Source organism: Oryctolagus cuniculus, chromosome 14, assembly GCF_964237555.1.
Source record: "Oryctolagus cuniculus chromosome 14, mOryCun1.1, whole genome shotgun sequence".
NCBI lineage: Eukaryota > Metazoa > Chordata > Mammalia > Lagomorpha > Leporidae > Oryctolagus > Oryctolagus cuniculus.
Window position 1 is genome coordinate 39,303,518 of NC_091445.1, and position 144,179 is coordinate 39,447,696.

At 46.4% G+C, this 144,179-nt stretch overlaps 2 protein-coding genes across 12 annotated transcripts in view; both read right to left on the reverse strand.

Moving 5' to 3' along the window:
* Positions 1 to 39,273: 39,273 nt before the first annotated feature.
* Positions 39,274 to 112,350, reverse strand: MCCC2 (methylcrotonyl-CoA carboxylase subunit 2). Of its 2 annotated transcripts, XM_002721104.5 has the most exons (17): positions 112,069 to 112,350; positions 95,108 to 95,174; positions 90,427 to 90,511; positions 89,691 to 89,792; positions 85,232 to 85,359; positions 83,685 to 83,797; positions 72,371 to 72,484; positions 68,991 to 69,055; positions 65,481 to 65,580; positions 65,274 to 65,369; positions 58,446 to 58,518; positions 53,900 to 53,976; positions 49,113 to 49,179; positions 45,960 to 46,116; positions 45,118 to 45,232; positions 44,235 to 44,320; positions 39,274 to 40,169 (listed from the first exon to the last, which is right to left on the reverse strand). In XM_002721104.5, exons 1-17 carry the CDS (start codon positions 112,195 to 112,197, stop codon positions 40,052 to 40,054), a joined length of 1,692 nt encoding a protein of 563 aa, XP_002721150.1. In that variant the 5' UTR covers positions 112,198 to 112,350; the 3' UTR covers positions 39,274 to 40,051. The 2 variants fall into 2 exon arrangements, with proteins under 2 accessions (XP_002721150.1, XP_051689221.1); XM_051833261.2 differs by lacking the exon at positions 72,371 to 72,484 and having other exon boundaries at positions 112,069 to 112,340.
* Positions 112,351 to 123,738: 11,388 nt separating this feature from the next.
* BDP1 (BDP1 general transcription factor IIIB subunit) overlaps positions 123,739 to 144,179 on the reverse strand; it is a 107,235-nt gene continuing 86,794 nt past the window's right edge. For 5 of the 10 annotated variants that reach the window (XM_070056568.1, XM_051833241.2, XM_051833242.2 and 2 more), the window contains 7 exons: positions 140,352 to 140,415; positions 139,538 to 139,709; positions 138,619 to 138,823; positions 131,814 to 131,853; positions 130,286 to 130,550; positions 127,592 to 127,841; positions 123,739 to 126,379 (listed from right to left, as the gene is read on the reverse strand). In XM_070056568.1, the coding sequence (XP_069912669.1) occupies positions 126,248 to 126,379; positions 127,592 to 127,841; positions 130,286 to 130,550; positions 131,814 to 131,853; positions 138,619 to 138,823; positions 139,538 to 139,709; positions 140,352 to 140,415 (1,128 nt within the window). In that variant the 3' untranslated portion in view covers positions 123,739 to 126,247. The remainder of the gene's footprint in view (positions 126,380 to 127,591; positions 127,842 to 130,285; positions 130,551 to 131,813; positions 131,854 to 138,618; positions 138,824 to 139,537; positions 139,710 to 140,351; positions 140,416 to 144,179) is intronic. The other 5 variants (XM_070056571.1, XM_070056569.1, XM_070056570.1 and 2 more) reach the window with 2 other exon arrangements.

Genomic DNA, 144,179 nt, shown 5'->3' on the forward strand with positions numbered 1-144,179 from the left:
AACATGCATTTCATATTTTACCATTTCAGTGAGCTGGGGGTCCAGGCAAGGCTTAGCAGGGTCCCCTTGCTTTAGCATCTGCCGTGAGGCTGCAATCAAGGTGTCAGCCCAGCATCCCTCACGAGACTGCAATCACAGGGTGTTGACTGGAGCTGCAGTCATCTAAGGTTCAGTGGCAGTAGCATCCACTTCCACAATAACTCAGTGGTTGCTGGCAAGCTTCAGTCCTCCGCACACCACTGGAGCGTGGCCTCCAGCCCTTGGTGCTGTTGACCAGAGCCCACCTCTGGTTCCTCTCCAGGTGACCTCTCCATCAATGCAAGGATGCAGGGAGAGAGTCTGAAAGAATACTAGGAAAACACAAGTCACAGTCTTTTCTGGGCTAATCACGTAAGTGGCATCTGGTTATTTTGATCGCGTTCTATGCCCTGGGTACAGCTCCTACTGCAGAGCAGGGAGTTGCACATGGCTGTGAATACCAGGAGGCAGGGAGCACTGAGAACCTGTTAGACTCTGTCAAACAAAGTAAATCAAATCAACACTGGAGCAGTCTGGGCTTCTAAATCCCAGAAAGGCTAAATCCTTTGCTTAGGAGCCACAGTTCACTGTTAAGCCAGAACTGAAATTCAGGTCACTCTTATTTCCACTAGACAGAGATAAGTGATAAATTAAATAGCAATATAAGACAAATTGCATTCAATTGAAACAGAAGCTAGGGCATCACTTGCTAATTGAATTGTTAAATAAATCATCCAGACAGTGAGTGAATTAAAAGTGCAGAGAAGACAAGCTCTTTGGGCTGGGGCAATCCAAGAGGTGGGTTGTGATAGGAGCTATGCTTCGGAAGATGCAACTGCTTGAACAGAGAAGGGCAAGGCATTCTTGGCGAGGGACTGGCTGGGAGAAGGCATCAGGGCTGGTTCCAGGCATCGCCCAGAAAAGCTAATGCTACTGGTCTGCTCCCTTCGGTCTCAATTCTGGCATTTCGGGCACCAAATGTGAGTCCCGACAAAGACTCTTCAACTTTCCTGCAGGGAAGCGGCTCCCACACTGAAGTGGAAGCATGAGAATCAGCCAGACACTTCTGCCCAGCAAACTGCCTCTGCCACACCTCACTCCCAGGCTCTGTGGAGGCGGACGGGCCAGCTCGTGCACTTTGGAAAGTCATCCCGGGATTCTGATGTCACCTGACTGCTCTAATGCCCTGACTGGGGACTGCTGCTAAGAGGATCTTTGCATCTCTAGTGGGTGTCAGGGAGCATATGTTTCCTTAGGAAGGCCTCCAAGGGCAAGTTCTGGTGCAGGAGTCCAACACGCCTTTCTTGGAAAACACAGGAAGACCCACCACCGAGCCCATATGGCTGCATAAAGCCAAGTCATTCTCAGATTGCCACTGTCCTCCCTTAAGTGGTCATGACCCCAGGGGTTTTCTGAGGGTATCTGGCCTGGAGGGATAGCCCCCTAAATAGTAACAGGTCATCAAACCTGTCCTGAAAGACTTACTGATACCAGTCTGGAGAGAACCTATGTTCCCACTTCTGCAGGTGATAAAACAGATTATTTATGTAACAGGACCCAGGGCCCCACGCAAGTGGGAAGGGGTCAGATTCAGATTCTCTAAAAACCTAGTTTTTCTTGTTTATAGTGTTCTTCCGTTTTATCAACTTTATCTTTAAAAAAAAAAGGAGATAAGGAAAGAAGGTGTGAAAAAGGAACAAACAGGAGCCAGTGCTGCAGCATGGTGGGTAAAGCCACCACCTGCAGTGTCAGTATCCCATGTGGGAGCTGGTTCAAGTCCCGATTGTACCACTTCCAATCTGGCTTCCTGTTAATGTGCCTGGAAAAGCAGTGGAAAAAGGTCCAGGTGCTTGGGCCCCTGCAACTCACATGGGAGACCCGGAAGAAGCTCCTGGCTTCAGATCAGCGCAGCTCCGGCCATTGCAGCCATCTGGGGAGTGAACCAGCAGATGGAAGACCTCTCTCTCTGCCTCTCCTCTGTAACTCTGACTTTCAAATAAATAAATCTTAAAAAGAAAAAAAAATACCTTTCTCTCTCTCTCTCTGCTTCCAACTCTCTGTAACTCTGACTTTTAAATAAATAAATCTTCAAAAAAAAATTGAATTCTAAAAACAAGTTTTAATGGAAAAGAGAGCCCCTAACAGTCAAGAGCCCCTTTGTTCCTTGAAAAACCCTGTTGTCTTCCACTGGAAGCTCGGGAAATGCCAGGCTGAGTCTCTAAGGGCAAGTGTTGACGTTCCAAATGTGAAACAGGTTTGGCCATTAATGATGAAGACCTTCAACTTGGGATGAGGATCCACCCGGGTGCGCCAACGGACAGCTTCTCCATGCACAGATAGCAGAGGCCCCCGAAGGCCTTTCGGGCTGGAGGAAGGGCAGAGGTCTTACCTTTGGCCAACACAAGTCCCGCCACATCTGACTGATGAGGAGAGTCCCTAAGGAGCTCACAGTTCTGTACCCTTTGGGTGCTTTTCTTCCCCGGATGCAAATGTCACTTTCTGCCATCTGCACTCGTGACCAGGGCAGCCCTGGATGAGGCGGTGCTGATGGACATGGCCTTGGCCCAGCTCCCTGCAGAGGGGGTGGGAATGGACTCTCACTGTAGCTCTGCCCACGGCTGCTGTCAGATACCCACAGAGAACACTCTCTCGGTGCTTGCTGGCGAAATTCTTCCTGGGGGCTGAAAGACTTGAAAGAAAGCTGTCGAGTTCCTTTTATTTTGTGTTATGTGTTTTACTTCCCAAACGAGAGAATACTTAAAGAGCAAGTAGCTTCTAAATGTCGTTACCTGTTTCCTAGGAATCTTATGATTTGCAATAAGATAGCCTTGCTGTTCTGAGCATTTCTCAAGAAAAACATTGAAATAATAATCTGTTCCCTTCACAACTCCTCTTTCCCCACCCAGGATTCTGTGAAAACAAATCTTAGCTCTGGAAGCAGGGGCATTAAAGCCATACAGGCCCAGCTATGGCCGAGTAAGGCAGACTGAAGCGAATGGGGCTACCCAAGAGAGTCTGGGAGGTGAATTTAACAAAGACCTCAGAAGCCCATTTTTCTGGCAAAGACAGCCAAGTCTGGAGTGGTGTTCAGGGAAGCCCTGTAGGAGGGATAACTGCCTGCAGATGAGAACAAGCCGGCCCCAGCCCCACACCCAGAGATTCACCTGTGCCAGGTGGTGCCCACATAAGGGGAGCTTAAAAGCCCCCAGGTGGAAGCTGAAATGACCTCACTCTTTCAGTGACCACTATGGCCCCCCTGGTGCCTACACACAGAACATCAGCTGCACATTTGGGCCACTCAGCTGCTCTGGTCTAAAGGGTGGGTACAAACTCGGTTACCTCTGGGGACCAACAAGTAAGATAAGGGACAATGAGGGCCAAAACGAAGCAACAGAGCATGGTAGACCTTCCGGATTGTCAAAAAGAGATGGAAAATGGAACTTTTATATGACACTTGCCCATTTTAAAATGTTAGCAGCTGGTTTAAAATTAAGCTTTTGGGGTGGGTGTTGTGGCGCAGGTTAAGACACTGCTTGGGATGCCCACATCCCATATCAGAGGGCTGCCAATCTAGCTCCCTGGCACACGCACACCCTGTGAGGCAGATGGTGGCTCAAGGACTTGGGTCCCTGCCACCCATATGGGAGACCCAGAGTTCCTAGCTCCTGGCTTTGTCCTGGCCCAGCCTCAGCTGTGTGAGCATTTGAGGATTGAACCAGAGTGAGGTAGGAAGTTAGACATTAGCCTAAGTGCATGAGAGGGGCCTGAGGAAAGCAGCAACTGCAGAAGCCCCCCTGGAGGCAGCCCAGGATTTGACATGGCTGGTGCCAGGTGGGCTCCCGTCTGACAGCACTGAGCAGTAAAACCTGCGGAGGAATTTTCCCGATTTATACTCAGCAAACCTTTGTTCTGGAGAAGGAAGAAGGGAGAGAGAGAAACAGCTGGAAGAATGAGACCCATTCCCTTTAAAACCCCAGGCTGACAGCTCTCTGCTGTGGCCCGGGAGTGCAGTGGAGGATGGCCCAAGTACTTGGGCCCTGCACCCCATGGGAGACCAGGATAAGTACCTGGCTCCTGCCATCGGATCAGCGCGGTGCGCCAGCCGCAGCACGCCGGCCGCGGCAGCCATTGGAGGATGAACCAACGGCAAAGGAAGACCTTTCTCTCTGTCTCTCTCACTGTCCACTCTGCCTGTCAAAAAAAAAAAAAAAAAAAAAAACAGGCTGACAAAGGCCACACGCTCTCAACGCTCAGCTCTCTCTACTGAGCCGCCCGCCTGACCTGCCAGGTGCATGCTTCCCATTTAACCACACAACCTGGCCACTCTCTTTTGGATTCTGTCCCATCCATTCTGCCAGATGCCCTACCTCCAGTAAACCTTGCTATCTTGCTTACCACTGCTCTCTGTCTCACGCCTGAATTCTTTCTTGCAAGAAGAACCCCACACTACAATCTCTGCTAACAAGAGGATGGAAGATCCCCCTCCCCTTCCCCGTCCCTCTCCAAGTAAGACTAAATAAACTCTAAAAACAATGAAGTGAAGTTGGGGAGACAAGGAAGCAGCCTTGCTCCCCGTTCACAGCATTTCCCGTGCTGGGTCCTCACGTGACCCAGGGATCTGTTCCTCTGCAGGGCTGAAGGAAGGAGGAGCCAGTCTGTGAGCTCCATGGTGTGACCTGATGCATGCTGGTCCATTAGGCTTGGGGAGGAGGGGCAGGTGCAGGTGCTCAGCTATACATTTGTGTAATTGACAGTCAACAAGACTCCAGCTGTGGGGAGGCAGAGAATCTCCCGTGGTCAAGATGGATGACTCTGGCCCTAAGAAGCTTCTTTGGTTTTTCTTAGGGATGTGCTTCCAGATTCAGGACTTTAGAGGAAACCCAACAAAAGTAAGCAGGGGCATAACTGAACCCCTAAACGTATTTTTGTTAAAGTCACCAACCAGCCAGTGTGGTGTATGAGAAAAAGCACAGGCATTGACGCCAGATACCTATTGTGTAGCACCAGGGAAACCAAATCGTCTTGCACCTCCAACTCCACGTCCATAAAACAGGCATAAAACACCTGTCCCACGGAGTTACAATGAGATTAGCGCCTGGCACATAAAACACACCTCTATAAATTTCCCATTCGAAAAGGGAACCATTTTCTTTCCTTGGGGATCAAATGTAAGCTTTGTGGAACCCTTGAAGTCTGGAAGTTCTTCCAACACAATTCTAAATTCCTTGTGTATCTGCAACAGCTGAGCACTCCACAGTCCTCCCGCCTCGCTGTGGAGCACAGGTGAAAATGCCCCCTTCGACAGCAGCCCTTCCCTCTCTCCGGCATCTCACCAAGGTTCTCGTGAGCCCTGTTGCCCTCTGAGTGGCGCCCACCCTGCCAGGTGCCTCGAGTATATCCCAGCATCACCATCTCACCTGCTCCGTGCAGCAGGACGAGAATCAGCACAGCTAGCAGCCTGTATGTGATCACCCTGGGGGAACAGACTGTGTGTCCTCCACTCCTCACCCTCTTCAGGGCCAGAAATGTGGGAAATGCAGGGGAGGAGACCGGTGGCTCCTGCTCAGTGTCACCCGAGGCCCTTTTTCCTGACCTCTTTATGCAACCCCCTATCTTTCCAGTTCCACAACCACTCTTCCCAGGATGGGGGGCTCCACATTCCACAAAGCAGCTACAGCCACTGCCATCCCCACCACATCCAACTACATTCAACTTCGTTCCACAAACACTGGGGACTTCTACCAGGGCTCATTGGGGTTTATTCAATTAGCTGCTGGTGGAGAGCTACGAACACCCCTTTCCCCTTACAGACCCCTTTGCCCTTGAGCAATGGGCAGCCTGCTGGTGGACAGTGGGGAGGGGTGGATTAAATCATGACAAGACAGTTTGGTCTGACCATTAAGATGCCCAAGTCCCACGCTGGAGTGTCTGGGTTCCATGCCTGGGGCTCCAACTCCAGTTCCCTGCTAATGCACGCCCTGGGAGGCAATGGTGATGACTCCGGTAATCGGCTTCCTGCCTCCCACATGGAGACCTGGATTGTGTTCCACGCCCGGCTTCAGCCCCAACTGAGGGCTGTTGAGGGCATTTGGGGAGTAGACAGATGAAGGGTGCTCTGCTTCTCTCTCTCTCTCTCTCTTCTCTGTGTTTGTGTGTCTGCCTTTCCAATAAATAAGAAAATGTGAGGGATTTTCAAAAAAGTGTACTATACTATGTATGGTTTGTAACAAAGCAAATATTTTTTTAAAAAAAAGATTCATATATTAGGGCCAGCACTGTGGTGTAGTAGGTTAATCCTCTGTCTGCAGTGCCAGCATCCCATACGGACACCGGTTCTAGTCCCAGCTGCTCCTCTTCCAATCCAGCTCTCTGCTAATGGCCTGGGAAAGCAGTGGAAGATGGCCCAAGAGCTTGGGCCCCTGCACCCACGTGGGAGACCCGGAAGAAGCTCCTGGCTCCTGGCTTCAGATCAGCACAGCTGCAGCCTTTGCAGCCACCTGGGGAGTGAACCAGAGGATGGAAGACCTCTCTCTCTCTGCCTCTCCTCTCTCTGTGTAACTCTTTCAAATAAATAAATAAAAATCTTTTAAAAAAAGATTTAAAAATTATTTTTAAAAAAGAATTATTTATGTGGAAGGCAGAGAGAGAAAGAGAAGAAAGATATCTTCCATCTGATGGTTCAGGTCCCCTCAAGAGCCAAGGCCGGGCCAGGCTGAAATGGAATCCTGTCAGTCTATCCAGGGCTCCCACATGGACAGCAGGAGCCCAAGCACGTTAGCAGGAAGCTGAGTCAGAAGCAAAGTAGCTGAGACGCAAACCAGGCATTCTGATAAGGGCTTAACCTGCTGTACCCACCCCTAAACTTACATTTTAACTCCATTTTCCCAGACTTTTCAAAGCGCCCTTGCACACTGAGCCTTCACGGTCCCCTGCATACACCCCCATAACTCTGCAATGCTTTCCTTCACACCTACAATGAATCCCTAACTGTTTTATCAGAACTACAAGAACAAGGCATCTGGTCCTTACCAAATTCCCCACCTTCACACACACACACACGGAGAACACCTAGGGCGATGGGTCTCCCCAGAGGGGGACACAGACATGCTCAAGAGGCCCAGCCTGGGGCTTATTCCATGATCTTAAACTCCCCAGGAATCCCTGACTCCCAAGCTGCCTCCCAAGACAGCCCATGTCCTGAGACCACAGTGAGCCAGCCTCAGACACAGCCTTGCCGCTGCTGCCCAGGCCAGTGGATGTGACCAGAGCTACATACAGTGCCCGTGAGTAACTGGGGACTCCTGGGTGACGTCATCCTTAATCTCAACCCTGGACTTCTGCTGTACCGCGGCACCAGCTTCATCATGAGACACAGGAAGTACCCATTTGACAGCTCCGGAATGAGACGGTTGAGATGTCTTTTTGCAGGGATCAGATTGGGCTGCCTTGGCTGTTGGTGATACCGATTGACTGCCTCTCAAGGGCCATTTCCTTGAATTAAGCCTGGCTCTTGCTGTCAGAGAGCTGGCCCCTGTTTAGCTGCATCCGCTAGGGACATTTTAGCTCTGAAATTTAAAGCAATAGAGAAATGGAGGGGGAGGAAAAAAAAAAAAAAGAAAACATGTACGACTGGGAAGAGGTGAGGGGGACGATAAACAACATTTAGGGGAGCACAGAGCTTCTTGCGTGTCGGGGACCACACAGTGCATTCTGACATCACACACCTGCCACCTTGCCGGAAATTGGAGCCGGTACACTCGGTCAGGCACTGAGCAAAGCACATCATAGGCATTTCTCACTCCAACCAAGGAGCAGGCATTCTTCTCCCACTTTCAGGTGAGGCAGTGAGGCTGGGAGAGTTCCCCCTGCGACTCGGCTCTGTCCGTTCTTCCTTCTGCTGTCTCTGGGCTCTTGAATCAGGAAATCTGCAAGGAAGCCCAGAAGAGAGCAGTTTGGAACCCATCACCCTGTCCCCAGCCCCTGCCACCCTGCAGGTGACCTCACCGCAGCTGACATGGGCAGATGGTTGTCACGGGTGTTTCTCTGCTCTGAAACAGGAGCAGCAAGGAAGGCACAAGGTGAGACAAAGTCCCATCCCTTCCCCTGCCACCTGCTCACAGCGCCCCACAGTCAGCATCCAATCCGCATCCATGAACAACTGGCGCCTGCCCACACTCAGGATGCCTGCCACTTGGCCTTGGAAACCGCAGCCCCCAGGACTAGTCAGCACATGCTTACTGAACCTGGAAACACTGAACTTTAAAAAAAAAAAAAAAAAAAAAAAAGCTGGGGCCAGCACTGTGGTATAACGGGTAAAGCCACCGCCTTCAGTGCCGGCATCCCATATGGGCGCCTGTTCGAGACCCAGCTGCTCCACTTCCCATCCAGCTCTCTGCTATGGCCTGGGAAAGCAGTAGAAAATGGCCCAAGCTCTTGGGCCCCTGCACCCTCATGGGAGACTTGAAAGAAGCTCTTGGCTCCCGGCTTCAGATCAGCGCAGCTCTGGCCATTGCAGCCAATTGGGGAGTGAACCAGCAGATCTAAGTCCTCTCTCTCCCTCTCTCTCCCTCTCTCTCTCTCTCTCTCCTCTCTCTCTCTCCCTCTCTCTCCTCTCTCTCCTCTCTCTCTCCCTCTCTCTCCTCCTCTCTCTGCCTCTCCTTCTCTCTGTGTGTAACTTTGACTTTCAAGTAAATAAATAAATATTTATAAAAAAAATGCTGTCTTTCAAAGATCCATAGATAGAGCTGGATCTGATGGGTGTCTTTTAAGTATAATCTAGCATGAGTTCTTTTTCTGATAGGATAATAATAATAATAAATTCCTCCTATTTCCTAATATCTACTATATGTCAAATACGTTAAGATATGTTTAAATAGCTATGTTGGAAACAATTCCTCTATACCAATATTTCAAGAGCTATTAATTTAATAATAATATTACCAGTGTCTTAATTGTTATGCAGACAATAACAAAGGATTTTATTTATCCATTTTTCACTGGCAAAATTAAGTTTCATTCTTTCAGACCGTTGTGTGCTACATTAGGCCCAGACTCTCATACTCTACTTTCTTGAGTCCGGGAGTGGAGAGAAAGGGGCTAGGGGAGAGAGAGAAAGAAATCCTTCCTCTTTTTTTTTATTATTTTTTTGACAGGCAGAGTGGACAGTGAGAGAGAGACAGAGAGAGACAGAGAGAGAAAGGTCTTCCTTTACCGTTGGTTCACCCTCCAATGGCCGCTGCGGCCGGCACACCGCGCTGATCCGAAGCCAGGAGCCAGGTGCTTCTCCTGGTCTCCCATGGGGTGCAGGACCCAAGCACCTGGGCCATCCTCCACTGCACTCCTGGGTCACAGCAGAGAGCTGGCCTGGAAGAGGGGAAACTGGAACAGAATCCGGCGCCCCGACCGAGACTAGAACCTGGTGTGCCAGCGCCGCAAGGCGGAGGATTAACCTAGTGAGCCGCGGCGCCGGCCAAGAGATCCCTCCTCTTCACCAAACTTCTTTTGAGCTCCGAAAAGGGGAGTGGTTACATAGTACTTCTCCAGGTCTCAGGCACATCCCCGGGGTTGGGGGTGGGGGGTCTGATTGACAGGTGGATTGATAGGATAAGGGGGTGAGAGAGGTGTGGCCTCCAGCTCATGAACTAGCTGTCTCCCTGACTTTTCCCATATTAAGACTTTTGCAGAAATTACAGTTTAGAACTGGGCCAGGTGCTATAAAAATACATTCTTTGAGTACTAGCAATGCTATGCTATTGTGCATTTTTGCAGTGGGGAAACTGAGGCCTAGAGAGGATAAGTGATTAGATCACACAGACTCACACAAGATCACACAGGATCACACAGTTTGCAGATAGCAGAGCTGAGGTTTGAACCCTGCAGTCTGATTTCAGAGTTCAAGTTTATGACTTCTGGGCTCTGCCACCCCAACGATTAATGAACCCAGTGGCTGAACTCTTAAGAGAGCAAAGGATAAGTGGGTAACAGACTTGGGCAAAAACAGGGTTTATGACAGAATCACATAGAATCATAACTTTTCTCGAAAGAGTTATTTATTTATTTATTTATTTATTTATTTTGAAAGAGTTACAGAAAGAGGCAGAAAGAGATCATTCATCTGCTGGTTCACTCCCCAGATGGCTGCAATGGCCAGTGCTGGGCCAGGCTGAAACCAGGAGCCAGGTGTTTCATCTGGATCTCCCACATGGGTGGCAGGCACCCAAGCACTTGGGCCATCTGCTGCTTTTCCGAGGCGCATTAGCAGGGAACTGGAATGGAAGCGGAGCAGCCGGGAAACAAACCAGTGCCTATTTGGGACGTCAGCGTTGCAGGCAGTGGCTTAACCTGCTATACACAACATTGGCCCCCAATCATAGGAACATTTTATACACTGTGTTGAGATCAAAACAAACAAATGTTTCATGTTGCACTTTATAGAGTCTAATTTTTTAGAATTAAGTAAATATTGGGAATGATTACAACACTTATTAGCATTCCTAATTTGTTGTATGAGCAACTACAAATCAGCAAGAATGGTTTGAGATGAAATCCCTGTATTTTATGAAATCAGTAGGTGAACAGCTAAAATCCACGCAGATGAATCCTGGAAACCACATCTAAGTAGTGTGTGTGTGTGTGTGTATGTATGTGAGTGTGCCTGAGTGTGTATGAGGGTGTGTGCAAGTGTGTGAGGGTGTGTGTGAGTGTATGTGTGTGAGAGTGTGAGTGTGTGGGGATGTGTGTGTGAGTGTGTGTATGTGTGTGTATGTGTAGGGTGTGTGTGCCAGTGTGTGAGGGTGTGTGTGTGAGTGTGAGTGTGTGTGAGTATGAGTGTATGAGTGTGTGAGTGTGTGAGTGTGTCTGTGTGTGTGTTGCAACATCTGCCATCCTGAAAGTTTTGCTGACAAGTTGTACTAGGGCAGAATCGGTCTCGGGTGCACTGTCACAGGGTGGCCGGCTCTGAAGCAGCTCTGACTCACAGCCCGTGTGCTGCTTCCTGCTCACCTGCTCGGTACTCTGCCTCCCTGAGGAGCAGGGTGAGAAGGTTCTCAGTCGTGCTATCGCAGAAAATCCTGAATTCATCTTGACAAACTGTATAATTGATCTGCTTTCCCTAAATGTCTATCCTCCATGAATTTCATATCTTACAGGTGATATTGGTTGTTGTAAAATGGATTATCAGATTGATCTTCTTGTGAGATTTACTGAAATCTGCATTTTGTAATATTTCTTTTTAGTTTATCATGCATTGATTTTTTTTCTCCCTTTTTGGAGGTAGGTGGTTTTCATCTAAAACATAGAGCAACAGAAACCAGAGTGTTGGAAGAAGCATATCTATGGATATTGTTTTTAATTTAAAGACCAGTAGGATAACTGTGGATGAGACAATGTCTACAGAGGAAAAAGGCAGGAGGAGAAAAGAGCTTAGCCCTCATTGTGACTGGGTCACCGGGACGGAACAAATGCCTCCAAGCTGTGTTCCTTCCTTGAACGCTTTATTAAACAGCACAGTTTGCTTTCCTCTGCCTTTAACCTCGGCTCCGAGGCGAGCGTCTGCCCCTTCCTCTTCGCTTCAAGCAGCGGGCTAGCCCCGGGGTCATTCCTGATCACGTCCCAAAGGTCACGGCGCACGTGGGAACGAAAAATGGCTGCAAGGTTCGAGATGCAGGCTGCTCCTGGCCGTAGCTGACGAAGGGGGGCGCTGGCTGCCTGCGGCCCCCACCGACTCAGAACTGGAAGTCCCGCTTGCTGAAGAAAGGCCTGGGCGCCACCATGTGTCACTCAGTGCTGGGGACGCCTGCCGAGAGGCGCCCCCTTAGGTGGCTTTACCTCCGCGTAGACATCCTAGCGTGGTGGAGCCTGAGACGACCCTGGCTGTGCCACTCCATTGGGCTTTCTGATAAATGTTTGTAAGTTGTTATTTAATGCTTAAATTTGTTTGCTACATTTTCACTTGCTATGAAGTTACTAAGAGTAAGCAACCTGGGAAGCCTGACTTGTTCCCTCCTTTCTCTGTTCTCCAAGATGGGAAACTGATCCTATACTGATGGACTCTCCACTGGGATGGGCAATTTGATCTTTAGACCTTGTAAAAGGGGTGGCTAACATTTTTCTGTAATAATAGACTGGCCACACAGACGACCAGATACCTGGCCAGGCCTTAAAGCCCACCTGGTTATTATCCAGCCCCTTCCGTCAGTTTCTATTTACCTCTCAACCGAAAAACTTCCTCATGGTTTAGACAGCACCTTTCTTAGGTCCTCTAATGATGACCCTGTCCTTTGTTTTAGGCCCTGTGAGTTTAAACCGCGTGTTAGATTCCTTTTCTCCAGACTTGAAACAGTGAAATTCTAGATGGCCATGCCCATGAAACCTCAGATGGAAGCCGTTTCTGCAGGCTGGCACTGCGTCCCCCTCGAGAAGCCACCTGCTGGAACCCTGTGTTGACTGCTGTCCCCTACTCAGCTTGAAGAAGCCAGAGCAGTCCTGGTCCTGCACCCCCTAACAGAAGTTAGGGTCTGTTCTTCTGGGGGAGTGGATGTGGGGAGCTAGACGGGTTAATAGGCAGTCAGGCTGACCCTGGTGAACATGAAGGGTACAAAATGCTTGCTTCCCGCAAGCGTTATCTTTAGCAAGGTCAAAAGTGCCTGCCCTGTTTCTTAGGAATTTCCAATTTTACCATGAGAGTAGCAAGGGAGTGCTGACTCCTTCTGAGCTCCCAGTTTACTGTAAACTTAGGTACCCACCCTTCTGAGGGCTCTTTCGTCTTACCATGAGCAAGCCAGACAGGGTGAAAAGATTACAAATCAGGCCTTATGATGGGTTTGTCCCTGCCTTATACTGATTGACGGCTTCTTCCCCCAAAACTGTGCTTAAAAACCCCCCTTCGAGTTTTTCCTCTCTTGGAGCCCTCCTCCAGGCCACTTTGGCTGGAGGTCTCCGACTTAAATAAATCTTATTTTTAAATTAAAAAAAAAAAAAAAGGAGCTGAGAGGAGTCTGTGTCTGTCCCTGGGGGTAGACTTTATAAGAGAACAGGCATCGCTCTCTCTTGAGTGTTGAACTTGGGACTTCATGCTACTGCCCCACCCCCACCTGGGGCCATCCGCCAGCCCTTCCTCCTGGACGCCCCATTTTCCATCTCCTTCTCTGCAAGCCTTCACTCACTCGACAGTTTTAAACTCTCTACCACGCGTGCGAAATTTAATCACACCATCCAGTAATTCCTTGGGCTCCTTGAGACACCAACAATTACACAGTTCTTGGCTCAGCAGTGAGACCCGCTGTGTCAGACCATGAAAGAAATATTGCTTCAACACTTCCTGCCCCTACAAATCACCACTCTTTTAGTCTGCAACAAATGTCTATGACTAAATGTCTTTTGAATACATAAAATGTTTTTTAAAAATTTTTTCTAATAAACCCTAATTCTTGGCGCAATAAAAACTGTTCCTGTTGACAACATCCCTGTACTTGTTCTTCCATCCTGCATACGACAGCTAGAAGCTCAACGCAGACTCATTTACAGAAGGAGGTGACTTTTGATGTCTCCTCTGCCGGAAGTCCCTCCCAATACCTACTGTCTCTTGGGGAGAGTGTGTGTCTCTGGGGAGGCCCCCCATTAGCCTTGGGTCATCACCACCCTCTTAATGTACCGGTTGCCTCTTCATGGGACTCTGTACATTGGGGAAGCACAATATAGTGCTTTGTCATTAAAGAAACCCTGGCTCAATCCCAGTCCAGCAATTCCACACTCCCACGCGTGCACCCAGAGCCGTGTGCATGGATACAGAGTACAGACAAGAGAAACACAGGACGTCTTTAATAGAGAAACATGGGAAGTCATGTAAATGTGCATCCCTAAGGACATGTGTGACCGTCATGGGACAACACGCAAGACTCAGGGGAAAATCTAGATGAGGACAAGAGCTCACAGCAGGACAGCTGGACAAAGGTCTCTCCTACAGCTAATGCCTTCAAGTCCGCCCAGTGTGGCGATGTACTGGCGATGTGCAGAGGGAGTCAGCAGAAGCCTCCAACTCCAATGGATACAAACAAATCAGCCTTCCTCGTAGAGACGGGGGCCTCTTTAACAACAACCACAACAAACACCAGTTTCCGAGGCCTCCCTGGGTCAGGCCTGCTCTGAGGGCTTGACATGCGTTAATTCAATTAAACCTCCCACAACCCAATAACGTCGACGCCACCAGAATCCACATTTCTTAGACAAATTGAGGTGCAGGGAAGACAGGAAATTGGCTCAAGGTCACGCAACTAGTAATGGTAAGGCTAGAATTCCACCAGCGCAGTCTGGCTTTTGAGTCTATGACCATAATCGAAACAGATGATGTCAGAATGAAACATGAGAGCAAACAAAGCAGGATGTAGAATTTTAGGGAAGACTTCATGTCTGGAAACTTGAAGAACACCTGTGTATTCCAGTAATACCACGTGTGGGCTACTAACGTATACATGTACTACATGAGTGGTTTTAAGTGGACTGAAAACAGCTACATCTTACTTCTAAGCATGGTTCTTTAGGGGACAAGAGGGAAAGGAGGTGATAAAACATCTTTAATTGTCTCTCTAGTGTCTTGTCTCTTTAAAGAGGAAAACTGGAAAACAAATATAAATTTCCAACAGTTAATTCTTATTGATAAAAATACAGATGTTTGTTCTGTTATTCCTTGGATTTTTCTGAAAATTTTTTAAAGACTTATTTATTTAAAAGGGAGAATTACAGAGATGCAGAGGCAAGGAGAAGGAGACAAGGTCTTCCATCTGCTGGGTCACTCCCCAAATGGCCACAAGAGCCGGAGCTGTGCCAATCCAAAGCCAGGAGCCAGGAGCTTCTTCTAGGTCTTCCATAATGGTGCAGGAGCCCAAGCACTTGGGCCACCCTTCACTGCTTTCCCAGACCATAGCAGAGAGCTGGATTGGAAATGGAGCAGCCAGGACTCGAACCAGCACCCATGTGGGATGCCGGTACTGCAGGTGGCAGCTTTACCCACTAATCCACAGTGCTGGCCCCCTGAATTTTTTAATTGATTTGAGTCTCCACTGCTCCCCTTCTGGTCCAGCTCCCTGCTAATGCACCTGGAAAGCAGCAAAGATAGATCTTCTATCCACTGATTGACTCTCCAAATGGTCACAACAGCCAGGACAGGAGCAGGCTGAAGCCAGGAGCCTGAAACTCCATCTGGGTCTCCCATGAGGGTGGCAGGGACCCAAGTACTTGGGCTGTCCTCTGCTGCTTCCCAGGTGTACTGGCAGGGAGCTGGGTGGATCAAAAGTGGACCAGTGGGGACTTGAACTGGTGCCCATATGGAATGCCAGCATACAAAGCAGCAGCTTAACTCACTGGGCCACAAATGCCAGCCTCAAATAAACAAATCTAAAAATCTCTCAAAATTTTTTTAAAGAAGTGAAAATGAAAACAGTAGGGAAAAATGCCACAAATTCCACCTGCACTGCTGACTCACTGGGGTCTTAAATAGCCACTAATCCCTTCTGAGTCTCAGGGTCCTAATCTAGAACAGAGAAGCAAAGAAGATGAACTCTGGAAACTGAGGCCTGTGAAAGCAAAAAGAGCTCGTGTGTGCGAAGGTTCGGTGCCGTGGAAATGGTGGTTATCATTTTTGAGGTTGAATCATGCCAGACGCAGCTATTGTAGCATAACAAGGACACAAGTGGCTGAAGCCCTGGGCGTGTGGAATTGCTTTCTTGCAATTTTGCACCGTGAGAGGTACTTTAAACAGAAGAGGAAAGGTGTTGGAAGTGCTAGTCTGGCTTTATCACAAAAGAAGAAAGTCTACCCAAGAAAGTGCTTTTCTTTTTAATGTAAGTCTAGAAGAGAGAAGCTAGATCAAACTGACCCGGCATCCCACAAATATGCGCATTGTGTTTGGAGAAGCTATATTGTCTTTCTGGCCACCCAGCATCTGAACCCCTTCCTGTGCTTGGAAAATGCACCCTTGCAGAAAGCTTGAAGAAACCCAGGGCTCCCGCTCCCTCTGCAGAAGCCACAAAGGCCAGGCACTAGTTCCCCATGACACGTGGTCTCTGAGCCACAGGCAGATACCTGCTGGGGGCGGCTGGGCCCTCACCCTAGACCAGGAGCTGCAAGCAGCTGAGCATCCAGTCTGGCGGCGGCAGCTTTGGCATGCAGCGTGCCAGTGACTATCCCAGCCATGCAGCACCCTGAGCCGGTGCTCACAGAGCAGGGCCCTGGCCGCCACTCCTGTCACACAGCTCCCCTGGTTCCTGCCCACGGCCCAGGCTCGGTTCCCCTGGTTTTGTCAATTCAACGCCTCTTGATGTATTTGGTTTGGATCATTTGCAGTCAAGAACCCTGAGGGCACATCAAGGTGATCGCGGTTAGAATATGTGTTATGTTCTTTTTTAAAAATATATATATTTATTTGAAAAACAGAGTTACAGAATGGCAGAGAGAGAGAGAGAGGTCTTCCATTTGCTGGTTCACTCTCCAAATAGCCTCAGCGGCCAGAGCTGGGCCGATCTGAAGGGAGGAACCAGGAGCTTCTTCCAGGTCTCCCACGTGGGTGCAGGGGCCCAGGGACTTGGGCCATCTTCTACTGCTTTCCCAGGCCATAGCAGAGAGCTGGATCAGAAGTGGAGCAGCCAGGATTCAAACCAGCACCCATATAGGATGCCAGCACCATAGGGAGAGGCTTAGCCCCCTAGGCCACAGCGCCAGCCCCTGTATTTTCTTCTTGAAAATTTTAATATAATGGTGTATTGAATACTTGAAAATTGCTAGGAGAGTAGATTTTAAGTGTTTTCACCACAAAATAAATATTATGTGGGATAATGCATATGTTACTTGGTTTACTTTAGCCATTCCACAATATGTACATATATCAAAACATGTGTACACCATAAATATATACACTTTGTATTTGACAATTTAAAATAATTAATGTTGGCCGGCACCACGGCTCACTAGGCTAATCCTCCGCCTGCGGCACCGGCACCCCGGGTTCTAGTCCCTGTTGAGGCGCTGGCTTCTGTCCTGGTTGCTCCTCTTCCAGTCCAGCTCTCTGCTGTGGCCCAGGAAGGCAGTGGAGGATGACCCAAGTGCTTGGGCCCTGCACCCCATGGGAGACCAGGAAGAAGCACCTGGCTCCTGGCTTTGGATCGGCGCAGCACGCCGGCCTCAACACGCTGGCCATAGCGGCCACTTGGGGGGCGAACCAACGGAAAAAGGAAGACCTTTCTCTCTGTCTCTCTCCCTCTAACTCTGCCTGTCAAAAAAAAAATTAATGTTTTCAAGAAAACCTCTGATGGGTAAATCTTGCTACACGTCATATCCTGTGCTCAGGAAATGAGAACTACTAACAATGGCTGCTAAGGTTTCTGGATCACGAAGTCTTAGCTTTGAACTTCATCTCTGCCACATAGTGCTAAGAGACATTGAGCAAGGTATTCAACATAATTGAGCCTCAGATTCACACCTGTAAGATGGTTCTCACCTTGTAAAATTGTTAGAAGAATTAAATGAAAACTATTTCATTCATAGAACAGTGGCTGGCTTGCAGAAAGGGCTCCATCAATGGTAGCTGCGGTGATAATGATGAAGATGGAGAAGGATAACAAAGAGGAGAGAAGGGGCCACCCTGTGGATAGCTGGTAAAGCTGCCACCTGCAGTGCTGGCATCCCATATGGACACTGGTTTGAGACGAGCTGCTCCACTTCTGATCCAGCTCTCTGCTACGGTCTGGGAAAGCAGTAGAAGATGGCCCAAGTGCTTGGGCCCCTGCACCTGCATGGGAGACCCCAGGGAAGCTCCTGGCTCCTGGCTTTTGATCAGCCAGGCTCTGACAGTTGCAGCCATTTGGGGAGTGAATCAGCGGATGGAACATCTCTCTCTCTCTCTCTCTCTCTCTCTCTGCCTCCGTAGCTCTGCCTTTCAAATAAATAAATAATAATAATAAATTAGAATAAAGAAGCACAGAAGTATGCGAGTCATACATCCCCCCCCAAAAAAAAAAAAAAAAAAAAACAAGAGGAGAGGAATGGTACCTGTTTTCAAGTCAGAGGAGAAAGACAAGACAAAAGAAAATAAGTATAGGGGCCAGCATGGTGGCACAGTGGGTTAAGCCACCACCTGCAGCGCCAACATCCCATATGGGGGCAAGTTCCAGTCCCAGCTGCTCCATTTCCAATCCAGCTCCCTACTTATGCATCTGGGAAAGCAGCAGAAGATGGCCCCTGCACCCAAGTGAGAGACCCAGATGAACCCCTGGCTTCCACCTGGCCCAGTCCTGGATGCTGTGGCTTTTTGGGGAGTGAACCAGTGGATGGAAGATATCTCTTTGCCTCTCCCTCTCTCTATCTCTGCCTTTCAAGTAAATAAATAAATTTTTGTTTAAAAAAATGAAAAATATATAAAAATTTATGCTGTAAAGACTGCTTTTGGCCACAGGAGAGGTACCCATACTGGATTGTACCTACTGGAAGCAACTAGAACACTGGATAGAAATATGTTTGCTGACACGAAACATCAGGCTGTACCGGAGTGAGATCCTAGAAAGTAGAACGAGGAAGCTGACTCCTCGGAGCAGACCTCAGCCCAGGGACGGGAATTTGGACCACAGAGGCGATCCTGAGCTGGAGATGAAGAAGCCAAAGTACAGGAGGGTGCTGGACATGAAGGTGGTGGGGCAGAGTGCCTGAGAGGGAGGAACAGGACACAGAAATCTGCCTACGGGAGCCCTGAGCCCCTGGCTGAACACTGTGAACACAGGGTGCAGCTCTGTAAAGCCAGGCCAAAGCAGTCACTTGGGAAATAATAAATACTAGTGAGAAAAAAATCCTAAACAAATACGAAGAAAAACCAATAGTGTGTGATTCCACTTACAGTATATGGAGTGGTCAAGTTCATAGACACAGAAATAGAATGGTGGCTGTCAGGGCTGGGGGGAGACGGAAATGGAGACACACTCAATGGGTCCAGAGTTTCAGTCTTGGAAGATGAAGAAGTTCTGGAAACTGATTGCACAATACTGTGAATGTGCTTTCCATTGATGAACCAGACACTGCCCAAACTGAAGCCCAAAAACATACACAGGAAAAAAACCTAACAGGTGACAGCATCGTGGCATAACAGGTAAAGCCGTCATCTGTGACACAGGCATCCCATATGGGCTCCAGTTCATGTTGCAGATGTTCCACTTCTGATCCAGCTCCTTGCTAATGTGCCTGGGAAAGCAGCAGAAGGTGGCCCAAGTGCTGGGCCCCTACACCAACGTAGGAGACCCAGGTGAAGTTCATGGCTTTTGACTTCAGCCTGGCCCAGCCCTGGCCCCGAGGCTGCTTGGGGAGTGAACCCGCAGAGGGAAGATACCTCTCTCTCTCTCTCTCTCTCTCTGTAACTGACTTTCAAATAAATAAACAAATTAAAAAGAAACAAAAACAACAATAATGAACAGTCTCAGTGAACATAGCAATCAGGGATGGGAACATTTGACAAGAGCCATTTGGAAATGTATGATGTCATTAGGCCATACAAAATTATCAACTAAAAAGCAGCCTGCTACAGATGTGCTGAATTGCGAGTCCTGCCTGCAGTTGCCTTGGCAGAGCCAGACCAAGTGATTTTCCAGGCTTTATGTGACTCCCGGCCAGAGAGTCAAGCCCTGAACCAAGTCGGCTACAGCACATACGATTAGAGTCCCTGGAAAAGGTGGGGACACCTAAAAAAGAAACAATGACCAAAATACTTCCAAATTTATTTTCTATTTTTACTTATTTGAAGGGCAGAGAGAGAGAAAGAAAAAGCTGCCCACCTCACCCCCACCCCCTGCTAGTCACTTCCTAAATGCCCACACAGCCAAGGCAAGGCCAAAGCCAAGTGCTGGAACTCAGTCCAGGTCTCCCACATGAGTAGCACAGACCCAGTGACTGGAGCCATCACCTGCTACCTCCTGATATTCACACTAGCAAGAAGCTGGACTCGGGAGTGGAGCGGGACCTCTAACCAATATGGGATGTGGGATATGGGATGTGGGATATGGGATGTAGGGTATGGGATGTGGATATTCCAAGCAGTGTCCTGACTGCTAGGTCAAACACCTGCCACAAAAGTTTCCAAATTTGATGAAAAATATGAATCTCAAGATCCAAGAAGCTCAACAAATTCCAAGCACTTTAAGCATCAGGGCCAGCATTGTGGCACAGCAGGTTAAACCGTTGCCTGCGACACTGGAATCCTATATGAGCTGCTCCCCATCTTATCCAGCTCCCTGCTAGTGCCTGGGAAAGCAGCAGAGGATGGCCCAAGTGCTTGGGCCCCTGCATTCGTGGGAGACCCAGATGGAGTTCCAGGCTCCTGGCTTCAACATGGCCCAATCCTGGCCTTTGTGGCCATCTGAGGAATGAATCAAATAGAAAATCTGTGTGTGTGTATGTGTGTGTGTGTGTGTGTGTAGCTCTGCTTTTCAAATACATAAATAAATGTTAAGGAAAAAAAGACACATCAGTGATTAAAAAAAAAGAGACATCAGTAATAAAAAGCATACCCAAAGCAGCCAGTGAAAAAAGGCACATTCTATACAAAGGACAAGATAAGATCAGCCACTAACGTAAAAATCATGAAAGTCAGAGACCAACGAATGACATCGCTGAAGCTCTGTGGGTGTGCAGAAAACTCTCCCTCCAAACTGCAGGTGAACAAAACCAGTGACTTTGTCTTTTTTTAAGATTATTTATTTATTTGAGAGGCAGAGTTACACAGAGAGAGAAGGAGAGGCACAGAGAGAGAGAGAGAGAGAGAGAGAGAGAGGTCTTCTATCTGCTGGTTCAGATGGCCACAGCTGCCGGAGCTGTGCTGATCCGAAGCCAGGAGCCAGGAGCTTCTTCCGGGCCTCCCACATGGGTGCAGGGGCCCAAGGACTTGGGCCATCTTCGACTGCTTTCCTAGGCCACAGCAGAGAGCTGGATCAGAAGTGGAGCAGCCGGGACTAGAACTGGTGTGACCTGAATGAATGGAAACTTGAAGAATATACCTAAAATAGGAAAAATTCTATTCTGATGGCAGATTTCCTCTTATACTGATTCTTACACCTAGCAAAGAGCCCGGTGAGTGTCTACAAATGACAATGGTGGTGCTTTGGAAGCACTGGCTCAGGAGAGCGGCCCTGCAGAGGCGGCCCACGTGTTACTCTCGCCCTGCTTTGGCTGAGTCTCCCACGCAGTCTCCTGGGGTGATGCTGCAGGGCAGTGTGCGAACATCACCCCCTGTCCTCTGTTCCCCCATCCTCTGTTCCCCCATTCTTAGTTCATGATTTCAAAGCTCAGAATCCAGAAACAACGCTACAATTTTAGCTCCATCCCTTAATATGTGCATAGGAAAGGGCTTAAGTGACATTTACTTTTAGGCAAATTTCCTTGCATTTTAATAATGTGAAAAGTTTAGAGGCAAAGCCACCTCATCTAAAACAAACAAATTAGACTCTTTTATGATGAAAGTGATGCAGGTTCATTTTTAGAAACGTCTAAAAATTTCCTAAGTGAAAAGAAAGGCACTTCATTATCATGCCAGTGCTTACGTGTGTAGTGTGCCAGGCTTTCTTTGTGATTAAATAAAAACATCATGATTATGGAAAAGCAAAATAACACTATATTTCCAGCTCCATAAACTACTGTTTTCCACTTGTGACAAGCGTCTTCAAATATACATTTGCCCTATTTTAAATAATGGATCATGTTTCACTATACAGCTGTATGCATTTTTCAATTTGTTCACTTATTTTCATTTTATTTGAAAGACAGAGAGATACAGGAAAGAGACAGAGACAGACAGAGGAGAGACAGCTTCTGTCCACTGGCTTACTCCCCAAATGCTCACATTGGTCAGGGCTGGGCCAATCCAGGATCAGAAGTCAGGAATTTAATTCAGGTCCCCCATATGTGTAGCAGAGATGCAACTAGATGAGCCATCCCTGCTGTCTCCCAGGGTGCACCTTAGCAGGAAGCTGGAATTGGAAGTGGAGCCAGGGCTCACACCCAGGCACTCTAAGGTAAGATGAAGACATCCTAAGTGAAGTCTTAACCAGCGTGCCAAATGCCCTTCCTTGGTTATACACATTTAACCAACTGTTGTTGTTCCCTCCCAAAAAAGCAGGTGAATAAAAAGATTTTCAGAAAACTGAAGGCTGAAAGAAGTTGTTGCTGGCACACCCACACTACAAAAAAAATGCTACAGGTCTTCTGGCTGAAGGAAAATTATTCTAGACAGAACCTCAGAGCTACACAAAAGGAATGAAATGGTAACTATGTGGGTAAATACAAGCTAGCTTTTATTTTTATTTTACATTGTTTTATAAAATAATTTGCAATTTAAATCAAACCATCATAACAGTATATTGGGCCGGCGCCGCGGCTCAATAGGCTAATCCTCCCCCTAGCGGCGCCGGCACACCGGGTTCTAGTCCCGGTCGGGGCGCCGGATTCTGTCCCGGTTGCCCCTCTTCCAGGCCAGCCCTCTGCTGTGGCCAGGGAGTGCAGTGGAGGATGGCCCAGGTGCTTGGGCCCTGCACCCCATGGGAGACCAGGAAAAGCACCTGGCTCCTGGCTCCTGCCATCGGATCAGCGCGGTGCGCCGGCCGCAGCGCGCCGGCCGCGGCAGCCATTGGAGGGTGAACCAACGGCAAAGGAAGACCTTTCTCTCTGTCTCTCTCTCTCACTGTCCACTCTGCCTGTCAAAAAAAAAAAAAAAAAAAAAACAGTATATTGTAGGGTTATGACAAATGTAAAGGTATGACAATAAGAGAACAAAGATGGCCAAGAAAACTGAAGCAACCTGTTGGGAGATTCTTGTCATTCACCAAGTGGTAAGATAGTATTTGAAGGGGGCTGGTGCTGTGGTGTAGCAGGTAAAGCAGCCACTTGCAATGCTAGCATCCCTAATGGGCACTGGTTCCAGTCCCGGCTGCTCCACTTCCGATCCAGCTCCCTGCTAATGGCCTGGGAAAAGCAATGGAAGATGGCCCAAGTACTTGGGCCCCTGAACCCATGTGGGAGACCCAGAGGAAGCTCCTGGCTCCTGGATTTGGATTGGCTCAGCTCCGGCCATTGCGGCCATTTGGGGGAGTAAACCAGAAGATGGGAGATCTCTCTCTCTGTCTCTCTGCCTCTACCTCTCTGTAACTCTTCCTTTCAAATGAATAAATCTTTAAAAAAAAAAAATACAATACAGCAACAACCGAAGGAAACATGCTGGCATTTTCGATAGCCAGGGATTGATTTCCCTAAGGCGCTCGCTACCCCTCTGTGTCCACAGAGACAAAGGCGCAGTGATTTGGGCTAGCGGGATCCCTGCAGGGGACATCCAGTTGTTGATGCCAAACAGCCCAGAGCTGCAGGGACGGAAGTCAGACTTTCTGAATCATCCCGTCTGTCACTTGGATGTGGGCACTGCTGTCTGTGACAAGTCCTCTTGCTCAGTGAGCTGCAGCCCGTTGCTGATACCTCTAGCAGCTAGAATTTTTTCCAAATGACCTTGAATCTCCAAATACATAGGCTATCACTGTAGCCCACTGTAGACTCCCTGTTGGCTCTGGCCAAGCCGCCTGACCTCCTACAATCTTGCATTAACCACCTGGTACTTATCCTACAACTATTAACAATAACTCATGCCTGCATAGGGCTTAGAACATGATGGAACAAGGACATAAGCCTCAGCCCTTCTATCTCATTGCTGAAAAGATGGAGAAAATGAGAATTTACCCCTTGTCCCTGAATCCCAATTCAGTCTCATACCATATTGTTCCCACCCCAACCCCTGCATACTTCCCCAGGTTCGGGAAGATGGAGGGCCAAACTTGAAAGACCTGTGTGGGGAAGCTCACCTCTGCCAGCTGCCCCCAACCCCCACCCCTAGCCCACCTAAGGCCCCTGGGGGCTGGGCCCTCGGCCACGTGTTGGTCTGTGTGCACGCCTGCAGTTGGTTGACCTCCGTGAGTCTATTTTCTCTGAGTAAATTCGGTCTGGCTACAAGTTCATATTCTGTCTCTGCTCCGCTCTGCCCCCTTTCCCTTACATTTGGTGCCCTGAGTGAGGAGACGCCAATCTGCCCTCTTTTTCTTACAGAATGTGCGTCTGTGTAATACATCTATATGATGCTTAATAGGTAATACCTAATAATGTGTGATTCATGCTCACTTAGTCCTCACAACAGATCAAGGAACTGGGACAAAGAGTTTGAGTAACTCACCCTGAAACTACAAAACCAGCAGGTGGCACAGTTGTGGGCTCAAAGCAAGATGCGCTCCAGCTCTCTCCCTGTGGCCCCTGAGAGACGACTGCTTGGAGACTGAGACATCACAAAACCAACTCGATACTCACAACATTTTCAAAGCAACAACAGACGGGAACTGGGACAGTAACCTGGCTTCTTGTTGCTGAACCTACACCACATCTGCTGCAGACACAGCCTCTCCCTGGCGGCCCCAGATGTTCATCTCATAAGGACTTCCCCAAAGGGTGGCAGGAGACAGGTTGCTCCCTCCAGTCCCTCTGGAGGGTCAGCCTCTGTGCCAGATCTGCTCCGGCGTGACCATTTCAGAAGGGAGGGATTGACTCAGTGAGCACTTAGTAAGCACATGTTATGCTCTAAGTCAGGCAACAAGCCGAGGGCAAACAAATAACACACATCAAGAACAGGAGAGAGGGGCCAGTATTGGGGTACGGTGGGTTAAGCCGCCACCTGCAACACCAGCATCCCATATGGGCTCGTGCACCTACATGGGAGACCAGGATGGAGTTCTGGGTTCCGGGTGGCCATTTGGGAAGTGAACCTGCAGATGGAAGATTGATCTCTCTCTCTCTCTCTCTCTCTCTCTCTCTCTCTCTCTTTTTCTCTCTCTCTCTTTCCACCCACTCTTTCTCTATCCCATCCTGTAACTCTGCCTTTCAAATAAATAAATAATTTTTAAGTGTAAGAGAGAAAGGCTGAACTCATAGTTTATATCACCTGCTTAGAAAGATTGAGGGGGCTGGCACTGTGGCATAGTGAATAAAGCTGCCACCTGCAGTGCCAGCATCCCATATAGGCACTGGTTCAAGTCCTGGCTGCTCCACTTCCTATCCAGCTCTCTGCTGTGGCCTGGGAAAGCAGTGGAAGATGGCCCAGGTCCATGGGCCCCTGCACCCGCATGGGGACCCAGAAGAAGCTCCTGGCTCCTGGCTTCGGATCGGCGCAGCTCCAGCTGTTGCAGCCAATTGGGGGGTGAACCAGTAGATGGAAGACCTCTCTCTCTCTCTGCCTCTCCTTCTCTCTCTGTGTAACTCTGACTTTCGGATAAATAAATAAATCTTTAAAAAAAAAAAAAAAGACTGGGAAATTTAGTAGAAAAACTAACCTTTGAGCAGGATTTTTGGAGTAAAACTGGAGTTGGTCAGTCATAAGGGGAACGAAATGGCGGGTGAGAGAGGGCAGGGCTTGAAGGAGGGAGACACGATGAGGGCTCAGAGACTGTGGGTTTGTGGGGAGAAGACACCAGAATGGAGACTGGGGTGCCGAGATGGGGCCGACTTCCACTGAAGTCCAAACACACAGGGAGCCGTGGCTCCTGACTGTCTTGCCAGGCAAACACAGTGACAGAAAGGAGCACAAAAGGAACAACCCAGAGAACGGAAGGCAGCGATCTGTGGATGCACGATCAAGTTCATCAAGGTAGAACAGAGAAACTGGCATGGAACAGGGTAAGGAAGCCACAGTCTGCGCCCAGAGCTCTTGGGCGGCATCTAAGCCTGGGGTTTCCCGGGAGCAGGCCCTGCCACCAAGACTTGTATCCAGGTGGTTTACTGGGGAGGTAATCCCAAGAAAGCATGATGAGGGGAAGGGCAAAGTGAGGTGGGAGAGGGGGAGAGAAAAGAGAATGGAGTTCATGCTAATATGAAGGTCACGCTGTACATCGCTGGAGGATGAGCACTGTCCCACAGCGGGCCCAGAGAGCTGGAATATCCATACCCACCCAACCTTGTCCATCCCCCTGCCTGAGGGCTGCCCCTGAAAGTGTTGGGTCCCCGGGACCACCAGGCTGCCCCGCACACTGCACAATGCTCTCGTAGCACCGGAGGAAGCAGAGAAGCAGAGGGAGGCCGACACCTGGGTAGCAAGTTGTCAATATACACAGGATCGTCCATGGTCATTCTCAAGATTCTTCTGCCTGTTGCCAAGGCCGTGCAGGCAAGTTGAATAGGCAGTGACAGGGACCAGAACCTTGCAGGACGATGCCTCCGGCTGTGGTGCAGCAGCATTGGCCATCTCCTCCCATGCAGATTTTTAAAAAATATTTATTTATTTGAAAGTCAGAGTTACAGAGAGGGAGAAAGAGAGAGAGAGAGAGAGAGAGAAGTCTTCCATCTGCTGGTTCACTCTCCAGATGGCCACAACGGCCAGAGTTGGGCCAGGCTGAAGCCAGGAACCAGAAGCTTCACCTTGGTCTCCCACATGGGTGCAGGGGCCCAACACTTGAGCCATCTTCCACTGCTTTTCCCAGGCCATTAGCAAGGAGCTGGATCAGAAGTGGAGCAGCTGGGACTCGAACTGATGCCCATATGGGATGTTGGTGTCACAGGTGGTACCCACTACAGCATAGCACTGCCCCCCCCGTCAGATTTTTAAACTTATCTCCCTAATTATGCATCTAATGACAACAATGGGAGATTGCAGTAGATCTTAAGGGGAAAATAAAGAATCTTCTTTTTAAAAGATTTACTTACTTATTTTAAAGGCAGACAGAGAAAGAGAGAGAGAGAGAGAGAGAGATCTTCCATGCGCTGGTTCACTCCCCAAATGGCCACAAAAGCCAGAGCTGGGCCAGGCCAAAGCCAGGAGCCTGGAACTCCATCCAGGTCTCCCCCATGGGTGGAGGGCCTCAAACATTTGGGCCATCTTCCACTGCTTTCCCAGGCGCATTGGCAGGGGCTGGGCCAGAAGTAGAGCAGATAGGACCCCACTTGGCGCTGATATGGGATACTGGTGCAGCAAATTGCAGCTTAACCTGCTGCACCACAGGGCCGGCCTCAATAGGCGTCCTGTTACAAAGCAACTGGCCCAGGTTAGCTCATTACTGCATCTTCAAAGCAAGAAATCTAGTCTACAGAAGGGAAGCCCGCTTCTACCCACAAGGGAAGCCCACGGTCACGAGGGGATTTAAGAGTCTCGGCTTCATCTGAACCCATCACACATCTGAAGGTTGCATTCCTTCTCAACCAACAAGCAGATACCCACGAGAGAGACAGGTGCAGCTCTGAGTTCGGTCGTGTGCCTGCTCTTCAGCGAGAGTGACTGCAGCCGTGAGGAATAAGAGACTCTCAGAGGGCTCCCAGAGAAGCCCCCGTTCTCTGAGCCGAGAGCTGAGGGCCTGAGCATCTGAGCTGCCATAGGCTCTAAGTGCCCAAGGCTCCCACGAGAGTCCGGCCCGGCCACTGTCCTCAGCGGCCATCATGTGTGACACAACGGTCAGGTGCAGCAGTCACTTGGTCCCTGCAAATTCCTGCTTCAGCAGATGCCTCCCATAACCAACCACACGTGAGATCCTCAGAGACCGCGTCTGACCCCAAACTTTTCTCACCGCCATCAAAACAACTTAGATTTCACAGCTTTTTGGACATTGACCATACAGATAAAATAGTATACAGCTGTGACAGTATAACTGTATTGAAGGGAGAAGGAAGAGGTTATGGGGCTGGTTAGAGGAGTTAAAACTTTCATTTATTACAGCAAGAATTAAGTAGATAATTCCTAAAGTTGAAAAGCCATGAGATATTAATAGAGGTGTTCACAGAGGGAAATGGTGGTCACCAAAAAAAACAACAAATAGAGACGGTAAAAGTGATTTCTGGGGTCAGCGCTGTGGTGTAGCGGGTAAAGCCGCCGCCTACAGTGCCATCATCCCATATGTCACTGGTTCGAGTCCCGGCTGCTCCACTTCCAATCCCGCTCTCTGCCATGGCTGGGGAAAGCAGTAGAAGATGGCCCAAGTCCTTGGGTCCCTGCACCCATATGGGAGACCCGGAAGAAGCTCCTGGCTCCTGGCTTCAGATTGGCGCAGCTCCAGCTGTTGCAGCCATCTGGGGAGTGACCAGCGGATGAAAGACCTCTCTCTCTCTCTCTCTCTCTCTCTCTGCCTCTCTCTGTAACTCTTTCAAATAAATACATAAATCTTAAAAAAAAATGTGATTCCCCAATGATGAGGGGTGATGATCGGGGACTGCTGTGAGCTTTTTTGCCCCATTTCCTTTTTAAACATCTGCATGTACTATTTGACTTATTTCAAATGTTAAGATGTTTAAGCCAAGCCACAAACACTCATGGATGCCAGGGAAAAACATTTAAATTCTATCCCTAAGTGGTAGAGTCAACAAAAGTATTCAAGCATGGGAGGGTGGCCTGATCCAAAACCATTCTCCAGGAAAGTCAAGCAGGCCTGCAATGAGGGCACAGTGGGGCTGGGGCACAGGACTGGGGGGGGGCGAGTCCGGAGGGAGCCCCCGCCCCCTGAGTCCCACAATGCAATGACTTCGGATCTATTTCACAATGCAGTTCCAGAGCCATCTTGGCCGAGGTCCCCGCAGTGAGAACACACAAGCAGGCCCCTCTGCCAGCGTCAAGTACCAGCGCAGACCCTCTTTAGCCTTTCCCTTTCACTCTGATTCTCTCAGCTGGGGCAGAGCCTGACATACGGCACCACATCGCCCTGAGCCCAAGCTGGATGCTTAGAGGGGGAGAAAACTCCCAGCAGGAGGCAGGGAAGACACGGGTGGAGCAAAGCTATGGACACAATGAGGGTATGAAGGTGAGTGCCCTTCAGAACATTTTGGGCACCCTCAACTTAACAACACCTATGGCCTCTCCCCTAGTCCTGTCTCTCTGAGCTAAATACCCGCTTCCTCCAAGTCCTGGATGATGCCTTTCGTGCCTTCTAGGCCCCTGGTATCAAAGCTAAATGTACACCAGCCCCACCTGAACATATACAGGCATGGATCCTGGGAGCCAAAATTCCAGGCTCTTTGCTGTTGTCCCTACGAACCACTGCAAAGCCCGGTTTCCCCCACTCTAACCATAAGCTTCTTATTTGCCTGACTCAGGTGTAAGACTGTATTTATTACTCTTGAACTTCCTCTTGTCTGGCAGCCCTGATTTAACCTACCAGGAGCTCTGAGGTTTCTTCCCTCCTGAACTGGGAGCAGTGGGGAGCAGGGAAAAGCGGCGCTCCCGACTCAGACGCAGGTGGGTGAAGTCTGATCTGTGTGAGACGGCGCCCGTGGCCGTGCAGAAGGCGTCTTAATTTAAGAGTCTGGCTCAAAGCCCGACAAGAAAGGTTCACGCTGTGTAATATCTGTTGGGTGCACCATGGAATGATGACTGGTGGCAGCTGACCGGGAGCCTGGCGGGGAGGCTCGGATGCTGCTCTGAGTGAGGATAAAGGTGGAGGTGGGTCAGTGATAGGGGAGGATGTGGAGAGGTGGGATCGGTAGGACTGGGCAATCGGACGTCAGGGAAGGAGGGAAAGAGTCACCGTGACGCCCAGATGTCTGCACCAAGCAGTGAGAAGGGGGCAGGGCTCAGGGCAGCCCTCATCCCCTGTCAGCCCTTCCCACCGGATGTCTGGGGACGAGGAGCTATCTCCATCGCCCATGTGTTTGTTTAATTGAAAGGAGACTGACACATTCATGAACCTAATTCAATTGTGACATGGATCTGTCTGATCAAAAGCAATCTCTGGATGGAATTGGAGAACATCATGCTAAGGCAAACAAACCAGACACAGAAAGACAAATACTGCGTGATTCCACTTCTGTGAAATAGAGGCCAGTCCGCAGGACCGCGAGTAGAAGACTGGCTACCAGGGGCTGCAGCCGAGGGGGAAAGGGTGGTTTTGCTGGCTGGGTGCCGTTTCAATTTTGGATGATGATAAAGTTCTGGAGACGGACAATGGTGATGATTGCGCAGTGTCACACGCTGAAAGCCACTGAATTGCACGCTTAAAATGGTTACAAAGGCATGTTTCGTGGTAGATACATTCTACCACAATTTTAAAAATTCAAAAGAAAGAAGAGTCTTCAGTTTTCAGCCATCCATGTTGGTGACAAATATTCCTTTTTTAAAAAAGTCTAATCACAGTTGGTTGGAAATGAAGAAGTGACAGGAGTCCGCGGAGACCGATTGCCTCTGTTGAACCCGCTGAAAAGCTACAACACCTGCACCAGAGCATGAAGAAATGACTCGGGACGCGATCCTGTGGAAGCGAACTGGCAGCTGCTCTCAGGGCCCGTTACGTAAAATACTTCCGTTAGGGCTGTTTGGTTTTGCTCTGCCCATCACCGTGGATAAATTTCATTAGGAACTTTCGGCTCCTGGCACCCACTTCCATCCGTGAGCCTGAACTCAGGTGGATGCAGAGAGCAAAATCAGGCAAACTTCTTCTGGTCTGTGAGCTATACCTAGAAAGTTCAGACACGACCTGAAAGTTAGGATTTCAAACCCGTGGAAGTATCTTCAAGTAACAAATTGCCTCACTGTGAATCTGCGGGTGTAGCCTTCCCCTGTGAAGGTCTCAGCTGTGGTTGCACCTTGGAATCACACAGGAGAGCTTTAAAAATGACTGCTCCCCGGCCCAACCGCAAGAATGTCTGATTCCTCCTGGAGTCTTGCCAGGGCGTTAGGATCTTTCCTGCTAGAAGTCCCCCAGGGGGACTCACAGGCAGCCCAGGCTACGTGAACCCTTAACTGCACTCCACGCTGACAATGATGGCAAGAAATGTGCAATCACCTAACGAAAAATACCCAACAGTAATAAGATCTGCAAGTGTATCTTTGAGTCCTGAAACTTCAGAGCTAGGAAGGAATTCAGAGATTATGTACAGCAGTGGTTCTCAAAGTGTGGGCCCTGGACTGGCTTGTTAGAAATGCACTGTCCAGGGGCCGTCACTGTGGCATAGTGGGTAAAGCTGCCGCCTGCATTACTGGCATCCCATAAGGGCACTGGTTCAAGACCCGGCTGCTCCACTTCCGATCCAGCTCTCTGCTATGTCCTGGGAAAGCAGTAGAAGATGGCCCAAGTTCTTGGGCCCCTGAACCCATGTGGGAGACCCGGAAGAAGCTCCTGGCTCCTGACTTTGGATTGGCGCAGCTCTAGCCATTGCAGCCATCTGGGGAGTGAACTGGCAGATGGAAGATCTCTCTCTCTCTTTCTCTCTCTCTCTCTGCCTCTCCTTCTCTCTGTGTGTAACTCTTTCAAGTAAATAAATAAATCTTAAAAAAAAAAAAATGCAGTCCAGAGCCCAGCACAGAGACCGAGTGTGAGCCAGCACCCTGTGTTCTGAGAAGCCTTCTCAGAGAGGCTGATGCAAGCCGAAGCTGGAGAACCATTGTTCAAGAGAGTCTGAACAATGTCCCACCACACCCCAAAGTTTCTGATGCAAGCAAGTTTTAATTATATGTTTGAAATTTACTTCTTAACTATGTGAAAGGTAGAGAGAGTCAGAGATCAATTTTCTATCTGCTGATTTATGCCCCAAATGCCCACAATAGCCAAGCTAAACCTGCTCAAAGCTCGCAAACCTGAACTCGATCCAGGTCTCCCATGTGGGTGGTAGAGACCCTAGCACTTCAGCCGTGACCTGCTGCCTCCCAGGGTACACACAGCAGGAAGCTGGAATCAAAAGCAGAGCCGGGGCTCCAACCCAGGCACTCCATATGGGATACGAACATCCCAAGTGGTGTCTTTGCTACACCAAATGCCCACCCTCAAGCATATATTTTTTAAAGATTTATTTATTTATTTATTTGAAAGTCAGAGTTACAGAGAGACAGAGAGAGAGAGAGAGAGAGAGAGAGAGGTCTTCCATCTGTTGGTTCACTCCCCAAATGGCCTCAGTGGCCGGAGCTGGATCCATCTGAAGCCAGAAGCCAGGAGCTTCTCCCAGGTCTCCCATGCAGGTGCAGGGGCCCCAAGCACTTGGGCCATTTTCTACTGCCTTCCTAGGCCACAGCAGAGAGCTAGATCGGAAGTGGAGCAGCCAGGATTTGAACCGGTGCCCATATGGGATGCCGGCACTGCTGGCAGCAGCTTTACCTGCTATGCCATAGTGCCGGCCCCCCAAGCATATTTTTAAGCCTCCTCAGTTGATTTTACAGGAAACCAGGCGGCAGATCACTAATCTAGCCCCACCCCTGTATTAAGAGATGAAGGGAAGCTCGCCTAAGAGTAGACAGCTAGTTAGTGCCACCAGCAGGTCAAGGAGCCAAATCCCTCGATTCCAAATTAAGCCCCATTTCTCTTACTCATGGATGCTAAATCCATTCTGAGTCCCATTAGACAACAATGTTCCTTTACTATTTCTATATCCTTAATGGTGCAAAGAGGACGCTTGAAGACTGGCCACATTAATATCAGACAAAGTTTGGAGCCAGCACTGTGGCGCAGCTGGTAAAGCCACTATCTGCAGTGCCGGCATCCCACAAGGGCACCAATTCATGTCCCGGCTGCTCCACTTCCAATCCAGCTCTCTGCTTTGGCCTGGAAAAGCAGGAAGTGGTTGGGCCCCTGCACCCACGTGGGTGACTTGGAAGAAGCTCCTGGCTCCTGGCTTCGCTTGGCCCAGCCCTGGCTGATGCGGCCATTAGGGGAGTGAACCAGAGAATGGAAGACTTCTCTCTGTCTGTTCTCTCTCTCTCTCTCTCTGTAACACTTTCAAACAAATAAATAAATCTTTAAAAAAAAAAAAAAGGACAAAGTTAAAAAAATGAAATTAAAGTATCAGTAGCTCCAAAATGCAAACAGGAGCCTCACATATATTTACAAACATCCGTGTAATAAATGCCAAGTGTTAGCACTTCACAAGGGACTGTGCACAATCTGATGACTTTCAGAAAAGATCCTCACTGTGGCCTTCAAGCGGCTCCAGAGGCCACTTCAGGCTACCTATGAAGTCACATCGCTCTGCCTTCTGTCTTTTCATGAGCGCCTCTCAATTATCCCAATGGAAGATTTTCCAGAGTTTTTGGCAGATTGCCAATTCAAAGTAGCCTAATGTCTCACTCAGTGATCTATTTCAGTGATCAAAAGGTTGCAGTAAATCAAGTTGCCTTGTGACAATTTTTTTTTTTTTTTTTGTAAATTTGAGAGGCAAAGAGAAAGGGACAGGAGCAGATGGAACCAGAGAGCAAGCTCCTGTTCACTGGTACACTCCCTAGGTGACCACAACAGCGGGCCAGGGCAAGGCCAGGGCCACAGCCGGAAACCAGGAACCCAACCCAAGTGTGCCACGTGGGTGGCAGGAACCCAGTTACTTGAGCGATTACCAAGTCTGCACCAGGAGGAAGCTGGAGCCAGAGCCAGCCCTTGAAGCCAACCACTCCTATGTGGGACTCAGGCGTCTAAACCGTGGGACAGCCGGATTAGCAGGTGCATCTTGAGTAGTGCCGAGGCTGGGGAGTCATGACGCACCTTTGAATGCCCTGTGTGTTTGAGAAACCCTTAGTTTCCTCTTCTGCCCCATCTATTCCACTCAGTGCCAATGTTCCATTGGCTTAGTTTCTGGAAAGTATTTTTTTTATTTGACAGGTAGAGTTTTAGACAGTGAGAGAGAGAGACAGAGAGAAAGGTCTTCCTTCCATTGGTTCACCACCCAAATGGCTGCTATGGCCAGCGCTGCGCCAATCCGAAGCCAGGAGCCAGGTGCTTCCTCCTGGTCTCCCATGCGGATGCAGGACCCAAGGACCTGGGTCATCCTCCACTGACCTCCCTCCCAGGCCACAGCAGAGAGCTGGACTGGAAGAGGAACAACCGGGACTAGAACCCGGCGTCCATGTGGGATGCCGGCGCCGCAAGGCAGAGGATCAACCAAGTGAGCCATGGCGCCAGCCCCCTGGAAAGTATTTTTTAAGGTTTATTTCATTTATTTGAAAGGCTGAGTTACAGAGAGAGGGAGAGGCAGAGAGAGAGAGATTTTTCATCCAAATGGCTGCAACAGCCAGGGCTGGACTAGGTGAAACCACAAGCCAGGAGCTTCTTACGGGTTTCCTACGTGGGTGCGGGGGCCCAAGAACTTGAACCATGGTCTGCTGTTTTCCCAGTCACATTAGTAGGGAGCTGACTCACAGGTGAAGCAGCCAGGACTCAAACCAGCACCTATATGGGATGCCGGCACTGCAGGCAACCTCTTAACCTGCTGTGCCACAAGCCGGAAAGTATTTTTTTTTTTTAATCAGGCAGTAAAGCCCTTTTACCAAAAGGCTTCCAAATATGGAGAAATTTACTAAAAGCCTGGACTTCCACAATAGCATACCAATAAGGGTTTGTTGATATATACATTAGAATCTGACTTTGGGGGCTGGCGCTGTGGCACAGCAGGTAAAGCTGCAGCCTGTAGTGCCAGCATCCCACTGGCACTTCCCAGAGAACCAGAGTCGGGAGGGGGACTGAGCAGCTGAAAAGAGTTCCCCCAAGTCGCTGACTCCATGCCACACAGGGCCAGCCTGCTGACCTCTGTCCATCTTCCCAAAGCTGGCCACAGGTTAGCCCCGTGAAGTTTCTTCATTTGAACAAATGGACTCTGACAGCAGGGAGAATGTATCAGCCCAGCAAACGGCTGCCACCCTGAGTCCCACTGAGCTGGCCGGGACACGCGTCCCTGTGCAATTAAAAAGATATCAGCACGCCCTGTGGCCCTCCCTCCTATCCTCACCCCTCAGCCCGAGACCAGGACCACTGACCAGCAGAGACAAGGGGATCTGGGGCAGTGGAGAGAGATGTGAGCATCTAGAAGGAAAACAGCTCCAAGGCCAGAGAGGCCGATTGTGGTCCCCTCCATCCTGCCTCACATTCACACTTCTTAGGGCTGATGGGTCCTGTCCTTCCACGACTATGACCTCCCATGCTGAGAACGTGTTGCTGTGACATGGTCACTTGACACAAATTTTAGCTCTACTAGAAGCTGTTTGAGTCTCAGAAGCACCAGGGTCACCATTACATCCAGTAAGCAATACTTGTCTCATAAAGGAACCCTTGTGGAGCACAACTTAACAACGTGTCTTCAAAGACTGTACACTTTGGGGCCGGCGCTATGGCGCAGCAATACCTGCCGTCTGCAATGTTGGCATCCCAAATGGGTGCCAGTTTGAGTCCCAGCTGCTCCACTTCCCATCCAGCTCTCTGCTATGGTCTGGGAAAGCAGTAGAAGATGGCCCAAGTCCTTGGACTCCTGCACCCATGCGGGAGATCCAGAGGAAGCTCCTGGCTCCTGGCTTCGGTCTGGCCCCACCCCATCTTTACAGCCATTTGGGGAGTGAAACAATGGTTGGAAGGTATCTCTCGGCCAGCGCTGCGGCTCAATAGGCTAATCCTCCACCTGCAGCGCCAGCACACTGGGTTCTAGTCCCACTTGGGGCACTGGATTCTATCCCAGTGGCTCCTCTTCCAGGCCAGCTCTCTGCTGTGGCCCCGGAGTGCAGTGGAGGATGGCCCAAGTGCTTGGGCCCTGCACCCCATGGGAGACCAGGAGAAGCACCAGCTCCTGGCTTCAGATCAGCGCGGTGCGCCGGCTGCAGCGCGCCGGCCGCAGCAGCCACTGGGGGGTGAACCAACGGAAAAGGAAGAGATGAATCAGAAGTGGAGCAGCCAGAATTCGAACCGGTGCCCTTATGGGATGCCGGCACTGCAGGCAATGGCTTTACCCGCTACGCCACAGCGCAAGCCCCCATCATGCTCATTCTTATTATGTGGTTGCAATCACAATGAAATCTCTATTAAAAGTTACAACACAAGAATCTGGAATACCGGCTAAGAATAAGTTGGGAGCCAGCGCTGTGGCTCCCAGCTCTCTGCTATGGCATGGGAAAGCAGTAGAAGATGGCCCACATGCTTGGGCCCCTGCAACCACGTAGGAAACCCAGAAGAAGCTCTTGGCTCCTGGCTTCAGATTGGCACAGCTCCAGCCATTGTGGCCAACTGGGGAGTAAACCAGGAGATGGAGGACCTCTCTCTCTGCCTCTCCTCTCTCTGTGTAACTCTTTCAAGTAAAATAGATAAATCTTAAAAAAAAAAAAAAAATCCTGCTTGGGATGCCCATTACCCATATTGGGAGTGCCTGGTTCAAGTCCTGACTCCTCCTTTTCTGACACAACTTCCTGCCAACATGTACCCTGAGAGCCAGCAGATGATGGTTCAAGTACTTGGGTCACTACCACCCCTGTGGGAGACGTGGATTGGGTTCTAGCCTCCTGGTTCCAGTCTGGCCCAGCCTTGGCTCTTGCAAGCATTTGGGGAGTGAACCAGTAGATGGAAGATATTTCTTTTTGCCTTTCAAATAAATTTTAATTTTTTAATTGAATGAAAAATAGCTATTATGAAAAAGCTATGCATGACTTTCAAAATTTCTTTGCACCAATTGCCTTCTAATTCCATTTTCCATGAACTTCTGAAGTACTCTTGCATTTGTACTTAAAAAGTGTAAGATTTTTAGAGAAATACTATAAATGATACTAGGCTATAATTATCTAGCTCATTTTATTTAGACAATTTTTTTTATTTTTCAAACATTTATTTATTTATTTATTTATTTGAAAGGCAGAATTGCAGAGGGGCGAGGCAGAGAGAAAAGTCTTCCATCCACTGGCTCACTCCCCCAGCGGCCGCAACGGCCAGAGTTCAGTTGATCTGAAGCCAGGAGCTTCTTCTGAGTCTCCCACCAGGGTGCAGGGGCCCAAGGACTTGGCCATTTTCTACTGCTTTCCTGGGCCATGGCAGAGAGCTGGGTTGGAAGTGGAGCAGCTGGGACTTGAACCAGCGCCCTTATGGGATGCCAGCACCGCAGGCAGAGGTTTTACCCGCTACACCACAGCACCAGACCCCTAGACATTCTAATCGGAAAACGTATTTCTTGAAACCTGACAAACAGAAATAATTGCCTCCATAATGAGAGGGGCATCTAGAGACTAAGAACTGGCAATTTTTTTTAAAGATTTATTTATTTGAAAGGCAGAGTCACAGAGAGAGGAGAGACAGAGAGATCTTCCATCCACTGGTTCTCTCCCCTAATGGCTGCAATGGCCAGAGCTGGCCAACCTGATGCCAGAAGCCAGGAGCTTCTTACAGGTCCCCCACACGGGTGTAGGGCCAAAGCACTTGGGCCATCTTCCACTGCTTTCCCAGTCCATAGCAGAGAGCTGGATCAGAAGTGGAGCAGCTGGGGCTGGGATACAACCAGCACCCATACTGGATGCCGGGCTATGGGGGGGGGGGGGGCTTAACCTGCTATGCTACAGTGCCAGTCCCTAAGTTACTTCTTAAAATTCTAAATAACTTGTATCATCTTGAAATTCATACTTACAATAGTGAAATTGGGGGAGGGGCTGCCTGTTTTAGTAAAAACAATTAAAAATGTTTATTATTGGATAAAATATACAAAATAATCTAAATGTGATTTTATTGATGACTGTGATTTTTCTAAAAGAGAAAGGCAAAAGCTTTCCTAAAACATCCATGAATCCCTGATCTGTGGATGGTTTCTACCAAGGGAATATCACCTATTCTGCTTAAGAAAAGCATTTTGTTGTCTAATATGGATGCATATTTTAATTGAAAATTTATTATAAGCTAGTATTTTAAAATAATGTGTTCCTGGGGCTGGCGCTGTGGCAAAGCAGGTAAGGCCGCTGCCTGCAGTGGTGGCATCCCATGTGGGCATCCATCCTGGCTAATCCAATTCTGATCCAGCTCTCTGCTATATCCTGGGAAAGCAGAAGATGGCCCAAGTGCTTGGGCCCCTGCACCCGCATGGGAGACCTGGAAGAAGCTCCTGGCTCTGGCTTCAGATTGGTGGAGCTCCAGCCGTTGCAGCCAATTGAGGAGTGAACTAACAGATGGAAGACCTCTCTCCCTCTCTCAGCCTCTCCTTTTCTCTCTGTGCAACTCTTTCAAAAAAATAAATAAATCTTAAAAAAGAAAAAAGGAAAGAATGTGTTCCTCCTGAAAATGCAACCGACTGCAGAATTGTGCTCTTCTATCTGTATGTTCCCTCCCCCCCAAAAAAATTGACTTTTTGATATGCAAATGCAGTCTCAATGGGACATCACACACAAATGTTTGAAATATTAACTTCATTAGGAAAACTGATAGTTGTATTGGGTCACATAATCGAACACCTAATCGTAAAGCTATGTTGTCTGAAGACATCAATTACAGTATGGATTTTTTTTCCTGCTCGTTCAATGAATACTGGAGCACTGACAAGCTCCAGGCACGGGAGACACGGGGTCAGCAGGAGGCCCCTTGCTCTCACGGGCAGTGTCACACCAAGTCATTGCAGAGTGCGCTTTACAAGGGCACCCAGAGGGAAGCTAAGCCAGTGCTGGCTGTGGCAGACATTCCTCAGTCAGAGGGGTTAAAGTGAAGAAGGAACTGCAAAGCAGTTCAAGCAGAGAGTACTGGAGACCCTAAGGAAGGGAGGATCCGGTGGGCTCGAAGAACTGGGAGAAGCCCACAATGACTGGAGTCACGCTCCTGTGAGAAGAGGAGTCCAGCAGATCACAGAGGGCTTTCGGGGTTTGGCACTTTGGGGCGGGGGGGGGGGGGGGAAGCTATTGTAATCCATAAGCTGTACTTTGGAAATTTATGTTCATTAAATAAAATAAAATAAAAAAATAAGAAACCATGAAGGGCTCTAAGTGGGAGGGTGGCATGGCCACAGGTGCACTTCTCTAACTCCAGAACAAGGGGCTCCCTGGACTAGGCTGGAGGCAGGCAGCCCGTGTCGAAGGCCTGTGGTGCTGAGAGGATTCGAGAGAGAGTTAGAAGGCAAAATCAGCAGGACTTGACGGCTGAGTGCACGGCTCCTCGAAGACACCCAGGGAGCGTGCATGAGAGACCTGGGAGACAGGCACGGCTGAGTTCAGAACTCAGTGCAGGACTCATCCGCACTTTGATGGCAACTGAAGCCAGCAGAGGGGCTAGAATGGCTTCACGGAAACAAATCAAGCCATGAGAAACTCATGCACTGTGCCAGGGGCCGGAGGCAGGGAAAATCGGGAGTTACCGTGAAATGGATGGGGAGTTTCACTTAGGGACGATGAGTGAATTCCAGAGACGGATGGCAGTGAAGGCTGCACAACAGTGCGAGGGTACTTAATGCACTGAACTGTACACGCAAAATGGTTCAAATGGTACATTTTATATATATGTATACATAAACCTTACTATAATAAAAAAGACAAAGAGACACTTCTGTGTTATTTTTATCTTTTATTAAGAATGTATTCATGTCTAATAAAATCAAAGCAAATAATGAAACAGAGAAGGATCAGTAAAGGAAGAGGCGCCTACACAGGAAACAAAGTGGCCCAGGAGGCTGGGAGAACACCTGGAGTGTTAGGTCAGGAGAGCTAAGGACAGCACTTCAGGGAGGTAGCATCCAACCGACTTGAATGCTGTGGAGCGAAGCCACACAAGGTCAAAAAGAACCCACGAGTTTCAGCAACATGGAGATCAAGGGTGACCTCAGAGAGCCACTGGTGAAAGAAGTCAGAGAGGAACAGAGTGAGGAGGGAGCAGGCTGACAGAGCCCGGAGTGCAGACAATGCACAGTATCCCCAGCCTGGGAAGCAGCAGGAGGGCGGCAGAAGGGGAGAGTAATAGACGGCTGAGATCAGGCATAATCAGCAACACAATCGTTTCAATGGAAATGAACTTCAACAACTAACTTCAATAATTTATACCATTTACAGGTTAAAGAGCTTTTCGTGCTGCTTGTAGGGCAGAAAGGATAACTGGAAATTATTCTCTTCATTCTGTGGGTGGCAAATTGATTTTCTTTAAGTAGCCTAAAAGGAATTAATATTCACCAAATAGATATCCTTGTTGATGTTTTTAAGGCAGAAAAGCACAATGAACTGTGCTAAAAAAATTTACTGTACTAGCCACATGTTCAAAAAGTGTAAAATCTTAAAGCTATTACATGTGCTAATTTCTGGTACATGTCCAGTGGAAAACACTTTATATTCTGGTTACATCCTGAAGATGCCAAACTCAGACTTCTGGATCGGTGCGTTGAGGGCGGCACTAATGCTGAGACCCAGGACCATTCTGGTGTCGACCGGATCAATAATGCCATCATCCCAGAGCCTGGCAAAAGAACACAATGTGAGCTGTGATGAATTTACCACCAAACCACCACTTATATACTCCAGGTAACACATGTATCCACAGGTCAACCTCTGTGTACCACAGTCAAGAGAGGGCACAGAGAGGAAAAGGAGACATTCGCACAGCCTTTGTCCCAGGCCATCACAGAATGCCACACAGAGATGAAGGCTTCACAAACTGCTCACTGCGTGGAATCTCAAAGGGATCCCTGGCTTACAAATATTTTTGCTTATTTCAGGAAAAACTCTCCTGTTCCTCTTTTGTCCACAACAATGTACAAATCAAGCTGCTGTATTTCTGTCAGTAATATGGAGACACGAGGATCCAGGTAATAACCTCAAATGAGGGGCCAGCATTGTGGTGCAGAGCTAAGCCTCCACTTGCAACGCCAGCATCCCAAATCAGAATACCACTTCGAGTCCTGCTGCTCTGCTTCTGATCCAACTTCCTGTTAACGCACCTAAGAAAGCAGCAGTGTTGGTCCAGGTAGTTGGGCCCCTGCCATCCATGTGGGAGACCAGGATGGAACTATGGGCTCCTGGACGCTATGGGACACTGGAGAGTGAACCAGAGGAGGGAAGATCTCTGTCTCCTTTCTCTCCTTCTCTCTATATTGCTCTGCCTTTCAAACAAATAATTCCTTAAAAAAAAATCTGAGTCTTTACTGGGAAAGGTGAATTCCCCCAAACTTTTAAGAAATTATACGAATTACTAAATAAGTTTCAGTATATTTTATCAATTAAAAAAACCTTAAATATTTTTGTCACAAAAAGACAAGTGCAGTTATAACTTTAAACTGTTTTCAGAAGAAACTTTTTTAAAGATTTATTTACTTATCTGAAAAATGAGTAAGAAATATTACTTTCAACGGTTATTAGTAGGTGGCATTTTTGCTTTCTTTAAACAATCTGCCTTCAATATCTGGACATGGCATGAATTATTAAACCATTCTTCCACTAACAGACATGAATCAAATCTCTGCTCATAAAATATTTATAACAGGGACCCTAAAGTATCAAGGGCCAAAAAGAAGAAAGTCACCCTTGAAATCTGTGACAGGTGCACGGCCCATCCTCCCCCCTCCCCCTGCCCCCAGCCTGCAGCACAAGGAGGAAAGGGCTGGTTAACCATGCTCATTAAGAAAGCAGCTCATCATATGAAATACACAAAACTTGTTCCCTTTATATAAATAAAATAAAAGATAGCTCATCTGCTGACTGCAAAAGCAGCTCAGCAGAAGTAAACAGCACACTGTGTGTGTAACATAGAAGGGTAGGGTAAGCACCAGAGGGCCCAGGACAGCTGACAGATAACCCTGCTCTCTGAAAAGACACATCCAGCCTTGTCCAAGCCTAATTAGGCCGCCGGTCAAGGAGTTTTATCGTTAAGCTGAGCTTTACTAAACTGGAGGAAGGCATGAAAATCCTTTCATGTGTGGCTGGCACTGTGGCGTAGTGGGATAAGCCTCCACCTGCACACCGGCATCCCATATAGACACCAGTTCATGTCCCAGATGCTCCTCTTCTGATCCAGCTCTCTGCTGTGGCCTGGGAAAGCAGTGGAAGATGGCCCAAGTGCTTGGGCCCCTGCACTCGCTATGGGCCCAGCTCCAGCCAATGCAGCCATTTGGGGAGTGAAGCAGTGGATGGAAGACCTTTCTCTCTGTCTCTCCCTCTCTCTTTAACTCTACCTTTTAAATAAATAAATAAAATCTTAAAAAAAAAAAGCAACTGGGGACAAAAATCAAATATACTTTAAAAAATAAAAAAAGAATAGAAAATCCTTGCATCTTTCAAAGTTGCTATCTCCTAACCACTAACTCAAAAGAAGGTTTTACTCATCTACAAATTAACAAAAAATCTGATTTTGATTTTTAAAGATTTATTTTTTTTTATTTGAAAGTCAGAGTTACAGAGAGAGATCTTTCATCTGAATCATTCCCCCAGATGACCACAATGGCCAGGGCAGGGCCAGGCTGAAGCCAGTAGCCAAGAGCTTCATCTGGGTCTCCCACATGGGAGGAGCAGGGGCCCAAGCACTTGGGCCATCTTCTGATGCCTTCCCAGGCCATTAGCAGGGAACTGGATTGAAAGTAGAGCAGCCGGGACTTGAACCAGTGCCCATATGGGATGCTAGCACTGCAGGAAGCGGCTTCACCTGCTACGCCATGGTGCCAGCCCCCAATAATCTGACTTTTGACATTAATTTCCAAATATAAAGTTGTATTTATGAAATGCATGAAGTTTGTATTCCTTAAATACAAGGTTTCTGAGAAAAAATAAATAAATCTCCAAAGATAAGCCTGTTTGGCCCATATGATCTCCTGCCTTGAATGTAATCCCCAAAACAATAATAATTTTAGTAAGAAAATAATAAAGGATGCAATCTTACTCAAGAGATGACTTATCTTAACCAGGGCTGAAAAACAAGTTAATAATGTCTTACCCAAGACAGGCTATTTTTCAAATTTAATATTCCAACAGTCCCTGCACATTTCAGTCAAAATCCTATGCAAGGGGCCAGAGTTTTGTCACTTGAGACACTTGTATTCCATAATGAAGTGTCTGGCTTCAAATCTTGGCTCTGCTTCCAACTCCAGCTCTTGCTGAAGCACATCCTGGGATGCAGAGGGCGATGTCTCAAATGTTGGGTCCCTGCCACACACATCAAAGACTGGATGGAGCTCCAGGCCGCTGGCTTCTGCCTGGCCCAGCCCTGGCTGCTGTAAACATGGGGGGAGTGGATGGGAAAAAATCTCTTTTCTGCATCTGTTTCTCTCTCCCTCCTGCTCCATCTGCCTTTTAAAAATAAATAAATAAATAATAAATAAATAAAATTTAAAAATCGTATGTGGACAAGAATTGTAGGTAACCTCACAATACAGACTTCGTCTTAAACCTTACATAGACTTCTTCGGCTTCTCTGCCTCTACTGGCTACTCCATAAGTCTGCTTGCCTTATGGCAAAATGATGAACATGTTGCTTTCTGACCCAAAGATTAAAATATTTCACACTTAATTGAATTCATGACACACAACAAAATATACCTGTAATGTGTTTGTGAAAATGTGTACTTGGTAAGGAGGGAAACAGGCTTTTAAAACAATCCCAAATGGCATGATTGGAACATTCAGGCTAAGTACGCTCTTACAAATCTGGGTGCCTGGTCACGGTGCCCCTGTGCTGAGCAGGGCCCCCGTAAAGCATGCTCTCAAATGACTGACTGCCCTTCTCTCCCTCCTCTCATTTGCCTTCACCTGCAAATGGCATCCATCACAGCATAACCTAATTGTAAAAGGTGAAATATTTATACGATATGGAGAGAAACCAGAGTATAACATAACCTAACTGTAAAAGACACAGATAGTTAAGGTCTTTTTTCTACCTGTCCAAAGATGGGAGAAAGACATGCAGCTTGGATGCATCCTAGGACCCAGAACATTACAGGTGCTCAGAAGTCCGGAAGCACAGGCCAGCAAGGCTGCAGCTGGGCCGGCCGCATTAAGTGGTTGGTGTAAGAAACAACCAACAGCTGCAAGAGAGTGTCTGGCAACTACCTGGAGCGGACACAGGGACCTGAGCTGGGACCAATCACCAATCACCTTCTAAATGCACACACAAACTGCTAGCGAGTACCAGTAAGTACTCAGACTAGTGCTTAATCGGGGTGCCAACAAAAGCGTCAGAGACAGGGGTAGGACAGGAGTGTGCACTGTTAAACACAAATCAGAGCCAACTCCTGAGAGTGAGAGCTGAGGCTGTGCCCTGATTCCCAGCTCCCAGGAAGCCCGCCAGGCTCCCAACACCTGAAGCGGGGGGTGGCACATGGGGAGGGGCCGAATCCCACACTGGCGGCGGCTCCGCAGTGCAGGGAAGCTGGGCAGAGGGGGGCATCGGCATTTCCCATCTAAAAGAGACAGCAGGCAAAGCCTCTTTTTGTGCAAACCCTAGTGGTGCTCCCTGTGAGCGCTGCGCCACCCCACCCGCTCAGGCCTACAGATGGCTGCGATGCAGCCGGCAGGTGAGCTCTGATCCGGCTCCCACCTTGCACTGGAGTAGTAGGGGTTTCCCTCCTCTTCGAACCTCTTGATGATGGGCTCCTTCAGAGCAGATTCTTCAGCACTGGAGAACTGGAAAAAAAGGGCCTGGTGTCAGGGGGCTGCGGGGGGACAACAGACCACAGCCCACAGGCTGCATGCTCACCAGGAACAGCTACACGTGGAAGAACCAAAAAGCAATGCAGGACACCAGAAGAATCCTGAACAGACACACAGACAGCAAGAGACTTCATTTTTAGGGGCCGGTGTTGTGGCACAGTGGGTAAAATGGTCTCCTGCAATGCTGGCACCCGAATCAGAGCGCCAACTCGAGTCCTGGCCCCTCTGCTTCCGGTCCAGCTCCCTGCTGATGGGCTTGGGAGAAGCAGCAAATGATAACACAACTAATTGGGTCCCTGTCACCCAGGTGCGAGACCCGGATGGAGTTCTAGGCTCCTGGCTTCAGCCTGGACCATATTTGGCTGTTGTGACAGCAGATGGAAGATCTGTGTCTCCCTCTCTTGCTGTCACTTTGCCTTTCAAATAAATAAAATAAATCTTTAAAAAAAAAAAAAGATTGCATGTCAACAACAGCTACGTGCTGACTGGCCTGTCATCCTGGCCTCGTTCTCAGTCTGCTTGATTCAGGTCTTGAGGACTGAGCCCTCCCACTCAAGGGATCCAAAGGCAAAATAGAGGAAAGGGGGTGGGGGGGTGGGGGGACAGAAAATGTGTGAGCAGCCAAAACTGCTGAACCCACTCCCAGGTCAGCATCTTCTAAACAAAGGCAGATACCCTCCAGTGAACCCAGAGGGCATCCGGGAGCCCCGCCCCTCCACTCCAGGCACTCACAGCTCAAAGCCCAACCCCAGGGGAAGAGACCCATTTACCTGCTTCCCTTCCCGCGCCTTTTGGTCCTTGGTTACGGTGGCTAACACATTGGCTGCCTGCTCTCCTCCCATCACTGAGATGCGAGCGTTTGGCCAAATGTACAGAAACCGAGGGCTGGGGAGAAAGAGAAGAGGAACTGATCAAATTAATTCAGAGGAGCGCAGAGAGGTGTGCGGAGGTCCTTGCCTGCCTTTTAACCGCGCGGTTCTTGCTTCCTGCTGCACTGCCATCACCTGCCGAGCTTTCAGAAGCAACACTGACACGGGAACCTAGTGCAGGCCCCAGCAGTGAGGCCTGTGCGACGTGGCACTGACCAGGTCATCCGCGACATCCCTTTGCCCCGCGGTCACGCCCCGTTGCGCACTGCTGATACTGCACTGAGGGGTCCTCAAGCTTGCTAAACCTTCCCAAACAAACCCGTCTGGCACTGTGCTCACTCTCCTCCCTCTCTGCTTCTTGTCTGCACTTTCCATTTTCCTGGGATTTAATGCATGTTTCCCTTCTAACTTCCTGTACTACACGTTCATTTCACTGACTTTCCGCCTTACTTCTTTTCCAGCCTATACATTTATACAAGGCTACAACCTTTCACAAAACAAGCCCTTAACTGTCAATTCACAAGTCTTCATGGGCCGTATTTTCGTTATCAGCCATTTCTGATATCTCCTGGCTCCCACTGTAGAATTTTTCCTAATACTACACTGAACATTGAATTTAATTTCACCTGGCCAGATGGTACAGATTACAGTATAACGGATCAATGTCGTTCTGTATTTTAAATAAACCTGAAATCAACCACTTACGATTACCCTTCAAGTGTGTCTCCTTCTCAGCCACCCACCTATAAGCTCTGCCGCACATCCCATAGTTTCCAGCCCCGTAGGATCCCCCAATGATGACGGTTATCTTGGGCACTTTGGCGCAGGCTACGGCAGTCACCATCTTGGCGCCATCCTTGGCAATTCCTTCTGCTTCATAGTCTCTACCGACCATAAACCCTAGGAGGAAGGACAGACAGAGCCTGTGGGTGATGCGGTTGTTGAGAAGTCCCACTGAGGTAGCAGAAGCACAGCTTGCCTGACCGTCTCTACGTGAAATATGCTCTCAACAAAGTTTGCTTTAAAAGTAAAATTCCCTCTGACAACTTCTAAACTTTTCTCCCAAGAGCTCCTCGGGAGGCACACAGAGATGACTGAACAGCACAAGGGTGCAATCTACCTGCACGAAATCCTCAGGGCGGGCACTTGACGATGACAGAATGTGACACTAAGCTAAGCCGCGGTCACCGCCAGGCCAGGCCAGGCCGCGGGCTTCCGGATTCGCTGACCTGGTTTAACAACACAGGCTGATCTTTCAGAGCGAAGTTTTAAACTTTGATGAAATGAAGATTAATGTTTCATGGAGACACTTGGAGTCCCCGCCAGTGACTCAGTAGTGAGGTTAGAAAGACGTGTCCTTCAGTGTCATGGCAGGACATTCTGCTTCCTCAAGCCCCTGCTGAAACTGCCCTGTGGTCTCTGTGCCTCTCAGGGCGAGGGCTCGTCCCTCTTCCCCTGATAAACACCGAGTCAGCCTCCACTGGCCTCCCTCCCTGAGCGGGTCTCTGACAAAGGCCTCTCTCATGCGGGTACCGTAGCTTTGCACATCTCCAGCACTGGGTCATCCAGTTCAACCCTGACAACTCCTAGGGAGCACCTCACTCACTGTGGTCGCCACAGGAAGGACAGCACTGTCCCTACCAACCTTTACAGGGCACTCTCTGCCTCCTCCCATTACCCTCCCCAGCCGGCCCTCAGAATAGCACAGAACCAGGGCCAGTGCTGTGGCATAGCAGGTAAGGCCGCCACCTGCCATGCCAGTATCCCACATGGGCACTGGTTTGAGTGGCTGCCCCACTTCCCAACAGCTCTCTGCTATGGGCTGGGAAAGCAGTAGAAGATGGCCCAAGTTCTTGGGTCTCTGCACCCATGTGGGAGACCCGGAAGAAACTCCTGGCTCCTGGCTTCAGATCGGCTCAGTTCCGGCCATTGAGGCCAACTGGGGAGTGAACCAGTGGATGGAAGACCTCTCTTTCTCGCTCTGCCTCTGCCTCTGCCTCTCTGTCTGCCATTCAAATAAATAAATAAATAATTAAAAAGAAGAAGAAGAAGAAGAAGCAGAAGAAGAATAGCACAGATTCATCCAGGAGCCGACCACACATCTCCAAATGGGTATCTCACAGCTCCCTCAAAGACTAAACTTAACTCTGCTCACTGCTTCCAACACAGGCAAACAGAACAAAAACACAGGGAACTTCCAAGCACAACGCTGAACTCAGTGTTGGTTAACAATCCACAGATCATTATCAGAAAGAAGGTCCCGGCCAGCGCCGCGGCTCACTAGGCTAATCATCCACCTGCGGCGCCGGCACCCGGGGCTCTAGTCCCTGTCGGGGCGCTAGATTCTGTCCCAGTTGCCCCTCTTCCAGGCCAGCTCTCTGCTGTGGCCCGGGAAGGCAGTGGAGGATGGCCCAAGTGCTTGGGCCCTGCACCCCATGGGAGACCAGGATAAGTACCTGGCTACGGGCTTCGGATTAGTGCGGTGCGCCGGCCGCAGCGCGCCAGCCACGGTGGCTGTTGGAGGGGGAACCAATGGCAAAGGAAGACCTTTCTCTCTGTCTCTCTCTCTCACTGTCCACTCTGCCTGACCAAAAAAAAAAAAAAAAAAAAAAAGGTCCCTGGATTGGACTTGGGAATCCTTTTCATCTTCTACGTGTGCTGCCGTGTGGTCATCACTCCTTCCAAAACTCATCGAGGATCTCCAACCTCAGCCTGGCACGGGAGGAAGCAGAGTCCTCACAGTCTTGTTTAAAGCCCGAGGCACTGTCAGGGGCGGGACCCCTTTTCTCAGGAAGGCTCGCCTGATCCCAACACCACAGAGGGAAGAGCCTCTCCTTCCGAAGCTGCGCCTTAGAAGTTTGAAGGGAAAAGGAAGTTTTTTGATTGTTTGTTTGTTTTGACAGGCAGCGTGGACAGTGGGAGAGAGAGACAGAGAGAAAGGTCTTCCTTTGCCGTTGGTTCACCCTCCAATGGCCGCCGCGGCCGGTGCACTGCAGCTGGCGCACCGCACTGATCCAAAGGCAGGAACCAGGTGCTTCTCCTAGTCTCCCATGGGGTGCAGGGCCCAAGCACTTGGGCCATCCTCCACTGCCCTCCCTGGCCACAGCAGAGAGCTGGCCTGGAAGGGGGGCAACCAAGACAGAATCCGCGCCCCGACCGGGACTAGAACCCAGTGTGCCAGCGCCGCAAGGTGGAGGATTAGCCTATTGAGATGCGGCGCTGGCCGGAAAAGGAAGTTTTCTGCTAACCAACATGAGTGCCTCCTGTATGGCAGGCCCTGTGCAACATATGGAGAAGCATAGAAGACAAGTATGGAAGAGTTGTCTGGAGAACAGAACCCTGGAACTGAAAGACTTCAAAAATCATTTCATCCACTGTGTGCAGATCATCCATGGAACACAAAGTCCAGAGAGCTGACAAAACTCTTTGGAGGTAAAATTGAAATCCCATGATTTTGGCCCAGGATATATGTGTCCATTTTGAAAATATTTTGCTCCAGGTAACTGTGCAACAAAAGATAAAGAAAGGGGAAGCCCAGAACATTTGCTTGAAACCCAGGGGGAATGAGGCACTGGGGAAGAACCGGCGGACCAGATACCACCTCTGGCAGAGCTCAGCCCGTGTTCCTGCAGAGAAGGCTGTGTGGGGAGGAGAGAGGCCATTTGAATGCTTATGATTTACATAACTCAGAAATTGCTTCACTTAGGAAATGTGCATAATGGCCTCAAAATATTTAACATTCACAAAGAAAAGTGTGCACACCCTGAAAGAGACCCTGGGAAGAGCACTCAGTAGAGCTGTCTGCTGGGAGGGAAGGGGTCTACGGCTGTGCCGTCCTGCACGGGCCACTCAAGTCTGCGCAGCTCTGGGATCAATGCAACCAAACTGATTCTCACCAGTAATGTTTTGAAGGAACAGCAGGGGAGTATTTCTTTGGCAGCACAGCTGGATGAAGTGAGCAGCCTATAAGTAAATAACAGAAATCTCTTTAAAAGGGAGTTAGCAACTCTATAATCATCATGCATCCTATGAGTGCCACAACTTGGGTCAAAGACAGGAAACGACGCTGTTTGTTTGGCTGTCTGACCTTGTACGGACAGTAACAGTGATCGCACAATGCTGCCCCCTTATCAACAGGATAGATGTCACCGTGGGTTCGTGCTCTGCGTGTTTTGCATGATCACCCGTGGAATCACAGGCTCATGGCTGTAGGGCAACTGCATCGAGGCTGAAGCCAGTCACTAACATTCCCAACAGAAGGGGAAAGTTCAGTCAGAGAAAGGGAAGAACTGCTGCCAGTGAGAATGCTGATCTTTGCTGTAAGACAATCCTCTAGTTCACCACTTTAGAGAAGACAGAATGCTAAGTCCTTTTGGGATATCAAAGATGACATTTACATTCTGATGACCATCTGAAATTCTCTCATGCATCAAGATTATAACAAAATCTATCTTTCAAGGGGCTGGCATGTGGTGTAGTAAGTTAAATCACTGCTTGCGGTGCCAGCATCCCATATCACAGTGCTGGTCTGAGTCCTGCCTGCTCTGTATCTCACCCAGCTCCCCGCTCACATGCCTGAGAAAACAGTGCAGGATGGCACAAATATCTGGGCCCCCATTACCTACACAGGACTTGGGTGGACTTACAGGCCCCTGGTTCAGCCTGGACAAGCCCTGGCTGGTCATGGCCAAACAGCGGATGGAAGATCTCTTTCTCTCTCCCTCTCTCCCTGTCTCTCTGCCTTTCAAATAAATGAAATAAATCTTTAAATATATATATAGGGGCCAGCGCTCTGGCACAGTGGGTTAAAGCCCTGGCCTGGAGTGCCGGCATCCCATATAGGCACCAGTTCAAGTCCTGGCTGCTCCACTTCCAATCCAGCTCTCCACGACGGCCTGGGAAAGCAGTAGAAGATGGCCCAAGTCCTTGGGCCCCTGCACCCATGTGGGAGACCCGGAAGAAGCTCCTGGCTCCTGGCTTCGGATCGGCACAGCTCCAGCTGTTGTGGCCATCTGGGGAGTGAACCAGCAGATGGAAGACCTTTCTCTCTTGTCTCTACCTCTCTCTGTAACTCTATCTTTCAAATAAATAAAATAAATCTTGGGGCCAGCACCGTGGCTCACTTGGTTAATCATCCACCTGCAGCGCCGGCATCCCATATGGGCACCACGTTCTAGTCCCGGCTGCTCCTCTTCCAGTCCAGCTCTCTGCTGTGGCCGGGAAGGCAGTGGAGGATGGCCCACACGCTTGGGCCCCTCCACCCGTGTGGGAGACGGGGAAGGAGCACCTGGCTCCTGGCTTCGGATCAGCGCAGCGCCAGCCGTAGCGGCCATTTGGGGAGTGAACCAAACGGAAGGAAGACCTTTCTCTCTGTCTCTTCCTCTCACTGTCTAATTCTATCTGTCAAACAAAAAAATCTTTAAACTATATAGATAGATACACACACACATATATATATATATATTATATATATGTGTATATTTTACCATCATACCCCCCAAATGAGGATACTTCAAAAAGGTTGTGGGGCCGGCGCCGTGGCTCAATAGGCTAATCCTCCACCTTGCGGCGCCAGCACACCGGGTTCTAGTCCCGGTCGGGGCGCGGATTCTGTCCCGGTTGCCCCTCTTCCAGGCCAGCTCTCTGCTATGGCCAGGGAGTGCAGTGGAGGATGGCCCAGGTGCTTGGGCCCTGCACCCCATGGGAGACCAGGAAAAGCACCTGGCTCCTGGCTCCTGCCATCGGATCAGTGTGGTGCGCTGGCTGCAGCGGCGGCTATTGGAGGGTGAACCAACGGCAAAGGAAGACCTTTCTCTCTCTGTCTGTCTCTCACTGTCCACTCTGCCTGTAAAAAAAAAAAAAAAGAAAGAAAAAGGTTGTGGGAAAATGCAATTAAAGTGTAAGTTTAAATCCCAAAACAGACTGATCTTTTAATTCCATTTTTCCACAACCTTTTTGAAGTACCTTTGTAAACAGTACTTCTAATCTTGAACTTAGAAAATTATTTAATGGTACAAAAATGGGGGCCGGCATTATGGTGTAGTGGGTAAGACCAGCATCCCATATGGGCTCCAGTTTGAGTCCTGGTTGTTCCATTTCCAACCCAGATGCCTGCTAATGTGCCTGGGAAAAGCAGAGAAAGACAGCCCAAGACCTTGGGCCCCTGCACCCACTGGAAGAAGTTCCTGGCTCCTGGCTTTGGACCAGCCCAGCTCCAGCCGTTACGGCTATTTGGGGAGTGAACCAGTGGATGGAAGAGCTCTCTCTTTCTCTCTGTGTCTCCTTCTCTGTCTATAACTCTGCCTTTCAAATAAATAAATAAGTCTTTAAAAAATAATAATGGTACAAAAATGTAACTGTTCCCTCCCTATTGTCTAAAGATCATGTGAGTAAGAAAACTCTCATCAACCACTTCCTTTATGTTTTTCTCTATTTGCAGATCCCATTACCTCTGCTGGAAAGATCTTGGCAGGTAGAAAATTGCCAAGTAATTGCTCAACCTGAATAAGACTGTGTTTACAAGAATGAGGAAATCACACAGACCTCTGGGGCTTACTTCAACAAATGAGATGTCAGACTGAGCCAGACCCAACCCCTCCAGGGTTTATGTGTGCCCAGACAAGAAATAAAACCAGATGGAGTCTGTTCCTCCCCAGTCAGATGTTGCCTCCATTTCAATAAGTATACTAGATATACAGTAAAAGGCATTATTTCAGGAACAGGTACTATTTGGAGAAACACGCACTACACTGGTAATTGAAAACAAGTAAAACCTCTTTCTATATAGATGGCAATACACATTTTGGGTTTTGTTTTGTTTTTCAAAAAAGAAAAAAACTAAGGAAACAAAAGTAAATGTTCCTAAAGGTTATTTCTGGCATGGTGATTTTATTTTTTAATTTTTACTTGATTGTTTCCATTTCATAAGTGACTTGAGGGAACAATAATGAATAGCAGGATATAGAAGCCGATTTTATTGACAGAACATTTCACCAAAGAAAAATGCCTCCCCAAAGGGGGCTTGAAAAAGCTTAGGTGCCTGTCATCTTTTTTCTTAAGAAAACATTTTATCAAAGAAGAACATGAATTACATTTACGCCAATTTCAGCAAAGCTGAGATAGCTAATGTATGAAATCAAACACTAAGTTGAACAATGTTCAAGAACTCCCCCTTTTAAAGTCTGAGCTCCAGTATCAAAGACTCAATGCTTTTCCATTTCTAAAAAATAAAAATAGAATAAAGCTGAAAAGGGATCGACAGGAGGGAACACACCACGCCTCAGGACCTGGGAACCTCGCCAGAATAAGGCACTTTCAGAACGAGTGCTCTCTACCTTCTTAGAACATAAGCACATGCAAGGCTGGCATTGTGGCAAAGAGGGTTAAGCCACTGCCTGCAATACTGGCATCCCATATGGGTGCCAGTTCAAGTCCCAGCTGCTCCACTTCTTTTTTTTGGTTTGTTTTTGTTTTGTTTTTTTGTTTTGGACAGGCAGAGTTAGACACAGAGAGAGAGAGAGACAGAGAGAAAGGTCTTCCTTTTCCGGTGGTTCACCTCCCAAATGGCTGCTATGGCTGGTGTGCTATGGCTGGCGCGCTGCACCGATCCAAAGCCAGGAGCCAGGTGCTTCCTCCTGGTCTCCCATGCGGGTGCAGGGCCCAAGCACTTGGGCCATCCTCCACTGCCTTCCCGGGCCACAGCAGAGAGCTGGACTGGAAGAGGAGCAACTGGGACAGAATCCAGCGCCCCAACCAGGACTAGAACCCAGGGTGCCGGCGCCACAGGCGGAGGATTAGCCAGTGAGCCACGGCGCCAGCCGCTGTTCCACTTCTGATCCAGCTCTCTGCTAATGTGCCTGGGAAAGCAGCAGAGGATGGCCCAAGTGCTTAGGCCTCTGCACCCTTGTGGAGACACAGATGAGGCTCCTGGCTTTATCCTGGCCCAGTTCCAGCCACTTGGCCTTTAGGGGAGTAAAACAGCAGATGGAAGATTTCTTTGTCCCTCTCTCTCTGAAACTCTGCCTTTCAAATAAATAAATAAATCTTTAAAAAAAAAAATACATGTGCGTGTCCTCTATAGCAACTATACTTCAAGTACCATCCAATAATTGTCCTAGGAGCCGGTGTTGTGGCATAGTGGGTTAAGCCACCATCTGCAACTCTGGCATCCCACATAAGTGCCAGTTCCAGTCCAAGCTGCTCTTCTTCCAATCCAGCTCCCCACTAATGGCCTGGGAAAGCAGCGGAAGATGGTCTAGGTCTTTGAGTCCCTCACATGGTAGATCCAGATGGAGTTCCAGGCTCTTGGCTTCAGCCTGGCCCAGCCCTAGCCATTGCAGCTATTCAGGGAGTGAACCAGAAGATGGAAGATATCTAGATATCTCTGACTCTGTAACTCTGCCTTTCAAATAAATAAATAAATATTTAACACACACACACACACACAAGAACTGTCCTAAGATGAGGACACTCATTTTTCGATAGCCCATCAATGACACCATGTTGAAGTCACAAAGATTATGCACATGCACACACCTGCAAAGAATGCTCTGTTTGCTCCGGCACCTGGAGAAACATTTTAAATCTTTTATGCAATAAGAAGCTTTAATTCATGGCTTGACCTTCAAAGTTACTTGTGTTAAATTAAAACAGAAAATCCTGAAGCATTATAAACAATACTTGCCTTTTTTGCAGACTCAGAAAAGAGAACTCCATTGTTTCCAATGATTCCTACTGGGTATCCAAAAATTCGAGCAAATCCTCAAAACAAAATTCAAAAGTTTTATTTTTTCAGAGGGTTTTTAATTCACAACAAAAATGACATATTTGCACATTCTTTAATTTCAGATCCAATTTATTCTATTTTTCAGATAACATATTTTGAATTTATATTATAGCCAAAGACCTAATGCTTCACTAAATAAAGAGTTCAACAAGAAAAAAGTAGGAAGATGCCTAGTTCAGCAGGAATATAGGCAATGGCTATAAACAGTAACCAATGAAAAGGTGTCATTTTCACTCTTGTCCAGTGAAAATCAGATGACACTCTAATAGATAAGGTACAAAACAACTCACGTCACAATTCCTCACTCCTGTAGTACTGGATTCTGGGTTTGGAGGGCAGCATCTTGTAACAGTCATGGTGCATGTATACTGTCCCATCTGATTGACTGTCACCCACTAACTCATTTAACACACATCTGGGAGCCCACACTCACTCATTCACTTAACACACATCTGGGTGCCCACTGTGTACCACTGAGAGATCTGAGCCTGGATCAAGGTGCAGCTATTTTAAAATAGGCCTCCATCTTGTAACTCGGGCCTGACCAGGCCCTGAACCCTGAGCCAGAAGCCCCTAAAAATAAATAAATGAGCTCCCCTTGCAATAAACTCTCCTAGCAACAGCCAATCAGCAGATAGCAGGGAAATACCTAAAGTTCCAGGTGCCTTTTCAGGCAGTTTAGGTGACTGATAACATCCCGAGACCCTGCAGTTTGGCACATACATCCTAGCGGCTTGGACCCTATACTTCAGCCAATCAATCTAAAAGGCATCAACCCCAAAGCCATCCAACCACCTTTACTAGGTCCATTTCTGCCACTGGATGCACTAATCAATTCCAAGAGATGTTCTTTGAATTTCCCGTAGAATGAGATGATTTGCTAAATGGTACCATAATGTATAGAACGTCTCTGAAAACCCTATAAAAACCCTGTAAACTGAAGAGTCGGGGCTCTCAATTCAAATCTGCTGTGTTGGTGGTGGTTGAGAGTCCAGACCCGGGCCTGCAATAAAACTCTCATGTGTTTTACAGTGTATCGGCTCCTTGATGGTCTTTGGGGACAATCGAACTGGGCCTAACACCACCCACTAGGGATCTTCTGAAATGTAACAAATTAAAGCCATTTAAATTGTAGACCAACGTCCAGAGCTATCAGCCAGCTTAACCGAAAATTCTGTGATATGACAGACCCTTAAAAAGGCTGAATTAGCAAAAGCAATTAAAAAACAAATTCAGGCCGGCGCCGTGGCTCACTTGGCTAATCCTCCACCTGCGGTGCTGGCACCCGGGTTCTAGTCCCGGTTGGGGCGCTGGTTCTGTCCCAGTTGCTTCTCTTCCAGTCCAGCTCTCTTCTGTGGCCGGGGAAGACAGTGGAGGATGGCCCAAGTGCTTGGGCCCTGCACCCCATGGGAGACCAGGAGGAAGCACCTGGCTCCTAGCGGAGACCACAGATAAAGTAAGAAATCCAGGTCAGCCAAGAAGAATGAATCACTCTACTTTCACACTTCTTTGTTTCTCCTTTCCAAAAGTGTCATTTGTATCTGACCATGGCTTCCACTACCACTCCAAACACCTGCCCCGCACACACACACCTGGGAGAAAAGAGGCAGGGCAGGGAACTGCTGTCTTGTGAGGCAGGTACCATAGGTGACTTCGGAGCCTGATGCTCTGCAACCTAAAGAACGTGACCAGCCAGAGAGACTTTCAACAAGCCCACCTCCAACTAGAAATGGGGGCAGTGCTTAGAGCCCAAGAACCAGCACATCAGGCTTGGGTAAGTGGGTCAAAGAGAGCATGCTACACAAGTCCCTGCAACTGGATTCTGTCTCCAACAGACAGACCTGGTGCCTGCCAGATACTCAGAAACATCACTGAGGCCAAGTTAAGAGGTAAGAAAACACCAACGTACTGACAAGCCAGGGCACTGACTTTGTCTTTATTTTTTTGAATTTATTTTATTTGAAAGGAAAACACACACACACACACACACACACACACACGGGGGTGGGGTGGAGAAAGGGAAAGAGAGAGATCTCGTCTGATTGACTCCCCAGATGCCCCACCAACAGCCAGGGCTTGACCAGGCTGAAGGAGCCAGGAACTCTATCCAGGTCTCCCATATGGGCAGCAGGAACCCAAGTACTGAACCGTCACCTGCTGTCTCCCAAGGTGTGCATGAGCAGAAAGCTGGAACAGAGTGCAGACCTGCAACTGGAACCCAAGGCCTTGCTAGCAATGCCTAAGCCACTGTGCCAAACGCCTGTCCCCCAGAACATGGACCTTTTAAAGACTTATTTTTGATCTTTACTCTGCCTTTGTCTTGATTTATTACTGTAAGAAATCATCATATTCAGTGGGAAAAAGCAAAACACTGATGTGATGGCCACCTAGCTTTCTCCTTCTCTTTCACGTCTAAAATTCCAGCCAAAAGCTAACTGGCACTGGCACTTGCACAGCAATTCAGAGAGGGGTAAGCTTCCAGAAAGGCCTAGCACTCCACTCTTCAGTGCTGCTGCACTCCACCAAGAGATGGGAATCTAGCACACGACTCCCCAGTAAGACGCCGGCGTGCAGACACACCACCTCCAGCAGACCTAAGTCAACGGTCGAGACCCTCAGCCCATGCCGGGCCTGCTTGAGCATCTCCAGGCACAGCAGGGCTTGCCGAGTGGGACACCAAGGAGGGTGGGCCTTTACCTACTGCCTGATCCAAACGAGTTCCAAACAGGGAAGCAAAATGGCCAAGAAATACTAGGGCCTTCCTACGGCAAGTGCTGAGGCAGGGTGGAAACCACGTGGGCCCCAGAAAAATCTGCTCTCCCCTCACCCCCTCACCTGTGTGCTTCCCACCCTCTGCTCCGCCCCATCCTTATTCTCAAGCCCCCATCCTCCTGTTATCCCCAGTCACCTTCTCATTCCCCTTTTCACTCCCCTCTCCTTCTCCCAACCTTATTCGCATTCTAGTACAGCCAAGAGATGGAGGACACTGGCTGTGTCGCTGGTATTCTAGGGGGCAAGGGTACCACAAGTCTTTTAGCAAACACAGGGCAAAGATGCAAAGCGGATGACAAGGACAGCCCATCCATCTTTAGAGAAAGCAGAAAAAGCATCGCCCTGTGTGAGACTGCCACACAGTGAGGGTTACATCCTGGACTATCTGGGAACAAATCCTGTCTATATATCAAGCAAAAAGCTCTTAATCACTTAAACACCTAAATACAAAAACATAAATTCCACTCCCAGTATGAACCCTTCTCCTGCTCACAAATCTAACTAAAAGGAACTGTGACTTATCCTTAAGCCTCAACCTACATTTGAAATTGGGATTTTTGCAGCTACCTTTTTCCCCTGCTCTGATGTGTTATCTTCATTATATTATAACCATTATATTGTCAAGCTTTTCAGAACCTAGGAAAACCACGAAATTTGCCCTGCTGTTTGTCCAAGATAGATTAGTACAGGTCTAGCCTCTGCTTCCAATCTTTTTCTCCAAAGGCTTATAGACTGAACACTTGAGATGACAGAATTACAAGCATCATTTTGTTTTTTCCAGGCCTGGTACACTGTCCTATATTCTCAATCCAGTTCTTGCACACAGCAGCTTAAGGCAGAGGCAGTGTGCAGGCACTCTCTGTAGACAGGGGCAGCGAGAAGGTTTAACTTACTCTTCATGCTTCCAGGAAACTAAGCAACACATATAGTCTCCTAGTTACATCAGAGACTAAGTGAAGAAGGCAATGCTGAGATTTTCAAAATAATTACAGCTATCTAGAGAAAAAGAACACAAATGTGTTCTGCTCATTTTATTATATGAACCTCTTTATTCAGACAATGCCCCAGAGCCACAGATGAAGGCGTACACACTGCATCTGTCTCCCCCCAACATTAAATTCTGAATCCACAAAGCCACTCAGCTACAAGTGATCTTCACGAAAGAAGATACTTGGAAACCTGACGCATAAATCTGCACTGCTGCTGGTGCCGCCGTAGCTCACTAGGCTAATCCTCCGCCTGCAGTGCCAGCACACCGGGTTCTAGTACCGGTCGGGCGCCAGATTCTGTCCCAGTTGCCCCTCTTCCAGGCCAGCTCTCTGCTGTGGCCAGGGTGGCCCAAGTTCTTGGGCCCTGCACCCACACAGGAGACCAGGAGAAGCACCTGGCTCCTGGTTTCGGATCAGCGCAGTGCGCCGGCTGTAGTGCGCTGGCCGCAGCAGCCATTGTGGGGTGAACCAATGGAAAAGGAAGACCTTTCTCTCTGTCTGTCTCTCTCACTGTCCACTCTGCCTGTCAAAAAAAAAATAATTAATAAATAGATAAATAAATAAAATTTGCACTGCCCTCAATCACACAGCCCCTGCCAAGTGTACCAAAGCCATGAGACAAGAGACCATTTATTTTCAAAGCAGCAGAAAATGTTCCTATTTTCAATTCTGCATTTTTATACCTGTAACTAATGTGTCTCCATACAAGGCTTTGAACTCGTTGAATCTGCTTCCATCCACAATTCTAGCAATGACCTAAGAGGAAAAATAACAATGACTCTGAGAAATTATATTACTATCAGATTCTTTGCATTAAAGCTTTATCTATAAGGAAAAAAAATTCATACAGAAGTTGTCACTTTCACAAAGTTTACCCAGAAAATCTCACTAGACTCTCTCCTGATGTGTGTGGCTAATGCCCCACAGTCACTCTGGGCTGTGATTTTACACTTGACTATAGAAGCAGTAGCATCACGTTGCACATAAGAGCAGAGAGCACATGTCAGTGCAGGTACTGACATGCCACAGGACAAGTCACCAGCACCCTGGGCTGGCTGCTAACTCAGAGTTGCAGGGACGGCTGGAGCATCTTGGTGGAGGCCCAGGGATCCATCGGAAAGCAGGGCCAGCCAGGGCTTGCAGTCAGAAGCGATCCTAAGATACCACATAGGATGCGTGTGTCCCACAGCAAGCCATTTAGCCCCTATGAGCCTCAGTCTCACTTCAGGAAAGAAGGAAATCGGCTGTGAGGAGAGGATGAACCCCACAGTAAAAAGAATCTAAGAAAACAACGCCAAGACGGAGAACCAGCCAACTCCCAGCTCTACCACTGAGACAAGAGTTCCTGGGGTGATGACTTAACATCTTCCTGGCCTCAGTTTCCTCATCTGTTAAAAAACAGAAGTGCTAAAAAACAACAACAACAAACCCACTAAGGCATACTGCCTGGCTCTCACTAAAAAGCAGTCGTTGTTATTATGAAGCTCTCAGAAAGGCTCACTGATTCTGAATCTGACGTATTAAAGATCATCCACATGCTGAATTCTACCAGACATTTAAAGAAGAACTAACTCCAATTCTTCTCAAACTATTCAGAACAATTGAAAAAGAAGGAATCCTCCCAAATTGTTTCTATGAAGCCAGCATCACCTCAATTCCTAAGCCGGAAAAAGATGCAGCACTGAAAGAGAATTACAGACCAATATCACTGATGAACATAGATGCGAAAATCCTCAATAAAATTCTGGCCAATAGAATGCAACAACACATCAGAAAGATCATCCACCCAGACCAAGTGGGATTTATCCCTGGTATGCAGGGATGGTTTAATGTGCGCAAGACAATCAATGTGATACACCACATTAACAGACTGCAGAAGAAAAACCATATGATTATCTCAATAGACGCCGAGAAAGCATTTGATAAAATACAACAACCAGTCATGATGAAAACTCTAAGCAAACTAGGTATGGAAGGAACATTCCTCAATACAATCAAAGCAATCTATGAAAAACCCACAGCCAACATTCTATTGAATGGGGAAAAGTTGGAAGCATTTCCACTGAGATCTGGTACCAGACAGGGATGCCCACTCTCACCACTGCTATTCAATATAGTTCTGGAAGTTCTAGCCAGAGCTATTAGGCAAGAAAAAGAAATTAAAGGGATACAAATTGGGAAGGAAGAACTCAAACTATCCCTCTTTGCAGATGATATGATTCTTTACTTAGGGGACCCAAAGAACTCTACTAAGAGACTATTGGAACTCATAGAAGATTTTGGCAAAGTAGCAGGGTATAAAATCAATGCACAAAAATCAACAGCCTTTGTATACACAGGCAATGCCATGGCTGAGAAAGAACTTCTAAGATCAATCCCATTCACAATAGCTACAAAAACAATCAAATACCTTGGAATAAACTTAACCAAGGATGTTCAAGATCTCTACGATGAAAATTGCAAAACCTTAAAGAAAGAAATAGAAGAGGATACCAAGAAATGGAAAAATCTTCCATGTTCATGGATTGGAAGAATCAATATCATCAAAATGTCCATTCTCCCAAAAGCAATTTATAGATTCAATGCAATACCAATCAAGATACCGAAGACCTTCTTCTCAGATCTGGAAAAAATGATACTGAAATTTATATGGAGACACAGGAGACCTCGAATAGCTAAAGCAATCTTGTACAACAAAAACAAAGCCAGAGGCATCACAATACCAGATTTCAGGACATACTACAGGGCAGCTGTAATCAAAACAGCATGGTACTGGTACAGAAACAGATGGATAGACCAATGGAACAGAATTGAAACACCAGAAATCAATCCAAACATCTACAGCCAACTCATATTTGATCAAGGATCCAAAACCAATCCCTGGAGTAAGGACAGTCTATTCAATAAATGGTGCTGGGAAAATTGGATTTCCACGTGCAGAATCATGAAGCAAGACCCCTACCTTTCACCTTACACAAAAATTCACTCAACATGGATTAAAGACTTAAATCTATGACCTGACACCATCAAATTATTAGAGAGGATTGGAAAAACCCTGCAAGATATAGGTACCGGCAATGACTTCTTGGAAAACACCCCAGAAGCACAGTCATCAAAGCCAAAGTTAACATTTGGGATTGCATCAAATTGAGAAGTTTCTGTACTGCAAAAGAAACAGTCAGGAAAGTGAAGAGGCAACCGACAGAATGGGAAAATATATTTGCAAACTATGCAACTGATAAAGGGTTGATAACCAGAATCTACAAAGAAATCAAGAAACTCCACAAGATCAAAACAAACAACCCACTTAAGAGATGGGCCAAGGACCTCAATAGACATTTTACAAAAGAGGAAATCCAAATGGCCAACAGACACATGAAAAAATGTTCAAGATCACCAGCCATCAGGGAAATGCAAATCAAAACCACAATGAGGTTTCACCTCACCCCAGTTAGAATGGCTCACATTCAGAAATCTACCAACAATAGATGCTGGAGAGGATGTGGGGAAAAAGGGACACTAACCCACTGTTGGTGGGAATGCAAACTGGTTAAGCCACTATGGAAGTCAGTCTGGAGATTCCTCAGAAACCTGAATATAACCCTACCATTCAACCCAACCATCCCACTCCTTGGAATTTACCCAAAGGAAATGAAATTGGCAAACAAACAAGCAGTCTGCACATTAATGTTTATTGCAGCTCAATTCACAATAGCTAAGACCTGGAACCAACCCAAATGCCCATCAACAGTAGACTGGATAAAGAAATTATGGGACATGTACTCTATAGAATACTATACAGCAGTCAAAAACAACAAAACCCGGTCATTTGCAACAAGATGGAGGAATTTGGAAAACATCATGCTGAGTGAATTAAGCCAGTCCCAAAGGGACAAATACCAGATGTTCTCCCTGATCGATGACAACTAACTGAGCACCAAAGGGGAAACTTGTTGAAATGAAATGGACACTATGAGAAACAGTGACTTGATCAGCTCTTGTCCTGATGGTTGATGTACAATGTAATACTTTATCCATTTTAGTATTTTTTTTTTGTTCTGGTACTGTTGGTTGAACTCTGTAATTAATACACAATTATTCTTAGGTGTTTAAATTTTAACTGAAAAGTGATCCTTGTTAGGAATTTGGAAAACATTATGCTGAGTGAAATAAGCCAATCCCAAAGGGACAAATACCACTTATTCTCCTTGATAGGTGACAACTAACTGAGTACTAAAAAGGAAACCTGTTAAAGTGAAATGAACACTATGAGAAACGGTGACTTGATCAGCCCTCACCCTGACTGTTGATAAGCAGCTTTATATGTTATCCCTCTTAGTATTTTTTTTGTTTGTTCTACTTAATACTTTTGGTTGAATACTGTAATCAATACACAATTCTTCTTAAGTGCTGAAACTTAACTGAAAAGTGATCACTGTTAAATATAAGAGTGGGAATAGAGAGGGAAGAGATGTGCAATTCGGGACATGCTCAAGCTGACTTACCTCAAACGGTAGAGTTAGAAACATACCAGGGGATTCCAATTCAATCCCATCAAGGTGGCATGTACCGATGCCATCTCACTAGTCCCAGTGATCAATTTCTGTTCACAATTGATCATAATGATAGGACTAAGAACCAAAGGGATCACATAAACAAGAATAGTGTCTGCAAATACTAGCTGATAGAATAAAAAAGGGAGAGAATGATCCAACATGGGAAGTGAGATACACAGCAGACCCATAGAATGGCAGATGTCCTAAAGAGCACTCTGGCCTCAGAATCAGCCTTAAGGCATTCGGATCTGGCTGAAAAGCCCATGAGAGTATTTCAGGCATGGAAAGCCAAGACACTCTGGGAAAAAAAAAAAAAAAAAAAAAAACCTAAATGAAAGATCTCCACGAGTGAGATCCCAGTGGAAAGAACGGGTCATCAAAGAAGGAGGTACCTTTCTCTGAAGGGAGGAAAGAACTTCCACTTTGACCATGGCCTTGTCTAAAAATTATCAGAGTCAGTGAACTCAAGGGGCTTCCATAGCCTTGGCAGCTCATGACAAGAGCCTAGGGTGATTACTGATGCCATAAACAAGAGTGTCAATTTGTTAAGTCAACAACAGGAGTCACTGTGCACTTACTCCTCATGTAGGATCTTTGTCCTTAGTGTGCTGTACATTGAGATTTAATGCTATAACTAGTACTCAAACAGTATTTTTCACTTTATGTTTCTGTGTGGGAGCAAACTGTTGAAATCTTTACTTAATGTATGCTAAACTGATCTTCTGTATATAAAGAGAAACGAAAATGAATCTTGATGTGAATGGAAGGGGAGAGGGAGTGGGAAAGGGAAGGGTTGCGGGTGGGAGGGACGTTATGGGGGGGAAGCCATTGTAATCCATATTCTGTACTTTGGCAATTTATATTCATTAAATAAAAGTTTAAAAAAAAAAAAAAGATCATCCACATGCGTACTGTTTGAAAGGAGTAGAAATAACTCAATTTATCCCTGGGACTAAGCATGAGACACCAGGACCATTTTCAAAGAGTCTGAGACATGGAGCCCTTTCCATACTTCTTCAGAAACTATCTGAGGTGAAACATATTCTTTTTCTACAAAGTTCCCACTTCCCTTTTCCTGTTTACCATGTCACTCACAGCCTTGTTTTGTAAGATGCAACAGCTGCAGAATGAGTGAATGCTCCCTAGTGTCTTCCTTCCCATAAAATAAAAAACCTGCTTTGAATTGTTTTTCAGTTATCTCTGGCCCAGTAATATAATGAGAGTATAATAGGTATCTGTTTCCCAAGCTCAGTACCTCCAAAATTAACCTTTTAAGTTGACACATGACAACTATCATTCTTCCACAGGAAGATAAAGATACTCAATGGGCACAGCAATCTAGGGCCATTTAGTGCAAAACCACCTTGCTTTTGGTTTGCAGTGACCCCAACACCACCCAGCCACACAAAATATCTTAATTTACCTTCCCAGAAACACAAACTTCAGGAAGCAGACAGATCGCATGGTTCTATTCCTATTCCTGGAGGCAGAAGTGGGTGCTCAAAGAGGTTAAATCTCAGCACTACCGACTGGGGAAACAAGGACCAGAACCCAGAGCGTCCAGCTCAGACACCAGTGCCGTCCCACGGCTCTACACACCAGCAAGACCTCCACCCGAGGCTTATTTGCTACCACAGGAAAATATAATGAACTGAAATCACAGCGATGAGCAAACATCAGCAAAAGGTGGAAGTCCAGGTTACTCTTCAAGAAGGCAACAGTCCATCTTTTTAAAAAAATTTCATTTAAAATGAAACAGAAACAACGTGAATGCGTGGATTTGGCTCTGTTCACTTCACCAGACAACACCTACATAGAACATGTACTAGGTAAACGCCACCGAATAAATGAAAATGTGGTTATGCTAAAAGAATGAATCCTCAGCCATCTAAAATTCTTGGCTGTTTGCAAAAATCATCTTTCAAGCACCTAAGATTGTAAGTACCATTTCTTTTTCTATGCCACCAAATAAATGAAAGTCAAACTAAGAACCTAATTCTAAAACTTACAGTTAAACTAAGCCACCCAGCTAAGGTGAAACATCAGCTGATGTCCTATAAAATTTGGGCTTTAAGGCCCTCTAACAGTAACAGAGTATTGTCTAAATAAATAACTGCACACATCTATACATTGAAATATTACATTCATCAGTTCATTCAAAAAGATACTGACCAAGAGCTTCAGGCACTACTGTAGGAGTTAGGACCCAACCACAGAAAATGTTTCATATATCCTATCTCAACTGCATAAAAATATACACACACACACACACACACACACATACACACACATTATGCCAAAACATCAAAACATCAGCTGCTTTCATTAGGTAGCAAAATGACAAGCAAATGTATTTTTTCTTTTTTGTATTTTTTTTACATTTTTCACAACTAGTAAAATTATAAAGCTTCTAACACAAATCTGCAATGAAGATAATTTCCTAATTTAGAAATAAAACACTACATGCATCGTGCAAACACTGAAAATTGTCAATCTAGATTACAGAAGACTACCTCAGCAATCGGTAACCATAGCAACATCTTCAACTATAATCAAGTCTACCCTTCACTAATGTCACACTGATCTAAAAGGGTATTTTTCCCCCAACAACTTCCTGACATTTCATCCACTTCCCGAAATAAGAACACTGAAGAGAAACAGTTGAATATCGTGAAGTTGCGCTACATCCTTACTCATGTCCACAGGAATATGGAATCCTATTTATCAACAATCCAAGCTTTGTGGCTGTACAACAAAAACTTTCCAATCCTAGAGTGTTTTCCCCTCTTTTAGTAATTACTGTCCTTACAATACCTATGCTATGGAGAAGTGTCTTTCCCATACACCTCGATACTCTGAGATCTAGATGAGTATACCACAACAAACTCTAGCTTGAAAACGGGCACACACAGGCTGACAGCACGGCTTACAGCTCACGGGTGCACTTTTACAAACCTCTCGGACATCAAAGTTCCTCTTGAGGTTGGCACCAACTATTCCATATAGTTCATCGGCAGGAAACAGAGGCTCTTCAGAAGGCTCGACGGTCACCTGTGGGCATCCAGAACAATCGATTTAACCTCTCTAAAGGCATGATTTCAGAGTGACATCGTCAAAATGCTTCCCAGGAAAATAAGAGGCAGAAGCACATCTCCTACTCACTTCTAATTTCTTCTGGTAATTGAGGTTCCTCACAACCTTCCTGGTTAAGTGGAGGGCATGCTGGTCATCCCAGGCATAGTGGTCAGTGACTCCAGACATTCTACAGGGTAAAGCACACTGATATAATCAGAGTGGGGCAAGAGTCACAGATCTTAGACCCCCAATATGTTCTCCCATCTGAGGATCACAGCTTGTTTACGTCCAAAACACCTTCATGAATGCCATCTTATCTGACACCCATCCCATCTGTGAGAAAACAGTGCTGTCTTGTTTCACAAACAGGAGAAACTGAGGTACACCTAAGAGCCCCTGGCAGCTGCATAAGAACCACATCTTCCAGTTTCCAACCGTGGCCTTGCTGCCAAGAGCATCTAATAAGCGCTCACCCCATGCACCTGGAACAGAACTAAATGTGAGGATGCCCCACAGGCAGTGCCTTTTCATGAGGTACTGATGCCAGCACCAGGTGTCCGCACCCGCCTGGCGTGCAGGGATACCACCAACTGTGGGCTCTATTTCTAAAGAGACTGCTGACTCCCTCTTTACAAAGTCACACCACTGCAAGTCATAAGGAACAAGGATCCAGTGTCCCTCAGATCACGTGTAAAACTGGAAACTAATAAAATGGTTCTATGATAAGGGCCATGGAAGTTCCCCTTGAATTTCAAGTGCAGTGACTGAAACATGGGCTTGCTCTGGTCACCAGTTCTGTTCCAATTAGATGACTTGCTATTTCACATGTCCTGTGACTCCCTAAAAAAGTATTTTTAAAACTCTGAAAGGTCAGGCAAAAATATAAACCTGAAATAAGCAGAATTTTAGATCATTTTATGAGTAAGCACTAAATTGCTGAAATCTAATATAGGGAACAATCCAATCCCCTGGGAAACATTTCTTAGAGCCACTTCTCCAGTGCTTGCTTGCCACTCCCCTCTGCAGTGGGTGTCCCTCAACAAGGGCAGGGGCCACGCTTCCTCCCCTCCATATCCTCCAATGCCTCGCAAATGGTAGACCCTTCAGTTTCTTTCAGGCATTTCCCAATCGGCCACACCCTTTATTCCTTCACACCAAATACGAGGCACATCACTGACTTCAGCCTACACTGTGATGCAATAAGAAACAGAAGCATAAAGAAGCTGCTTCTAAAACAGTCAGGACAGAAAATGCTTTCTTGGGGCCAGCGCTGTGGCACAGTGGGTGAAGCCGCCTGCAGCGCCAGCATCCCATGTGGTCACCGGTTCGAGACCTGGCTGCTCCACTTCTGATCCAGCATACTGCTGTGGCCAGGGAAAGTAGTAGAAGATGGCCCAAGTCCTGTACCCACACGAGAAACTTGGAAGAAACTTGGAAGAAACTCCTGGCTCCAGACTTTGGATCAGCAGAGCTCCAGCTGTTGCAGCCAAATGGGGAGTGAACCAGCGGATGGAAGACCTCTCTCTCTGCCTCTCCTTCTCTCTGTGTGTAACCGTGATTTTCAAGTAAAATAAATCTTAAAAAGAAAGAAAGAGAGAGAGAGAGAGAGAGAGAGAGAGGAAAGAAAAGAAAAGAAAAGAAAAGAAAAGAAAAGAAAAGAAAAGAAAAGAAAAGAAAAGAAAATGCTTTCTTGTAAAGCTGTTTACTATTACCAAAACCGCAGAAAAGGAAACCTTTGACGAGACACTGTAGATGTAAGTCTGTGTCACAGGAGCCCTGAACCATGACCCATCAGACAGGTATAAACATGAATTCATAATAACAAACAGAAAGCAGAGCAATTCATGACAACTAAATTTTACAACACTGTTAAAAAAAAAAAAGAGCCGTCACAACGTCATCACGTCCCCACGGTTTTAAGCAGGTAGCCATGCACAGAGAGCATGGCACACGTGGGACAGTGTGCTAGGAGGCCAATGCGCTCCACATCTTCATTTTACATGAGGAACCGGGACCCAGGGAGGAGAAGCAGTCTGTGCAAGTCACAAGGATAACAGAGAGGCTAACAGAAGATGAATTCCAGAATCTACATCTCTAACGTGATCCACTGCCTACAGGCGGTCAACATTTCATAAAAATTAATGCCCTTCTGGAAGTGGGGGTGGGAGAGGGTGGGTATGGGGGGAAGAATCACCGTATTCCCAAAGGTGTACTTATGAAATTTGTACTCATTAAATAAAAGGCTTCTTTGGAAAAAAAAAATAATGCCTTCCAATACTACCTTCAACCCCTTCCCTTGAGCAGGTACCCACAAACAACAGAAGTCTGCTCTGCGCCATCCACCTAACACCTTTCTACCTGCAGCCTCCTTTTCTCTGGGTTGGAACGTCCACCCAGCCAGCAATCACTTTCCTGTCCACCTGTGACAGTTGGTCAATGGCCCAACAGACAGTAACGCCACGCCTGTGTTCACTGAAATTCCAGCATTCTGTTCAAACGCAGGCAGAATTCAACCTCCGCTAAGCTCTGCTCCAAACTCCTCATCAGCACCTTGATCATTCCACCTTTAGTTAAAATTGGAAGAGTGCATCTTACCATTTTTTTTTTAGTTCATTCATTTCTTTCTCTTATCTGCTTAATTATAAAATGTGAGGGCAGAAGCTAGGCCTGAAATGTTTCTCTATGACTCATAATACTTAGTACAATCAATCTATCCATAAGAAGCGTTCAGTGTGAAAGGAATGACTGAGATCCTGTGGCAAAGGTCCTGTAAACACCATCAAATGGCACACCAGTTTTTTGATAGGACCTCCTGGACTCTTCTCATAACCACTGCCTCCTGAGTTTGCCATGGGGCAGAGCAAGGTGAGGTTTATTACACCTGCACGGCCTCTGAACCCAATGACAGGACGGACTTGCCATTTGTGTCTGGGTTCCTAGGGCACGGTCCTGAGCCCTTCTCTATTTGCATTCACACTACGGTGAGCTCACCTTGTCTCATGGTTTTAAACTCCATTTCTGTAGATGACTCCCAAGTAACAACCTCTAACCCTGATGTGGACTCCCGACTCTGACAGCCACTGCCTGCTCAGCAGTCTCTACCAGGACATCTCACGGGCATCTCTAACTTACCAGTTCCCGAAGCAAAGCCTGACCATCTGCCTCAGCTCCAGATCTGCTCCTCCTCCCGCTGTGCTAACTGCAGGAAACGAACGCACTTCACATCATCCTCTCAGCCACTGACTTTGGCTGTAGCCCTTATATGAAACCCATCAACAAGTCTCTCAGTTCTACCTCTAAAACAAAACACTGCCTGTACTGCCTGGTACATAATAGTTGCCACACGGTGTTTAAAAATAAATAAGAAATCTGTCTCTCCAGCCCCTGGCTATGATGAAAAAGCTGAGGCTCTAGCTTGGAAGTGCAGCTCTACAGTTCAAAGACTGAACCTGAACAGCAGACTGAGGACAGATAAGCTGTGGTCTGGTCTGGCACGTTCAGTATGGGGCGGGGGTGGGGTGGGGTGGGTGTAAAACTGCTTTTAAACAAACAAAGCAACAGTCGGTCCTGAAAAGAAACACCTAGCTCCCACTGCACCTGCAATGAAGATCAGCTCCTCCAAGATCCTCTGCAGACACCTCTTCTCCAGTTGCCGCTTTAACCTGCAACACACACACAGAACCAGTGTTGAGACGGGTCCATCAGAGAATGAAAGAGTTGTCCTAATCAGCTCACCTCCCAGACCACACCTACACCCTCTCACCTACAGAGCTCAAGAGTTTTCTCATTCCACTCCCCAACAAGCCTAGGGAAAACTCTCCCTAGCCGGTGGATGGGAAATCAGAGCTCAAGGTCACTAAGAGCTGGCCCACAGCCCCTGAGCAAGCAACGGAGCGCGACTGCAGCCCAGCAGGTTCTGAGCTGAAAGTCCACGCCCCTTCCCTACGTTATGGTCAAGCCTCTGTGTCTGTGGGTGTGTGTACCTCCCACCACCCAGGTCGCCTCGCCTTCTCCCTACCTGGTGAATGCTGTCCACTGAGCCTTCAAGTGCCACCTGGAGTCACCTGCAGCTTTCCCCAACCCACCCAGACCTCCTCCTGCTTAGACAAGAGTAACAGAGTAGCTTTGCCACGCACAGTCTAAGAGTCACGGCCCTTGCCAGACTGAACCTCAGCGATCTGCACATCTCTGCTGTCTATACTGTGAGTTGAGCAACAACAGGAACTGTGCCTTACTCATCTTTGAATACTCAATAACAATGCAGAAATATTTCAGTCACTATCAGAAAGTATTATCCAGTAATAACTTCAAGATGAGAAAAAAATCTCCAAGGCTTACCTAAATCTAAGATCTAGCAGACTATAACCAAAAAGAAAGAAACCTCTAGTAATAAATTATGAGTGATTTAATTATAGCCAGAGGAAATCGAATAGGAAAAAGAAAGAAAAATCACTGAATGCCAAATGTCAATCATCATCCCTTAGGAACTGCTCATTGATTACTAGTTCTTCAGTTGATTAATTTGCTTCTTTTTCTTCACATAGGAAAATTATTTATTAAAAATAATCAATATTAACCTGAAATACAGCATAGGAATGATTTCTTATTCATGAAATCAAAAACTTTGTCTTACCTAACTAAAATGTTTTTCCCCAGGGGAAGGCAAACAGAATTTTCACCTCCAATTATTCCACTCTCATAACTAAACTCCTGGTTCTCTTCTTTCCAAAAAAAATCTGTGGGGTCTGGCTCTGTGGCATAGTAGTCTTAAGCCACCTCCTGCAGTGCCGACATCCCACATGGGCGCCAGTTCGAGTCCTGGCTGCTCCACTTAAAATCCAGCTCTCTGCTATGGCCTGGGAAAGCAGTGGAAGATGGCCCAAGTCCTTGGGCCCCTGCACCCATGTGGGAGACCCAGAAGAAGCTCCTGGTTCCTGGCTTCGGATCGGCCCGGCTCCAGCTATTGCACCATTACAGCCATTTGGGGAGTGAACCAGTGAATAGAAGACCCCTCTCCCTCCCTCTCCCTCTCTCTCCCTCTCTCTCCGCCTCTGTAACTCTGCCTTTCAAATAAATAAATAAAATCGTTTTTTAAAAAAATCTGTGTAAAATATCTCTCAGTCCAGACAATAATTAGAAGTGTCTGGATATTTAAAGTCGTAAGGAGGAATGAACCACAGATACGCTATATTTACACTCAGAGAGCTAACATCAACTGAGAACAATAATGATTGTCATCAGTTATTGTTTACCAACACCCACAACATGTTTGATACTGTGATAGGTACAAAGATGACAGAAAATTAAAACAGTTCATTCCACCAAGTAAGAAGCTCAGAAGATAAACAGTACAAAAAGCTTCTTTAAAAACCTAACTTATTACTCTCTTTCTTTTGCAACCACCCTAAGCTACTGCAGGCAACAGCCATAGAAGCTCACACCACACATGAATCTATAGCCTTCCCTCAGCCCTCAGACAAGCAGACGGCAGAATTTCGAATTCTCACGTGGATGAGGCTGCAGCTCCGTACCCGCCACCCATGGTCTTGCAAAGGCAATGGCAGGCACTGAACCAGCGCCTGCTCTCACGGAACTGCAGGCTTGCCTGGCTGGCCACTGAGCTGTGTCTCTCTAATACGAATCTGAATGCACTGAACAGACAATGCAACTGCTGGCCCTAAGACACAACCTTCTCTCTAAAACACAGAGCAGGGACTGGCACTGTGGCATAGTGGGTAAAGCCGCTGTCTGCAGTGCTGGCATCCCATATGGGCGCCAGTTCAAAACCTGGATGCTTTACTACTGATCCAGCTCTCTGCTATGGCCTGAAAAAGCAGAAGATGGCCCAAGTCCTTGGGCCCCTGTACCCACATGGGAGACCCGGAAGAAGCTCCTGGTTCCTGGCTTCGGATCAGTGCAGCTCTAGCTGTTGTAGCCACTCAGGGAGTGAACCAGCGGATGGAAGACCTCTCTCTCTGTCTGCCTTTCCTTCTCCCTCTGTGCAACTCTTTCAAATAAATAAATAAATCTTAAAAAAAAAAAAAAAAAAACAGAGCACTATTCCAATATGAGGATGCTGCCTATACTCCCAATAGATGTTTTCAATTTTTAGTCATTCCTTTACTCATTTTCTAATAAGAAATAAGCATAAACTACTCATGGAGTGTTTGCACCCTCTACTCTGCATTACGCTGAGTGAAACAGGCCGGTCATAGAAGTCAGATACAGCATGACTGCACGTGCATGGGATGCACCCAGAGTACTCCAGTCCACAGAGACAGAACATAGCGTGCTAGTTACCAGCGCAGTGGAAGTGGTGGGTGTCTAATGGGCTTCAGTTTGGGAAGACAAAAAGATTCTAAGATGGAAGGTGGCAGTGGTGGCACAAATGTCACTCCCCCACTCGCGGAGGAACTACACCGGACACTGTTTTCTTTCCCCGATGCTTCCCGGATCTGCTGCCGCTCCCCCGCCTCCGCGGAGGAGCGGCACCAACGAGCTCTCCAACCGACTCTTTCAGGGGGGCCCGCATGTTGTCTCTCTCCTCCTTTTATAGTCCTCTCCCAATAATCCGTGCTCCGCTGCCCGCATGCTGAGCACGCCGCTTTCCTCCAAACAGGGGTTGGGTCAGGAATCAGCTAATTAACGAAGCAGCTGTGTAAGATTTGTTTACTCTCTCTCAGCACCATATGGTGGGAGATCAGACGCATAGAGTTAGTTTCAGTCCACAGTCTCAGTACTTATTTGTCCCCCCGGGCGCCCCGCCATGTTGCGGGAGACGGACCCTGCTCCCCACACACAAACATATGCATCTACCTAATGCCACAGAACTGTATGCTTAAAAATGGTACAAGTGATATACTTTAGGTTATAAACATAAATGTTATATTTTATCACATTTTAAAAATCATCAATAATCAGTGCAAATGATTTTCTCTATGGATCTGAACTTCAGTCAGTCACGATTATGTCCTTACCAAGGGAGGTCCAGCCAAGAAGATGGTGCCCTGCTTGCGGACGATGATGTTTTCATCAGCCATTGCAGGCACGTAGGCGCCTCCCGCCGTACAGGAGCCCATGACCACTGCTATCTGGAATTCAAGCACACCACAAGCCCCTAAGATGCAGCTCAGACAGAGAAGTGTACCATGTTTGATCTGTAGCCCCAGTGACCAGGGGATGGCACTAGCTGGTCCCTAGACCTTTTTATTTATTTATTTATTTTTTGACAGGCAGAGTGGACAGTGAGAGAGAGAGACAGAGAGAAAGGTCTTCCTTTGCTGTTGGTTCACCCCCCAATGGCTGCTGCAGCTGGCGCACCGCGTTGATCAGTAGCCAGGAGCCAGGTGCTTCTCCTGGTCTCCCATGCAAGTGCAGGGCCCAAGGACCTGGGCCATCCTCCACTGCACTCCCGGGCCACAGCAGAGAGCTGGCCTGGAAGAGGAGCAACCAGGACAGAATCCAGCGCCCCGACCAGGACTAGAACCCGGGGTGCTGGCGCCACAGGCGGAGGATTAGCCTAGTGAGCCATGGCGCTGGCCTAGACTTTATTTTTAAAAGAGTCCTCTAAACACTGGGAATATTGTCCTCATTTCTTGTATCAAAACATTGTGAATGGCCGGTGCTGCAGCTCACTGTGCTAATCCTCCACCTGTGGCACCAGTACCCCGGGTTCTAGTCCCGGTTGGGGTGCCGGATTCTGTCCCGGTTGCTCCTCTTCCAGTCCAGCTCTCTGCTGTGGCCCAGGAAGGCAGTGGAGGATGGCCCAGGTCCTTGGGCTCTGCACCCGCATGGGAGACCAGGAGGAAGCACCTGGCTCCTGGCTTCAGATCAGCGCAGCGCGCTGGCCGTAGCAGCCACTTGGGGGGTGAACCAACGGAAAAAAAGAAGACCTTTCTCTATGTCTCTCTCTCTCATTGTCTAACTCTGCCTGTCAAAAAAAAAAAAAAAATCATTGTGAATGGTTTATGTCACTCTTTTAATAAAATGCGTGGCCAAGCTCCGTGTCAGAGAGGAGAATGGCCCGATACTCTCTTACCCTATGCAACTAATGGAGAGAACAAGCTCACAATATACTCCAAATTTAGCGAACCTGTGTGGAAAGGACAGCTATGAGATCTAATAACAAATCCTCAAAGCCCTCTAAACAATTGTCCCTCACCTCAAAGCAATACAGAAAATAGTGGGTAAAGCTGCCACCTGCAGGGCTCTCTGCTAATGCGCCTGGGAAAGCAGTGGAACAAAGTCCAAGTCCTTGGGCCCCTCACCCACATGGGAGACCTGGAAGAAGTTCCAGGCTTCAGATTAGCCCAGCTCTGGCCAATGTGGCCAACTGGGGAGTGAACCAGAGAACAGAAGACCTCTTTCTCTCTCTCTCTCTCTCTCTCTCTCTGCCTCCGCCTCTCTCTAATTCTGCCTTTCAAATAAATAGATATTTTTTAAAAGTTCATGGAAAAATGGAGCTGAAAGATAATACACATTTCCCATGAATCTCAAAAATTCAAAAAAAAAAAGAAAAAAGAATTCTTCACTTGAGCATGTCTCACATTTTGTTACCCTGACACTTTCTCGATATAAAAGTGATGCTATCATTGCACTGGAAAGTATCGCTCAAAAGAAAATCGGCCATGCTGAACGAAGCTGGATGCCGTGTGCAGCGGAGCTCTCAGCACCAATTTTCTCTGCTTTGGTGTGTACAAAATGTTCCACAACAAGCTTAAAGAATTCTTGCTCGGAGATTAGTATGGCACAAGGAATAATAAATACAGGTTTGGCTGATTAGAAATATCATCAAAGAGAAAGACGTATATAATGGATATTTTTGAAATTATCATATGAAAGTAGTTTCCATCACTTTCCTTACAGCCATGCTAATATCTGTTATGAAAAACAACATGCCGCCAGCACCACGGCTCACTAGGTTAATCCTCCGTCTACGGCACTGACACCCCAGGTTCTAGTCCCAGTTGGGGCGCTGGATTCTGTCCCGGTTACTCCTCTTCCAGTCCAGCTCTCTGCTGTGGCCCGGGAAGGCAGTGGAGGATGGCCCAGGTCCTTGGGCCCTGCACCCGCATGGGAGACCAGGAGGAAGCACCTGGCTCCTGGCTTCAGATCAGCGCAGCGTGCCGGCCGTAACGCACCAGCCGTAGCGGCCACTTGGGGGGTGAACCAATGGAAAAGGAAGAGCTTTCTCTTTGTCTCTCTCTCTCTCTCACTCTCTAACTCTGCCTGTCAAAAAAGAAAAAAAAAAAAAAAAAGAAAGAAAGAAAAAGAAAAACAACATGCCATACTGGTATGAATCCACAGATAAAAGGTAGCAAGTGTTTTCCATCCCAATGGCCATCACAAAAAAACATTTTTCCCTTAACTAAAGGTTCATGCATGTTATTAAAAGTGGCTGTCACATTTGTCAACATATTAATGAGATGTTTATCTCACTGTCTTGCTTATCATCCACAAGTTTGTTTTAAAGGTTTCTATGGCTACAAAAACTCCTGCCTGTGAAAACAAGGTAACATTCATTGTATCAGTGTTTATAATAGGAAAAATATGCAAATAGGCAACATGGCCATCCACACAACACTGTAATGGTAAATGAATTCCAGATAAATTTTTAAGCCAATAAATACTCTAAATATCTGAGACAAAAATAACAAAATGACTGTTAACACTTAACAAATCCAGATGGTGAGTATGTGAGCATTCCATTCTATTATTCTTTATACTTCCTACACTTCTGAAAATTATTTTATGGGCTATTCTGAAGGCTCTGTAGGGAACAAGGACATAAATTCACCTTACTGCCCTGTTCTCTATAATAGAACACCAGGTTCAGCTCAAACTATTTTCAGTATTCAATAAGAAAAAAAGTCAAGAAACTTAGAGAAGAGTCACAATGATGTAAGAATCTAAAAAGGAGCCGTTTTCCAAAATAAGACCCAAAGAACCAAACAGGCATAGTGGAGTTCCACAAAAACAACTCAAGAGCAAAGGGAAAGGGAAGAACAGCAAGTATCAGCAACAAATTCAAAACCTGGGGAGGGGTGGCGAGGGCAAGGAGACCAAGAAAGAGGGCTAATTTTGTCCGAACACCATCCTACCATCTGCCATGGGACGCATGCCTGTCTCCCTCCCCCGCCCCCCATTCACATGTTATTTGATAGGAAGTTATTTGAAGGTACAGCCTTTGGGAAGTCTTCATATTTAGATGAGGCCATGAGGGAGGAGCGCCCATGATGGGATGAGTGCCCTAGAAAAGGAGGAAGAGAGAGGAGCTCTCTCCATCCACCAAGCCTGGAAGAGGGCCCCCACTCGGCCCCCAACCACCCTGGCCCTCTGCCTCCAGGAGTGTGAGAAATAAGTGCTGGTTGTCGAAGCCACCCAGTTGTTGATGATCTAGTAAAGCAGCCCAAACTAAGACTCTGCATGATTGAGAGGAGCAGGAAGGGGTGACCAGTTTGGCAGAAACATCACAGGTGAAGAGCTGATTCCTTCAGGGCATCGAACCACATATCTAAGGGCACTCCTTCAGTACCAAACCAACCAACAACTGACTTCTCTGACACCAGCTCACGCATGCTCAGAAAAGTACAGGAGTGGGGCAGGCAGATTTCTGCAAGGACCCCAGTGATCCCCGACTGTCATCAGGATTCATATCTGTGGCACGTCCCCTTGAGGGTGTGGCGGATCTAACAGTTTGCTTGTTACAAACAGAACATGGCCAGTCACGGCTGTCACTTCTGTGGTCAGGTCACGACAGACGGCGTCTTCCCCCGCGTTGCCCTCTCTCCTGTGCTGGCACCCTTTCTTGCTTTCATGAAGCCAGGTGACCCATGTGAGATGCTCCAAGGCAAGGAACTGAGTAAGGGGGCCAGCATTTGGTGCGGTGGCTAAGACGCTGCTTGGGACAGTCGCAGCTCATAGTGCAGTGCCTGGATTCTGGCTGCTCGGTGTCCAATCCAGCTTCTGGTAATGTGTGTCCTGGGGGCAGCAGATGATGGCTTAAGCAGCTGGGTCCTGGACACCAACATGGCCAACCCTGACTGAGTTCCAGGCTCCTGGCTTCAGCCTGCCCCAACCCTTGTTGTTGTGGGCATTTGGAGAGTGAACCAGAGGATGCAAGATCTCTGTCTCTCTGCCCTTCAAATAAAATGAAAATAGATGAATAATACTTTTTAAAAGAAAACTGAGTGAGGCCTGTGAAGAACTGTACCCTGCTGACAACCACGTGAGCAGGCTAGGAGGTGGACCCTTCCTAGTCAAGCCCCGAAATGACTGAGAGACCCAGAGCTAAGCCTGACTTCCAACCCACAGAACCTGCAAGAAAATAAACGTGTAGTGTATTTACACTGCCAAGCTGAGGGATGTATTCTGCAGCAATATGCCAGCAAGAGAGAGTTCAAGAACCATCTACTGGGGTTGGCGTTTAGGCTAGCAGTTAAGACGCTATTAAAGACACCTGTGTCCCACACTGACATGCTTGGACTCAAAACCCAGCTCCAGCTCCCGACTCCAGCTTTCTGCTAATGCAGACCTGGGAGGCAGTGGCAATGGTTCAAGTGGTTAGGTTCCCGCACCCATGTGGAAAACCTGGGTTGAGGCCGGCGCCGCGGCTCACTAGGCTAATCCTCCACCTTGCGGCACCAGCACACCGGGTTCTAGTCCCAGTCGGGGCACCGGATTCTGTCCCGGTTGCCCCTCTTCCAAGCCAGCTCTCTGCTATGGCCAGGGAGGGCAGTGGAGGATGGCCCAAGTACTTGGGCCCTGCACCCCATGCTTCCATGGAGCACCTGGCTCCTGCCTTCGGATCAGCGCGGTGCGCCAGCCAATGCACGCTGGCCGTGGCGGCCATTGGAGGGTGAACCAACGGCAAAGGAAGACCTTTCTCTCTGTCTCTCTCACTGTCCACTCTGCCTGTCAAAAAATAAAAAAAATATATATAAGCTCTGTGAAGACCTGGGGCAGACTTTGCTTAGAAGTACTTTTTTGTTGTGTACTTCAAAGAATCTGTAAACTCCTCAGCTACTCCAGAGGTGGGAGACAGATGGGTAAGCAGAGGTCTGTACCATCCCAGAGTATGAAAAACCAAGAGCAAGACATAGATGAACTCTGAAATCGCTGTGTTCGGTGAAAGAAACCAGCCACAAAAGACCACTTATTCTATGATGTTATTTATATGAAATGTCCAGAACAGGCCCATGCACAGAGACAGAAAGCAGATGAGTGTTGCCTTGGGCTGGGGGCAGGGGAGTGACTGCTGATAGTGTGCCAAAAATACTCTAAAATCAACTCGACTCTGTGACTATCCAAAAATCTACTTATTGCACCCATTACATGGGAACACAAATTATATCTCTATAAACCTGAGTGGAATTCAAAAATAAATTAAAAACAAGAGCTAGAGTTACTAAACGTACAGGAATAAAAATTTCAAATTTTTTTGTCAATAAGAATGGGAGGGGGAAGGAAAGAGATCATTCTAGTCACAAGTATCTAACAGGCAAAAAATTTATTACTGCTAAAGCAAACACTGATAATGGAAATACAAATTAAATAAACCAACACAGATAAGTCAGCAATCAATGCCAAGCCACTGTCACACCACTTCGCTCATCATCTAATTCTGAGTCACAAAGAGGATGTGAGAGTCACTCACACACAAAGGAGATGAAGAGCAGGAACTACAAGAGCTCTGCTACTGGGTCTGCTTTTCCTACTCGCAAAGCAGGGTCAAAGAGCACTGACAACTTCCTGGAGCCACACACACACCCACACACACACACACACACACACACACGCACGTGGTACAACCAGGCTCTCACGCGAGCCCACACCCGACACATGCTCTGCAACCCAGAAAGAGAAGGCTGCTGCCGTCCCCACTAAGGGGACGTGAAAGGACGTGAGATGCATGGCCATATACTTTTCTGACCACACTCAAGGCACATCTGGCTTGTGTTTAGTGTGGAATGCAGATATGTGCCGAGAGAGACGTCACAGGATCCCCATTTATATCAGGACACAGGTGAACTCCAAAGACCGCCATCGAGAGGCCACAGTCCACCCCATCACCAGTGGTGACAGAAGCAAAGCCCAGAGATCCTTCTTGCTGGGTGAGGAACCCCATGGTGGTTCTAATGGAGTGTGGAGCTGAAAGCTCCAACCTTATAATGATGGCTTGGCCTTCCTGGGAACCAGGCCCTCAAGGAGCCCACCAAGAGTAACCCCATCAGAATAAGGGATGCTCCCATCTCCCATGACATTCCAAGGGATTTAGGGGCTCTGTATCAGGAACCAGAGTCAAAGACCAAACTTTAGAACAACAGATGCTGCAGGCACCCGCTATGCATTAGGAAATCACTGATGTTTTAAGGAGCTCTAGGCCAAGGACTGAGGTCAGAGATCAGAGATACCACCTCATACTAAAACACTAGCAAGAAATGTTCAGAGACACAAAGCCTCAAGGTTTACAAGCAGAGATATTGAGGGGGCAGGACCAGGAGAGGTCAGGGAGAGAACAGGCAAGGAAGCCATGACAGTTTATAAAATCATCAACAAAGATTGCAGAAATTAAAAGGAGAAAGTAGAAGGAAAACAGGGAAACCCTACAGGCATGACTTAAGGAGAATTTCAGGAAAGGGAACAAATGACAACACCATGAGGTAGAGTGAGAGACTCTGGCCTCTGGGTCAGTGGGCATCGTCTGGGACATAATCCCAAAGACACAATTCCTAATGCCACAATCCTGAATGTTGAAATCCCCGAAGATTAAAGTCTCAAAAGTATAATTCTAGAAAAAGTCACTTTAAAAGTTCTTTAAAAGATACTTATACATGCTTTTAAAGGGGGATTTGAGAAACATTAAAAAAATGTGCAGAACAGGTAATGACTCACATTATACAATAAAAATGCAATGATAGGGACTGGTTTGTGGCATAACACTGGCATCCCAAATAAGTGTCAGTTCAAGTCCTGGCTGCCCCACTTCCAATCAGCTCCTTGTAAATGCATCTGGGAAAGCAGAAAAGAATGGCCCAGGTGCTTGGGCCCCTGCCACCTATGTGGGAGACCCAGACTTCAGCCTGGCCCAGCCCCAGCCATTGCAGTCATTTGGAGAGTGAACCACCGATGGAAGATCTCTTTCTTCCTCTCCTATTAATGCTGTCTTTCAAATAAATAAGATAAATCTTTTAAAAAAAATATACATACTTTTGCAAGCATAAACACTCAGGTACACAAATGATAGTCACACAGGTATAAAAATTATAAAGAGATGAACTATACTCACAATCAGTCAAAAAGTAGAAACTGTATAATCACATATTCCTATGGTTGGAAACTGTTTACAGTGAGCTTTGTAACTGGAGTCACCCGAGAAACAGTGACAGGTGACCTAAAGTCATTTGATAAGATCAATCAGAATTCCCCAGGGGTCACACAGCGCATATATATATATATATGAATATAGTCACCTGAAGAGCTGAGACACTTCACAAAGGCAGATGAACAGAAAGGACATAACTTCCCGAAAAGTGCCAGCATCTTTACACACATATATGTACCACTTAACACACAACATGAATGTGATGATGCAACATATGTGGAGTCACATTTGCATGGAATGTATAAAAGTAATTCGAATTCTGTAAGTCTTTATTTTAAAAAGGCAGAGTGACAGGGAGAGAAAGACAGAGACAAAGAGAAAGAAATCTTCCTTCCACTGATCCACCCCTCAAATGGCCAGAAGAACTAGGGCTGGGCCAGGAAAATTGGGAACCAGGAAGCCTTGGGTTCTAAATTCCTGCTTAAATAAAAGAGAAAAAATAAATGCAAAGAGAAGTGGCTCAATGAAATAATCACTGGGTTACAAGTTTTAGAAAACAAAAATAAAAGCGCAAAAAGAAGACAATCAGAGGACTTTTAGTCATTTTAGATTTTTTATCATAGGTAGGTTTTGCTTATTCAAAAAAACTGTGCATTTTTCATAAAAGACTTTATGCTAAAGCACCTCAAGCTTTGAGTTCCACAGAAAAAGACCCCGCCTGGCTTCATTTACCAGCACAGGGCTGGCTCACAGCAGATCCTCCATAAATAGTAGCAGAATAGTATGCTTTAGTCTCCACAGAAGCTACATGAACAACAATGACACAAAGCAAATTATACACATGCAAGATGACAGAGGTCTACAGTGGGTTGAGCAACAGCCCCAAAAGATGGGACCACGGCCTGATCCCCAGGACCTGTGGATGTGACCTTACTTGGGAAAAGGGCCTGAGTGTGTGTGATTATATTAAGATAATAATGGACCTTAAATCCAATAACAAGTTGGCCGGCGCCGTGGCTCAATAGGCTAATCCTCCACCTTGCGGCGCCGGCACACCGGGTTCTAGTCCCGGTTGGGGCGCCGGATTCTGTCCCGGTTGCCCCTCTTCCAGGCCAGCTCTCTGCTATGGCCAGGGAGTGCAGTGGAGGATGGCCCAGGTGCTTGGGCCCTGCACCCCATGGGAGACCAGGAAAAGCACCTGGATCCTGGCTCCTGCCATCGGATCAGCGCGGTGCGCCGGCTGCAGCAGCGGCCATTGGAGGGTGAACCAACGGCAAAAGGAAGACCTTTCTCTCTCTGTCTCTCTCTCACACTGTCCACTCTGCCTGTCAAAAAAAAAAAAAAAAAAATCCAATAACAAGCATCCTTATAAGAAAGAACAGTCACCCATCCAAAGAGGAAAAGGCCTGGGAAGAGAGAGGCAGAGATTGCCACCCACATTTCAAACTTCTGCCCTCCAGAACTTCAGGGAATGAATCTTGGTTAAGCCCCTGGTTCATGGTTAAGTTCATGGTCATTTGTTTCAGCAGCTCTAGGGACCTAACACAAAGCAAGACAGATATGCTGTAATACCAGATTAAAAGTGCTGATTTCCCCTATGATACACAAGATGGTAATAACAACTGCATTCAGGACAGTGAGAGGGAGAGAGGTGCAGCGTCAACAAAGCTCAAGTTTCTCATTTAGATAAACAAAGCATAGAGGTGAGCAAGGTCACTGCCAACACTACAATTTACAATAAATACAACCTACTCCCCTGATAGAACGTCAAAAGATTTAACTAGAACATCAATAAAAATATGGACTTAAGAAATCCAACAAGGAAATGGAAACAAAGGAAGAGCATAAGTATTACAAAGTAGTTCAACCATGAAAAAAGGTAGGAGGATAAAAAATAAATATCCATTCACTTAATCCCCAGTCTTCATAAATAAATAAATTTGGCCAAATTTATCTCACATCTTTTTTCTTAAAGGAATAAAATATTTCAAATATAACTGGGGCCAGTGTTGTGGCACAGAAAGTTAAGCTGCTGCCTGCAGCACCAGCATCCCATGTGGGCACCGGTTCAAGTCCTAGCTGCTCCACTTCCAATCCAGCTCCCTATTAATGGCCCAGGAAAGCAGCAGAAGATGCCCCAAGTGCTTGGTCCCTTGCACCCATGTGGGAGATCCAGAGGAAGTTTCTGGCTCCTGGGCCAACCTGGGCCAGCCCCAGCTTTTGTGGCCATCTGGGGAATGAACCAGCAGATGGAAGATCTCTCTCTCTCTCTGTGACTCTATCTTTCAAATAAATAAATCTTTTATATATAATTACATGTATAAATGTATAAATGTGTGTGTATATATACACATATACATATATATATGTATGTGTATATATATATATATATAAATTGAAGCCCTACAAACCTACAGACCTCCTATCTGACCACCTGATCCCTTTCTCCTTGATCCTACCTTACAGGAAGCCATTGTTTAAAGTTGAATGGATTGTTCTCATGTGCCTGTTTACACTTATATAGTATACAGTACAATATGATATAATTAACCTTTACAGACATGGCAACTGTGCTTCTATTCAACATATTTTCACACTTACTTATGTTGATAGATGCTGCAATCTGAGTACATTCAACAACTAAAATTATTAATCTCACATTAATCAACATTTAGGTTACTCTTTAACTTTTCTTTTTTTTAAGATTTTATTTAGGCCGGTGCCACAGCTCAATAGACTAATCCTCCGCCTAGCGGCGCCGGCACACCGGGTTCTAGTCCCAGTCGGGGCGCCGGATTCTGTCCCAGTTGCCCCTCTTCCAGGCCAGCTCTCTGCTCTGCCAGGGAGTGCAGTTGAGGATGGCCCAAGTAGTTGGGCCCTGCACCCCATAGGAGACCAGGAGAAGTACCTGGCTCCTGCCTTCGGATCAGCACGGTGCGCCGGCCGCAGCGCGCCGGCCACGGCAGCCATTGGAGGGTGAACCAACGGCAAAGGAAGACCTTTCTCTCTGTCTCTCTCTCACTGTCCACTCTGCCTGTCAAAAAAAAAAAAAATTTTTTTTATTTATTTATTTTCTTGAGAGGCAGAGTTACAGAAAGAGGGAGAGACAGAGAGAGAGAGGAGAGAGAGGGGAGAGAGGAGAGAGATCTTCTATCCAATGGTTCACTCTCCAAATGGCCTCAACGGCCAGAACTGGGCTGATCTAAAGCCAAGAGTCAGGAGCCTCTAACTGGTCTCCCACAAGGGTACAGGGTCCCAAATGCTTGGGCCATCATCCACTGCTTTCCCAGGCCATAGCAGAGAGCTGAATCAGAAGAGGAGCAGCTGGACTTGAACCAGCTCCCATATGGGATGCTGGCACTGCAAACGGAAGACAGAACAACACAGAAAAAGGGGGGAAGGGGGTGGAATTGATCTTCCATCTGCTAGTTCACTTCCCAAATGGCTGCAATAGCCCAGGTAGGGCTAGGCTAGTCAGGAGTTCCATCCTGGTCTCCTACGTGGCTGACAGGGGCCCAAATACTTAGGCCATCTACTACTGCCTTCCCAGGCACATTATTAAGGAGCTGGACTGGAAGCAGAGTAGCTGGGACTCGAACCAGCACTCTGATATGACACTGGTGTCATAAGCGGTGGCTTAACCTGCTGCACCACAATGCCAACCCCCAGTGACCTTTTATTGTCTAGATTTTTTCATGCATCCACTAGAACTTCCCCACAGAACAGACCTAGAAAAGGAACTACGAAGTGCCCTTTCTTTTCAAAACCTGTTTTCCTAGGTAAATAACCTTTACTACAGTGTAGGGGCAGACCTATTGATCATCAGAAGGTTCTAACTGGAGACCATCTTGAGATACTTTCTGTGGGAAAAGCCTAAATTCTAGTTTATCTTTAAATCATCCCTGAGTATATGATTGGCAGAGACATTTGGAATAAAAAAGCAATACAGCTCACCAGTGAGATATTACCTGTGTAATATTTTTAGACGACATAATTGCCTGATTATAGAATATGCGGCCGAAGTGATCTCGGTCTGGAAACGTATCTGCTTGTCGAGGTAAGTTTGCCCCTCCTGAATCGACTGAAGGAAAATGGGAGAAGTCAGCACATCTCTGTGAACAAAACACACTCTCCCAGGGGACCTGCCTCAAGGACAGTAGTGGTTCCTGATCACAGCCACGTTCTAGACACACTCTGGAGTCTCTTTCTCCAACCCCCTGCACAGCCCGAAGGACTCACTGTTGGTCCCAAACCCACCTGGCTTCCCTACGTCTGTGCAAAATGCTAGCTGAGATGTCTGGGACATTCTCTCATTTGAAGACCAGCTAAGGTCCTCAGATAATCCAGGAATATAAATTCTTAACCAACTGAACTGAAAATTTTTCTTTTCCTCTTCCACGCCAATACAAAAGCCATCCACGGAATTCATGGGGACGATTCATCACTTAAGGCCTTCTGATACTGCGCTGATCGCAGACTGAAACAGTGGATTAGGGTACTGTGTTCAAACACAGCTTGTTACTGCACAGCTGTGTGGTTACAGGTGTCTCCTTGCCATGCTTTGCCTCAGTCTCTCCCCTGTGAAATGAAGATAACAATAGGAGCTACCCCACAGAGCTGCTAGGAGGAGTGAAATACCATATATAAAGCACTTCATTCAGAGGCACACACTCTGAGTGCACACAGGAGATGTTAAAATTTGGCTAGTCCTACATTTACTACTACTGCCTATGACCACTGCGTCTTTAATAGTTATTTAACCCCATCTCCTGTCTCAAAGTCATCATGAGCTCACTGAAGACAGAGACAACATCATGCCTTTCACTCATCCCCTCCAGCATCTGGCCCAGGACCACAAGCAGCTGGGCTTCATTTGCTATTTTCTGTACATGCGAAAAACAGTTCACATTGTGAGTAAACCAGGTATTCACTTTCCAGGATTAAAAAATCTCTACATCAGTATCTGTGTTCGAGTACCAGCATAAATGAACAATGTATGTTGGAATCTCATCAAACTAAGTCAATATCTAGGAGGTGCCAATTTTTCTAAACTGCTTTGCTTTTAGGTTCTTTCTGGAATATCCCCTGATTTTAAAGCAATTCACTAGAAATTAAATTTACTTAAAATAACATTTGCTCAAATTATATAATATAGCATTTAACACAGTGCCAGGCACTCAAAGAGATCCATAAAAATTAGCTATTTTTTTCATAGTTTGGACCCATTATGGGTAACAGAACAACAAAATATATAGAAGAAAAAATCCACAGTGTGGAGAGAAAAAAAAAAAAAACGGCACACACCAAGATATTCCTAGGGGATATTCCTGGAAGTTCATTTCCCCTGGAGTTTTCAGGAAAGAACATGTGTTTCCTTTATAATTGTGGAAGAAATCAATCAATAGCTTTTTTTTTTTTTTTTTTTAAACAACTGGTAGCGTCAGGGTCTAGCCTTCTAAACAGGCTTGCACTTTCCCAGCCGGCCACAGCTTACTGTGCGGTGCCTGTCACTTGCCCAGGTAGATGCAGGGGAGCCTGTTCTGCAGCGCAATCTCCTGGGCCCGCAGGTGTTTCTTCACGGTCACCGGGTAGTAGGTGCCTCCTTTAACAGTGGCGTCATTGGCAACGATCATGCACTCTACTCTGAAAGGCAGAAATTTCATCGGAAAGAGAATGTGAGTGATTTCTTCAAAATTAAAGGCCCATGGTAGCGAATGACAAGACGCTCAGTGTAAGCCTCAACACCTTGTGCATTTCACCAGTGACACCCATTAGCTGCCGGTCTGAGGATACAAAACAAGCCTGACAATGGTCATGGCTGACACAGTCATTCATATAAAACCGAATGATTACTTTATTGAGGGTACAAACTCACACTTGAAAAACTACAAACGTAAGCTCATTTCATGATGGTTCCTTGAATGAAAGGACCCTAACAATGTTAATACCCAAAACCTTAAAAACTCAAGTCTTGGGGGTGAGGAATTCCTTTACAATAAACCTTCAGAAAGCCGGCTCCGTGGCTCAATAGGCTAATCCTCCACCTTGCGGCGCCGGCACACCGGGTTCTAGTCCCGGTTGGGGCGCCGGATTCTGTCCCGGTTGCCCCTCTTCCAGGCCAGCTCTCTGCTATGGCCAGGGAGTGCAGTGGAGGATGGCCCAGGTGCTTGGGCCCTGCACCCCATGGGAGACCAGGAAAAGCACCTGGCTCCTGGCTCCTGCCATCGGATCAGCGCGGTGCGCCGGCTGCAGCGGCGGCCATTGGAGGGTGAACCAACGGCAAAGGAAGACCTTTCTCTCTCTGTCTCTCTCTCTCACTGTCCACTCTGCCTGTCAAAAAAATAAATAAATAAAAAAAAAACCTTCAGAGTTCTCTTTAAGCAAGGAAATTTGCAAAAAAAAAAAAAAAAAAAAAAAATTAACACTGACCCATCAGGAGTTCCAGCATTTATTTACTATATTTTTCAGAAGATCTTCAGTATTACGGGTCTATGCTCTTCCATAAAACTAAAATTCGTCTAAAATACAACATTAAATTAGCTTGAAGTCACAGCGGATGCAAACCGTAAAACAGCACACTGAAGACATATCGCAGATACAATGAGCCCTCAATAGTGCTCCTTCTCACCAAGACCAGTGTGCTGGGTACGAGGACCCACGGGTAACAAAGAGCAGAGCAGGGGACAAAGACAGCCAGGGAGGGAAACGGTGCAGCCTCACCAGGAAGCCCTAAAACCAGCAGCTCCTCACTGGAAATCTGGGACACATCTGAATTCTTCACAAAATTCAATTTTCTTTACACTGACGATGCTTTCATTATCTCATTTTATAACCTCCAGAATTCTGAAAGGTAACGCCCTGAATCCTTGTTGAAAATAAAGTGGATAAAAGCAGCTGGGCTCCCAGGCGAGGGCAATGTGCTTCTCCTATTTATGCGTCATAACCCTTGTGGCAAATGTCCACTCCGAAATTTTGTCCTTCTTATTCACCATTGTGCCCCTAAACTAGAACCAGGAACGTGGAAAGCAACAAAAAATGTTTGCTGAAGAGCAGGCCTTTGGCCTCGCTGTTAAAACCTGCTCAGGACGTCCACGTCAAAATACTGCAGGGTTGGAGTGCATCCCAGCTCTGCCCCAGATTGCAGCTTACTGCTGCTATGCACCCTGGGAGGCAGCAGCATCTGACACCCACGTGGGAGACTGGATGGAGCTCCCAGCCCCTGGCTCCAGCCAGGCCCAGCCCTAGCTGTTGCAGGCATTTGGATATGAGCCAGCGTATAGGAGATCTCTGTATCTCTTTCTCTATCTCTCTGTCTTTAAAATAAATGAGTAATCTTAAAAATAAAAAGGATTTGGGGCTGTTGCCTGTGACACTGGCATCCTATATGGCCACTGGTTCATGTCACAGCTTCTCTGCTTCCAACCTAGCTCCTGCTAATGCACCTGGGAAAGGAACAGAAAATGGACAAAGTGCTTGGGCTCCACACCCACGTGGGAGACCCAGAAGAGACTCCCAGCTCCTGACTTCAGTCTGGCCCAACCCCAGTCGTTACAGTCATTTGGAGAGTGAACCACCAGATGGAAGACCCCTCTCTGTCTCTCCCTCTCTCTTTCTGCAGCTCTGCCTTTCAAAACAAACAAAAAGTATTTATCATGGAGCCTGTTTCAAGGTAAAAAAAAAAAAAAAAATACATATTCTATTGTCTACCCTCTCAATTCCTGGCACAGAGATCCTAAACTTTTGTCATTTCTGAGTGATGGGATGACAGGAGTATCTTTTGTTATTCATAACAAGCCCCTTCCAATCACTTCAAAATTTATAATATTTTTAGTACACTTATACTTTGACTGCTATCCCTCACATAGGGTTAGGCGTGGAAAATACTGTATGAAATAACATTCAAATTATGTATGTAAGGTGCATACGAAACATTTTAAATTCAGACTTGGGTCGTCTCCCAAATAGCTTTTTTAAAATGTTTTCAAATAATAGTTCCTTTTTTTAAGATTTATTTATTTATTTGAAAGGCAGAGTTATAGAGAAGCAGAGGCAGAGGTCTTCCATCTGCTGATTCACTCCCAAATGGCCACAATGGCCAGAGCTGGGCCAATCCAAAGCTGGGAGCCAAAAGCTTCTTCCGGGTCTCCCACAAGGGTACGGGGGTCAAAGGACTTGAGACATCCTCCACTGCTTTCCCAGGCCATGGCAGAGAGCTAGATGGAAAATGGAGCAGCTGGGTCTCAAACTGGCACCCATATGGGATGCTAGCACTGCAGTGGCCTCAATAGCTCTTAAAAAAAAAAATAGATTTTATTTAGTTGAAAGGCAAAGTTACAGAGAAAGAGAGGGAGAAAGGCAGAGAGAGATCAATCTTCTATCTACTGGCTTACTCCCAAATGGCACAGTGGCAAGGCTGGGCCACAGGGAAGCCAGGAGCCCAGAACACCATCCAGGTCTCCTAGGTGGGTAGCAGGGGCCCCATCACTCAGGCCATCTTCTGTTGCTTTCCCAGGCACATTAAGAGGAAGCTGAATCAGAATTGGAGCAACCAGGGCTTGAACCAGTGCTTTATAAGGGATTGTAGACCAGCATTGCAGACGGTGGCTTAACCTGCTTTGCCACAATGCTGGCCCCCAAAATATCTTAACATGTAGGAGAAAATATTCCAAAATCTGAGCTCTGAAGCATTTCTATTCTTAAGAATTTCGGATAAGCAGTAACCAACCTGGAATAAAGTATTAGTAACAGTCAGGCCCTGCACAATGGTGTTTCGGTCACACTACATTTCCAACAGTGGTCTCCAGAAGATCGCATCGCTTCGTTGACATCAGAGCCATCTTAGTCCATGCGGTGCACTCTAAGATGTCTACACCATGATACAATCACCTACTGATACATTTCTCAGAGTACGCCCCTGGCATAAGTGACATGTGACTGTATACACATGTGGGAAGAGGAAGGTCATGCTCCGACCTGCTGACCGCCATTATCAGTGAATGGATAACACGGAGAAATTATCCCACTCAATCACGCATTTCCTTGACAAGTGATTCAGCTTCACTCTGAATTAAGTGCACCATGTTCAGAACAGTGTACTTGTCCCCTAAGACTCTGAGAAAAAAACTTTCCACCCTGAGTGAACATGAAGCCAAGAGCCAAGGAAGGAGCTAAATGAAGAAGAAGCAATGGCGGCACCGGGTCATGGGGAGAAGGGGGAAGAATACACACCACAAGCCAACACCTGATTCCGTGGCAGGTGGGCCAGGCTCTGTCAGACTGAGACAAATCCGAGCTCCACCATCTCGACCTCGGCCAGCTATGTACCTCCAAGCCTTTGCCCCTCCTGCAGAACGGCGACAACTACAACAGTGCTCCCTCGCACACAGCTCTGGCGAGAACTCATACAGGCTATCAGTGGTAGGTGCTCACTGCAGTGGCTGGGACAGTAACCATGGGCTGAGTGTGAGACCACACATAAACACAAACAAACAAATTTTACATCGAGCAATCTATGTTTGCTAAGTCTACACTGGTTCTCCAATTTTTGCATTCGAGAAGCCAGAGGGCTAGTTAAAACAGATTACAGAGCTCTACCCTGGCGTTTCCCACTTAGAACTTCTGGGGAAGAGCTGTCAAAGCCACCTGGGGACCACACTCGGAAAGAGCGGCTTTCAACCCAGATGTGCAAGAGGTCACCGTGGGGTCTCTGGAGACCACAAGCCAAGCCCACAACTGAAAGATTCTGATTAAGCAGGGAGGTCTGAGTTGGATCTCAGGGGCCTTCGTTGGGGTTTCTTCCCCTTTGATTTTTGTCTCCAACACTCTATGGAAGCTTCTAATTCAGGTCTGGATAGGAGGCCTCAGTCATAAATAATATAAAGAGCATAAAACTGGCATGCTGATATGTGTGGATTCCTATGCCCCGCCAAGTCTTCTTCCTGATGCACATTACTGAGCACAGGTGCAATACTCACCCTGATACCCTCCCAATGCCTGTGATGATGCCACCTGCAGGAACCTCCTCATCACCATACAACTGGTAACCTGCAAACTGGGACAATTCCAGAAATGGAGACCTAAAGAGAAAAAGGATGTTGTTTGAATGAAGTCACTTAAGAAACAAAAAAATAAAAAATAAAAACATCACTTGAGAAAGGAAAAGATTTTTCTTTAATGGGGCAATGTTTCAAATACATATGTTGCATATAAATCTATAAAAAGAGACCCAGTATTGCGGGATATCAGGTTAAGCACTGCTTGCAATGCTGGCGGCCCATATTGGAGTGGTAGTTCAAGTCCCAGCTACTCTGCTTGTGATCCAGCTTCCTGCTAACATGCCTGGGAAGGTAGCAGAAGATGGCCCAAGTACTTGGTCCCCTACCACCCACATGGAAGACCCTGACGGAGTTCCTGACCTTTGGATTTGGCCTGGAGCAGACCCAGCTGTTGCAGTTAATTTGGGAAGTGAATCAGTAGGTGGAGGAATCGATCTCCCCGCACCCCTCTCCATCACTCTGCCTTTTTAAATAAGTATTAAAAAATAAATAAATAAAAAGAAGAGGAGGAATAGGCCAGAACACAGCAGTCTCTCCAACATTTGCTGTTGCATCTTAAAAGAACCAGAATTCAAAACTGTGCATTTACAAAACTGGCTACTGAAGCAGCATGGAACAGAGAGCCCTGTGTATTAGCACTTGGATGTGCACCAACCCTGGGTCCAGAAGATTGTCGATTCTTTCTCTGGGTAACAGTTTTCCTCTTGCCGTATGCCGGGCTCGGGCTTTCTCATTACCTCCTACAATAAAAAAAGTCACTAGATTAGACTGATAGGAAATAAGGTCTCCACTGAACTTAATGCCAGAAAAACATACAATGCTTAAATTAAAATTTTAAGATGCTCCACATATTCCTGGATAAACAGCTAATTTTTCAGATCATTCATTTGACTTACAAGTTGCCAACAGCTGGAATAAAAAGCAAAATTTTTTATGGAAGACTGGATGAAGTTCTAGTATCTAGGCTTCAACCTGACCCAGCCCTGGTCATTGTAGCCATTTGGAAAGTAAACCAGTGGATGGAAGCTTGTTCTCTCTTTCTAGCTCGCTCGCTCTCTCTCTCTCTCTCTCTTCTCTCTTTTACTCTGCCTTTCAAGTAAATAAATCAATAAATAAATCTCTAAAAACTTAAAAATATTAATAAAATAAAGTAAGTAAAACTGGAGTTTGAAAAGCCAATCTATCCCTGATGCTAGAGTATATCATATGTGTTCTGGAATCACTGGTAATAAAGAAATTAAAAGTATTTCTCTGCAATTCATGTGTAGCAATTACTACCTCAATACCACACTTAGTGAATACCTACTCTATATACTTACAATTAACATTGTACTACACGCTATGCAAAATCTGAAAATTCTATCTTCATTTGTAATAGGAAAACCACAATTTTAGATGTTTCTTCCATGATAAGCACAGTGAAACTCTCCTAAAAGTGCCAACAGTAACTGGTAACTTTTTAGGCCTGCCATTGGGAGAGCCGAACACTTGCTTATACAGCACTTGAAAAGTGACCCTTTTGGTCACTGTGGTGGTAAAGCGGGCTATATCACCACTTGAGACACCCACCTCCCCTATCAGAGGGCCTAGTTTGAATCCTGGCTGCTCTACTTCCGATCCAGCTTCCTGTTACAGCATGCTGAGCAGCAGTAGATGAACATTGAGTATTTGGGCCCCTGCTACACCTAAGGGAGATCCAGACTGAGTTCTGTGCTCCCAGCTTCAGTGTGGCCCAGCCTTAACTGTTGCAGGCATCTGGGGAGTGAGCCAGTCAGGGGTTCACCCCATCTGTTGTGCTGCCTTTCAAGTAGATGAAAAGCACATTAAAAAAAAAAAATACCCCTTTGTTCAATTTGTTCAATTATGGCTCAGAAATCACCTTCTCAAAGTGTTTCTCAACTTTTGAAGGAACTGAAGAGCCCACGGAGGTACCTGAGGTCAAAAGTTGCAAAACTTACCCAACCTTAAGGCTGGGGGCTGTTTCTTGGGAATTATCCAGAACCCACTCTGAACAGACTAAGGCTACAGAGCAGGAGCACAAGTATCCACCTGTACCTTGACATGTTTCTTTTCATTGTCATCCGTAATTTCATCAAGACAGCCTTCGTATAATGAAATGCTCAGCTATTTAACAAAGTCATTTCTTTGTTTATGTAAGTGAGAAAATAAGTTCATATCTATTTCAAATAGGCTTTCGAGTATAACCTCATTTTTAAAACCAGGACCATTTGGTGTATCTAGAGGAGTTCTGGGTTTTTTATTCTTTGTTTTTTGAAAAATGTCTTTATTTGAAAGGCAGAGTTATAAAGAGGGAGAGACAGAGAACTCTTCCATCTGCTGGTTCACTCCCCAAATGGCCACAACGGCCTGGGCTGGGCCAGGCCAAAGCCAGGAGCCAGGAGCTTCTTCCAGGTCCCCCACATCAGTGAAGAGGCCCAAGGACCAGGGCCATCTTCTGCTGCTTTCCCAGGCCCATTAGCAGAGAGCTTGATTGGAAGCAGGGCTCATATGGGATAATGCCAGCCCTTTAAGGGGAGTTTTTTTCCAAAAAGTACATGGTAACTCTTATGATTAAATCTGCCTTAAGGTTACCAAAAGAATTATATCACACATCTAGCATCTAATTTTCTTCAAAATGAAAATAATTCTGGAAGGAAAAGAGTTAGTGACAAGACAGTGATAATTAAGTCAAATGATTCTTCTCATCTCCCAATCAATGGCTGGGTCCCGACTCAGGTGCGTCTAGGGATAGGGGAGGGAAGGACGCAGGGGTTGCCAGAGACACGGCAAGTTTGGGAGAATAACAGACATGCTCATTATCTTGATTGTGATGATGGCTTCACAGACATATAAATGTGTATCAGAATGGAAACTGACATCGTGGTGCAGTGGGTTAAGCTACCATGTGGGACACCCAGATCCCCTAATGGAGTGCCAATGCAAGGCCTGCCTGCTCCCATCCCCACCCAGCTTCCTGCTAATCCACACACTGGGAGGGAGCAGGTTCTCAAGTACTTGGGTCCCCACCACTCAGATGGGAGATCCAGATGGGAGTTCCAGGTTCCTGGCTTTGGCCCAGTCCGGCCAGGCCCCAGCTGTTGTGGACATTTGGTAAATGAAAGCAGCAGGTAGAAGATCTCATTCCTTTCTGTCTCTGCCTCTTTCTCTTTCAAATAAATAAGTACATAAATCTTTTTTAAATGCAAAATTGCATAATTTGAATAATGCAGTTTTTTTCTATGCCAATTATATTTCACCAGAGCTGTTTAAAACAAATATTCAAAGAAAAATGAGCTACATGACTGGACAGAGGGCCAGACCCTCCATTCTTTGGAGAGTCAAGTGACACAGTGCCCAGTCGGGGCTGGCAGGGCAGGTGGCAGAGGGGGAGGGTGTGTGACAAAGAGGTGGGATGCTATACCAAAGAAAGTATTTAAGAGGACACCATTCTTTCTTAATTTTGCCCTGAGTTTGGCCTTCTAATCTGGAGCCACTTGTGAATTTCATTTTTTCCAGGAAGAAGCAGAGTGGGTTACCCTGATGCAGACTTGCAGAGCACAGGGTGAAGCGCTGCTGGCATCTGAATAGGAGTGAGAAGTGTGGCCCAGCACAACACAACCTCCCTAGTCTTCCAACACTGCTCTTCCCGTGCTCACAGACTCGGCGCCACAAGGGCCTCACGCTGTCCTTACACTCCTGTTGCCTGCTGCATCAGTTCCAAGACACACACTGTTTGCACAGCCCTGAACCCAGGAAGTATTTTACAACTCAAAGCACCTCCCATTCTGCCTGCCAGGGGGCAGTCAAGACACAGCTGACTGCCTCTGCAGCTGGGCTGCCCCCACTGCTGAAACCCCTTGTGTGGAGCCCGACTTCCTGCGAAAATGTCACCAAAAATCCTCATGAGCCTTTTCATCAGGTTATTGGAAGCCCCTAGCTTCAGCCACCAAAACCATTTAAGCTTTTTTACATGCTTCAAGTTACTGCCTAGCATGAACACAAAGCACTTAGGAATTCACCAAACACAGCCCTTCCATTAACTCGTGTGGATCAAAACACTTGGTTCCAGGTATTATGAGTAACACCACAGAGAAATCCTGCTTCCACCCACAGGAATGACTAAGTCATCCTCACACGGTCCTACACGTTCAGACAGGAACAAAAGGGGAGGTCAGAGGCGGGAGGCTCTGGGAGGAGCGTGGGGCAGCAAGGAGGGGAAGACACAGGGAGGGCGAGGGTCGCCCGGGCCGGTCACCTCGGTACTTCCCACCAGCTCTCTCCAACGAGAGAGAGCTGTTAACAACCTGAAACACCGCCCCCTTCCTCCTGGCTGAAAACTGTTTAGGAATTGCATGAACTGAAGAGTCAGGATAGCTCAGTTCAATGGCAGGACGGAAATGAACAGAGAGAAAGTGAATAATATTCCCTAACTTGACCAACACAGCCACGGCTAAGCCAACTGATGAGCATTCACAGAGCAAAACGACAGAAGAAAATAGCCAGAGCAAGGTGCACAAAATCCTCAGAAGAACACACAGACGCACACACACACACACATTTTGCTATTAAAGCTATTATGAGACTCCCTGAGGTAAATCAAAATGTAGAGGGGTTGTTAATGGGTAATTTATCTATTTTTCAAAAATTCTGTTAAGTAAATAATACTTTTAAATATATATTAAATATATAAGTATATTTCTTTTAAATATATATTTAAGTAAATATACAAGTATATGTTACTTTTAAATACATATGTGTAACATCCATTTTCATGACAAAATACAACTATTTCTGGGCAAAAATGTGGTTTGTCCTTTTCTCCTTCTCCCTATCTCCCCCTCCAGGGGTCTGCCCAGTCTCCTCCTTCGTAAATCAGCCTTTACCTGCAGTTCATCAGAACCCACCATCCTCAGCAGGTGCACAGAGCTACAGTACTCTACTTTTCCTCTCGAGAGAAACATATACAGACTTTCCTGTCATTATTTCCTACACAGTTCAGTGTAACAACTCCTTACATAGCACTTACATTGACAGGTATTATAAGTCATCAAGAAATGCATTAACGTATAAGGGAGGGTAGGCATAGGTTCTGTGCAAAATGACACCATTTAATATAAGGAACTTGAGCATCCTTGGATCTTAGCATCTTCAGGGGATCCTGGGACCAATGCCCCGTGGATATCAAGAGTTGACAGTAATGGGGAAAAAAAAAAACAGTCTGCACACCAACAAATGCATGATTAGTCTTGAGTCAAACACCCAATGGTACTAGCTTTCCCTAAACCAGTACCTACATGGGGACATGTTCCAAGCATAAACTGAAGTGCTGGGCTCACCTAGTCTTATACGCTGTGCTCGTTCACGGAGTTGGTCCACTAACGCTTTCATCTGTTCATAGTTCTCCTGTAACAGAAGGAGGGGCAGAAATAGGAGAATTATTTTACCAAAATAAGGGGGGAGAAATCATCCATCTGTCCCAGCTCTGCAAGGCCTCCACAGGGGCCACCACCCCCACCGGTGTGGTCTCCATGCCAGGCCACTCCATCCTTTGTTCCAGCTTTGTTCACGCCTTCTTCAGCACTACCACCCCTCTCCAGTCCACTTCTCTGAATCTTAGCCCCGCTTAAAAACTAATTCACGTTCATTCCTCACCAACACCATTGCTACTCCTGCAATATCATCTTTCTTCCTCAGGCATCTACTGAACCTAACTGACCTCAACATGCTTTCCTACTTTTTGAAGTAAATGTAACTTGAAGATACTATTGCAGTCATAATAAAATAAAATTAGGGGCTTATAACTGCATCACTAGGACTTTCTCTTCTCATCTCCTCCTGTTCAAAATGCTTGCACCTCTCAGTAGCCAATACTCTTGGATCTGCAGTTGGACTCCACATACTCAAACCTCAGAACAACCTTGTTCGCAGTTTTGGCCTCTTTCTGGAAAACTGGCTTAGTCTGCGCACTGTGAACCATCACAATGCCACTCTGCACTCTTGTGCTCCTTGTGCTGTCACCTTGCAGGGTCAGGGCTTGCCACACTGCTTGTAGAAGGCCCAGGAGGTTTGGCAACAGTCACCGCATTTGCCAGAGTACTGCTATTCCTGAAAGCTGTTTGCCTGATTTAAGGAATCAAAGCTTTGGGGCCAGCATATGGGATGCTGGCATAGCAGGCTGCAGCTTAACCCAGGGCACCACAACACCGACTGCCCGTCTTTGGTTATTTTTATGTGCCAGAAAATTGAACAATTTCCCCATGTGTATAGCATTAGGTGAATTTACAGACTTCACAGTGTGGCTCTACTGTTGCTTATTTTTTACAGCTCCAAGAGCTCCTGAGGCCATGGTTTCTGCCTCATTCTCTTGCTGTACAAAATCCAGGAAACAAAAAAGGAAAGCAGTGTGGTGCCAAGAAAAGACCCTCCGCCCTGGAGAAGCGAGGCCCCAACCCCTGACCCACCTCTGTCCGGCAGCCCTGTGAGTAATTCCCTTCCAGTCCCACCTGGCCTGCACCCTCTGGAAAAGAAGTGCTGGGAGCAAGCCTCACTCAAGTACCTGCCTCCTGCAGATCCTGGGAGGTTTTAAATGACAAACAAGTGGCAGGCGCTTGGTACAGTACTCGAGACACCACTTGGGACACCCACACCCCATATTACAGTACTTGGGTTCAAGTCACGGCTCCACTTCCTGCTAACGTGCACCCTGGGAGGCAATAAGTAAGGGCTTAAGTGCTTGGATCCCGGCCACCTACAAAGGAGACCCAGACTGAGTTCCAGGCTCCTGCCTTCACCTGGCCCAACCTCAGCTACTGTAGGTATTTAAGGAGTAAACAAGCAAATGGAGGATCTCTCCTTTCTTCCTTTCTTTCTTTTTCTTTTTTCTTTCTCTCTCTCTCTCTCTCTCTCTCTCTCTATCACACACACACAGCCTTTCAAATAAATAAATAAATCTAAAAAAAAAAAGGTCAAAACAAATTGAGAACATACTGAAAGAAGGGGTTCAGTAGGAGGCAAATCCTCTTTCCTGCCACAGGGCTTGTTCAGGTCATCACAGAATTTGTTGGTGTTAACAAGAGGCAGAGGAAACCAAGAACATGGTCTGTTACAATAACCGAGGCACCCAGGCAACAAGACCCCTTGTCCACCTGCACCAACCTCAGAAATCCCCAGGGCTTCTGAAGCGCCTTACACAGAAGCAAAGCTCCAGGTCAGCAGGTGCAAGCTCCACCAGTCACCAACAGGTGGCACTAGAGCGTCTCATACCTTGTCTTGAAATGCACAGAGGGACTGGGAGCAGCCCTTCAGAACCTCTGGCTGAACCCCTCCTGGGGTGGAAACCAGGCGCTGTATTCCAAGGGCTGCCTCCTGCACTTCCCGGTTCCCCAAGAGAGCCAGGGACAGGCTCTGTATGAGAAAGGCCTCCTGTATACAAACCCGAATGGCAGAGGAGGGCTCTGGGAGATGGTGTTGGAGGATGTCCCCACATCTGTCACCAAAAGGCATCTTCTCCCTGGACTCTATCCCCCTGAGCCGGGGCTGCAGCCACCACACAAAGGGTCAAGGACAGGTGCACTACACTGGCCTCAAGCCCAGGCTCTCCCTGCCCTGCTCTCATTTATTAGCTTTGAGCACACCGGGGAGAAAATGTGCCAATTAAAATAGCGCTGCTACGCGAAAAGAAAGCTGGTTTACCTTTTGTTTTTCTGTTTTTCCTTTTTTTTTTTTTTTTTTTGTTTCATGCTTAAGATCTATCGCCACACTAACTCCAGGGTAAAAACCCACCTACTGCAGTGCCCAGTGCTCCAGAAACCCTGACCCTCAGAATCCCCTAGCCCTGATCTGATCACCACACACTGCATGCATGTAATGAAATGTCACAGAGTGTCCCATAAACACCAACAGCTTCTATGTCCATCAAAAACAAATCCCAATGGGCAGTGAAGGCACATCAGTACGGTGGGCACCCAGCTCAAATGCCCTCCTGCTTGGTTTTCCATTCCACCACTTTCCCATATAGCATGTGTAGTCACAGGCTGACTGCTTTGGGTTTTGGTTTTACCTACTTATTCATTTATTTTGAGAAGCAGGGAGACAGAGAAAGAGGTCTCCCATGCTGGCAAGTGGCCAGGGCTGGACCAGCCAAAGTCAAAAGTTGGGAACCCAAGCCAGGTCTCACATGGCTGGCAGGTGAGCCATCATCACTTGCTGCTTCTCCGGGCCTGCACTAGCAGGAAGCTGGAGCGAGGAGCCAGAGCTGGGACTCAAAGCCAGCCAATCTGAGACTCAGGCACCTTAAGGCTAAATGTCTGCCCCCTAGTTTGGTTTTGTTTTAACAAAATATCTGATCATTTTGAACTGAAAGGATTTCTGTAAGGAACCTCATCCAAATCATCAAGCCTTCTGCTTCCTCACTTTCAAGTAGTCGGAATTAAATGATACCCCAAAAAATACACTGTGGGAAAAGATAGGCCAACAGGACTTACTGTGTTTATTTGCTCAACATGTCTCCCCATGTTTAGTAAAAGAAATCTAATGCTACTGAAAAAATACCTGAGTACCTGTTATCTTGGCGAGGTGTATGAAAGGTTAACTCATTTACTTAGGAACAACTGAATGTTCTCTGTATAAACTGATTAAGAGCAAGGAAGAAAGGCTTTTTTCAGCAACATCACGTAGTGCTACTTCTCCAGCAAGTGCATCCATCATTACCACATACGGCAGTACCCTCAGACCCACAGGGGACAGGTTCTGATACATTCCACGATGCTCTATAAACACCTGAACCCACAGACAGCACCAAACTTGTGTGCACTGTTCTCTCCTGTATACACTTTTCATACATGTATACATTCCCACAATAAAATTTAATTTATAAAGTAGGCATGGTAAGATATTACTAAAAAGAACAATTATTATACACTGAATCAATCTTCTGTATATAAAGATAATTGAAAATGAATCTTGATGTGAATGGAAGGGGAGAGGGAGCGGGAGATGGGAGGGGTGCGAGTGGGAGGGAAATTATGGGGGGGGATAATCCATAAACTGTAATCCATAAACTGTATTTTGGAAATTTATATTTACTAAATAAAAAAATAAATAAAAATAAAAGAACAATTATTACAATGAACTGTAATAAAAGTTATTAAGATTTCATGAATTATTTATTTCTAGAGTTTTCCACATAGCATTTCTGGACCGCAGCTGATGGCAGATAACTAAAACCATGAAAAGTGAAACTGAATAATGGGGACAACTGCACAACACCAGGAAAGGGGCAGAACAGGGTTGTGCTACAGCAAATTGCACAGGGAAGCGCGCCACTAACACTTTCAACTCCGCTGTGGCTTGCAGTCATCACTGTTAACTTTCATGGAAATATTCAGACATATGCAAAAATAAAAAAGATCAGAACCAGTGTAAAGGACCACACATACCCAGTGTACTTGAAACAATTATCTGTAATGGCCAACGTTGTTTCTTTCTTGTCCCGCACCCTAAATTATTCTGAAGGAAATTCTAGATATAACACTTCATCTATAAGCATTTCTGTATCTGCACAAGAACCATAATCACATGTCACTAACTTGTTAGTATCATCAAATAGGCAATTAGAGAAGACATTGCACCAACTGACAGAAAGATTTGTATATTTGGTATTTAAAGACTTTTGCTTATTCATTTTCGTTTTAACCAAAAGGTAGAGAGAGATCTTTCATCTGCCGGTGTACTACCCAAATGCTCACAACAGTTCAAAGCCAGGAGCCCAGAACTTGATCTGGGCCTCCCACCGGAGAGGCACGAACCCAGCTGCTTGAGCACCATCACCTGCTGCCTCCCAGGGAAGAAACGGGGATCAGAACCAGGGGCCAGGACTAGAACCAAGCACTCCGATATGGAACGTGCACATCCCAGCAGGTTTCTTAACCACTGTGCCACACACCAGCCCCTACTTATGGTTTATTTAAATAGGATCCTACATAGTAGACCTACATGGCCACAATTAGGCAATATGTCTAAGTCTTGTCTAAAATATAAGCTCACCCATTTTTTTTCTTCCTGAACTGTTCTGTTATCCTATAGATGTTTCCCATAGAGGAAAATGTATCCACACAGTATCCTTGTTCAAGTTTGTCGCTCCCCCTCTTCATGGAGGAACCACACAAGACCCTGTGTTGTTCTTTCGTCTGCTCGGCCCTTCCCGGGTTTGCTGCTGGTTCTTCCCGGGTTGGCTACCGTCCCTTCCACCTCCGTGGAAGGGCAGTTCCCCCTGCCACATTCCCCACTTCCGCGGGGGAGCGGCACACCGCCGGCCGGCTCTCTCGGGGGCTGCACAGGTGTTCCTCTTAGATGTTCCTCTTAGATGTTCCTGGTGCATGTTGTCTCTCTCCTCCTTTATAGTCCTTTTCCACCAATCCCAACTCTGCTACCCACAACACCGAGTATGCTGCTCTCCTCCAATCAGGAGCAGGTCCTGCAGTTTATTGGTTGAACTGGAGGCAGCTGTGTAGAAGCTGTTTCTCCCTTCTCAGCGCCATATTGTGGGAGAGCAGATGCATAGAATAAGTCTTAATTCCAGTAACTTAGTCCAGTCCGAGTTGCTCCCCACAAAGTTCTTCCCTCATAGAACTAGATTGCTATTGAGATCCTGGAAAACCTCTGTTTAGCCCTGCCTTCCAGCCTCATCAGGATTAAGCTGCTCTCCCACCCACCTGCATTCCACCTCCTGGTCTCCTCCCAACTTTGCAAACCACAGTCACCAAAGTCCAGAGCTGAGAAAAAACAGTTCACCTATGTACAGAGCAAGCACGTCGCACTGGTTTAGAGTCTCCGAGCCCCGAGGTACGACTGCTGCAGCCAACGGCAACCGGCCAATTAGAAGAGCGTCGGTGAGCACTAAAGCCGGCTCAGCTGGCCTCTCAGTCAGGCAGCTGCTGAAGCATGGGTGGCAAGACACAGGGCAGGCCACACCTGCAAGCATGCTGATGCAAGGGGCCAGGAGAAACCAGACTGTCGCCAGGGCACCAGCAAACAGAACCTCTGGGTGTCCGCCCTCATCCCCGGCACAGCTTTATTTCTCATTCCCCTATTATGGGTGTCTTTGCAGCAAGGCTTACTGCTTGCAGCTGAAGGTTCTGGAAGACAAGTGTATGCTAACATGAGATTTTAAAAAAAAAAATTATTTATTTGAAAGGCAGAGTTAGAGAGATAGAATGAATCTTCCATCCAGTGGTTCACTCCCCCAATGGCTGCAATGGGCAGGACTGAGCCAGGAGCCAGGAGTTTCTTCCAGATCTCCCACGTGGGTTCCTTCACCACAAGCACTTGGGCTATTCTCTGTTCCCTCCCAGGCCAACAGCAAGGAGCTAGATGGGAAGTAGAGCAACCAGGACATGAACCAGCACCCATATGGGATGCTGGCATTGCAGATGGCAGCTTTACCCACTACGCCACAATACTGTCCCCTAACATGAGATCTTTCAGCACCCAAACTAACTCTCTATACCATTCACTATCTGCACTAGACACCGCCAGATGCTTACCCATGTTCATTCTGCCAGATTTCCTTTAAGACTGAACGTCAATAGTCTTCAAGGTAGCACCATGCCCAATTGGGATATTACAGACATATCTCAGGCTCCTTTCATAGACAGGCAGAGCCATATGAGTAAATTCTAACCAACAAACAGATGCAGAAGTTGCTGGGCCCGACTTCTAGAAAGGCTCCTTAGGAAGAAGACAGCACGTGAGGTTGCCCCTTTGCCTACTCACCTTGCCTCCTGTGTTGGATCTCAAACCTAACAGAGTCCAAGCAGTCAGCTTAGAGATGAGGGAGATCATAGTACTTTTCTTTCCACCCTTGTCAAGGTGCACTGTGAGAAGACAGAGGTCCCTAGCACACAGAATTTGAGTGCACATTCTTGCACCGAGCAGCGGGAACGTGAGGGGAAGTTAGAGTACTGACTCCCAGCAGAGACTGTAGGAGGGACCAAGTGTTTCCACACTCTCCTCCTGTGCTTCTGCCCTCCATATGCCAGGGGCACCCCCCAGGAGCCACTGCTCCCTTCAGCCTGGGCCCCGGAATAAGAAAAAAATAAGTCCTGTGAATGCCTGAAGCAAAACTGCCGCAACCCATAGCTCCAGAACAAAGAATAAATACAAGCATTTGTTCCTTGGTGCCCCGAGACCTTGTGAACGTTTGCTACATATCACCAAAGCAACTGCTGGCCAGCACCCACGGTGAGACGATCTAGGGAAGGAGAGGACAAGTGGCGAGAGCTGATATTTCTTTTTTTAGGGACATAACTAGTCACCAACAGCCAAGGCCTATAGTCATTTCTTCCTGGCCACAGCACAGGACCGCCACTCAGTCAGTGGTCTTGATGTGTTGGCTTGGGATATGAAGGCCCTAGAAGTGGAACTGCCCGCTAGGGGCCCAAATCTTCTTCTGGAACCGCTTCTGGTCTGCATGGAGTTTGCTGTCCACCCTATTAGCCAGGTCCTGGCCATATTGCCATTCTTTCCAACCGACGGTCTGGGATCTTGTGCTCGGTGGAGTGTGGACACTGGAGCTCACACATTCCACCTCAGCGTCAGTGAGTCCTCCATCCCCTGGGTGATGCCAGGGTCTGCTTCCCACGACAGCGCATGAGCATATCTTCACCCACACCCTTCATGGCAGCGCAGGCACAGGCTATCTCCCACAACGGCAAGCGGGAACTTCTCCGGGATGGTGAGAGACAGGCAGTGGCACCAGCAGTCGTGTGCAAGCTTCCCGTGGCAGCCAGGCTAATACTCCTGGAGGGCGTATCACATTCCACGCACTGTTCCAAGCAGTTGTCAACTGCGCTTAAATAATTAGCTGCACTGCCCCTTTTCCCCACTTTTAGGGCCACAGTTAACATTTCAGCATGCATACCCCTCCAGCTCTTTCTCCCCCAGGGAAATATGTTGTTACGGTATTTTTTTAAGATATATTATTTTATTTATTTGAAAGACAGAGTTACAGAGAGTAGTGCCAGAGAGAGAGAGGTCTTCCATTCCGCTGCTTCACTTCCCAAATGACCGCAACAGCCAAATCTGACCTGATCCAAAGCCAGGAGCCAGGAGCCTCTTCCAGGTCTCCCACGTGGGTGCAGGGGCCCAAGCACTTGGGCCATCTTCTATTGCTTTCCCAGGCCATAGCAGAGAACTGGTTTGGAGGTGGAGCAGCCAGAACTTGAACTGGCTCCCATATGGGATGCTGGCGCTGCAGGCTGGGGCTTTAACCTGCTGCACCACAGCACCAGCCCCATGTTGTTAGTTTTTAACATACACTGAACACACGGCCTGAGCTACTTCCGTGTTCTGCTTACTGGTACAGCCTGGACCAGAGCTCAATACATCTTATGCAGAGAAAGAAGTTATATGTCAAGCTCACGCTCAAAAACATCAGCTGAGCCTGGCCTCTGGCTGCCGGCCGGCCTGCCTGCCGTGGCCTCTGGGCCCTCAGTGCCTGCTCTGCCAGGGCTCCTAAAGGCAGCTCTGAGCAGCAGTCCAGGGGGGACCTGCTCCTGTTTCAGCCACGCCCCCACACCCTTACGTGGGCATGCGCTCCTCGTGTGTGCCATCCTCATGTGGTTACACCGGCAAATACAGCATACGACCTCATTCAGACAGCTGTTCTGCACAGCTGAAGCCCCTAGTGGGCACTTATTTGGGAGCCTTTGCATACAAGAAAGTAAAATTTGTACTCAAGCACAAGGCAGCACAAAACACTGAGGATGCTGTTTCCAAAGAACTGACTCAAAAACTCGGCAGGCTGAGAGTAGAAAGACGGCTAGGAAGGAGGAAGATGACAGTCTTGCAAGGAAAGAATGGAGCTCTGACTGTGAGGCCACAGCACTGTGCACATCTTAGAACAGTATTATCCTGGTCCCGTCATTGCTGCTCCTTCTTTACACTGAAGAACCTCAGCCCTACAGTGACCACATCCGGTCCATAGAGCTTCATCAGGAATCCCCGCCCTTCTGTCAACCAGCTCTGATCAGACCATGTCAGCTTCACCCCTAGTTTTGTTATCTGGAGTCTGTGGTTTACAGAAAAAGTACCGGGATGGTCTGTGGTGAGGGATATATGCAAGATGCTTGTATAGTCTGGAATTAAAGGGTTTTAAAAATCCAAAAGAAAGTAATTCAATATTCATTTATTGGCTCCTTTTGACCAGCTGCAATTGAATGAATTGAAGGAAAAAGTATCAGCTCAGACCTGATGTCAGCAAACTGGCAGACTAAGAAGCTCAAGGTTCTCATTCCCCCATGGAGACAAAAATGACAAAAACCCCACAGGCAGGCTAGAATAACCCTATAGGAGCTCTGGACAGTACCTCTCTCTGTAACTGTCTTTCAAATAAATAAAATAATTCTTAAAAAATAAAAAATAAATTTTAAAAATTAAAATCATACCAAGTATCTTTTTTAAAGATGTATTTATTTATTTGAAAGTCAAAATTACAGAGAGATCTTCCATCTGCTGGCTCACTCCCCAGTTGCCCAGTTGGCTGCAACAGTCAGAGCTGGGCCTGTCCCAAGCCAGAAGCAAGGAGCTTCCTTGAGGTCTCACATGTGGGTTCAGGGGCCTAAGCACTTGGGCCACATTCCATTGCTTTCCCAGGTGCATTAGCAGTGAGCTGGATCAGAAGAGGATCAGCCCCTATGTGGGATGCCAGCACTGCAGGCAACAACTTAACCTACTACACCACAGCAACAGCCCCACAAAGTATCTGTTTCAATCATAATGGAATGAAACTCTAAATCAACAGATGAAAACCGCAAGATTCACAAATGCATGGAAATTAAACACACCCTTAAGTAACCAACGGGTCAAAGAAGAGACCCCTCCGCTGGTGCCGACCTTCGCCTGCTCCGGCAAGGCTCGGCCGGCCACATTTTCACCACGCAAGAACCAGCACTGGCCAGGATGCACTCTGAACCATCATAGTTAACTGACAGAGTCTCCTTGGATGAGAATACAGTACAGTGTAGCTCAGCAAAGGCACAGAGTTGAAAGCCAGGCAGAACTGAGTTCACCTTTTACTTTCCCCACAGACTGGTAATGCAGCATTTGGCAAATCTCAATCTCCTGGGGCCTTGGTTTTATTACCCATGAAACAACTGCTAGGACCTACCTAGCAAAACTGCTGTGAGGCTGAGCAACCAGAGCTCAGTGCCTGGCTGTCACAACGACTTTGGGCTGAGACGCTGACATGTTCCCAGCCAGTGCTTTCAACGACAGAACCCACCCACCTAGGGCTGTGCAGCACTCATTAATAAAAAGCAACAAAAACAAAGGAAGCCATAATGAATTTTTAACTGTACCTTTTAATATCAGGCAAGTAGCTCATTCAGAAATGAATGTACGCAGGCCAGCACTGTGGCATAATAGGTTCCCTGTGGAGCCAGCATCCTATATGGGCGCCAGTTCAAGTGCTGACTGCGCCACTTCCAATCCAGCTCCCTGCTATGGCCTTTGAAAGCAGTGGAAGATGGTCCAAGTCCAAGCCCCTGCACCCACGTGGGAGACCTGGATGCAGTTCCTGGCTCTTGGCTTCAGCCTGGCTCAGCCCTGGCCGTTGCAGCCACTTGGGGAGTGAACCAGTGGATGGAAGATCTCTCTCTCTCTCTGTCTCTCCCTCTCTCTTTGTAACTCTGACTTTCAAATCAATAAATAAATCTTAAAAAAAAAAAAAAAGCAACAGTTAAGATTCTGGACTCAATAGGATATCCAGGGGTGGCTCCAAGATGGCGGAATAGAGAGGGAGCTCACTGATAGTCCAGGAAAAGATAGTTTAATAAAAGTGGAGATATTGAAGTCTCAGGGAAGAGTTAGGGAAAAAACTGCAGAGGGAACTCTTCCGGAATTAGAGGGACACGGTGGATCTACTGAGAAGACACGGGTGCCCACGGCTCAGGATCCCAGATCCCAGCTGCCAAGAATCTTCTCTGCACCAGCGCTGGAAACAGAGGTGAGGCAAAACCGCAGTAGCCTGAGACATGGACAGAAAAGCGGCAGGAAGAGCCTAGAGGGAAGGAGGCTTGAAGCCCTGTGGAGGAAAGTACACCAGTCTAACTAGAGGAGAGAAAAAAACAAAAGGGACGGTACGGACACGATTCTCTCTCTCCACACACTTTACCAAAGCATGCAAGACAATAGAGCAGGCGCTATTTTGGACATACATAACAGCTGTGCCAGCTCGGGCTGTGCCTGCTCAGGGCTGTGCCCGCTCTCAGCCAAACAGAAACACTTGACTCTGCTTGGGAGTAATAATAGGAGACTAAGACCTAGTGAATGTGTGGAGCTTATGAACCCGGACTGTGATAAAAATAAATAAATAAGGGTATGTGGGAGAACTCACAGTAGGCTGAGACGTGAGTAGTCTCAGTGGGAGACGCTACAAACTCGGTACCCTTGGCAACCCAGTGAGAGACATTGCAGAGGAATCTGAGCTTACACTGAGGACTGCACAGATCCTTTGTGTGGTCCTTGGGCAGAGCAGACGAATATTATACCCACTGGGGCTAGCGCTCAGGCACTGATTGCCAGCAAGAAGAGCTCAGCTGAGTGGAATTACTTCCTTTCTGAAAAAAAAAAAAAAGAGAGAGAGAGAGAGAGATTTACCACGCCAAACCTGGGTGTGTCACTTTTGGCACACCCTTAACCCTGAAGAACTGAATGGAGCTCTCTGGCCACACCCATCACAAGCCATCAAAGAAGGAGATACCTTTCTCTGAAGGCAGGAGAGAACTCCCACTTTGACTATGGCCTTATCTAAATAAGATCGAAGTTGGAGAACTCAAGAGGCCTCCATAGCCTTGGCAGCTCATGACAAGAGCCTTGGGTGATTACTGATGTAATAAGAGTGTCAATTGTTAAATCAACAACAGGAGTCACTGTGCACTTACTCCCCATGTAGGATCCTGTCCTTAATGTGCTGTACTATGTGAATTAATGGTATAACTAGTACTCAAACAGTACTTTGTACTTTGTGTTTCTATGTGGGTGCAAACTGTGGAAATCTTTACTTAGTATATACTAAATTGATCTTCTGTATATAAAGATAATTGAAAATGAATCTTGATGAAGAATAGGATGGGAGAGGGAGTGGGAGATGGGATGGTTGTGGGTGGGAGGGTGGTTATGGGGGGAAAAAGCTGCTATAACCCAAAAGTTGTACTTTGGAAATTTATATTTATTTAATAAAAGTTAAAAAAAACTCTGGACTCAGTAGTCAGGAGCTGCTTAGCTTCATATTCAGGCTATGCCACTTAACAGCTGTGTTATCTCGGACAAATTACTTGATCTCTACCTAGGCCAATATGCAGAACTGTTATGACAAATTCATAAGGAAATCCTTACGGCCTTCAGTAAAATGGTTGGCATACTATAATTTCTGCTATGAGGAGCATTACTTACTTACTATAGGCGCTGTGATTAGTAATTAGGAAACACTGCTAATTTGGCTCAGTCATCCCAATCTCCCTAACTCCGTGAAGTTGGACTTGGCCACATGACTTGCTTTGTCTAATGAAATGGGAGCAGACATGAAGTTAAACACTTTCCCGCAGAAACTGACAATCCATCCATGTTCGGCCTCTTGCTCCTGGGCCTTCTGCGTGAGACAGGCATATCCCAGTCAGGGCCGCTCCACCAACCTCAGCCCAGGAACAGGCAGACACAGCCAGCGGACCCAAACCCTCCCCCCACCCCCGCTGTGGAGCAGTCTGTCCAACAACGAGTTATAGGAGGTCACTGCTTTGCACTAGGCTCCTACATGAAAGCCCAACAGCCCACACCGAAATACCAAAACAAAATCACTCATACCAAACCTCCCAGAAATCAGGAAAGAGAGAAACAACAACTCAATTTCCCCAACGGCCAGTTTCGTCATCGTGATCATGAAGTGCCTCCCTGTTTCAAAACCTGAAATAAGCTAATGTGAATTCATTAGGTAATTTTCTATTGTTCTGTCTCCTTGGCCTTTCCTGACAAAGAAAGTAACTTTAAAATGACCAACATGGGGGCTGGCATTGTGGCGTAACACGTTAAGCTGTCACCTGCCCTACTTCTGATCTAGTGCCCTACCGATGTGCCTGGGAAAGCAGTGGAGGATGGCCCAAGCACCCACATGGGAGACCAGGAGGAAGCACCTGGCTCCTGGCTTCGGATCGGCACAGTGCGCTGGCTGCAGCAGCCATTTGGGGGTGAACCAACGGAAGGAAGACCTTTCTCTCTCTCTCTCTCTCTCTCTAACTCTGCCTGTCAAAAAAAAAAAAAAATCAATCTGCTTGCTGTCCTTTGTTCCTACTTTCTTCAGGCCTTTTCTGTCGATAAAAACAGCCTGTTGAGGCAGGCGCCTGGCCTAGCAGGTAAGATACCCATGTCCCACATTGGAGTACCTGGGTTGCATAACAGGCTCTGAGTGGTGATTCCAGCTTCCTGCTAATGCAGGCACTGGGAGGCAGCAGTAAGGGCTCAAGTAATTGGGCACTTGCCACATGAGAGACCTGGTTTGAGCTCCTGGCTCCCAGCTTCTGGCCCGGCCAATCCCAGTCACTATGGGCATCTGGGTAGTGAACCAGTGGATAGAAGCTCCCTCAATCTGCCTCTCTCCTGTGTCCCTCCTCTCAAATACATTTAAAACTAGGGGGAAAAAACAACTCCTCCTCAGCCCACTGAAACCTATTCTATTTAACAGAACAAAATATTGTCCAATGCTAGAAATGAAAATAAAGCCAATTAACAAATAAGAGTGTTAAGTAGGGGCCAGTGTTGTAGGCAGTGGGTTAAGCCTCCACCCGCAATGCTGACATCCCAGTTGAGCATCGGTTTGAATCCCCGCTGCTTCACTTCTGATTCAGCTCCCTGCAAATGCACCCGGGAAAGCAGCAGCAGATGGCCCAAGCACTCAGGCCCCTGACACCCCTGTGGAGACCAGATGGCGTTCCAGACTCCTGGTTTCAGCCCGCCCAGTCCTAGCTGTTGCAGCCACTTAGGAAATGAATTCGCAGATGAAATGTCTCTCTCTATGTGCAACTCTACCTTTCAAATAAATAAATAAATAAATAAATATTTTTTAAAATAATTAAATTGCATAGTTTTAATTTGAGAAGTAGGGAGACAGAAAGAGCTCTCATCTACTCGTTCATATCTCAAGTGTCCACAACAGCCCCCCGCCCACCCAGCAGAAGCCAGGAGGGAGGAACTTAATCCAGGTCACGGGGCAGCAGAGACCCAATCATTTGATCTATTACCTGCTGCCTCCCCGGGTCTGCATTAACAGGAAGCTGCAACCAGGAGCCAAAGACAGGTGTGAAACCCAGGAACCCTCATGTGGCATGTGGGCATCTTAACTGGTATCTTAACCACTAAGCCAAAACCTGCCCTAAACTATTTTAATTTAATCATTCGCAAGTCACCACAGTGGTCGTAAAGCCACTAACACATAATGTGAGCAAGAAGTTAATATTTGCTATTGTGAGCTACTGTAACGGGAAGGCACAAGGAGAGGGAGCAGCTGCGCCACCTGGCGGCGGTTCCTGCCATCTCACAAGCAGACCACATTCACCCCGCTTTAGGAGGCAAGGTTGACCTACTTTAATCTACACTTTGTTATACACTCACCGTACTATATCGGCATGCTAAACGACTCATTCCCCAGTCGTCATTATAGGAAACATCAGACCGTATAAGGGGCAAAACAGGCCTTTAGCTAGATTCTGAGAAATCACCACCTACTCCCCAGAAAAACCCTGAATATTCCTCCCCTTTATGAGAACGAACCTCCCCTTTCACTAAACGACCCACACAGTATTAAGCTCAGTTCAGAGATGGGCCGCCGTCCCCTGAGTGAGCCCACACTCTGTAGGGTATGTACTTTCAGCAGTAAAACCCTTGTTGTCGGCTACCCACTATTCTCCAACTTGTTCACAAATTCTTCTGGTGGAATCAAGAACGTGGTTACTGGGCACTCAGCATCTGGCGCCACATACAAAACCCAGCACCGACTACCTTGTCTTTTCACCTGCCAAACCAGTGCTGGTCCTAGAAGCCCCTGTGATGAGAGCATTGCCATCCACCTGAATATCCCGCCCAGTCAGAGACTCCAAAGTCACCCATGCTCCTCACTCATTCTTCCCCTTTTACTCAGTCATTAACTCTGTAATCTTTGCTTGTAGCTATTCAACCCCTCTTCCTGCATACAAGGACAACTCTGACCCTCTGTCATCTCAAAACTAAATTCTTGGGCTGGCACTGTGGCATAGAGAGTTAGCCACTGTCTGCAGTGCCAGCATATCAAATGGGTGTCAGTTCAAGTCCCGGCTGCTCCACTTCCAATCCAGCTCCCTGCTAATGCGCCTGGGAAAGCAACAGAGGATGGGCCAAGTGGTAGACCTGGATGAGGCTCCTGGCTCCTGGCTTCGGCCTGGCCCAGCTCTAGCCATTGTGGCCATTTGGGGAGTGAACCAGCAGACGGAAGATCACTCTCTAGCTCTCTAAATTCCAACTTTCAAATAAATAAATAAATCTTAAAAAAAGAATAAATTCTTTCAACTGTCACCTAGCTCTAGAGTCTTTCCTACACCAACCTACTGCCCACATTGTCACCACACTGGTGATTCTATGGTATCCATGAGACTGTGCCTCTTCTCTACTCTCTACTTAAATACTGTAGTGGACAGCCTGCAAAAGGAAGTCTGAGGTAGCTTTGCATGCAAGACCCTCTTCTCTCTGGGCTCACAATGAGTCCTAGCCAAGACTTCCAAGTCATCACACACCTACTACATACTTGGATAATGCAGTACCTGTTCTTTTTTATTTTTTTAAGATTATTACACAGAGAGAGGAGAGGCAGAGAGAGAGAGTCATTCAGTCAGTCTACCATCCACTGGTTCACTCCCCAACTAGCCACAACAGCCAGAGCTGTGCCAATCCAAAGCCAGGGCCAGGAGCTTCTTCCAGGTCTCCCAAGCGGGTGCAGGAGCCCAAGCCCTTGGGCCATCCTCCACTGCTATCCCAGGCTATAGCAGAGAGCTGGATTGGAAGTGGAGCAGCCAGGGCTTGAACCGGCGCTCATATGGGATGCCGGCACTGCAGGCAGTGGCTTTGCCCACTACACCACAGTGCCGGCCTCTACCTCTGTTCTTTTTAAAATTTATTTATTTGAAAGGCAGAGTTACAAAGAGAGGGAGTGAGAGAGAAGGAAAGCAATATTTCATCCACTGGTTTACTCCCCAAATGATCACAATAGCTGGGGGTGGGGCTGGGCCAGGCCAAAGCCAGGAAACTGGAGGTTCTTCCAGTCCTCCCACCTGGTGCAGGGGCCCAAGTACTTGGGCCATCTTCTGCTGCTTTCCCAGGGTCATTAGCAGGGAGCTGGATCAGAAGTGGAGCAGCTGGGACTCATACCAGTGCCTATGTGGGATGCTGGCATCGCAGGCAGCGGCTTAACCGGTTAACACCACAGCACCGGCCGCGGTACCTCTGTTCCTGTAACTCCTGTTTGATGGGCTCACCGCCCATCCTCCACCATGAATTGAGATGCCCCATCCCACCCATGACTTCCTAGTTGTAGCTTTCTGTGAGCACCTTTCCAAGGTTTAAACACCACCGATCACAATGCACGCGTTGCCTGCTTTCTGTCCGTCTTCCCTACAGAACTAGGGCTCCATTCTCACCCATCTGCATCAAAGATCTAAAACAGTGTCTGGACCACAGTGCCCACTCAACGTTTCTGAAGCAAACATTCTCTCCTTTCAACTCAGTGTTATTTGTACAACCGAGATGTTATCTGCACAGGCTTAGAATTCTCCAGCTCTGACAGTTAAGCTGTGAGTTGTTTCCTGGATCCATGAAAAGCCGCTCAAAGATACTGTGGATTCACACATTTCTGTTAATACAACAAACCAGCCATAATCTGGTACTCACAACCCAGGGTACCCTGTTCTAGGCCAGAGGGTCCCAAAGCCCCCAGGGGACTTCACCAAGAAGGCAAACGCCAGGCCCCGCCCCTGGGACCCAGAAAGTCCGGGTGGAGCTCTGGCACCTGCGCGGTCAACCCAGGTAACAGCGCTAAGCCAGGTTTTGAGAACCACTGATTTAACAGCCAAAAAGTAAGTGCCCGTTCTTTAGTGGATTTGGGAACATCTGCTTTGTCAAACTTCACGGCACCCCAGAACAGCAGCTGCTAGAGTCGCCCTCGCTTCCCCGTGCCGTCGCTCCGGCACTGGCCGCACCCCGCCGGTGCGCTCTCGCGGCCTACCTGGTAGACTGCAGAGCCCGCGTCCAGCTGGGTGCCCAGCGGAGCCACCGCGTCCCCGTGGTAGCCGCGCAGCCCTGGCGCAGCGGCGCGGGCGCAGGGCCGCAGAGCTAACCTCAGGGCGGCCCACATGGCAGTGCGCACACAGCTGGGGTGCAGAACGAGAACCGGCTCTCAGCCCGGCTGGAAGCACACCCCGGAACCTCGCTCGGTTCAGATCACTGCCTTAAAGCCCCCAGACGAGGCCTCTCAGACGCCCAGGCCCGCCCCCGCACGCGCTTGTTTGCGCCGCCTCCGATTGGTCGGCGCCGCTTGCCACGCCCCTTAATTCAACCAATAAGGAAGAGAGGCGCAGCCCCGCGAGGCCCCGGCCCATCGCGAGCTCAGGAACCCGGAATCGGGGCGGAACTTCTCTTCCGGGACTGCTGGTGCATGCTAGGCGGACCTTAGAGAGGCGGGCTTCAGTTTGCTTTAGGGTTGTATCCTCTCAACTTACGCAGCCATAGTAGCGGCTGGTGACACCACTGGAGCATTTATGGGTCCTGAGAGTGCAGACAGCACAAGTCTCTCGTCTTGTCGCTGGGGACGCGAAAACATTCCTGGAATTCTTGTTGTCAGCGCAGTGGCCTTAAATAAAGGCACCTGTCAGAAAGCCTTACGAAGGGCCCCGGCGTGTGGAGGGGAGAAGGGGAAAGAGGAAGGCAATGCAGAGGGGCAGAGAGGCAGCCAGGCCGCCTGGCAGAAGCGCTGAGTGTAGACTGAGCCTGGAGGCCCGGGCCGGCGTGGGACGGCTTGGAGAGACGGGGCAAGAGCAGGCACTGAGCCGCTTTAGGTGTGCCTGCCTCCCACGCTCAGCAGAAGACCACCCCGTGACCCGGTGCCTCTTCAGATGGACCCAGGGGACCCTTGCTTGTTCTTCGGTGATGGGAGATGCTGAAAATCACGTCCGAAGACCCAACAAGCCGCAATGATTAGAATATGATTCCTTGCCTTCTTTAATATGCAGACATGCGCCTCATTCCTGGCAGCTGTTGTTACAAGAAGCTTGTTCAAATTGTATAAGGTTCCCAGAACAGGCGAGAAGAAATGGCGGAGTCCAAGTGCCACCAAAGCCACGTTGCCCCTGCTGGTGTCTGGTGCCTCAGGGGGGAAGCTGCACACTTGCTCTCTGCTGGGTTTTTTAAAGAATGTCTTGTATCACGGAAAAAGAGGATGAACTGAAAGCTGAAGCCCCAGGACTGCCCTCTGCAACCCCGAGCGCTGCCGTGGGCTGCTCACTCTCAGCACCACCTGCCTGCTCACTCATCCCCATGGTTGTCACCGTCCCCAGGCTTTCCTTCCTTAAAAGTGCTGTTCCCCCTGCCAGGACACAGCCCCACCACTGCACCTGCCCCTCCCATCTTCCACCCCTGGGGAGCTCCTACAGGTCCCTCAGGACCCCGCTAGGGGTCTGCTTCCCCAGAAGCCCTGCCCGACCCCACTTCCTGGCCGCTTTCCACCCAGCACACCTCTGGGGTGGCTCAGCTTGTGCTGTGTTGTTTGGGCTGATTTAATTTCTCAGCCTAGGATCTTGCCAGAGTCGTCTTCTAGTCCCTAAAACCAGCCATGTGCTTGGCATAGTGCAGATGATAAATGTGCTGAATGAGGGCATGAAAAAATAACCGGTCTGGAATCCGTGCCAGGAGAAGCCCCGGACATCCGGAGCAGGGTGGTTTAAAGGCAAAGCAGGAAGCTGGGGAGCCCCTGCTGGGCAGTGGGACTTGGGCAGGCTCTGGTCTGCATCAGGTCTCCTGAGTTTCCCCCATGTGGCCTTCCCTGGGCTATCACATGGCCTTGCCTTGGGTGTCCAGTATTCTGCTGGATCCAAGGAGAAGTGAGTAGACTCCACCTCTCAATGAGAGAACGCCAAGGCCCTTACAGAGGGATGGGAGATACGGTGCAGCTGTCTTTGGAGAAAAGATGACCACACCAGGCAAGTGCATCCATGTCTATACTTTAGCCTGACCCAGTGTTACATTGTGTTTTCCTTGATCTAACACTGGTAATCTGTTTCCACATCCCCTAACTATTGCCCATGTAAACTGACGAGAGACCACTCTTTCTGTGCCATGTTTGGTACTGTGCAGTTATGTTGGAATAACTAACTCCTCTTAAGATCTAGAGATGGGGTCGGTGCTGTGGTGCAGCAGCGGGTTAAGCTGCCGCCTGCAGCACTTGCATCCCATGTGGGTGCTGGTTCGAGTCCCGGCTGCTCCCATTCTGATCCAGCTCCCTGCTAGTGCACCCAGGGAAAGCAGTGGAAGATGGTACAGTGCTTGGGCCCCTGTGCCTACATGGGAGACCCAGATAAAGCTCCTGGCTCCTGGCTTCAGCCTGGCCCAGCCCCAGCCATTGCACCCATTTGGAAAGTGAACCAGTGAATGGAAGATATTCATTCTCTCTCATTCTCTCACTCTGTCTCTTCCTCTCTGTAAATCTGTGTTTCAAATAAATACAATAATCTTTAAAAATAATGATTCAGAGACAAAGGTACGTGGTATGGGGGCAAATGTTCCAAATGAAGTCACTGGACGACTTCTACAGAGAGGAAGGCTACGTGGGAACCGGGGTGAGTATGAGAGTGGGCTGCCTCCAACTCTCAGGAGAGTTCAAAGCTTGAAAATCTTAGTGTCACCCACATCTCATGTCTCAGGTAGCAGTGTCCTTAGCATATCAGTGTTACCTTTAATTGGCACTTCAACTCCGTGCCCCTGATAGTCAGGGTTGGTCCTCAGCAAATTGCTGCAGCTACAGAAGATAACGGGCTCACCCAGCTGCTCTGCTTCCAGTCGAGCTCCCTGCTATTGCTCCTGGGAAAGCAGCAGCAGGTGGCCCAAGTGCTTGGGCCCCTGCACCCACGTGGGAGACTCAAGTGGAGTTTGAGGCTCTTGGCTTTGGCCTGGCCCAGCCTGGCTGTTCCCATCCCTTGGGGAGTGACCCAGCAAATCAAAGATACCTCTCTCCCGTCACTCTGCGTTTCAAATAAATACATCTCTAAAAAGGGAGAACAGACTAAAAGCTGTGAAAAAGGTCTTCTGAGTTTTCATGCTTATCATAGAAATCTACTGAAGAGATATCAAGTAGGTGGACTGGCAGAAACTTGCACAGGAATATTTGCAGGGGCCAGTGCTTAAAACTGCTGTCTGCCACGCCAGCATCCCATGTGGGCACTCATTCGAGTCCCGGCTGCTCCACTTCCTATCCAGCTCCCTGCTAATGCACCTGGGAAGACAATAGAAGATGGCCCAAGTGCTTGGACCCCTCCCACCTCCCCACATGGGAGACACAGATGGAGTTCCAGGCTCCGAGCTTTGCCCTGGCCCAACCTCAGCTGTGATGGCCATTTGGGTAGTGACCCAGCAAATGGAAGATCTCTCTCTGCCTTTCAAATAAATAAATAAATCTTTTAAAAATGAAATATTTATAACAGCATTTATATTGTAATACATTTGTAATATATACAACATTTGTAATATATACAAATGTATTGTATACATTTGTAATACACGGAAACTAAACCATCCAAGTGCCCACTAACAGATAAAGGATAAGCCAATTATGACCAATCTGTATGATAGCATATTACCTGCAGTAGGGGGCAGGCATTTGGCCTAGTGGTCAAAATGCACATGTCCTATAGTGGAGTGCCTAAGCTCAGTATCCCGCTCAGGCTTTTTTTTTTTTTTTTTTTTTTTTTTTGACAGGCAGAGTTAGTGAGAGACAGAGAAAGGTCTTCCTTCCTTTGGTTCAGCCCCAAATGGCCGCTACGGCCGGCACGCTGTGCCAATCCGAAGGCAGGAGCCAGGTGCTTCTTCCTGGTCTCCCATGCAGGTGCAGAGCCCAAGAACTTGGGCCATCCTCCACTGCCTTCCTGGGCCACAGCAGAGAGCTGGACTGGATGAGGAGCAACCGGGACAGAACCGGCGCCCCAACCGGGACTGGAACTCGCGGTGCCGGCGCTGCAGGTAGAGGATTAGCCTAGTGAGCCATGGCACTGGCCTCACTCAGGCTTCTGACTCCAGCTTCCTGCTGATGCAGACCCTGGGAGGCTGCAGGTGATGGCTCAAGTACTGGGTTCCTGCCCAGGTGACCTGGATTGAGCTCCTGGCTCACAGATTCAGCCCAGTCCCGTGCTGACCATCCCAGGCATCTGTGGAGTGAACCAGTGGATGAGAGTTCTCTGTCTCTCTGGTAGTTTCTCTCTCTCTCTGCCTCTCAAATAAACATAATAAATAAATGACTAAAATTTTAAATTAGTTTATGTAAAAGAAAATTGCCCCGAGTTTCCTGATTAACTAGAAGGATTTACAGAACTCCAAAAGTTGTTATATTCATACTTGTGATTTTTACAGTGAAAGGACACAGGTGGCCAGCGCCGCGGCTCACTAGGCTAATCCTCCGCCTTGAGGCACCGGCACACCAGGTTCTAGTCCCGGTCGGGGTGCCAGATTCTGTCCCGGTTGTTCCTCTTCCAGGCCAGCTCTCTGCTGTGGCCAGGGAGTGCAGTGGAGGGTGGCCCAAGTGCTTGGGCCCTGCACCCCATGGGAGACCAGGAGAAGCACCTGGCTCCTGCCTTCGGATCAGCGCGGTGCGCCAGCCGCAGCGCGCCGGCCGCAGCGGCCATTGGAGGGTGAACCAACGGCAAAGGAAGACCTTTCTCTCTGTCTCTCTCTCTCACTGTCCACTCTGCCTGTCCAAAAAAAAAGGACACAGGTTAAAGTTCACATGAAATAGCATTGACTCTCTGGCATGGCCCAAGGCCTGAGGCATACAAAGGCACTGTTGTTGGCAGGATGTTCCCAGGGTTTGTGGGATATCTCTAGGAGTTGGTCTAGAGCTGTTTGTCTTTGGAATGTGCAAGGCTTGAGCACTCTGAGCCTGCTGAGTTGACCCTTTATGCACAGCTACACACTGTATGAGTCCATTTGAATAGTGCATTTGGAATGAAAAAGTGTAGTGATGGGGAAATAGATAAGTGGTTGACAGGGGCTAGGGGTTGAGGGAGGGGAAATGACCACACAGGACAGCACAGATGGGCTTTGGGAGCTATGGAACAGTGTGTGTATCTTGACTATGGCGGAGAACCTGTACAGGTAATCGAGTTTCAAAGAATGATAGACAAACATGCAAAGCCACATACCTTTTACTTTTTTTAAAAAAAAATTATTTATTTATTTTCAAGTCAGTTAAACAGAGAGAGGAAGAGAAGCAGAGAGAGAGAGGTCTTCCCACCACTGGTGCTCTCTCCAATGAGTGAACCACCAGAACTGCGCTGATCTGAAGCCAGGAGCCAGGAGCTTCTCCCAGGTCTCCCACACAGGTGCAGGGGTCCAAGGACTTGGGCCGTCCTCCACTGCTTTCCCGGGCCATAGCAGAGAGCTGTATCGGAAGTGGAGCAGCTGTGACTCGAACCAGCATGCATATGGGATGCTGGCACTGCAGGTGGCAGCTTTACCTGCTCTGCCACAGCGCCGGCCCCTACCTTTTACTTTTTGAAATTCTATAATCTTTTAGTTAATAATATTGTACAAATTTCAACTTCCTGATTTTAATCATTGAGCTAGGGTTATGTATGTTGGTACTGTTGGGAAATACATAATTAAAAGCAAAGTGTCTTGCCAACCCAGAAAAACCTCTCCACAAAAGAAGGAGAGAAGGTAGGCTGGCGCTGCGGCTCAATAGGCTAATCCTCCGCCTTGCGGCGCCAGCACACCAGGTTCTAGTGCCGGTCGAGGCGCCGGATTCTTTCCCGGTTGCCCTTCTTCCAGGCCAGCTCTCTGCTGTGGCCAGGGAGTGCAGTGGAGGATGGCCCAAGTGCTTGGGCCCTGCACCCCATGGGAGACCAGGAGAAGCACCTGGTTCCTGCCTTCGGATCAGCGCGGTGTGCCGGCCGCAGCGCGCCGGCCGCAGCGGCCATTGGAGGGTGAACCAACGGCAAAAAGGAAGACCTTTCTCTCTGTCTCTCTCTCTCACTGTCCACTCTGCCTGTCCAAAAAAAAGGACACAGGTTAAAGTTCACATGAAATAGCATTGACTCTCTGGCATGGCCCAAGGCCTGAGGCATACAAAGGCACTGTTGTTGGCAGGATGTTCCCAGGGTTTGTGGGATATCTCTAGGAGTTGGTCTAGAGCTGTTTGTCTTTGGAATGTGCAAGGCTTGAACACTCTGAGCCTGCTGAGTTGACCCTTTATGCACAGCTACATACACTGTCCACTCTGCCTGTCAAAAAAAAAAAAAAGTAGAAGAGAAGGCAGATCGCTTTGTATGATGGGCATCACAGGCAAGCAGCTGGAGAGAGCAGAGACAAAGAAGGGCCACCCATTTCACACGTGTTCTCAAGATAAGCAATGGGTGGTTCTCAAAAGGATCGAACAGCACGATCTGTCACACAGGGTTCAAACTAAACTCACCTGGTAACTGGGGCAGCCACCTGTGCTTGCTGATTGCCCTTATCGACAGGAAAATTAACTCTTCCTGTCTTTATGACAGGAGTGGTTTGCAGATTGCCAGGTGCCCACTGAAGTCAGGCCCCTACGCTTCCATAGACGGGCACTGTCCCTTGATGGCTTCATTCCAAAGAGATGGTTCCCAGGGAACTTATCAGAAACACAATTCCAGGGGCCAGTGTTGTGGCACAGTGGGTTAGGCCACTGCCTGCAACACCAGCATCCCATATCAGAGCACTGATTCGAGTCCAGGATGCTCCACTTCCAATCCAGCCCCCTCATTATGGGCTTACTTAGGCCCTTGCCACCCATGTGGAAGATCCAGATGGAGTTCCTGGCTCCTGGCAAGTGGAGCAGCCAGGACTTTAACCGGCACTCATACAGGATGCTGGCGCTGTGGCATAGGAGGCTAAGCCTCCACCTGTGGCGCCAGCATCCCATATGGGTGGTGGCTTAAGTCCTGGCTGATCCTCTTCTGATCCAGCGTCTCTGCTGATGTGCCTGGGAAAGCAGTGGAGGATGGCCCAAGTGGCGCCTGCACCCATGTGGGAGGTCTGGATGAAGCTTCCAAGGTTTGGATCTACATCAACTCAGGAGCTAAAGATTAGCAGCCTAGTCAGGAATTTGCGAAGAATAAAGATGGAAAACTGGTAATCAAGAAATCTGGAGGCAAAATTTGAGTATAAGCCTCTCAAAATAGGCACAGAGTATGAAAATATTTTTGTCCCATGTAAATATGCACAGAGAGTGTCCATGATCAGATGGATGAGGTCACTCATCTTTCAGGTGTCTCACAACCTTTCCCTGCTGCCCACTGTAAATGAGCTTATAATGGGCCCTGCTCTAAGTGCCCACTGCAGCAGAGAATCCACAGAAAGGCAGAAAGGCCTTCTCACCAAGAATGATGTGACTGCACCACTGCTGGGTGCCCAGCCTGCAGCAGCAAAGACCAGTGCTGAGCCTCCTGAATGGCTCCATGGGTTGTGGTGTAGCATGGCTGAGTTCTTGTCTCTGACACAAGAAAGAATTCAAGGACCGGATACAGGTAAAGGTCAGCAGAGAAACAAGATTTATCTTCTTGCAAAGTGAACGTACACACTGGAAAGAGAGTGTGCCCATACTCAAAGAGTGAGCTGCACTCAACAAGGTTTGGCCCCTCCCTTTATACGACTGGAGGCACAAGGGGTGTTGTCTGGAGTGGGGTTTCATTGCATATTCATACGGGCAGAGATGAGTGCCACTCATTCATTCCCTTGCCTTTTTTTGGAAAGTGTCATGGTGAAGGTGCATAATGTAGGGGTGTCAGCCATGGTAACTTTATTATGACACAGTTAGCTAAAGGTCCTCATGGGGATGCCATTGGCAGCCATGCCGGTGATTTTTGGCTGGTGCTGGTTCCCAGTGGCAGTGGCAGTTTTGCAGGGCTGGGACAGTGCAGGTGGAGCTGCAGCACAGGCAGGGCATGCAGGGAGAGCTGGTGCCCACGGCCCCTCCCTGCTACCACCTCCTTACCTACCTGACATTCACCAGGGAGACCCGGTGGCAGGTTGATTACACAGGACCCCTTCCATCGTCACACAGGGAACAAAGCTTTTTTTTTTTTTTTTTTTTTTTTGACGGGCAGAGTGGACAGTGAGAGAGAGAGAGAGAAAGGTCTTCCTTTGCCGTTGGTTCACCCTCCAATGGCCGCCGTGGCCAGCGCGCTGCGGCCAGCGTACCGCGCTGATCCAATGGCAGGAGCCAGGTACTTATCCTGGTCTCCCATGGGGTGCAGGGCCCAAGCACCTGGGCCATCCTCCACTGCACTCCTGGGCCACAGCAGAGAGCTGGCCTGGAAGAGGGGCAACCAGGACAGAATCTGGCGCCCCGACCGGGACTAGAATCTGGTGTGCCGGCGCCGCAAGGCGGAGGATTAGCCTAGTGAGCCGCGGCGCCGGCCTCAAAGCTTTTTTTTTTTTTTTAATTGGGATATTCATGTTCTTGGTGTGGAACTGTCTGTGTGCCAACAGCATTCTGCCAGCAACCTTTTTTTTTTTTTAATTAATTTTTAGTTTGTTTTCAACAGACTGAATATAGTTAGTAGATACATTCTAAGAATATAATGATATTCCCTTCCTCCTTCTCTATTCTTTTTTTCTGAGATAACATATTTTTTAATTTGCATCACTGTCCAGGGCTTAATGCTCCATTTAATAAAGAGTTCAACAAGTAGAGCCAGAAGACCCCAGTTTAGTGTAGATATAGGAAGGGCTGTAAACAACATTCAGACAGAAAGATGACCATTTCACCCACATACAGCAAATTTGAGAGTAATCACAGGTCATTAAAACTTGGTAGTATAACTTTTTTATTATTATTATTTGAAAGTCAGAGTTAGAGAAAGAAAGAGAATATCTTAAATCGACTGGTTCACTCCCTAAATGGCTACAATGGCCAGCACTGAGCCAGGCCAAAGCCTGGAGTTTGGAATTCCATCGGGTCTCCCATTTGGGCGGCAGGGGTCCAAACACTTGGGTCATCTTCCACTGCTTTTCCCAGGCCATTAGCAGGGAGCTGGATTGGAAGTGGAGCAGCCAGGACTTGAACTGGGATGTCGGTGTCATAGGCAGTGGCTTTACAGCCTAAAACCTGCCCCAGTATAACATTGTTAACCATTGCTTTGGCAAAGACATAAAATAAAGTTTGACAAAACTATATTTGTAGTAATAACGATATATGCAGGCTTTTTTCCCCCCATTTTTAATTTTAGCTCACATACATGAGGGAGAACGTGGTATTTGTCTTTCCCTGTGTGGCATTTCACTCAACATGATGTTCGGCACTTGCATCCATTTTGCTGCAATGTTAGAATTTCATTTTTTTAAATAGCTGAACAATATTCCATTGTGTAGACATGCCAAATTTTCTTTATCCACTTAATCTGCTGATGGACCCCTTGGTTGATTCCATGTTTTGGCTGCTATAAACATGGTGGTGCAGGTATCTCTTGACTTCAGCCTGGCTTAGCTTCAGCTGTTGTGGGCATCTGGAGCGTGAGCCAGAGGATGGAACATCTGTCTGCCTTTCAAATAAATAAAAATAAAGAAGTAGCTGCTGGGTGGAATGGCCTCATGAAGACTGAGTTGAAAGAGTTCTAGTCAAGAAGAGAAGACAATGTTGTATATGCCTTAAAACTAGCAGCCAATGTAAAGTGCCGTCTTCCTCAGAGTCAGAATACACAAGTCTTAAAACTATAGAGCTTAACGGGGAGCAGCCCCTCTCACCATGCCACTTGCAGATTATTGCTTCCCATCTCTTTGCCCTCAACCTTTATGTATTTGGAGGTTCTAGTATCCAATGGAAGATGTTTCCAATAGGAAACATAAAGGTTATTACAGAGTCGCTGAACCAACAGTTAAGAGAACTGGGTAATTCACCAACTTCAATAGGGACATTACCATACGATTTAGCACCCCACTAAGGGGTATTAATCCAAAGGAAATGAACACAGATAATATGGCTCAACCTAATAAAAGGAGGATAGTGGGGGCTAGCATTGTTGGACAGCAGGTTCAGCCACTCCTTAGAACAATAGCATACCATACTAAAGTGCTAGTTTGATTCCAAGTTGATTTGCTTCAAATTCAGCTCCATGCTGACATGCCTGGGAAGGCAACTGATGATGGCCCTACTGTATGGGCCCCTGCCACCCTCATGGGAGGCCCAGATGGAGTTCTTGGCTCCTTACTTCACCCTATCCCAGACATGGCTGTTACAGCCATTTGGGTGAGTAAGCCAGCAGAAAATCTTTTTCAGAGCTGGCACTGTGGCGTAGCGGGTAAAGCTGCTGCCTGCAATGTCAGCTTTCCCATATGGGCACCGGTTCAAGTCCCAGCTGCTCCTCTTCCAATCCAGCTCTCTGCTATGGCTGGGAAAGCAGAAGATGGCCCAAGTCCTTGGGCCACTGCACCCATGTGGGAGACCTGGAAGAAGCTCCTGGCTTCTGGCTTCAGATTGGAACAGCTCCAGTGGTTGCAACTATTTGGGGAATGAACCAGCAGATGAAAGACCTCTCGCTCTGCCTCTGCCTCTCTGTAACTCTGCCTTTCAAATAAATTAATAAATCTTAAAAAAAAAAAAAAGGAAAATCTCTTTGTCTTTCCCCCCTCTGTTTCTCTGCCTTTCAAACAAATAAATCTCTTTAAAAAAAAAAAAAAAAAAGAAAAAAAAAAAAAAGAGGAAGGAACCCATGTTTAATCCTGGAAGACATTAGATTAACTGACAGGTACAGAAGGGAAAAGTGAAGAGGTTAGCACTATGCCCAGTTTAATAAATCATAGCTTCTTATTTTGAAAAGGTGACAGGTTTCTAAAAATCTAGACGGGAGGAAATGAGAATGAATTTAATATGCAAAATGTGTGACATAAAGTATTCTACCTTGTAACATGTTGGTTCCCAGTTTGACTTTGCCCTTCGAAAGAAAATACGAAGATTCAGATACACCACATATTAAAAAAAAATTAATCGAAAAGAAACACAATTATTCCTAGCACTAGAACAAAATATAGGTTGTCATAAATAGGATACTAGATGATAATAAACAAAGTCTGCATCATTATAATAAAAACTATTTTTTTAGACTTCTGTACTTGACATTGTCCCTAAAAATGGGCAGACAAAAAAATGCAGCCCATATGAGCAGCTCTTTGATAGTATAGCAAAACTCAAGGCCAAGTATCTGGAGAAATGACTAGACTGCCTACATTTCAGGAAAGTTTCCAGACATTTCTCTCGACTAAACTTTTTGGCCAACTCAGATTCTGCCAATATCTACTTTGTAAATCCAACTTTATATTATATCCAGGTCTAAAGTTTCCCATTTGTCTTTCTCTACAGAGAAAACATAGTGTGTGGTAGAAGAAGAGGAAAAGAAATGAGTAAAACAGATCAAGCTCATATATTTAGAAATTCATTATAGAAGGAGAAAATAAATGTAAGCAATTTTTTACATGTCAGAGATATGGGGGCAGGCTGTTCTTTATTCTTTACTCTTACAAGAGCAAAACATAGCAAGCTTAGAAGAATAAAAATTAATTCTTCCAGCTGTGTTTTTACAGAAGGAAGAAAGTAAGTGCACAGTATAGGTGAAAACAGTAACTGGTTTGGTTAACTGAACATAAATAACTTGTTTGAAAAGGACACAATAGAAATGGTATAAAATAACTTTTATTTACATAATTTATATCTATAGAACATAATGCTTTCTTTAGAACAAGAAAATTTACAAATGACAGATACTGCTTTTTTTTGTCAAATACTTCTTCAAGCAAGATAATATACATGGTCACTTCTAATTCAAATAACATGGTGGTAAACAGTGGATATTAACATTTTTATCTGAGTCTCAACCATTTACCAACAATTAGGCCCTGAAACCATCATGTTGATCACTTTCTAAAGACATCAATGTTCAGAAGGAAAAATCAAGAAAAGATAAATCCCTTCAATCACATCTCCTTTAAGATTTATAAAATCAATTCTTTGCAACATCTTCTTACATTAATCAGACTCAGCATAGGTCTTTCCATCTTACAAGATAAATACACTGATTATGTTTCTCTTTGCCCAAGATCCATTTTAAGAAAAACTAGGATAATTTAGTTGGCCAACTTTATTCTCTAATAAAAGGAATGCCTTCTGTATTCTTTGTACAGTAATTTTATCTTCCATAAAATTATTTTACTGTAGATGAGCAGGAATAGATGTGGACAAAGTTAAAAAATAAATATTACACAGGGATAACAGTCATGGACATCCAATACTCAACATTAATTAAGAGAAGGAAGCCTTTTCAGAATATGAGATTGTTTAGAATTTACAAAAACAAGTTATAAAATAGCAATGTGGTTTACTCCATGATTTTTGTAACATATTAATCACACAAAATAAATAAATGCATATCTATAGAGAATCTCCCAGTTTATACATCCTCTCTTGTGACAAAGTTACTGTAAATTTTACTATAAGGCAATGAATACGAAAGCTCTTACAGCAATCATTTCAACAGATTAGCTTTACTGTTACACTTGCTGAGCCACACTCCTTCTTACTAAGGAGCCTGAAAACTGGCTACCAGTGTTTCAACATATAGACACAATTATCTGGACTTTAAAATATCTTCCCAATAAAAATCTGATCAGTTCATAATGCAATCCACACATCAGACTTTTAGGCACAAGTCATGATTTCAACAACTCATACATAGACACGTCAGCACCACAGGGGTCAAATCAAACTAGGAGCCCAATTCAGCCACGGTTCTCCATTCAAGTACTGTCTGTGGCTGCTTTCCCACTCAAAGGGCAGGCTTGTCTGGCTGCCACGGTGACATCTGGCAAAGCCCAGATTATTCTGCACAAAATGTTTCCAACTCAAAAAGCTTTGCAAATAAAACCACAATCAATCTGCTCTTGGAGAAGTTTAATTTGAACTCCTAAGATTTGCTGGAATAGGTAACAGATAATTATCTACTCTATTTAATAATATGTAAATCATGAAGCTTCAAAATTAAAAACCCTAAATTCATATTGATGGTAATCACTGACTTTTATATAAAGTCTTATTACATTATTTTCTACTTTTAACATCAAAATTATGTTGTGTACTTAAAGGCCTAAGAAGTTCCTTGAGCAGAAATTAATGGTGGAAAAACTATCAAGAAGTAGGTTTTTGTTTTTTTTTTTTAAAAAGGAGTGTGTATGTGTGTATATAGGAGATTGCGTTTTGTATGGAAATTTTTTCATAAATCAACTTACGAGTTTTTCTCACCCATGAAAATCCTGAGATTATTCAAGAAATAAAAACAAAAAAATTCACAGTACAAAGATAATAAACGATGAAAAAAAGTATTCAACACATATACACTACCCAAACATTTTAGTTGTATCATTTTAAATATCTTTAAAATTAAAGAGGAAAAGGAGACAAAATTTGTTAATGCCTCCCTTACCCACAATCAGAGGGATGAAAATAATTAAAACTGACTAGCATTTTAAATAAAAAATTTAAAAATAAATAAGCTCTCTGATGTGTCATTTTATAAATAATAACTTTAAATACTAGTTCTTCAATTAGGACTAATGTTACATCACCATGAATTAGAAAAATACATATTTTTCAGTCAGCCAAACAGCTGATAATAGAAAAGTTTTAATCTTAGCATACTAAAGTGGAATTTCACAATTTGCTTTTCTATACTTAAAGGCAACTGAAAAGGCCTTCATCATCACCCCAAAAAACAGACAAAGAAAAAAAACCTTCCAAAGAGAAGTTCACAAAATGTTAAATACAATCAACCTCCAAAGACGTCGGCACTGTGATTTGTACAGAGATATTTATCCACGACATTCCCAATGTCCATGTGTGCTCCGCACAGGAAGAGTCAGAATGTAAACAAGAGCTGCATTTCTGTCTGAGAAAGCAGGTCCTAATTGCTTGGTACTTCCAAAATGCTGAATCAATCAGAAGGAAGGAACCTCAAGCAATCTTTTCCACTGATTACAAAAGCTTCCAATCAAGCTTCAAGCTCCTTAAATATTCAAAATCAATCTAAAGAAAAACAGACAGTGATTTTTTTTTCCTTTCCTTTTTTGCTAAATACTGCTTTGTTGATGTAACTGAGTCCAGAAATTAAAAAGATAAAAAACCTAAGAATGTCTTATTCTGTTTCATCCACTTCAATGAAGATATCATTGAAGAAATACTCAGAGACTGAGGTTGGCTCCTCCGCAGGTGCCTGCTTCTGGCCACTTTTACACTCTTCTGTCAATAAGGGTTGATCACGAGAGTCCTAAAGAAGACAGTGAAAATAAAAATGCATGATAATCTATAGAAGTGAAATTGACACTTTGAGATATGAAGACTTTGAACAGCACTTGTCTCAATTGTGGAGGAACAGTTTTTTTTTTTTCACGCTGTTTGTTGAACTCTACTTTGTATAGAGTTAATCTTATGTATATTAATTAATAATAGATCTTATTTTTAAAAAATAAGAATGGGAATAGCAGAGGGAGGAGAAAGAAGGGTGGGAGGGCAGGTAGGGTGGGAAGAATCACGATGTTCCTAAAGTTGTATTTATGAAATGCATGAAGTTTGTATTCCTTAAATAAAAGGTTTCTGGGAAACAAACAAACAAAAAGAAATAAAAAGAAAAATGCAACACAACATTTAGATACTGCTAATCATAACCTAAATGGATATCATCTGCTTCAAAAACAATATGCCAATAAATACTGACTTCTAAATATGTTCATATGGACCCAACAATTTAATTTCCTACTATTAAAATTAAGGAAATAATCTTGGCCAGCGCCGCGGCTCAATAGGCTAATCCTCCGCCTGCAGCGCTGGCACACCGGGTTCTAGTCCCGGTCGGGGCGCCGGATTCTGTCCCGGTTGTTCCTCTTCCAGTCCAGCTCTCTGCTGTGGCCCAGGAAGGCAGTGGAGGATGGCCCAAGTGCTTGGGCCCTACACCTGCATGGGAGACTAGGAGGAAGCACCTGGCTCCTGGCTTCGGATCGGCACAGCACCCTGGCCATAGGGGCCATTTGGGGGGTAAACCAACAGAAGGAAGACCTTTCTCTCTGTCTCTCTCTCTCTCTCACTGTCTAACTCTGCTTGTAAAAAAAAGAAAAGAAAGAAACACACAGAAATGAAACACACAAACAATTCATAGTCCCTTAAATTCTTATAGGTGTCAGGACATGTCTCCTAAGGCAAATAAAATGCAAGCACTGCTTCATTCTGCTACCACAAGTCAGAAGTGGGCTTTAAATTAAAGTAATGGTAACTGTGTGTACACGTATGGCTAATTCGATACTACAGAGCTGTAACTTCTTAATTTGATAGCTAACTTTTCAGTATGGAGGGGACGCCATGGGGAGGAGCCAGATGCAACTGCTGTGAAATAATTTCTGATATTCAAATAGCAATTATGATGTTTCCCCAGTTAAGTATGAAACCCAACCCATTTTACACAAACAACAGAGTGGTCACCACACACCTGAGCTGCTGAATCGCCAGCATTCTCAGACGGAGCATTAGCAACAACACCTGGAGATGGAAGCGCATCAGAGGACTCCGCATTTTTTTCCTGGCCTTCATTGAGTGGGGTAGACCTTTTCAAATTCTGTCTTGATACAGGTATAAGAGGTTTTAGGCGCTTCTTTCTATGGACCTGAGTGGGTTCATCAGACTCCAGACTATTTTTTGAACATATTAAAGATAAAAATCCCAAGGGTCTTCTGCCAGGTCTAGAAATGCAAAATTAAAAAGTTATTCAAGAATACCTAGAGAGACACATTGATTTTTTTTTCTCTGAATGACAGTGTCTTTTGTACTTTCTCATCATAGTCCTCTATGAAGATACATAGCAATGACAGCAGGTTTCTTTTTAAAGCTTAACATTAAATATTAAATATCTTTCCCCATTTTAATCTTACATTGCTCTGCCTAGAAAAAAATTAAAACTCAAGTTATTTGAAGCCTGGACATATTTCCATGATTAGCCAGGCGATGTAAAAGTTGGTGGCTTTACCTCAGAAATCTGAATATAGACCTACCATATGATCGAGCCATCCTATTCCTGGGAATTCACCCAAACCAGAAGAAATCAGCATATGAGTTATCTGTACCCCTATATTCACTGCAGCTCAAGTCACAATAGCTAAGATAGGGAATCAACCCAGGAGTCCATCAACTGTTGACTGGATAAAGAAACTATAGTATATACACTATGGAGTTCTACTCAGCTGCAGGAAAAAAAAAAAAAAAAAAAAAAAGGAAATCCTGTCTTTTCCAACAAAATGGATCCAACTAGAGACAATTATACTAAGTGAAATAAGCCAGTCCCAACAAGACAGATATCATATGTTTTCCCTGATCTGGGGTAACTAATAAAGTACCTAAAATGTAATGTATTACAGTAAAATGGACATTTTGAGATTCAATGACTATTTACAGCTCTTGTCTCTTCTGTTGAAGAACAGTGTTTTTTTCCTTCATACTATTTGTTGAACTCTTTACTTAGTGTAGGTTTAACCTTACAATCATTAAGTGAAGTGAAAACAAATCTTTGTAAAAATTAAAAGTGGGAATAGGAGAGGGAGGAAGAAGTGGGAGGGAGGGTAGGGTGGGAAGTATCACTATGTTGCTAAATCTGTATATATACACATAAAATTTGTATAACTTAAATTTTTTTTTAAAATAAAGGGGAAAGAAAAAAATGTTTTTTAAAAAGTTGGTGGCTTTATTCTTCCTGCTGTGTAAGCAGGTCTGGGTCCCAGAAAGATAAGACCAGGTTATACTTGTTTTTGAAAAGTGTGTTTCAAGGAGCTGGCACTGTGGCATAGTAGGCTAAGCCTTCATCTGCAGCACCAGCATCCCACATGGGTGTGGGCTCATATCCCGGCTGCTCCTCTTCTGGTCCAGCTCTCTGCTAATGGCCTAGGGAAGCAGTGGAGGATTGCCCAAGTCCTTGGGCCCCTATATCTGTGTGGAGTACTGATACCACCACGCTGTGACAGGCAGTGCTTCCCAAATGAGTATCTTACTATAATGAAGATCATTACACAGTTGATAGCAGGTGTGGCCCAAGTCCTGCACTCCTAACACTGTCCTTGCTGCTGGTCCTAGAACCACACTTTGAGTAGCAAGTAAGGCTCTGAAGCAATGGTCAGCAAACTGTGGTCAACCAAGCCAGGTACAGCCCAACCTGAATCTCTAAGTAGATTTTACTGGAGCACATCTGTTTGTTTACACATGGTTTATTGCTACTTTTGCACTGCAACTGCAGAGCTGAGTAGTTGTAATATAGGCCACAGTTCCACAAAGCCTAAAATATGTACTGTGTGCCCATTTACAAAAAGTGTGCTGTCCTCTGACCTCTGTTCTAAAACACTACTTCCAAGCTGTTTTCACCCAAACCCTCAGGATACTTCCCGCTGTCTATTTTCAGCACATTTCCAAGGCCAGACAAAACATTTTAAGCTTTACTACTTGAAATTTTAGTAACAACAAAATAGATTTACTAAATACGCCTACTTAAGCAACACAGTCCTTTCCCACCGTTTCCCTCACCATGTAAGCTTTTTGAGTATTGCTGACAAGCCAACAGTTATCAATAGCCCAAAAACTTGCTTATAGACTCTGAGGAAAACCAATGTGGGGGAAGCTGGCTTTGGGCTTAAATTCCACACTTACTCTCACAAATAGGAAACCATGCTTTACTTTGTTGGTATGCCATGAAAGAGAAAAAGAACATATTATTTATCTGGGACTTCAAAAAAGCAAGCTCCAGAGTTATCTCAAACATCAGCCTCTTGTCTCCTACCATCCACCTGAGTATGAGCAGCTCCCATATGGCAGAATAGGTGACAATCAGAATCACCATGGATGATCTGGAAAAGGTGTACAACACAGTTTAAGAGTTCCTATCTAAAACAGCCGTCGTAGCAGCACTTAAGAGTCTGGATGTCTGCAGTGAATGCTTATCGGGAATATCTCTGTACTCCCAACTGCTGAAACTTCTTCCCTTTCCGTTCCTGGTACAGACTGGGTTTCTAAAATGCCATCACAGTGCTAGATTTCATCTTTACAGATACACCTAAGTTGTAGCCATTTCATGTACTTCATATTTATACACTGAGAAAGAGAGACGGAGAGAGAGAAGCTTGCACTGAAGGTTGTCTTGTGGTACCTGGACAGTGGCGGCTTTGTGGCAGGTGCCCTGCTCTCCATCTGCTGAGACGTACAAGCAGCATCAGTCCTTCCTTCCTTATCAGACACTGTTGTCTCAACCTGAGGTAACTGAGGCACACTTTTCTCTCCAAGTGTATGGCCAATGTTATCAACAGTTCTAGATCCTATACTTTGCAGAGTTGATTCACGGTGTTCCTTTTGAGGTTCTGGACTCAACGTGCTTCCTATGGTAGGAGAAATATCTTGACCCTTGTAAGACTTCCCTTAAAAAAAAAACAAACCGGAAGGCAAACAGTAAGCACATACATCGAAATAATGCAATTTAATCACAGTATTGGAAGGGCCACTCTATGATAAACCTACCCTAAAAAGATTAGGCTAAATTATAATTAGTGGAGTTACTAGAACTATTAATATAACTGGTAAAAAATTTGCAACAGCCTCTGTAGTCAGATATAAAATAGTCATATCACAATATCTTGCCTATAAAATCTTTTTCTATGAATATTTCTTGAATTTGATGATGATGTTCTAAAAATCTAGGGCTATTATAATATAGAAACACTAACCCAAAGCAGAGGCAGTAATTCCATGGCCACATGGAAAAATTAGGCCCATAGAATCTCAAACACTTAAAGAGGCCTTAAATAGTATTTTAAAAACCTTGAAAAGCATTTAATTAGCACAAAACATGGAGAAATTTCTCGTTAAATTAAAAAAAATTTTTTTCCTTTAAGATAGCTGCTTTTCAGGCCTAGTCCCAGTGGAAATTTTCTAGCAGAGTAAAGGGGGAATGGAGTTGGCAAGTATACCCACTGAAACAAACAACCCAATTACAGATGCGATGGAACACATTGACTAGCATTTCAGTGCACTGTGATTTGTCAAATGCTTTTACAGGACAGGAAGAGATGGGAGAAATATTGGACATTATTAGAAAACAGAAACTCCAATCACGTGTCAGTTTCACAGTCCCAGTTGCGACAACTGAGGTAAAATCTGTGACAATGTTGTAAAGAATGAGAACCACCAAGGTTATTGAACCTTCCCATGGTTAACTCTGTTAAATGTCATTACCAACTTCTTTTTAATTCACAAGTGGCATTGTCACAGTTAAGCAATGGCTAAAGATGAGAATGATAAGCTTAAGGCACATTAAGTTTGAAAGAAAAGAGAAATAACACCATAAAAAATTGATAACAAGTGTATAAAATACAGGATAAATATGTCTGGTTGTCTTATTTATGAGGGAACTGGACCCTAAATGGTTTAATATCCTTGAGAGAGTTTATTCTAACATCCTTTGGGCTTCCATAGGTGACTTAAGCCTGAAAAGATGTCTGGCTCTAAGTGAATTTTCAGGTAATGGTAAGTACCGATTTAAACATTCCTTCATCTTCAACTAAAAGGCAGTTGTTGAAGGGAAGAAATGCTGAGAATAAAAGAATCACTCTCAGAGAAAATACATCAAAAATATTCAGGGGTATTCAGCAACATTCAATCATGTTAAAATTTACTTCACTCACCTGCTTCCTCAAAAACATTTATTAATTCCTTTGAACATACCTGTTTTAAGAAAATTTACAAAAAACATTAGAAATCCATTTATTACATAAAATTTTAAGTCTTTCCTTCTTTAAGAAAGCATGCCATCTCTCAGAAAGCTCTAGAGTCAGACATGTATTACAGGAGGCATACTTACCAAATGTTGATGGAAAAGACACTGCTACCATTAATTAAACTGTTCCAGAGTCCAGTAAAAAGACAGTTGTTAAGTGTCCTTTATTTATTTCATTTGAGAGACAGTTCTCATCCACTGATTTACTACCCAAATGTCTGGAAGCCAGAACTCAAGTCAGGTTTTCTATGTAGGTGGAAGGGATACAACTACTTGAGCTATCACCTGCTGCCTCCCAAGATACACACTAGCAGGAAGACAGAATCAGGGGCAGAGCCAGGGCTTGAAACCAGGCAAGTCCACTCAAAGTGGCACCTTGGGGCCGGCACCGAGGCTCACTTGGCTAATCCTCCGCCTGTGGCACCAGTATCCCATATGGGTGCCGGGTTCTAGTCCCAGCTGCTCCTCTTCCAGTCCAGCTCTCTGCTGTGGCCCAGGAGGGCAACGGAGGATGGCCCAAGTGCTTGGGCACCTGCACCCCTGTGGGAGACCAGGAAGAAGCACCTGGCTCCTGGCTTCGGATCAGCGCAGCGCCGGCTGTAGCAGCCATTTGGGGGGTGAACCAACAGAAGGAAGACCTTTCTCTCTCTTTCTCTCACTGTCTGTCAAATAAAAAAAAAATTTTTTTTAAAAGTGGCATCTTACCCACTGTACCAAATGCCTGCCCCTCAAATGCTTTTTATGAATCAAGCCTAACCAGTTAACCAGTCTCACGTAACATCAGTGTATAAATTCCATATGAAATGTTACAGACCACCCCATACTGGAGTGCCAGTCTGAGCCTTTCCTCTGACCCAGCTCCCTGCTAATGTGCACTCTGAGAGGCAGGACACAGTGGTCCAAGTAGGTGGGCTGGGATCACCAACAGGGGAGGTCCAGATGAGGTCCTGGCTCTTGGCTTCCATCTGCCCAAGTCCCATCTGTTGAAGATGGAAGATCTTTCTCTCTGTCACTCTACTTTACAAATAAATAAACTTTAATGAAAAAAGATATCACAGTCACTAAGAGTTTGTTTCAGGAATGCAGAAAACACACAGTATTACACAGTCTATACAATTCAACAGCTCTGAGGAGAAAAGTCCTATCTCTTTATAGAAAAGGTGTCCAACAATACTCAATCTTGAAAAAAACTGAGTGAAATAGGATTACCATTTTCTTCACATCATAATATGTATCCATCACAGTCTGAAAGTGAGTATTTTACTTACTAAACATTGGAAGTACTCCCACTGACACCAGGAACAAAGAAAAGATGTCCAATAATGGGACTATTAACATTTTAAGTTATTTGAATACAATTTTTAGAAAGGAGAAAGAAATTAGAGCTTTAAAAAGTAGAAGAGAAAAAACTAAAACTACATATGCAGATGAAATGACTGCTTACCTATAAAACTCAAGAGAGTTAACTGAAAAACAGCTGCACACAATGAGGAAATTTAGTAAGCACTTCAGATAGAAAATAATTGTTCGGAGCCAGCATTATGGCATAGTGGGTTAGGCTGCTAGAAACTTTTATTTTATTTTATAAAAGATTTATTTATTTGGGGCCGGCGCCGCGGCTCAATAGACTAATCCTCCGCCTTGCGGTGCCGGCACACCGGGTTCTAGTCCCGGTCGGGGCGCCGGATTCTGTCCCGGTTGCCCCTCTTCCAGGCCAGCTTTCTGCTGTGGCCCAGAAGTGCAGTGGAGGATGGCCCAAGTGCTTGGGCCCTGCACCCCATGGGAGACCAGGATAAACACCTGGCTCCTGCCTTTGGATCAGCGCGGTGCGCTGGTCGCAGCGTGCCAGCCGTGGCAGCCATTAGAGAGTGAACCAACAGCAAAGGAAGACCTTTCTCTATGTCTCTCTCTCTCACTGTCCACTCTGCCTGTCAAAAAAAAAAAAGGTAATATATCAAAAAAAATAAAAGATTTATTTGAAAGGTAGAGTTACTGAGAGGCGCGCAACACGCGTGCACACACACACACACACACACACAGAAAGAAGAGAAGTCTTCCATCCGCTGATTCACTCCCCAATTGGCTGCAACAGCCAGAGCTGCGCTGATCTGAAACCAGGAGCCAGGAGCTTCTTCTGGGTCTCCCAGACGGATGCAGGGGCCCAAGGACTTGGGCCATCTTCTACTGCTTTCCGGGGCCATAGCAAGGAGCTGGATTAGAAGTAGAACAGCTGGGTCTTGAACCGGCGCCTGTATGGGATGCTGACACTGCAAGTGGCAGCTTTACCTGCTACACCACAGCGCCGCCCCTAGAAACTTTATTTTAAATCTCAAAGAAGACCTTTCAGTGTATAACGTAATCCCCTAAAGCCACAAATGAAAAGATTAATGAAGTTGATGACAGAAAATGAAAAAAATGTGTGCATGCCTCTCTAAATGCAGTATGCATGCATTCCAGAATTTTGTACAAACAATTCTGTTTTAGGGAGCAGTTGTTTAGCCAAGTGGTTAAGATATCAGAGTGTTCCATATCAGAGTGGCTGGGTTCAGTTCCTAGCCTCAGCTCCTGACTAGCTTCCAACCAACACAGACCATGGGAGGCTAGGATGATGGCTCAAGTAATTGGGTTCATGCTACCCATGTAAGAGATCTGGATTGAGGTTCCTGGTTCCGGTTCCTGGCCATTGCCTCAGCCCAGGGTGGCCATCGCAGACATCTGGGGAGTGTACCAGCAGATGGGAACTTTCTGCGGGTCTGTCTGTTGCTCTCTCTCTGCTTCTCAAATAAAACAATAAAAATTTTTTAAAAAAGAAAGTTTAGAAAATAGAAACCACAAATAAGCCCAACAGATACTATACTTTTCTTAAATAGCTGTACCAATGTACATCTATTTTTTTTAAACAGCACAGTATAATCTGGTTTTAGATTTAAATTTAGTTTTGGATTTAAGTTATGCACTATGCTTTCTGCCATGCTATTATTGAACATACTTTTTTTTTTTTTTTTTTTTTTTTTGACAGGCAGAGTGGACAGTGAGAGAGAGAGAAAAAGGTCTTCCTTTTCCGTTGGTTCACCCTCCAATGGCCGCTGCGGCTGGTGCGCTGCGGCCAGCGCACCACGCTGATCCGAAGGCAGGAGCCAGGTGTTTATCCTGGTCTCCCATGCGGGTGCAGGGCCCAAGCACTTGGGCCATCCTCCACTGCACTCCCGGGCCACAGCAGAGAGCTGGACTGGAACAGGGGCAACCGGGACAGAATCTGGTGCCCCGACCGGGACTAGAATCTGGTGTGCCGGCGCCACAAGGCGGAGGATTAGCCTATTGAGTCACGGTGCCGGCCCTACACATACTTTTAAAACAAAGCAAAACAATGTCTCCTGGGAATGCTAACAAATTGTTAAAATTGGCTAAGAGGTACATGGGGATACATTAGGCTAGACAATATTCATATTAAAAAGATAAACAGGTGTGGGCATTTGGTGGTGGTTAAGATGCTGCTTGGGAGCCCCTCATCTGCATACTGGAGTGCCTGGGCTCCCCTCCTGATTCTCGCTTTCTTTTTTTTTTTTTTTGACAGGCAGAGTGGACAGTGAGAGAGACAGACAGAGAGAAAGGTCTTCCTTTTTGCCGTTGGTTCACCCTCCAATGGCCAGCGCACTGCGCTGATCCAATGGCAGGAGCCAGGTACTTCTCCTGGTCTCCCATGGGGTGCAGGGCCCAAACACTTGGGCCATCCTCCACTGCACTCCCTGGCCATAGCAGAGAGCTGGCCTGGAAGAGGGGCAACCAGGACAGAATCCGGCGCCCCGACCGGGACTAGAACCCGGTGTGCCGGTGCCGCAAGGCGGAGGATTAGCCTAATGAGCTGTGGCGCCGGCCTTCTCGCTTCTTGTTAATACACAACTTAGGGGGCAGCCTGGGATGGCTCAAGTAGTTGGGACCCTGTCACCCATGTTGGAGATCTACACTGAATTCCTGTTAATGGCACCTGGCTTCAGTCTGGCCCAACCGCAGCTGTTGCAGGTATTTGGGGAGTGAACAAGCAGAAAGATGAGCTCTCTGTATCTCTCAGTCTGCCTCTCTGTTCTTCTGCCTTTCAAATAAATGCTTAAAATAAAAGGCTACGCAAAAAAAATTTTAGGAAAAAATAATAAACACAGTCAAAATATAAATGACAAACTAAGAAAAAAAAATAGGTGTAGTTTATCACAGACACCGAATAGAAAGTGCTTCTAAACCTATAAGAAAAAAAATCAACCCAGTTGAAAGTGGGTAAAGAATATAAAACTCATTTCAAAGAAAAGGATACAAAAATGGCTTTTAAGCATATGAAAAGATGTTCAATATCGGCCACAACATGAGAAATCACAACTACTCTGGGATACCATTTATTATTATTATTATTATTATTATTATTATTATTATTTTAAGACATGTATTTATTTGAAAGGCAGAGATCTTCCATCTGCTGGTGCACTCCCAAATGGTTGCAATGGCCAGGGCTGGGCCAGGCTGATGCCAGGAGCCTGGAACTCCATTTGAGTCTCTCATGTGGTTGGCGTGAGCCCAGGTACTTGTGCCATCATCTGCTGTTTTCCCAACCACATTAGCAGGAGCTGGACAGAAAATGGGGCAGCTGGGATTCCAACTGGCACTCTGATATGGGATGCCAGATGGGACTTGAACTAGCACTCACATGGGATGCCAGCATCATAGGCAGCAGCTTAACCTGCTGTACCACGATGCCAACCCATGAGATTCTACTTTTTATCCACCAGATAAATCTGCCATCATCCAAGAATTATCAGTCTTCAATTTTTCCTCTCAAGTGGCAGCTTAATCTGATATAAAACAATGCCAGCCCTTCTGGGATACCATTTTATTAAGAAAAGATTTACTTATTTATTTGAAAGGCAGAGTTAGAGAGAGAGAGGTAGACACAGAGAAAGAGAGATCGTCCATCTGCTGGTCCACTCCTCAAATGTTCACTAAAGCCAAGACTGGGCGAGGTGAAGCCTCCTTTCCAGGTCTCCCATGTGAGGGGCAGGAGCCCAAGCATTTGGGCCATTTCCACTGCTTTTCCAGGCACATTAGCAGGAAGCTAGATTGAAAGTAGAGCAGCTAGGACTCAAAATGTTGCTCACACAGGATGCCAGTGTTGCAGGCAGCAGTTTAACCCACTGTACCATAATGCTGACCCCTGGGATATCTTTTTTTTTTTTTTTTTTAAGATTTTATTTTTATTTATTTGAAAGGCAGAGTTATAGAGAGGGGAAGAGAGAGAAAAGAGACAGAGACAGAGATCTTCCATCTGCTGGTTCACTCCCCAAATATCTGCAATAACCTGGGCTGGGCCAGGTCAAAGCTAGGAGCTTCATCTGAGTCTTCCACGTAGGTAGCAGGGGCCTGAGTACTTGGGCCATCTTCTACTGCTTTTCCAGACACATTAGCAGGGAGTTGGACAGAAGTGGAGCAGATGGACTCATATGGGATGCCAGCATTGCAAATGGAGGCTTAACCTGCTCCTCCACCATGCCAGCCCATAGGATACCATTTTTATCTACCAGATAAATCAAAGTACACTGCCTCTGTATCCGCTATCATCCAAGAACTATTGGTCTTCAATAATTCCCTTGAGAATATAGATTCCAAATCAACTGTTTCACAAATTTCAGAAAGTGCAGTTACAAATTATGATGAGTACTAGAAAGAGTAACAAGAAGCCACCAGTACGCGTGGTCTGGTCAGATGTCCCTAAGGCAGTGATGACTAAGCTAAAGGAGCCTGGTATGCTTTGCAAGGAAATGTTTTGTACAGAAGGGACAACAAATTAAATGCCCTGGAAACTTGGAAGAGTTACACAGTGCATTCAAGGGATGGAGAGAAGCTAAAAAGTGGGGAAGAGACTAGCACAAAAATCAGACTAGAGACAGAAACGAGCCAACTATAAAGGGCACTAGAGGCTCTGGTTTTATTCCTAAGGACAAAAGAGAACTTTAAGCATTATGATTATTACTATGTTTAAATATCAGGAAAGTTTACAGAGAGGTGAAGTATCATATCCAAGATACCATAGCTATTAAGTAGTATAGCCAAGGTCACAGAGATGGATATGAGGTTCTTGATTAATGTCCACTAATTTTCAACTAGAACTAGTCAAAAACTATAACCTAAGACCAGTTTTACCTAGATTATTTACTTTAAAGCAATTATATTCATTCCATTTGGGTTGGAATTATTATTCTAAATTATTCTATGTTATTTTGTTCTATTCTAGTCTAAAGGCAGAGAGACAGAGAGAGAGAGAGAGAGAGAGAGATCTTCCATTTGCTGGTTCACTCCCCAAATTTCCACAACAGCTAGGACTGGGCCAGACTGAAGTCAGGGGCCTGGAGCTTCATCCAGGTCTCTCATATGGGTGGCAGGGACCCAAATACTTGAATCATCATCTGCTGCCTTCCAGCAGGCACATTAGCAGAAAACTAGACCAGAAAGAGAGTAGGTGAGACTCAATCCAGGCATTCTGATTCAATGGAGCTGTCCCAAGCAGTGACTTAGCCACTGAACCAAATGCCTACTACTCCTGGATTATTTATGAATTAAAGTATAAGAACTATCTTTATATATGTCTAAAAGTTTAAAGAGAGTAAAGGAAAAAACAGAAGCAAGAGCTGCTGCAGTAAGATCATGTTATTTTCTAACTGATTCTCTCTTACCTCAGAGGTGTATTCTTGACAATCATCTCCTGACGCGAGTGAACTCTTTTTGGCAGGAGGAACCTGGTCACTCTCATCAAGGCTGCAATGAAATCTTTTCCTAGATATAAGATCCAAATTAGCAGGAGGCTTTTTAGAATCATTTCTTCCAAAATCTGATAAATACATGTCATCTTTAATAAATGATGTTACTGGTAAATTTACACTGCATAGAAAATAAAAACATATTCAAACAGTGAATTAGAAGCTACTTAGTAAGAACGAAGATAACTATTACAATGAAAAAAAAACCTCCTAATTAATTATATAGATGGTCACAGCCATAAAAATACTAGTTTCAAGTTCCATTCATATTTCCATTCACCTAACTTCTACAATACTGAGTTAAATCTGAGGTATATAATGCTTTCCATCTCTGTAGAGTTAAACTAAAATCTAAAATCCCTGCCTAATATAAAAAGCTTCAATTTCTAATGGTACTTAATAGACAATAAAGTGTTATAGACAATAGTGGTTAAAATATAATGTAACATGTCTACAATAGGGAGTTAAAATACAAGTATCAGGAATATACAAAAATGTTACTTCTCTATCATTTTTTGCAACTTTGTGTTAACATTTATTTCAGTTTTGTATATATATGTTTACTTTTAACAAGTATCCAGACTACCAAATTTTTTTAGCTTTCAAAATAACTTAAGATATAAAACAAGTTTCAAATTCTAAGTATTATACTTTAAATGGGATCTTTATCAGGTATAAAATCAACCACATTAAATGTCTTTTCTGTTACCATATAATTACTAATTAAGATTCCACAACAATTACAAATAATGTTCGTGAACAGCTTGTTCAACTGATACTATTCCATTCACAAAGCGCCTTTTCTCCTAGCAAAACAATTTAGCTCATTCATTACCTCTTATCACCTTTTTCTTCAGTGTTCACTGACTTCACCAATATGGGTGCTGGCAACAAAGGGGCAGGCATTAATTGGGCAGTGGCGTCAGTAAATTCTTCAGCTGTGTTAGTTGGGATTTCCACCAGAGTTAGAATGAATGCTTGTTCGTCTTCTCCTTCTTCGTGGATGACTAAAAAAGTTGAGAAGTTAGTAATAGAAAGGTGAACCATGAAATAACACAAAATCATTTATTTCATCTCTGAAAAGGTAGTTTCATGACAATTTACCATCAAAATAAAAAACTAAATCACATATCATCACCCCTTACCAAGTAACTTCATAAAGAATAACAACGATACTGGGTCAGTGTTGTGATGCACCAAGTTAAGCCACCACTCGCAAGGCTGGCGTCCCGTATCAAAGTGCCAGTTTGCACCCTGGCTGTTCTGATCCAGCTCCTGCGAATGTGCTTGCGAAGGCAGCATGCAATGGCCAAGCACTTGGGCCCCTGCCCCTCACGAGTTACGGGCTCCTGGCTTTGCCTGGCAGAGCCTTGACTTGTGGTCATTTCTGGAGTGAACCAAAGATACCCCTCTTCCCCATGCATGTGTGTCACTCTGCATTTCAAATAAACAAATAACTCTTTAAGAATAAATCTGATCTATCATGTAGATAATTTATGCTAAACAACAAAATTGATAAACACAAAGTACTTGAAGTTTTTTTCCTCATTTAAGGCTACCATATAACTTAAAAAAAATACTGTTCTGTGCTTTTCCATAGTTACATGAGGCATAAAAATCATACTATCCAGCTCTGACACTTGTCATACCTGTTAAATCCTGAGGATTGATTACATTCTCTTGTTGGACTTCTGGAATACTAGTTGGTATACACTGTCATAAAAAATTAAAATGAAGGTTGAGGTTAGCCAGGTCTAATTTTTAAAAAGTTTTCCTGAAAATGTGACACCACAGAAGAATTCTTTCAAAATTCAACAGCTGGAGCAGGCATTTAGCCTAGCAGTTAAGATGCTCATATTCCACATCAGAGTGTCTGGTTTTGATTGCAGGCTCTGGCTCCTGATTCCGGCTTCCCATCAATGCAGACCATGGGAGGCAGTGGTGACGGCTCAAGTAATTAGGCTCCTGGCTCCTGGCTCCTGGCTCTGACTCTGGCCCTGGCCCTGGCCCTGGCCCAGCCATTACAGGCATTCAGGAAGTAAACCAATGGTTAGAAGCTCACTTTTCTCTCTTGCCTCTCAAGTAAAAGAACAAAATCTTAAAACTCACCACTTTATTAAACCATGTACAATTGTTCAAGTGTTATGAAATGTTTAGCTATGCCAATAAACTTCTGATTCACTCAAATAAAGAATTCTTGTATAATATGAAATGATTTTCAAAGCAACAGGACAGAGAGAGCCAAATCCCTTAACCTTCTCTCTACTCCCATCACACCAGTCACTGGTTCAATCAACAATGTCAGTAATTGGGCCAATGCTGTGGCACAGTAGGCTAAACTACTGACTGCGGTGCTAGCATCCCATATGAGCAGCAGTTCAAGTCCTGGCTGCTCCTCCAAAACAGCTCTCTAGTTATGGCCTGGGAAAACAGTGGAAGATCGCCCAAGTGCTGGAAACCTGCAACTGCATTAGAGATCTGGAGGGAGCTCCTGGCTCCAGATCAGCCCAGTTCGAACCACTTTGGGGAGTGAACCAGAGGATGGAAGACCTTTCTGTCTGTCTCTCCTTGTCTGTAACTCTACCTCTCAGTTAAAAAAAAAATCTTTAAAAAAAAAAAAATCCATCCTGGACATCACTAGGACAACTGGGGAAATTTGAATGGGAACTGTATATTATGCATTATACAATACTATTGAGTCAATCTTAAATAATACTGAGTGTGACACAGTATTATCACATCTCTGCAAGAAAATGTCCAGGGGCCAGTGCTATGGCGTAAAGAGTAAAGCTGCCACCTGCAGTGCTAGCATCCCATACAGGTGCCAGTTCAAATACTGGCTGTTCCACTTCTGATCCAGCTCCCTGCTAACACGCCTGGGAGAGCAGCAAGGCCCAAGTACTTAGGCCCCTGCACCCACCTGGGAGACTTGGAATAAGCTCCTGGCTCTTGGCTCTGGCTTGGCCTAGCTCTAGCCATTGTGGTCATTTGGGGAGTGAACCAGCAGAAGGAAGATCTCTCTCACTATCTCTCTTTCTCCCCCCTCTCCCTGCCTCTGCCTCTCTGAACTGTGTCTTTCAAATAAAAAAAAATAAATAAATCTTAAAAAAAAAAGAAAGAAAAGAAAATGTCCATAAAAGATGGAATATTTGGAGTAAAGGCTTATATTTGTAGCTTTCTTTCAAATGGTTCAGTTTTAAAAAGTATCTTTCTGCCTATAGAGATGGAGAACAAGACAGAAAGCAAACAAATGAGGCAAAATGTTAACAATGAATGAATCCAAGTAAAGGGAATGGAAAGGTCTTCGTCAGATTCTTGTAACTTTTCTCTAGGTTTGAAATTACTCCAGCAGCAGACAGTTAAGCTGCTAGTTGGCATATATCAGAGTGCCTGGGTTTCATGACTGCTTCTGGCTCCTGACTCCAATTACTGCTAATGCATACCCTGGAAGGCAGTGGTGATGGTAACAGGGGGAGGGGGAATGCACTCCTGCCATCCACATGGGAGACCTAAACTAAGATCTCCTCTAGGAATATTTCAGGCATTTGGAGAGTGAACTAGGGGATGGGAGTTCCCTCATGCATGTGCACACTTCTCACAAATGAATAAATAAAAATTATTTCAAAATAAAACTAAAAAAGTTGAGAGTTGAGGATTTTGTAACTTTGGATATACTGAAACTCCTTAGCTAGTCTTTAAAAATCTTCTTATGATCTGTCTATAAGGTACCTTTTTGGCTTTACTGCTAACCACTTTCTTCATTTACATTCCACTTGTAATTATAATCCCTGAACATTTCATGCTATTTCACACATGTTCTGGCCCTTTAACTGGTTAGTTTATACTTTTTCTTCAATAACAAGACTTCTCCCACCTGGGGAGCTTTAAAAAAAAAAATCACGCATGGAGCCCATGCCCAGATGTCCAATTTACTGGACTGGGTTGATGACAACTCCTGGGAGTCTTGTGCACAGTACCTATCAAACTGAACTTAACCACGCATCTATTCATCTGTTCCCAAAGATCTGTATCCTTGGTATCTCACATGGTATACACATGTACTAGTAACAGCTCAACTAAGACTTGCTCTATGAATGAACTCATCATATGCCCCGGTTACAGGCAAGAAATTTGTTCTCTACGTATAAAACACTTCCTTTAGGGCTGGCACTGTGGCATAGCAGGTAAACTTGCCTCCTGCAACACCTGCATCCCAAATGGGCACCATCTCGTGTCCCAGCTGCTCCATTACCAATCCAGCTTCCTGCTAATGCCCTGGGTAAAGCAGTGGATAGCCCAAGTGCTTTGGCCCATACACCTACATGGGAGACATGGAAGTTCCTAGCTTTGGCCTGGCCCAGTCCTGGCCCAACCTGGTCATTGTGGCCATCTGGGGAGTGAACCAATGGATGGAAAACATCTCTCTCTGTCTCTCCCTCTAACTCCACCTTTTCAATAAATAAAATAAATCTTAGAAAAAAAATCCTTCCTTTTGTCCTTTTCCAAATATTTTACAAGAGTATTAGCTGTTTTATCCTAGGCTCCAACACGGGAACCATGCTTCATTACAATTCTGTACAACAGTATATTCTGGAGAAGTTAGAACTACAAGGAAAGCAGGCAACGTTGTGGCACAGCAGGTTAAGCCACTGCTTGCAACACCAGCATCCCATACCAAGGTGCTGGTCAGAGTCCCGACTGCTCTGCTTTTCATCCAGCTCCCTGCTAATATGCCTGGGTAGGCAGCAGATGATGGTCCAAGTACTTGGTCTCTGTCACCCAAATGGAAGACCAGGATGGAGTTCCTGGCTGCTGGCTTTGACCTGGCTGTTTTAGCCATCTGGAGAGTGAACCACAGGATGCAAAAATTGTCTCTCCTCTCTGTTGCTGTACCTTTCAAATAAATACCTACATCTTAAAATAAAACAGGGGCCAGTGCTGTGGTGCAGCGGATTAACACACTGGCCTTAAGCGCTGGCATCCCATGTGGGCGCTGGTTCTAGTCCTGGCTGCTCCACTTCCCATCCAGCTCTCTGCTGTGGCCTGGGAAAGCAGCAGCAGATGGCCCAAGTCCTTGGGCCCCTGCACCCACGTAGGAGACCCAGAAGCGGCTCCTGGCTCCTGGCTGGCTCAGCTCCAGCCACTGCAGCCAATTGGGGAGTGAACCATCAGATGGAAGAACTTTCTCTCTCTCTCTCTCTCTTTCTCTCTCTCTCTCTCTCTCTCAGTGTGTGTGTGTGTGTGTGTCTAACTCTCACTTTCAAAAAAATAATTTTTAAAAAAATAAGAAATAATAAAACAAAACACTAAAGTAAACTAACGAGAAAGAAAAAGTATTAGCAGTTGTAGAGGTAGGGAGAGAAGTAACTATACAAATAGCAGGGAATTTGAGGGGTGATGGAACCATTCATGTATTAGTTACATGATGTATATATTTGCAAAAACTTGCAGAACTGTACACGAAAAAGCGTGAAGTT

What these genes read in the sequence shown, in the direction of transcription:
- MCCC2 (XM_002721104.5), bottom strand. Translation starts at nt 112,197, where the DNA reads ATGTGGGCCGCCCTGAGGTTAGCTCTGCGGCCCTGCGCCCGCGCCGCT. An exon ending in CGTCTAAAAATATTACACAG is followed by an intron (nt 72,485 to 83,684) that starts GTAATATCTCAC and finishes CTTGAATTCCAG; the next exon opens with ATAGCAGTGGTCATGGGCTC. An exon ending in AGGCGCGGGAAGGGAAGCAG is followed by an intron (nt 44,321 to 45,117) that starts GTAAATGGGTCT and finishes CTTTTTTTCCAG; the next exon opens with TTCTCCAGTGCTGAAGAATC.